Source organism: Pantherophis guttatus, chromosome 3, assembly GCF_059756535.1.
Source record: "Pantherophis guttatus breed Tessera chromosome 3, ASM5975653v1, whole genome shotgun sequence".
Taxonomy (NCBI): domain Eukaryota; kingdom Metazoa; phylum Chordata; class Lepidosauria; order Squamata; family Colubridae; genus Pantherophis; species Pantherophis guttatus.
The window spans coordinates 193,461,465-193,594,341 of record NC_142065.1 but is presented as its reverse complement, the minus strand read 5'-3'; the positions used below and the strand labels follow the sequence as shown (position 1 = coordinate 193,594,341).

General features: G+C 40.3%; 2 protein-coding genes across 3 annotated transcripts; one reads left to right on the top strand and one right to left on the bottom strand.

Moving 5' to 3' along the window:
• Positions 1-48,246: 48,246 nt before the first annotated feature.
• Positions 48,247-111,119, top strand: SYBU (syntabulin). 2 transcript variants are annotated; one of them, XM_034422191.2, is made up of 7 exons: positions 48,247-48,620; positions 54,634-54,844; positions 84,973-85,173; positions 97,873-97,978; positions 106,592-106,798; positions 107,895-108,044; positions 109,310-111,119. In XM_034422191.2, exons 1-7 carry the CDS (start codon positions 48,594-48,596, stop codon positions 110,409-110,411), a joined length of 2,004 nt encoding a protein of 667 aa, XP_034278082.2. In that variant the 5' UTR covers positions 48,247-48,593; the 3' UTR covers positions 110,412-111,119. The 2 variants fall into 2 exon arrangements, with proteins under 2 accessions (XP_034278082.2, XP_034278083.2); XM_034422192.2 differs by lacking the exons at positions 48,247-48,620; positions 54,634-54,844 and adding an exon at positions 72,911-73,139.
• Positions 111,120-117,579: 6,460 nt separating this feature from the next.
• On the bottom strand, positions 117,580-132,528 carry EBAG9 (estrogen receptor binding site associated antigen 9). The gene is made up of 7 exons (XM_034422190.3): positions 132,165-132,528; positions 127,645-127,742; positions 126,327-126,405; positions 126,035-126,193; positions 123,870-123,977; positions 123,286-123,377; positions 117,580-118,097 (listed from the first exon to the last, which is right to left on the bottom strand). Exons 2-7 carry the CDS (start codon positions 127,725-127,727, stop codon positions 117,977-117,979), a joined length of 642 nt encoding a protein of 213 aa, XP_034278081.1. The 5' UTR covers positions 127,728-127,742; positions 132,165-132,528; the 3' UTR covers positions 117,580-117,976.
• Between the last annotated feature and the right edge of the window lie 349 nt (positions 132,529-132,877).

The window sequence follows — 132,877 nt, the reverse complement described above, 5'->3', positions numbered from 1 at the left end:
TCTTTTTGAAAATGTTATTTTTAAACACAGTTATCCTGATCAGGGTTGAATGGCATGGGCTATCAACTGCAAGATTATAATGAATAATATGCAGATAATATGGCAACCCAGGCAGGGGAGGGCTGCTGGGGGTTCACATGGGTTCAGGAGAACCTCTAGCTAAGATTGTGTGCAGTTCAGAGAACCCCCAAATCCCACTCCTGTCTGCCCCCGCCCACCCCTCCCCGCCCCTCCCAGGAGTCCCCACACGGCCCATTTTGGATGCAGGTAAGTGCAGGGCGCACGCAGAGGCTCGGGGAGGGCAAAAAAATTGTCCTATCGGAAGTTCGGGAAAGCCAGAAATGGGCCCGTTTCCGGCCTCCAAAGGGCTTCCAGAGCCCGGGGAGGGCAACACCCCTCTCGCTGCCTCTATGGTGCAGGAGGCCAACTAGTCCATGCCCACCATGGCCACACCTACCCAACAACTGGGCATAGAACTCCTTGCTAAAAATTTTCAAGCCCACCCCTGAACCCAGGGCCAAATGGTTGTACAAGGAAAAGATCAGCCCTTGGGAGAAGAGGTAATGCCTGATATTGTAGCCAGTTATAGTTGGGCTACAGCCAGATTGGAAAAAAGCAGTGGAAAGCATACCCGCTTAAGTCATATCCTGCACTTTTATGGACCACGTGATACATTTGCTTCAGTATCTATCCCTAGTTTTTCACTTTCTCGTTACAAACAGAATGGGATACACAGCAAGTTTCTGTTCTTTTATTTCCTTCAGAAGATGATTTTTGCAGAAGTAGATTATCAGGTGAACCACCGAAATCACTGAGATGGAGCATTGTATCTATTAAACAAATAAATATGATTGTAGGGGGCTAATATACTAATATGTCTAGAATATGCATATCTGTATAGTCAGGAAACATACCCTGCAATCAGGAGTGGGTTCTACTTATCTTTACTACCAGTTCGCATCACGCCCACACACACTCTTCTGTGCATGTGCAGAAGTTTCTGCACATGCGCAGATCACCTATGATGACATCCAGGTCAGTAGGCGGAGCCTCTCGCCGGTTTTACTACTGGTTCTTGCGAACCGGTTCGAACCGGGGGCAACCCACCACTGCCTGCAATCGTTGGAAAAAAATCTTCAGTCAGCTCAAAACCACAACAGATAAGTCTTTTTGAAAATGTTATTTTTAAACACAGCTACCCTGATATTTCTTATCACAGCAGCATGTCTTTAAAAGATCCCATTAAACAGGCTAATTAGAAATACATGTTTTTTCCTTTGAGTACACAAATCTATCTCAAAAAAAAAAAAATCTGTTTAAACAGCCCTCTGGTTTTCAGGGAAAACTTTCAAGATAAATCTATTTTCTTTAAATGGCAAGATCTCTGATATCATGATGACATGTTTTCTAATACCATCCAAACACCTGTCTGTTGGGTTAAGCATCTCTCAGAATATGAGCCTCAGATAAAGATAAACTGTGCAGCCACACAAAGGAAATGTGTGAGTAGTGAACAAGCCACCGCAAAATACAAGAAGGGTTTCAAAGGAAAGATAGCTGGAGGAGCATCGGCCAGATTTTGTTTGCTTATTTTTTGTCCAAATATTTTTTTTTATTATTTCAAAACCAGCCTTCCAAAAGGCTATTATGGAAGCTTATTTTACCCTCCAGAAATGGAATAGAATTAAACAAACCAAAAGAACAACCAGGCAGCTCATTTAATATGCCATCCTCCAATCTTTGAGATAGCAACAAAGTATATCAGGCAGTGCAGAGGGTCCCCGACTTACGACCACAACTGACCCTCAAAATTTCTGTTGCTAAGTGAGACAGTTGTTGAGTGAAATTTTGCCCTATTTTATGACTTTGCTTGCCACAGTTGTTAAGTGAATCCCTGCAGTTGTTAAGTGAGTAACACGGTTGTTAAGTGAAACTGGCTTCTCCATTGACTTTGCTTGTCAGAAGGTCAAAAGGAGAACGCATGCAGTGGTGGAATGCTGCTGATTTAACAAACGGTTTTGTTTGCGCTGAAAAGAGAGCATTTAGAAGCTCAACTGCTTACCTTCCAAGTCAGCCATGGTAAGTAGATCAGTAAGCGGGGTGGGGGATCAGTTCTGCCGCGCGATTGAGATGAGCTAGAAAGCAGGAAATAAAGGACAGGATAGGGCAGGGGCGGGTGGGCAGGGCCAGCTGATTGTCAGAGCTACAGGTTCATCCAAACCAGTCCAAACTGGCTGAATTCCACCTCTGATCACATGACCCCGGGACACTGCAAATGTCATAAGTAAGAGCCAGTTGCCAAGCATTTGAATTTTAATAATGTGACCACAGGGATGGCTGCAATGGCTGTGTGAAAGACAGTCATAAGTCACTTTTTTTCAGTGCCGTTGTAACTTCAAATGGTCACTAAAGGAACTGTTGTAAGTTGAGGACTACCTGTATAAACTTGCTCTGCCTCACCTACCATTCCTAAGCCTGACTTGTTGATAAAGCTGGTGAATAACACTGCCTTGACAATTTACTGTGGAGGAAGTGAAGATATGGTGCAAGGCAAGTTCCTTTTCCTGTCTTAGGATATGGCTGTGAGAGGAGGTGAATTTCAAAACATGGCTACAGAGGGGGATTTAGTCATTGGAACCCGATCTGTGGAAAGAGGTTGGAAGGAATATAGAATAACAGAGTTGGAAGACACCTTGGTGGTCTTGTAGTCCACCCACTGCTCAAGCAGGAGACTCTATACCATTTCAGACAAATGGCTGTCCAATCTCCACTGTAAAAACTACAGTAATGGAGCACTCATAACTTCTGAAGGCCAGATGTTCCTCTGATTAATTGTTCTCACTGTCAGGAAATTTCTCCTTAGTTCTAGGTTGGATCTCTTCTTGATAAGTTTCCATCTGTTACTGTTGTGGCCCCGCCCTCTGAGCCTATCTAATCGGAGGAAGAAGGCTCCGAACATGAGGGAGAGGAGTCAGCCAGGCCTCCCTCTCCAGGCCCCTCCCCTCTGGCACTGTCTCAGGTGCCAGCCGAGGGAGAGGAGATTAGCCAGGAGCCAGGTGTCTCGGATGAGAGCAAGGAAGGAGAACCGTCGTTCCTGGATGCATGCCAACGAAGGCGTGATAAACGGTTGCAGCAGTTAAGGAGGCGTGCTAGGGATTAGAACTGAGTCACTGGACCACACCCCAGAGACTATATAAGAGAGGGTGGTGCCTGGTAAAACTCCGTGACGAACAAAAACTAACTTTGGCTAGTCACTTGAACAACGTCTGAAGCTGCCGAAGGGATATTGTTTTGCTGGACTATTTGCAATGCGCATGTAATTTTATGTTATCTGTTGCAGTAAAGCTTTTGGCAGACGGTGCTTATATTGTTGCCAAGTTTGAGATAACGACCTGTGTGCATGCCAAGTACTTTCTTAACCCTCGGCTGGCTGTGTTTGTGTGTGTGTGTGTAGACGGGGACAGATCAGTTACTTCTTGTCCTGCCCTCATGTGCTTTGGAGAATAAATTGTTCCCCTCTTCTTTGTGACAGCCTCTCAAATATTGGACGACTGCTATCATGTCACTCCTAGTCCTTCTCTTTGTTAGACTGGGCATATCCAGTTCCTGCAACCATTCATCATATGTTTTAGCCTCCAAACCTCTTAATCATCTTAGTTGTTCTTCTCTGCACTCTTTCTAGAGTCTCAACGTTCTAGTAGAACGTTACAGTGAAAATTCAACTCCTACTTCCTGAACTAAGTTTCTCAAACTTGGCAATTTTAAGACGTATGGACACCTGATCCACAGGGGTAGATGACAGAAGATACTTTAACTGATGGCAAGAGTCCCAATAAAGCTAGACAGGCTGCAAATATTTGTAATGCTGTCAAGATTTCTGTCATTGTTTCATCCATTTACTTAAGATAAGAGTGCAGAGAAGAGTTTCATCTAAGATTCTGTCTCTATATGTGCAGAATCCAAAGGCATTTTTTTTGGGGGGGGGCTGGGAAATAAATGAAATGAAGGAGTTATGAAAATGCTTGCCCAGGTGGACACAGTTGGAAGCAATTTACAAAGCCACCATGTGAGTCTAGGAGAAGATATGGCTTTTTGATTTAGAAATAGATACTCATAAGAGAACCAGATTGGTCCAGGGAATATGATTCCACACTAGAAAACTAGAGACCATAAGTTCTAGTCCCATCTAAAAGCTACTGTGAAAAATTGGGCCAATTACTCTCAGCTAAATTCATCTTACAGAGTTGTTGTGAGGGAAATAGGAGAAGGAAGATGTGTTGAATATATTAGTCACCTTCAGTTATTATGTAAAAATAATGAAGGTGGGATATAAATTAATATAAATCCAGCCAGCCAGCCAGCCAGCCATAAATCAATTTTAAAAATTCTTCAGAACAGTGTTTGGAAGATTGCACAGCCCTCTGAGAAGGCACCCCACATTCTCTTCCAAAAAGTTAAATCTACCTCCTTGCAAACAAAGAGATGCAACTTTTGCTTTCAAGATATACAAAATTCTCCAAAGTAACATATCCTTGTAAGAAAAGATAGAAAAAATACCATTGCTTTAACACTTTGGGCAATTTAATATTTCTGCATTTCAAATGTTGAGACACTGAGTCTCTGTAGGGTTCTTTTGACAGAATATCAGCGCATTTCCTGTTTATTCTCTGCAGAAGCAAATCTTATTACTGTCATTAGTGGGATGCCAGATTTTCATAACCTATCAACTTATCAAATTTGCAGATAACACCAAGCTAGGGGGAATAGCCAACACTTCAGAAGGTCGGCTCAAGATCTAGAAAGATCTTGACAGATTTGAACAATGGGCCCTATTCAACAAAATGCAATTCAGTGGTGAGAAAAATAAGATTTTACACTTAGACAAGAAAAATCAAAAGCACAGGTCTAGAATAGGAACTATCTGGCTCAATAGAAGTAACTGCAAAAGGGATCTTGTAGTCACTTAAATATGAACCAGCAATGTCAAAACAGCCAAAACAATCCTAGGCTGCATTAATAGAAGGATAGACTCAAGATCACATGATGTGTTAATACCACTTTAATGTCTTGGTAAAACCACACTTGGAATATTGCATCCAGTTTTGATTGTCTCTCCCTCTTACTTTTTGGCCAGGTCTGTCTAGACAACAAAGCTTAAAGAAGGAGCTGTCTTGCTTTTGTTCTTCTGCAAAATGGCCTGACACAAATGCCAGGCAAGTTAGTGCTATTTTTTTTTTTCAATTAATTATAAGTAACATGCTCTGAAATAATAATCTGCTCCATAGCTGTCAAACTCGTGGCGTCACGTTGCTGTCATGTGATATTTTTTTCCCTTTGCAGAGCTGGGGTGGGCGTGGCCTGTACATGACGCATCCATCCTGCAGGCCACCAGTTTGACAGCCCTGGTCTAGATAATGAAAGATCGGTGGGAGTGGTGCATTAGAAACAAATTTTTTTCAGGCAACTTTCTAGGTCTGAAGCAATATGTACGACAGATGGCAACATCTGGCTGATAGTCTGGGTGCAGAAGTTAAATCAGTTCAGCCTTGGTTAGACGTGCAGAGCAAACTTGCGTAGAATTTGGAATTCTACTATCCAAGTATTTTTTTAGATTTTTTTTAAAAATCCCGCCTTTTTATAACTCAAGATGATGAACATACCTAATACTCCTTCTTCTTTCTGTTTTCCCCACAACAACAATCCTATGAATTAGTTGGGTGGAGAGTGACTTGGCCAAAGTCACCAGCTGGTTTTCATGCCCATGGATGGACTAGAACTCACAGACTCTTGGTATATAATAAAATAACAGAGTTGGAAGGGACCTTGGAGGTCTTCTAGTCCAACCCCTGCTTAGACAGCAAACCCTATACCGCTTCAGACAAATGGTTATCCAATCTCTTCTTAAAAACTTCCAGTGTTGGAGCATTCACAGCTTCTGGAGGCAAGATGTTTCACTAATTAATTTTTCTAACTGTCAGGAAATTTCTCCTTAGTTCTAAGTTGCTTCTCTCCTTGATTAGTTTCCATCCATTGCTTCTTGTCCTACCCTCAGGTGCTTTGGAGAATAGTTTGACTCCCTCTTCTTTGTGGCAGCCCCTGAGATATTGGAACATTGCTTGGTTTCTAGCCCTAACCATTAGACCATTCTTAAAGAAAGTAATGACAAACCATTTCTATATACCTGATGAGAACACACTGATGTGTACATGGTCACTAGGACTAAAACTTCACTTAAGGAGTCTGTATCCTTTTTTTAAAACTGATTTTGGATTGCATTATATAGTAGGCTATCTGTCTTTCTCAAAAAACAAAACCCTAATGGAAAGAAATTGCGCATAATTTATGAGAATCCATAAAATGTCTTTATCCTCTTATTTTCTAATGGCAATGTTAGTGTTGTGCATCAGTGTGAAATGTACTTCTGAGAGGCTTGATTATCAGAGCAGCTTGTACCCCAAGCAAACCACTGAGAATAAATGCAATCCAAAATCAATTACTAGCTGAAGAAAGCAACATTTTAAAGTTTGTTGTTTTCCTTTGTGTAATTCACTGGTGCCAGTGTTACGTCTCTCTTTCTCTGTCTAGCCTGATAACAGACAAGAATTCTTGCGGTTGCTTAGATTCTCCCAATGTGCATTTTGGCTGCTTCAAAAACAAGTTTAAACAAATGACCCAAAATTCTTTAATGACCTCTTCGATGAAAACAGGGGATATGTGCTTTAGCCTATTGCTATTTATTCCGTATCTATTCTTTATTTTCTGCATAGTTTATATACATTTTAACAAGTTGCATTTTTATTGTGGCTTCATTTCAAATTTAATCTCTAAAATACTATATTTTTCTAAAACTTCAGAGCTGTTTTGCATGTCCACCATTTATGATAGAATGTTCCTTACGGCATTCCCAGAATTTTTTATGATACAATTTGTCCGTTTTGGCAATTGATGGAATTGTGTAACATATGTAAAACATTTTGTATCCGTCCTCCTTTTAACAGATTTTTAACAGATTAACAGAGTTGGAAGGGACCTTATAGGTCATCTAGTCCAACCCCCCACTCAAGCAGGAGACTCTACACCATTTCTGACAAATGGCAGTCCAGTCTTTTCTTGAAAGTCTCAAGTGATGAAGCTCCCACAATTTCCGAAGGCAAGTTGTTCCACTGGTTGATTGTTCTCACTGTCAGAAAGTTCCTCCTCATTTCTAGGTTGAATCTCTTCTTGGTCAGTTTCCATCCATTATTCCTTGTCTGGTCTTCAGGTGCTTTGGAGAATAACTTGACCCCCCTCTTCTCTGTGGCAGCCCCTCAAATATTGGAAAACTGCTATTCTCTCAAATGAAAGCTTGGGGTAACTTTTATAGATTTGTTCCACAGTTCTTCCCGTTATTATATTGAAACTGTTTCTCTGAAGTTGTGCATCCAATTTATTATACATATTTTAATTTGTTCTCTCCCTCTTTTGTATTTAAATAAAAGTTTATATGGGCTAATAGGTGGCTTTGATTCTACACCATCACATACATTCTATGCAGAATATAGATATTTCCAATTCTGTCTTTTTTCTTAATGCCCCATACTTATTTCTGAGATCAGATTTTACTCTTCTAGCCATTTTTATGTCAGTTATGGTAAATTCCAGACTTTACTGAGTAATTTTTGCTCCAGAAATTCATGGTGTCTGGGGAAATCATGTTTGCATATGTAATTACACTTTTCTTATAATACTGCAATTATCTCCAACATGAAAAGCATCTGGGGACCAACTAATGGTGAAATTGTTTGACTTGTTATTTCATCAAGCTTTGTCTTATAATGTGCCCTTTTAGATTTCTTTTGTGTCTGTGGAACACATTTGTTACTCCTTCCATCTTTGTTTAATTTTCTTTGAATCAATTACTGAGTGATCCTTTACCATACCAATTTGAGTTGGTCTGAGTTGAGAGATCTTTTGAAAATCTTTTTTTCATTTTCCATGTTTATTGCCATTTTCAGTGACTTTAAGATGTTGCAATATTGCTTAATCTCCCCAAATCCTGGTTCTATTCTGAGGTCAAGCTGCATAATTGGCTTTGTAATTCTTATTGTCAGGAGTAAGGAGGCATTCCTATACTTAGCTATACCAGTCCCACCCCTCCATTTAGCAGATCAATGCTCATGTCTAAAGTACTATTGAACAGATGCTTCATACAGCCACAAATACTTCTTATAAAAGCCAAAAGAAAATTGGCAAACAAACTATTCTGAATGTTTATAGGCATAATTTTTGGAATTTTGAGAGCATGGTATATGATGGGCACAATAAATTAAAAATACACATTTATTAGTCTGACCTCAAAACAAAACACAAAAGTTCTGCTCTATCATTTTTTTTTACCTAAGAATAATTCTCTCTTACATTTTATTGGAAATAATAATTATGCTTAAGGCAGATATTTTTGTCTGCAGTGTGCTGACCTTGGATGCGTTTGAAAAAGCTAAGCAGATTTAAATTTGATTTACATACCTATAGCAATCTCCAGCCTGAAGACTAGATTGGAAAGTTTTATTTTACAAAAATCATGGAAGATCATGTCAAACTACTTTTACATTATAGAAAAATGTAATCACATGGGTATAGAAGTAATCAACAAGGAGTTGAGCTCAATTTGAGGGATTCCTAACTTTATTTTTTTTTTTTAGTTTACCTTTTAATTCCTTATACTGAAAAGACTCTTTTAAAAAATGTTTCATAAAGTCTGTGTACACTGGTGCTTGTGGGAGTCTCGGGAAATAATTTTTACTTATCATCATTTGTTTATTTTATCTGAAGATCCTATGAGAGGAAAGTGTGTTCTGTGAAAATATTTTTGTCCTCTCTACATTTCTCTTAGTCAACTTTTTTTTAAGCAGGGATGAAAACATGTTATTATTCTTAAGAAACTGTCTGAAACCATCTGAAGCAATGGCAAAAACAGTTTCATTTAAATCCATTAGTATATCCATTTTGGAGGATTGTATTTATGTAAAGTCCATTTTTAAGATAGTGAAACATATTCCTAAGAGTTGATACTAAATTATCCAATTCAGTTTAGCAAGATAAGTATTTAGGAAGCAGATTTTACAGAAAGTTGACTTATAAATGCTTTGGATTCTGCCCTCTTTTTTTGTGTGTAATATCCTATTGTAATTTAGTTAGCATAGCACTGAAATGAAGCTACCGAAAGCTTCCCCAACTCGAGTTTAATACCAACTCTACATATTTAGATCCTCTGAAATCTTCTAAGTAGTTTCTGTCAATCTTATCAAAGCATGACATGTAATGGATGGAATGTTATAGTTCAGTTTAATTAAACATATTTCTCTCAGTCAAGAATTATATGCAACAGTAATAAGAATTAAGGTATGCGTTTTACATTATTATGTGCCTATCCATATGGTTAGCATTTCTTTGCCATCTGTAATTCCTTAGAAATGCTGCTCAAAATCTACCCGTAGTGGCAGTCCCTTCCTTTATCTAACTTTACTTTGTACCCATTATTTCTTCTGGATGGTTCATTCTCGCATTACTTCAGTAAACATGGAATGCAGGAATTCTTGATTTTTCTCCAAGCACACTTTTTTACAATTATGCATCTTGAGCTGTACCCCTTTAATCATTTAGAAATTCCAACAGAAGATAATATCTATAGCTACTGGATGGATGATGAAGTCCTTGATACTCCCTGAGCTTGTTGTTTGCTTGTGGATGTTTTGTAACTTGCACATAAACCGGGAGAGATCCCCCACACTCACTTCCACTGATGATATCACTGGGCTGGGTAATGAAATGTCTGCAAGGAAAACAACCAAGCTCAGAGCGGACTCCACATTTATGAGTTGTTTAGGAGTCGGATGGCCTATAAAATGAATACAAACTTGTTACATGGGTCATAGAAGAGGTGCTTCTCTGCATAAATTGAGGGTTGAGATACAATTGCATGTCTAAACATCCCCCTGATCCTCCCAAATAGTCCTCAGTGTGATCATATAAAATGTCTTCAGGTATGAGCATCAGCCCATATCTTCAGGCTCTTCCACTTGCCTGTGAGAAGTGGACATTTGTAAAGCACAGAGGGGGGAAAAGTGGTTCAAAGGGTACCACAAATTTGGATACCATTTGCTTTTGCCGATTTAGAGGTATTGATGCTGAATATAGAAATAATTGCTGTGATTTAAATAAACTCACCACAGTGGGGGAAATTTTGGCTGGTGATCAGTATGCCTATCAGTTTGCTTTCTGGAAGCAAGGTTGAGAATTCTGCTCTTTTCTTTCTTTATTTAAAGATAGGTTTGTCCAAGTCTTTAAGATGGATTTGAACAGAACCTACTTTTGCTTCCAATGTAGCATTACTCTTTTTAAAAATAGGACCCAGGGCCACCCAACAATACAAAATGGTGCCTTGAAAGAGTGAATTAATAATTGAAATGATACAAGTGTTGTTGAGATGTGATTGTGATACCGTGTTTCCCCTGTCTTATTTTTTTTGAACCCCGAAATAAGCACTTTTCTGGGATAATAATAAGCACTATTTTCTGGGAGGTCTTATTATTTTGGGACAGGTGGAGCAAAATGGCGCTCCTCTTGCTGTCTTACCTGATTTCCAGCTCTGCATTTAAATATTTTTGGGGAGGGCTTATTTTCAGGGGGAGGCTTATTTTAGCGCATGCACTCAAAAGCCCGATTGGGCTTATTATCAGAGGATGTCTTATTTTCGGGAAAACAGGGCAGTTATAAAGTTGGAGATAATGGAGAAACACTTGCTAGTGCAGCGTGAACACTGTTCCACCACCTGATGGTCTACAGTTATTTTAGTCCACAAAACCCATCATTCCCAGGCAGCATTGCCTTTGACTGACTGTGTTGTGGCCCGTCAGCGGCCTGTGTAGTTAGTAGCTGATTTCAACAGTGAGGAGGCTGTGTGAGGAGTGTGGTGCTGCGCCAGCAGCCTGTGCAGCTGGCGCTCAAGTCAGACAATGAGGAGGCTGGAGAAGATGTGGTGCCAGAAGTGGGGATTCAGCCAGGGCCTTCAGAACCTCCAGAAGCTCCCATAAGTGAAGAGGAAGAGGAGGAGGAGTCTCTTCTCGATGCACGAGTGCACAGAGCTGCTAAAAGGTAGGACTGGTTTCTCAGGAGGAGGTCTCCTTGAGAGTAAGGCTTGGGGCCACTCCCCTAGCCTATTTAAGGAAGGACGACGACTAATGCAATTTGCAGGAAACAACTTCGTTCATATTCCTTCACGTCTTGATTCCAGAAACATTTGATTTGGCTTTTGTTTCTCTCTTGTCAGTTTTCCTGCAAATTGCTTCTGGGCATTCTGCCAACCACAGTAAGATTACGGTTATCTGAAATACTGCACCTCAGAATTGAGTTATTATTTTTGGATTCTTGTTGGCTGTTAATGAAATTAAATTAACAGCCCTTGTTCAGAAAAGACTGATTTAAACTGTACTTGTGTTCGAACAACTACTAAGAAAGTTCATTAGTAGTCCTTAATTAGTAAACTAAGGTTTGTACGGACTTTGTGTGTGCTGCATTCTTTGGGGTCAGTAGCTGGGGCAGAACAGACTGAGGATTATGGAAATAAAGTTCAGCCCATGTTGAGTAAGGCTATGTTAACTTTAGAAGAATTCTGTAGCTAACTTCCAACTAGGTACTTTGGACCAATAAGGATTTGTGTCTTACAAGTATTTCTAACTTCCTTCTTTTGCTTTCAATCCTCTAGGATGAAAAACGGTATTTCTGACATTGCTCACTGTCATAATAAGTACTGATTACCCAGAACAAAATTCTATTTAATTATAAAACATGAGTGAGATATGGAATCTTTTGATCTGTGAAGCGGGAAGAGAAATGAGAACATCTGCTGCTATTTTCCTGCTTCTTCTATGTTTAGTGTTTGTCATTTTTGTACCTTGTGGCAAGAACACTGGGATTTACTAAGGTGTAGCTTTTATGTAATTGCAGGAGGTGATTGCCTTTATCCATAATATCCTTTATTATTAGATTTTCAATCAGGATATGAATCATTTACTATACTCTGGATCATTAAACTTTAAATTTTGGATTTCCTTTTCCTCATGCACAGTTCCTCCAGAATATTTGTTAGACAGGGAAGTGTTAAATCTTACTTTCTAATGAAAGACATATTAAGTTCATAGTAAACAATAAATCTTATTAATACATATTAAGCTCATGCAGGATTTCTAAATCCTACCTTAAGCTTCTTTGTGAACGTATATTTCTTCAAACTATTCCTACAGTCTCTCTTCAGAGGTTCTGCTTATGTGAATTCCCTATAAAATTCATATTATCCTTGGTTTGTTAAATGCTGAATAACACCATGTGGCTGGGTTCATCGAGCACATTAAGATGCAATTATTTAATCCACCACAGATAGGTTCACAGATTGCACTAAGTCAAAGATGACAACTCAAGGATCATACTAGGCTTTGAACAAGAGGTTTAAGAGTTAACTCCAAAAGCAGATAGGGAGAAGACTCAAAGAAGGGCATTTTGATGAATGACTGGATGTTTTGAAACCGTTATGAGCAGTGGTAAGATTCAATTTTTTTTACTACCGGTTCTATGGGCATGGCTTGGTGGGTGTGGCATGCCTTGGTGGGTGGGACTTGGTGGGCGTGGCGGGGAAAGATACTGTAAAATCTCCATTCCTTTCCCACTCCAGGGGAAGGTTACTGCAAAATCCCCATTTCCTCCCGATCAGCTGGGACTCGGGAGACAGGGAATAGATGGGGGTGGGGCCAGTCAGAAGTGGTATTTACCAGTTCTCCAAACTACTCAAAATTTCCGCTACCGATTCTCCAGAACTGGTCAGAACCTGGTGAATACCACCTGTGGTTATGAGCCTCTTGCTAAGCCTTTACAAGTTTTAAGGTTTCTGTTTTGCTCCTTAGAACCCATTGCTACCTATAACAAGCTGATTTTTTTTTCAAACCTTCCCTCTTGGCAGGAGTATGAAGAATGCAAAAGTAATGCAAACTTTAAAGAAAAGAAACATCTGTAATGGTATGTGTGGATGGCCTTGGGACAGAGGCGGCTTTCAGCAGGTTGTGACCAGTTCTGGAGAACCGGTACCTGAAATTTTGAGTAGTTCAGAGAATCGGTAGTAAAAATTCTGACTGGCCCTGCCCCATCTATTCTCTGCCTCCCAAGTCCCAGCTGATCGGGAGGAAATGGGGATTTTGCAGTATCCTTCCACTGCCATGCCCACCAAGGCACGCCCACCAAGCCACGCCATGCCCACCAAGCCACGCACACAGAACTGGTAGTACAAAAATTTGAAACCCACCACTGCCTTGGGAGATGAAGAAAAGAGATGCTGCCTAGGAAAGAATCAGGCAAGAGAAGAGGGACCCCTAATGGCTTAAAGGTCAGAGAAAGAAACTTAGAACTGACCCACTGCAATTGATCAGATGTTAAAGGTGGCAACAGAAAGTGTATATATTCAGACTTGTAAAGTTCTGTTAATGTACAGTAGCTTTACATTAAATTAGGTTTCAGAGGTGGGATTCACTTACCTTCCCTACCAGTTCGCAAATGTGAGTGCGCGTGCCTTCTGCACATGTGCAGTAATCGCGCATTACATCCGGCCGGGTGGGAGGAGCCTCCTGCAGTCGCCAGTACTGGTTCGCGTGATCCAGACAGAACTGGCTAAAGCCCACCACTGGTTTAATTCATCTAGTCATGTTTCCTGTCTGACTTACCTGGGAATGCTGAGTACACGAAGAAAGTCTCCTTTTTGCTATACCTTGTTAAGGATCTCGAATCTGCTAACAGCTGTAAGAACTGACAGCCAGAACAGATAGTATCAGGTATACTAATTAATCTAATTAGATGTGATAATTACAAGACAGTTTCATGTGACCCAGAAAAGTCAATGGGTCAGATTCCAGAAGTATCCTTCTTTAAATATCTCCCACAGGCAGAGGGATCCAGAATCCTGTTGGAGAATGTAGATCTGCTGGCAATTTTTTTTTGTTCTATTTCTTCCATCACTTGAGCTTTTCATATTACTTTGCAAGCTATTCTAGAGAATTCCCAGTGTCCAAAGAAGAGTTTTAGAATTGTAATGAGTTGCAGGGAAGAAAAGGAATTGGAAAACTCAATTCAGGTCCAAGCCTGATGTCAAATTAATGAAAGATTAGTAATTAGGATTTACATCGGATAATGAGTTGCATCCTATTCAACAAGTTGTCTTATTGAATGTTCTAAGCAGCGTTGAACAAAACAGTAATGTGGCTTAAATCTCACATCCTTACCAACTTTTTTTTTTAAGGTTGATCTATAGCAGGGCTGTCAAACTCCCTGCCCAGAGGCCAGATGCGTCACGCGCAGGCCACGCCCAGTTTAGCAAGGAGGGGAAAGTCCCTATATATCATGTGACGCTGCTGTGATGATGTGAGTTTGACACCCCAGATCTACAGGGATTGCAATTACTAGCTCACTGTTGGGGAGATAATTTATGATTGAACCATACTCTCAATCTAACTATGGTTGAGAGCTGAGAATGTAGACTTCAGCCCTAGATTAACGGGGAAGATACACAAATCTGGCTGCAGACACAATGATCTAATCAGAACTCTGGACATCCCTATAACTGGAAAATTTGTACTAAATTATTATAATTTGGCCAAACAAAATTATAAACACATCAATTTAATTTGGTCAGGGCTGATGATGGAGGCTCTGGTTCCCATCCACGAATGATGATCCATGAATGATTCTCTCTGCTGCACAGAGAGAAGAACTAAAAATTCAGTTGAGAAATTGCTAATGTGTTATGAATTCTCCTGCATATTTCAAATAATGAAGGATTATTGTAGCAATGGAAAGGCACAGGGAACCATTAGCAGTTTTACAGAGTTAAAGAAGAATCTGGAGCTTGAAATATCATTAGAATTTGAGATGTTTTAGCAGCCATAAATTGAGGATCTGTATCTTGTCAGATACACAAAGGAGTTGTGTAGGAGGAGACACAAAGTTCAAAAGAGAATTAAAAATGAAAAGTCCCAAAGATGTTTTTTTTCAAGAAGCAACTGAATAGAGAGGTGGGAAATAGAAGGATTCATATAAATGACCAGCTGTCTACCAGAAATATAAATCCTTCCATTCCCCACCATCTAGTCAGACAGAGCTGAAGAAGTTCCTTGGATGAGAAACAAAACATCTTTCAAAGAAAAATGAGAAAGTCCAGTTGCCTCTTGGAAAAAAAAAAGCGCCTTTGGGACACCGTATAAATACCACACACAGAACAGTCCAAAGCACACACTCTGCTAGAGAGAAGTTTCCTGAAGATGGGCTCCAGTATGCATCTGAAAGCTCGGAAAACAAAACCTCTAGTCCCGGTGACTGACCCAAATTCTACTAAATTGCAATTGTACTAAGCTATTTCTATTGCATTCTGCTGTTCCTGCCCATAGTATTCTCCTATGCCACCTTCAGAGTTTCTTCTTGTAGGACTTCCTTCTTTTATCTCCCCTTTCCATAACTCTTTTACCGGTCCACCCTTTTAAATGGCTCGTCCAATAGTACTTGCTGTTCTTTAGCCTGATTGCTGTCAGAACCTTTACAATTAGTTCCATAACATCCTCTGAAAATATAGTAGTTTACAGATTCCATTTCAATATTAGGTGGAATAAAGAGCTCAGCTTCATAACAAAGCACAACAGATTTAAAAGTGGGCGTTTAAATAAATGATGTCCTTGGAACACGCTCCTCTCACACTCTAACTTATTTCTCCTTCTGCTTCCTACTTCTTTCCCTCCCCCAACCCCCATTCTGAATATGCACACTATTGTGATACTAATCTTCATTTTTTTCCCCATTTTATTTTGGAAATCAGACTGTCTTCAGCTTAGCTTAAGCATACTCCCATCTCTCACAAAAACCTCTATTTTCCATTATATTCTAATGCAGAAAAAGTTACGGGTAGTAATTCTGCAAAATCAACTCCTACAAAAAAAAAAGTCATCTGTTTTATTCTTCAACTTACATCTACTTTTCACAGATGGCAGTATCCATATGAGCTCTTCCCTTGCCTGGCAGGATTGCTGAATAGGATTCTTATAGTACCCCTTGATTTGGATGAGCTACTGATGCCTCAAATATGGCACTAAATACAATAAATTATTGTAATCTAAGAAAACAGAGGGATACAAAGGATAATTAATTTTCTTACACATGGGGAAGTTCAGGGGTGGGCTTCAAAAATTTTAGCAAGAAGTTCTCTGCCCGGTTGCTGGGTAGGCGTGGCCATGGTAGGCGTGGCCTTGTCAGCCTCCTGCACCACGGCAGGGGGGTCGTTTTTGCCCTCCCCAGGCTCCGGAGGCTTTCCACAAGCCTCTGGGAGAGCGAAAATGGCCTTCCCAGGTTCTGGAGGCCATCTGGAGGCCAGAAACGGCCCTGTTTCCACCCTTCCTGAACTTCCGGTAGCTCCATTTTTTTGCCCTCCCCAAGCCTCTGCATACACCCTGCACTTATCTGCATCCAAAACGGGCCACGTGGGGACTCCTGGGAGGGGAGGAGAGGGGTGGAGTGGGAGGGGAGGGGTGGAGTGGGGTGGAGTGGGAGGGGAGTGGTGGAGTGGGGTGGGCTCTCCAAACTGCACAGAATCTTAGCTAGAGGTTCTCCCAAACCCTTGCAAACCCCCACCAGCCCACCTCTGGGGAAGTTTAAAAAGCTACATAATTAAATTTCAAGTTGATAAAAAAACTTGGATAAGATAATGTTTGGTGTTACATCCTAAAATGAAATCACATGGGATCTTCAGGAATGAGATAGCTGAAAATTATAGGATTAGCCATTTAAATGTTTAATATTTGATGCTATTAGGTATAAACATGCTCTCAGCTAAAAGGATTTACCAACCCCTGGAGTATGCTCTTACAACTATGATTGGTTTTTTTTGGTGAAAAATCACTCTGAAATCCATAATATGCTATTTATTAATATTTTTTCCCCCTGCAGAAAGCCATTTGTGGAAATGGGTGGCACTCCCTTTCAGCCCAAAGTTATTTCGATCGAATGTTCATGGTTCATCACGTAGAAAGAAATCAAGCAGCTGTTTTTAGCTTGTTAATGAGCTTTTATATTTCATAAGCTTCTTTAGGGGAGGGGATTATATGAGTAAAAAGTCTTCAATAAATAATAGTATGCTTCGTTCAGACATCTAAATTGCATAATATTAAAAAGCTAAAAGCAATCTAATGCATCTCTGTCAACCAGTAACTTCTGTTGAAGTTCTACTCTCAGTTAAAAGTGTTCAAATATGGCATGAGGACTGTATCATTTCTTTAAAAAAAAAAATTAAGTTTTTTTATTAAGTACACATTAAAAACACTAATGTGGCTAATGTTAATTTCCTGTTTCTCTCCCACAGATCTTGCCATTTGTCCAGTTCAATATTATAACCAAAATTTTGGGCCCACACTACCTTAGTTTCCTTCACTTGTTCTTCTGCAATTTTGAATTCCAATAGATATTGATAAATTTTCTTTATTGCCTTTTCATCCGTTCCTAATAAAATTTTATCTAGCACCGTTAATTCTTTCTTGATACCCCATTCTTTTCTATCCTTCACATAGTGTGATTTGATCTGTAGATATGCCCACCATTCCAATTCTACCCCTTCATCTTGTAATTCTTTTCTAGATTTTAGTTCCCCTCTTTCATTTAAAATATCCTTGTATGTAACTACTTTCCCCAGGTTCAAAAAGTTTGGGTGCATTAACACTTCTAAAGTAGACAGCCAGGCTGGGATTGCCATATAGTTCTGTTGCTTAACTTTTGTCCAAACTTCGAAAATGGCTCATCTGACATGATGCCTTTGGAAGTACTGGTGAGCTTTATGTCTGCCATCCCACGTAGGGTTGCCAGGTGTCCACTATTTGAGTGGATAGTCCACTTTTTTCACATTATGTTCATTATTTTTTTTCACAAAATAATGGACATTTTTTTATTCAAAAGCTTTATGATGAAATGGTATATAATCTAAAGATGTACAGTCTAAGAGAATAAGAATAGGACAATCACGTTTTGTCTTTTTTTTTCATAAGTTAGAATGAGACAAAGATCGAATATCCATTGAACTCGATTCTCCGAAAAAATTAATGATGAGATTAAAATAAAAATATATTATAAAATTATGTACAGTTCACATTTTTAAAATGTATTGTAGCTTGTGTCGACTGACCTAAAATGGTGTGTTAAAATGTTTGTAAGAAAATATATAATTTAATTGTAATTTTTTTTAAATTTTTTTACTACTTAACCCCCCTCCCCCCCCGGCTTGTCCACTATTTTTTGGAAGCAGACCTGGCAACCCTACCCACAAGAAGGCATGCCATCCTATTTGCATATCATATCCTTCCAATGTTAATAACCTCTGTATTATTAGGACTGTATCATTTCTATTATTCTGTATCCACATGCTATGTAAAGTGTGCATTAAGAGTGGTCAGTTATTGTTTTTTCCTTAAGAAAAAAAATTGCATTAGCTAGTCCCCTCAAGATTCGGTACAATGGTCCTTTGTGAAGGTGTCTCAAACACTACAGAATATTTCATATCTCCCAAGGAGATATAGAACCATTGTGATATGGGGAGAAGGAGAACGGATTCCATTTCTTGTGGACTTCAACTCCCAGAATTCTATGCTAACTTGGGAATTCTGGGAGTTGAAATCCGCAAGTATTAAAGTTGCCATGGTTAGGCACATCTAAATTAAACCATCATGGCAACTTCTGTGCTATAATTTCCAATAGTAAAATTCTGACTTTGGGAGATGTGAAATGGAGGCACAACAGATGGACTTGATTAGTATGATAAGAGAGGTACCAGATCTGCAGAATGTTCAGTCTTCCTGGTTTAGAAATATCACTCTGCCAACCAGAGACTTTTCTGGAGTAGATTAGTTCATTTCCTCTTAATTTCATTAGATGGGAGGGCAGAATGGATATATCAGCACGACCTTAGATCCATCTCTAGCTTTGACTTTGGAGATAGGATTACCTCCTTTCATTATTCCATTAGCAGTAGTAAACATAGTCACATGCATTAGCTTTCGTGTACAGAAATATTTTCACTCTGTTCTAAGCAAATTCCACATACTTTTTTCTGGTGTCCATTTTCCTCCCTAGTCCTGACTCTAGAATGCTAAGACATTAATAATGTAGCTGGAGAGGCACCATAAAAGCTCAAAATTTAGTGGTAAGTAAAATTCAGAAATTAAAACTCTCATCTAGCTTTAAAAAAAACCAATCAGGGCAAATAGCAAAATTATGGCCTCACAATTTTTTCTCCAACATATGAAGACAGGTACAATGCAGCTCCAATTCAAATATTACTGTGTGGATAAAGGAGGAAGGCCAGAATTAATATACTTTTTCTAATCATATAAACAATTTCCTCTCTACTGTGCAAGACTAATTATCAAGGGTAATAGGTCTTTAACTACTTCACATTTCTGTCCCGGTGTTGTTGCTGGTGTCTGCTTTCCCTGAATAGAATCTTTCTTACATTAAATGCAGACAAGGAGCAAGAAGATGGAGTAATAGAATGTCCTAAACAATATTATCAACAATACGTCTTCATGATTAATTAACAAGAAAGAAAAGCGACATTTGCATAAGACGCAAATGCTATAAAGCAGAAATCAGTTTATCTTTGTTCAGATAGAAGCGACACTAGAAACAGTGTTTATGTTTTTAATCAAAAGACATTCCCATTCCTATTTTGCCTTTTATAGCATAACTAATTAGGAGCTGAAATTTGGCTGTAGAAGCTGCCTGCTAATTTCAAACAGTATCTACAGTTGGGTAGAAAAGCAGCCCCAAATTCCACTCTTCCTTTTAATCTTATTGTGCATCTCCCTATTTTTAAATTATTCTTCCAGTCCTAGCTGTATCAAAGAAGAGAATCATACTTATAGCGACCCTTCTTTCTTCCGTTATTTCTATTTCTAGCTCATGGTAGAAGGCTGCTCACATAATAATCATATTTTGCAGAGTTTGCCCAGTAGTCAACAGAAAAGAGTCAGATACTATAACCATTCTTGATGTGATGGATTGTGCACCCGTGGTGGGTTTCCCCGGGTTCAGACCGGTTTGCAAGAACCAGTAGTAAAACTGGCAGGAGGCCCCACCCACCACCCCAGATGTCATCATCGGCGATCTGCGCATGCTCAGAAGCAAGGTGCACACGCGATCCGATTGCAAACCGGTAGTAATGGTAAGTAGAACCCACCCCTGTTGTGCACCTGCAAGAGCAGTAAGGAAGTTTTGCAATATAGAGCTTTTCCAGGGAGAGTCCTGGATTAAACAACTCTGCAGTCCTGCGCTAGAAGGAGGAAAGTGGAGAGGTTCAGGGTAATGACCACACCCTAGAATCTCTCAGGATATATCGAGTAAGTTAGTTTAACAAGACTCTTCAATCTCCAATAAAAGATCGAATTTCACTGGACTTTGCAATGTCATCTCTGGATTGGACTTGGCACTTTATACAGTAGTGGCCAAAATTGTGGAACCCTTTTGGGAAAAGTGTATTTTTGAGGTTTGATGGCTAATAAAACCACTGTTTTCGGGAAGTGTCAAGATAATCATATTCCACTGCTGGAATGGCCTGGGAATAGCCCAGACCTTAACCCAATTGAAAATCTATGGAGCCAATTAAAGAAACTTGTTAGTCAGAAACGACCCAGAAATAAAACCCAGTTAATAGAAGCAATCATTCAGTCTTGCTTTCACATTAAAACAGCTGCAGAACTAAAAGACTTGGTTCACTCCATGGGAAGACATTGTAAGGCAACAGTTCATGCTAAAAGTTACCCAACTAAGTATTAACTGACGTGATAATTTTTGTATATCTCATTTTTTCTATGGTGATAATTTTTGTATATTTTGTTTTTTCTACGTGTTTCACTTTTCTTCTTTATACTGTAACTGCTATTCTAATAGCAAAGCCTTCACAAAGGTTATTGCATTACATTCTTGATTAAATTATCTTTCCATTGTTATATAATTTTATGGTACCACTCAAAAAAAAAGTGGTGTTATTAGCTAGTTTTAGAAAATACCCTTTTCCCAAAAGGTTTCTACAATTTTGGCCACTACTGTAGTTCTCAAGAAAAAGAATAATTTAGAAGGTCAGATCAGGGGTGGGTTCTACTTACCTTTACTACCGGTTTGCAACAGGGCCGCGCGTGCGCTCTTCTGTGCATGCGCAGAAGCGTTTTCATGATGTCAGGGTCAGTGGGTGGGACCTACCACCGGTTTTACTACCTTCTTTCTATAGAACTGGTGCGAACCGGGGGCAACCCACCACTGGTACAGATTGTTTGGGATGGATGATATGAGCTACAACTTCAAAGACCTCTTCAACTGGAGGTCTTCCATTGCCAGCTTCTTTCCATACCAGTTAAAAGTCATATGTTATATTGTTAATTTAAATAGGATCTTTATTGTCTGTCTATCTGTCTGCTTCTGTCCCACCTCCCATTCTCTAAAAGGCATGCATTGTTATACTCCATATGACGTTATGTGATAAATGTCCCACCTACTTTTGGGACGCCCCCCTCTGAGGTTGCAGATCTGCACGACCTCCTCCCCTCCCCCCAATAACTTGGTTGCTACTCTAATAATCTACAACTTCCTTCCATGCAAAAAATGAAACATACCATATCAGTGAGCTGTCTGTAGTTGGTGTTAAATGTCTGTGTTTAACACTAATGGTTAAAACGCATGCAACTGACTTTGACCAAAATTACACAGCTGACCAAAATATAGATAGGATAGTCTAATTAAAATGTGCTCCTTAGATAGGGGAGCCACAAGTTCAAACCTGTTCAGCAAAGAAGACGAGAGAAGTGTTTTTACAGTGGATACAACAATTCTTCCTTACATCTACTTATCACAATGCAAAAGGACTTGTACAAAGCACTGGTAGCTGTTATTCTTATTATGAAACTTGATCCATTTAAACTGAGTTCTGAACAACATTAATTTTTCTTAAAGTATAACTTGCATGTGTTCTTCTTGTTATATTTGAGATGTTAGTTTATCCATTACTGCAATCTCCCTAAAATGTATTTATTCATTGATCCTTTGCCATGTTCATTAGGTGACTGCCATTGTCTGCAATATGAATTTAAGAAATATAATGATGTCTTTCATTCCATTTCTATCTTATGAGCCGTGGTGGCACAGTAGTTAGAGGGCAGTACTGCAGAGTACCTCTGCTGCCTGCCGGCTGCCTGCAATTTGGCAGTTCAAATCTCACCAGGTTCAAGGTTGACTCAGCCTTCCATCCTTCCGAGGTGGGTAAAATGAGGACCCAGATTAATGCAATTGTGTTTGTTACAGAAAGGGGTAGCCCGGTCATGAATGGCTAAGAACACAAATAATTTATGAAAGCTAAATAACTAAATATTTTATTTCTTTTTTTTTAATAATATTTTTTATTAAACTTTTTTTAAAAACAAAAAGAAAGCTTTTACACTTTTTCTATTTCAACAGTTTCACATCAGTCAAAAATTTAATACTTGCACATTTTTTCCTCCCTTATTTTTAGTATATCTTTTATACATATACTTCTAATATTTATACATTTATTTACATATACAATACTTGTGTACCCACTTCTATTTCTATAGTTTTTGTTTCCTCATATTAGCAATTATACTTCAATTCCTATTTCGACCATTATTTAATTTTTCCCTTCCTTTTATCTCTCTATTTCATTTCTATATTCCTTCTAGAGCAAGGAAGGAAACAATTTCTTCCCTAATTCACTGTCCTTCAGGAGTGTTATGCTCCACATTTGCAACTAATAAGGAGAAACTTAGTATCCCTTAGCATAGTGTTGTGTCCTGAAAGAAATGGTATTAGGATTATATTACAAGGTTAATTAGAAATGCTGATGCTATGTTTGGGTCCAAGAAAAGGATAAAATACCTAAAGAAAAAGAGTTAATTATGTCTACTGCAGATTGGTTAATGAAGAAGGACAGCGAAGATAATGAAGCAATGGGCTTTAATTAGAACAAAATTCCAAATGGAGAGTGGAAAGCAAATGTCACTAAAAAAAGATGATTACGGGTGATCATAACCGATACGAGAAACACAATTATGAAATTTAGCATAGGTCTAGTTCACACATTCACCATTGCTATTCAACGTAACTGGCAATTAATTTGTGAATAACCTATTCATTACCTATAGCTCCTCACCTCTGGCCAACTGGAATATAAAAATAGGGGTCTATGACAATTTGCCGCAGCCAACTCACCAAAGCCAATTCACCACGGCTAACTTGCTGAGAGACAAGAGTTACACTAATATCAAAGAAATTGTGGAACAGAATGATTAAAGAAAGAATACAAAAGGAGGGACAAAATGAAATGTGAATGACAAAAATTAAAATATTTTAAAATTTATTTTAAACCATTAAATTGAATTGTAAAATTGCCACACGGCAAGTTGGCCATAGCAAGTTGTCCCATTCCGTAAGAATGGTTAAAGAAAGGATTTGCACAACTGAGAAAAGAGTTGCTGACCCAAACCATACTTGGGAACCAATGGTGACTCAGCCAATTATTTACATTTTTTTTTTTCAAACACAGATGGGCCTTTTTAAAGGCACACATTAATGCTTACCCTCTACAATCTTGCATATAACTTTAAAGGCACTGCTTAAATGTAGAAAGGGAGTTATAGAATTAGTGGCTCACATTCTTCTAAGATACCCTTGTCTGAGTGAGCTGAACAACCCCCCAAAAACTAATAATTCTGTTTATGATGTTTTAAACACAGTGGCTCAGTGGCTAAGACACTGAGCTTGTCGATTGAAAGGTCGGCAGTTCAGTGGTTGGAATCCCTAGTACTGTGTAACAGGGTGAGCTCCCGTTATTTGTCCCAGCTTCTGCCAACCTAGCAGTTCGAAAGCACATAAAAAATGCAAGTAGAAAAATAGGGACCACCTTTGGTGGGAAGGTAACAGTGTTCCGTGAGCCTTTGACATTCAGTCATGCCGGCCACATGACCACAGAGATGTCTTCGTACAGCGCTGGCTCTTTGGCTTTGAAACGGAGATGAGCACCGTCCCCCAGATTCGGAAACAACTAGCACATATGTCCGAGGGGAACCTTGACCTTGATCTATTGCTGAACGATAAATCCCCTAATATTTTGGCACAAGTTGCAAGATTTTACTCTGAAGCTATTAAAAAGCATAAGAGTCTAATGGATGAAAAAAAAAATATCAACAAGCTTAGCAAGGCAAAATTCTATTTTTTATCCACTTGCATAATAGAGATGATGCTACTGTTTTGTTTTTTCTTACTTACTGTGATGTGCACCCTAACAAAAGTAAATAAACTTTATCAAAAATAGGATTTATAGGTTTACTTAACTAAATCAGCTCAACAGGTTTTAAAGGCTAATTTTTAAATATTACTTTGTCTAATATATACAATGCATAGCCATTTTGCTTTTTTTTTTTTTGCTTTTTTGCACTAGTCACCGATCGAATAAAGTTTGTTCCCTTTTTGTTCTGTTAGACCTGTCCCAATGATGCATTTTCCAAAAGGCAACTGGACTTTTTGGGGGGGTTTTCTTTCAAAACATTTTGTTTCTCATCCAAGAAGCTTCCTCAGTTCTTGGACGAGAAGCAAAACGTTTTCAAAGAAACCCCCCCCCCCAGAAAGTCTAGTTGCTTTTTGGGAAAAGCACCTTTGGAATAACCATGAGCTGGATGGCTGAGAATCTTCATAGACATTTTGTTCAACTGGCAATCACTCTGTTTCAGTGTTAGAACAAAACAAACTGACATCCTCTTCAGGTTTGAAATTAAATAGCTGTTTTCCTCCAGAAATTATTTGTGATTGGCAGATTCTGGGCTTGTATTTGAGAGGCTTCTTACAGACAAATGTCTTCATCAGGTCCTTACAACCCTTCCCTTAACCTCACTCAGGACTTTCTCAGTTTTGCCAGAGATTCCTTGTTCCCTTTCATGAAAATATTCTTACACTTGATGTCTTTTAGTAAAAGCTGAAGCTCCCTCCTCAGAAGCCCAGTCAGGCATTCAGATCACCCATGATTTCAGTGGTGGGATTCAGCTGGTTTAGGCCGGTTTGGGGCGAACAGGTAATTAAATTGCTGGCTGGCCCCACCCTGCCCCGCCCTTCCAGGAGTCCCCACGTGCCCCATTTTGGGTCCCAGGTAAGTGCAGGGAGGCCTCCTAGACCCAGATGAGGCATGGGGAGGTTCAATGCTCCCCCTGTGGCCCATTTTCACTCCCAGGAGGCTTCAGGGAGGCATCCTAGGCCCAAAATGGGGCATGGGGGGCAGAACGCCCCCCTGTGGCCCGTTTTTGCTCCCGGGGGGTACAGGAAACCGAGTGCTGCCTGTCACACACTCTGGCCATGGCAACCATGGCCACGCCCGCCCAGCACGTCATTAGGGGAAAGAACCAGTTGTTAATTATTTTAATCCCACCACTGATTATAATCCTGGGAAAGAGAAAGGGACATGATACAAGATTGAGGGAGATAGTCTACTGTGGTTCTAAATCACTATGGAGACCTTTATACATTGAAAAAGCAAAGGCAACTAAAGTCAAGTTCAGTCAAGCTGGTTACTACACTTACACATCCATGTAGCTTTCTTGACAACATGACTACCTTCCTTATGCTACTTTTCTGACTTCTCAGTCACATTACAGCCTAGGATTTCCAGATTTTTTCTCATTCAAGTACTAAGTATTTTCAACCCTGCTTTGCTATTGTTTCTCCTCCTTTTCTTCTTTCTCCTCCTTCTCCTGTCCCCCAAGGTTGGCTAGATACTGTTACCTGATGTTCTAAGGCACGGGTGTCAAACTCGATCATGTTACGTGACATCATGTGACGTATTGAGACTTTTTTGCCTTTGCGGAGCTAGGCTGGGCATGGCCTACGCGTGATGCATCCAGCCTACGGGCCTCCAGTTTGACACCCCTGTTCTAAGGGATGCCTAGAAGGAAGGGGGGTGGATTAACAGATGTAAATAAGGTGAACACAACCATGTAACTGAAGTCCCACCCATTTATGTATGCTACATGGCTGTGGGTGTCATCTTCACTTTTTTGATCAACTTCCTGCACATATCAACGGCAGATCTTTCACCAGCCAGTTCATAATTGGCAACAGAAGAATAACATTAAAGATTAAGTACACACCTAATATTTAAAATAAATCTAAATATTTATTTTAAAAAATATCTTTGAAATAAATATAAGGGCTGCAAATTTTGATCTACCTGCCATTCCCAATTCAAGATAAAATAAAGGTTTACTTTCATTATTTCTTAGAGGGGAAAAAAATTACTCTGCAAATACAGTACATAGAAGTGCTATTTTTCTTCCCTATTGAAAACTTAGTGAGCAAATGACAGATGGAGGGGTAGGGCCTTTGCACTATTCCATCTAGTATACCACATAAGGCCTTCCTTGGAACAGAAGGTCCTTTCTAACTTGGTTACCTTTCCTGTGAATTCAAGCACAAATTGCATTCTCTATGGAGCTGCTATTGAAGACAACCCCAAGGCTACAGCTGTTTCAGAAGACAGTGACTTGAATGGTGACAGGTATTTTACAGTACCTCTGCTACTTCAAGGGCTGTGCAGCTTATTACTTTGTTTCTGGATGCAGCTAAGGTGTGAGTAGTGTGAGCTTTAAACCCCTTTATGAGTTGGGACATTGGTATTTATGGGCCACCACCTCCCAATTGTTTCTGCCTGCCTATGTTTCTTAGATCCATTCTATTCATTCAGGGAATTCCATCATCAGGGGTCACAGAGTTTCTTTTGAATCATTGATCTGATTAGCCCAAACCTTTCTGGGACTTAAAAAAGCAATTAAAAGCTTGTCTATTTTCCCAGGCTTGCTGGCTGCTATGTTCTAAACTGTTTTCTTCTCATTTGAGGTGTGATTGAAATTGAATTTTTATTGCTCTTTGACATTAAACCGATGTGTCTACAATGTTGTATAGTTACTGATCCCTGTATAAAGGTAAAGGTTCCCCTCACACATATGTGCTAGTCGTTCCCGACTCTAGGGAGCGGTGCTCATCTCTGTTTCAAAGCCAAAAAGCCAGCGCTGTCCGAAGACGTCTCTGTGGTCATGGGGCCGGCATGACTAAACGCCAAAGGCACATGGAACGCTGTTACCTTCCCACCAAAGGTGGTCCCTATTTTTCTACTTGCATTTTTTACGTGCTTTCGAACTGCTAGGTTGGCAGAAGCTGGGACAAGTAACGGGACCTCAACCCGTTATGCGGCACTAGGGATTCAAACCGCTGAACTGCCAACCTTTCGATCAACAAGCTCAGCGTCTTAGCCACTGAGCCACCGTGTCCTCTTTGATCCCTGTATATTTTAATCTTATTTATTGAAAAGGGTAAATAAGCTATTCAGAGTCAGTATTGATTGGTGCAGTATATATAAGCCCAGTGAATAAATAAACAAATATAAAATGACCTATTTCCTGGGCTCCATCCTCATAAGCAATGAAAATCTGTAGCTACTCTAAATTAACCCAAGTAAACTAAGTTGGGTCTACTACAGTGGTAGGTTGCCCCTGGTTCGCACCGGATCTATAGAACCGATAGTAAAACCGGTGGGAGGCTCCGCCCACCGACCCCAATGTCATCAAAATGACGCGCTTGCGCATGGCCCTATTGCAAACTGGTAGTAAAGGTAAGTAGAATCCACCCCTGGTCTACTAGTATTCTGGTGGCAAACAGCAATCAATGCCATGTGTTTCATTTTTTTGCTCCGAGTATATTAATCACGCATATTACATGTTGACCCTAGTACTTTGACATCTAATAAGCAATTAAAAGCAGCAACTCTAAGTCACGCAGCTGGACCAGATGATTGGAAAATTGACTTGCAAATCATTCTGAAATTTTCTTTTTCATGCTCAAGCCTCTTGGTACAACATTAGCCTTAATACTACTCAAATCCCAGGGGCGGGCTGAGCTCTAGGAGGACATTTCAATGATTTATGTTGACTGAAGATGTCTCAGATGAAAAGCCACCATCTGGCAACATCCACTCCTACTACTCAACTTGCAATTTAATTTTCCCACGTGTTTTATAGTTACCTGGAATTTCTTTGCCAGAAACTACCAAGATTGGCTGTAGGGGAAAAAGCTAGATTATAGGAAAGATAATTTCAATAACCAGCTACAGGACTGAAAGCTTCTTTAAAATATATCCAGCAGCAGATAATAACCATCTTTAACAGCATCAGAATTATAGCAGTTGTAGATTTGGAAAACCAAAATAGCAATTGCATTACAGCCAGGAAGATCTTTCTGAAACAGACATTTGGCAGAGGAATCTGAACAGGAAATTGCTAGCAAGTCTTTTTCTAGTAAAAAAAAATCCCTACATGTTGGTGCTACAGCAAAAAGCCTGGATTCTGGGCACTTAAAGATGCCTTCGTTGGAAGATGAAATTACCATCTAATTGTCTGCAGGAATATAGTGGAATAACTGACCTATATAAGAGAAACAAGAGTAGTAGAGAAAATAAATATTTCTCTGTTTATTTTAGAAATATATCCTGCCTTTCTTACAGGAGCTTAAGGCACAGTAATTTGTTTATTGTGAATAGCAATTCTGTGAGGCTGAAATTGAGTAGCCTGCTCAGTCACCAGAAAAGTTACATGTCTGTTAGCAGATTTGAGCCTCTCCAGACATAGTTCAAACCTCAAACCACCGCTCTATAAGCCCATTCAAAGTTCATTTGCTCATAGTGATGTTGGAGGGGTTGAGTGTGTGCAGGTATAGTATTGCAGCATTGTGATGCAAACCAGGAGTGGGCTCTACTTACCTTTACTACCGGTTCGCAGATCACCCATGATGACGGCGTGGCAGGTGGGCGGAGGCTCCCACCGGTTTTACTACCGGTTCTATAGAACCGGACAGAACCGGGAGCAACCCACCACTGATGCAGACCCCATCCCTTTACTATGTGCACAGCAGTGTTGCATGGATTTCCAAAGGGATGGAGCTTGCCCAGCATAACAGCTTTCTTCTTTCCTACAAATGTAATAAGAAGCTACAGATACTGGTGCTTGCCTATTATCTTCTAAAGCATAGACAGCACACACATTGTCTAAAGGACTACAGAAAAGAGTGGTATAGTTACTGAAATAATTAATCCAGTTAATGTACTTGGTGGAAGGTTGTAAATTACTCCACTGAAGTGGGGTTTACATATTCTTTGTAAATTCATGTCCTAAGAGCTGAGAGATTGGAGATGTTGGGTGAATGAGGATGTAGCAAACCAGGCAGTGAGTGACAACAGCTCTTTATTGTAGGGTGAGAGCCCAGCAACTGACCAGGGGAAACAGCTCCCTTGCAGCTGTGGTGGTCAGCCAATCAGCTGACGGTCAGTTAATTCAAACTGCCCGCCCAAAATCTACATACATAACAGGAGATAAAAAGAAAGGGGTCTATTCAGTGGTGGGCTGCAACCAGTTTAACAACTGGTTCGGTGAGCGCGTGCTTTGCCTAACCCGCTTGCGTGCAGCGTTCAAAATACAGAAATTTGACGTTCAGCTGCTTACCTTCTAAGGCAGCCCCACTAAGTAGAACAGCGAAGGCATGGAAATCAGCTGTGCCCCGCTAATCAGCTGATCCAGAAAGAAGGAACTATAGGACAAGATAGGGCGTGGGTGGGGCCAGTTGATTGTCAGAACTACCGATTTGGCCAAACCAGTCCAAACTGGCAGCAGTCCACTACTGGGTCTATTTTAGTAGAGGGAAGGGGACATGCTAATGTGATTCTTTTCTCCCTTGTAGGATAAAGAGGAAAATGCCTGAAGAGAGATTTGGATATTTACCTTTAGGCATATATAAAATGTGCCCTGTTTGGTTTTTTAAAAAAAATACTATATTAGCAATAGCACTTAGACTTATATACCACTTCATAGTGCTTCACAGGTGTCTCTGAGCAGTTTACAGAGTCAGCGTATTGCCCCCAACAATCTGGATCCTCATTTTACTGTCTTTGGAAGGATGGAAAGTTGAGCCTGTCCGGATTGAACTCCAGACAGTGGACAAAGTTAACCTGCAATACTGCATTCTAACCACTGTTAGAATGGCTCCTGTTATTCCACCAAATAACCATCAGAAGAGCTAACATTACAAATGGAGATTTACTTGATGTTAATAGCAAGATAAAATCAAGTAAACTAATTAAAAAACAAGCAGTTCATTAATTTGGTAAATGGGTATAAAAATCTTCTTATCAAGCTGAGTAAAAGGCCATCGTTGTCAGCCATTCAGTCATGTCCGACTTTCAGCTCCTCGTGGATCAGAACTCTCCATGCCCCTCTTTCAGAGATGCCATGGTCATCCCAGTGTCATCCTTTATAGCAGGGGTGTCAAACTCGATTTAATTGAGGGCCACATCAGGATTGTGTTTGACCTTGGGGGTCCAGGATGGGCATGGCCAGCTTGACATCACTCATGTCAGGGGCACCTATGGTGGCCCCAGCACTCTGCCAGCAATTTTTTTTTTTTTTTTTTGCTTTAATTTATATGCCGCCCTTCTCCGGAGACTCAGGGCAGTTTACAATGCGTTAAGCAATAGCCTTCATACTTTTGTATATTTATACAAAGTCAGCTTATTGCCCCCACAATCTGGGTCCTCATTTCACCTACCTTTGAAAGGATGGAAAGCTGAGTCAACCTTGAACCTGGTGAGATTTGAACTTGCAGTAATTGCAAGCAGCAGATGTTAATAACAGTGCTTTAGTCCACTGTACTACAGGCTCTCTCAGTGGGCTCCCAAGCTCTGTTTTTGGCTACGACGGCTTCCTGCAGCTCTCTGCCAGTGAAAATGGAGCTCGCGATGGCCACCCGCTCTGTTTTTGCTGGCAGAGGCACTGCAGGGAGGCCCTTTGCTGTTTCCAGGGTGGCCTCACGGGCCAGATCTAAGCACCCCATGGGATGGATCTGGCCCCCAGGCCTTGAGTTTGACAGTCCTGCTTTTATAGTGTCCAGACAACAGGTACTAAGGCAGCCCCTTCTCCTTTTTCTGATCACTCCCAGCATGATTGACTTTTCAAGTGAGTCAGCTCTCATGAAAAAAGGCTGAATACATTTCACGTCATTTGTGAGAGCTGCACTAGTTGCCGATTTGCTTCCAGGTGCAATTCAAGGTGCTGGTTATTATCTTCAAAGCCCTATCTTTGGGACTAGATTATTTGAAGAACCGTCTTTTCCCAAACACATGTATGAATGTATTTTTCCCAATACATCTACCCAACTCACCAGGAAAGCAGGATATATTATCTAAGTAAGACCAAGAAGGGCCTTTCCTGTGGTGGCTCCCTCATTATGGAACTTCATCCCCATAGAGTGCTCCAACCTTAATACTCTTCTGAAAGGACCTGAAGACATGGATTTGCCAGTGGGTATGGTGATCCCAGGTTGATTTGGATCCCATCATCCCATGTTTGAATGTTGTCACCTGCTGACATATTGGGTTTTGTATTTGAGGTGTAAACCTTGTAAGGTTTCCAGAGTCACCATGGATGAGTTGGGCAGCCATATAACTTTCTTTAATAAATAAATAAACTTCTATAAATCAAAATTTCAACTACCCTGCTCTGCTCAGGCACATATAACACATCTCTAATCATCAAGATCATCTGTTACTAATAGGAAAGGTGGAATGGTTCTTCCTGAATGTGTACTTAAACCCCAATCAAGAAATCAAGTCTGATTTCATTAAAATTTCATTGTAAGTTTTGCTGATATGTTTATTATTCAGGAACAAGCAGGTGGGCAATGCAATCCCAGGGTTTTAATGTTATTCACACTCCATCTTATGGCCAATTTAGGAATATTCCTACTAAAAGATTAATATAATGAGATGATGCCATCACTGCAACAGTGGGTTTCGCATTGTGTTACTACTGGTTTGCCACCCGCATGCACGCCTGGTTCACACACATACCTGCCTTCTGCACATGCTCTTTGCTCACATGTGCACCTTTCGTGCATGCGGCCTGCCTCAAAAATGTGCCTAAATAGGAGGGAATAGAGCCGGGTCGGGTGGGCAGACCCACCCACAATTTCTGCTACCAGTTCAGGCGAACTGGTCCGAACCGGCTGAATACCACCTCTGCATCACTGGCATGTAAACAAAAGACCTTCAACTTTTTAATTTATTTTTGCAACCTTAAAAGTGTTGTGTTCAATGTGTATCCCATTACAGGAATTGTGAATTCTATATTTAAGCGGTATATTACATACAATCCATTTCATTAGGAATTACATAGAACATTTCAGATTCTGTACAGGTAGTCCTCAACTTACAACAGTTCGCGTAGTGACCGTTTGAAGTTACAACGGCACTGAAAAAAGTGACTTCTGATTATTTTCCCACACTTATGACCGTTGCAGTGTCTTCACGATCACGTGATTTACATTCGGATGCTTGACAACTGGTTCATATTTATGACGGTTAAAATTTCCCAAGGTCAGGTGATCCCCTTTTGCAACCTTCTGACAAGCAAAGTCAATAAGGAAGCCAGATTCACTTAACAACCGTGTCACTCACTTAAGAACTGCAAGTGGTTCACTTAATCCATGTGGCAAGAAAAATTGTAAAATGGGGCCAAACTTACTTAACACATTTCTCACTGACCAACATAAATTTTGGGCTCAATAGTCATCACACATTGAGGACTATCTGCACAGGCTTCCTCTGCATTATTTAAACCTGTAGACTTAGTATTAAATTAAAAAATGAGTGGGGTTTCAATTATGCTGCTTTGATAGCCATTTGGACATGTTGGACCCTCCCTTCATCCCAGGGGTGGGTTCTAAATTTTTTTACTACCAGTTCTCTGGGTGTGGCTTATTTTGTGGGTGCGGCTTGATGGTCATGTGACAATTATTTAGGATGTAGCAGAGGTACTGGTCTACCAGGCTTTTAACTGCTTGCAGAGCTGTACCAGTCTACTCATTTGTTTTTGGAGGCACCGGTCTACTCATTTATTTTTGGAGGCACTGGTCTACTCATTTGTTTTGGAGGCACTGGTCTATCCATTTATTTTTGCAGACACTGGTCTACTCATTTATTTTTGCAGGCACTGGTCTACTCATTTGTTTTTGGAGGCACTGGTCTACCTGTTTATTTTTGCAGGCACCGGTCTACTCATTTGTTTTTGGAGGCACTGGTCTATCCATTTATTTTTGCAGGCACTGGTCTACTCATTTGTTTTTGGAGGCACCGGTCTACCATCACACTGCCTTTTACCACTGATTAGCTGTAGGGCGGCCCTTTGAAGCCCCGCGGCAAGAGTTTAAACAGTTTTTTTCCTTGTAGCCGATCAGCTGGGACTCAGGTGGCAGCAATAGATTGAGGGTGGGGCCAAATAAAAGGTAAGAATAACGCGAGGGAGGGGGCAGAACCAGTTTGGTGACATCATATTATCACCGCTACAGGCTCGGTGGAACTGGGCCGAACTGGGAGGAACCCACCACTGTCCCCAACCTCATGTCTACATCTGCTTGAACCCTTTCTGTTAAAAGGAATGATACCTTTGACAACAATTTAAATGATGTCCAAATTTTAGATCGTTTCTATTTGTCTATCCCTTTTTTTTTTTTTTTTGATAATTGTATATAAGGATCTGTAAAGCCAACACTACAGTTCAGAGGGTCAGTTGTAAACCCTTCTTTTAATTAAAAGCATAAGATTTGGAGTAACAATGTGAACATCCCATAATATTCGGGACAAGAATAGAAAAAGCTCACAAGAATTTTCAACTCCCAAAACCTTATGCAATTACCCTGCAGTAAGATGGGCAGCCTATAAATGTAATACATAAATAAAAAGTTTGTCACTTTCACAAAATTTCACCATTTTTCCCCAGAAATATGATTGAGTGTAGCAATCGATCAGACCACAGCATGTAATTACATAATTCTAATTTTTATTTATTTATTTATTCTTCTCTGTGATATTCTAATAAACACTTATCTAAGAAAAGTAAAAAATTCAATCACAATACAAAAAGTTAGAAACCCAGTTTAAATTCAACAATAAAACCAATACTAAATTGTTGTCATTCACAACCTGGTGGAAGATGCAACTTTATAGATCACCAAAATGCTGAGAATCAGGGCAAAGGACAACTTTCAAGTAAGATGATGATGATGATGATGATGATGATGATGATGATGATGATGATGATGATGATGATTGTTAAGGAATTTGCAGAGTAACCCTTGAGTTGAGATGGGGTCATGGGGTTCAGATGGGCTTGCTGCTTACGTACCTGGCTCCCTGCCGCGTGGCAACGGCCCTGCCCGAGCTACTCGACGTGATAGCCACGGTGGCAGTTGATACACCCAGGCTTATGGTCATGGGTGATTTCAATCTGCCGTCCGTTGGTGAAACGTCAGAGATGGCTCGGGAGTTCATGGCTTCCATGACGGCCATGGACCTGACCCAGTTAGTTCATGGCCCCACTCACAGGGGGGGACACACACTGGACCTGATTTTTGTGTCTGGCCAGTGGTTGAGTGGTCTTATTATAGGGGATATAGACATGAAACCCTTGTCATGGTCAGATCACTCACTCCTTCGTCTGGACCTTCGAACCGCTACACCCCGCCGCAGGGAGGCGGACCCAATTAGATGGATCCGCCCCAGGCGCCTGATGGATCCTGATAGGTTCCAGACGGAGCTTGGGCCAATTCCTGAAGATCTGGCACACGACTTGGCCGAGGACTTGGTAGCTGCCTGGGATCGGGCAGGTGGTGGGGCCTTGGATCGAGTCGTGCCTTTGCGGCCTCTGACCCGGTGTCGATCCCTCGCGGCTCCTTGGTTCACCGAGGAGCTGAGGGAGATGAAACGCCGGAAAAGACGCCTAGAGAGCGGTTGGAGGGCCAGTCTCGCTGAATCTGACCGAACACTGGTAAGGTCGCATATTAAGACCTACCTAGTGGCGATAAAGACGGCAAAGTTTAACTACTTTTCCGCCTCTATTGCGTCATCAGGGAATCGTCCGGCCGCCCTGTTCAGGGTAACCCGCTCCCTGCTCCATCCGGGAGCACGGGAGGATCCCTTGGAAGGCAGGGCGGAGGATTTCGGACAATACCTATATGACAAAATCGCTCAGATCCGGGGGGATTTGGACTCTGACTGGGTAGATCAGGGCAGGGTGACGAGGAATAGTCTTGAGAATGTTACCTGGGAGGAGTTTGATGCTGTGACTCCGGATGATGTGGACAGGATTTTGGGGAGACTTAGTGCGGCCACATGTTTACTGGACCCGTGTCCCTCCTGGTTGGTACTGGCCTCCCGGGAGGTTACACGAGGCTGGCTCCAGGGTGTTATCAACGCTTCGTTGAGTGAGGGTCACTTCCCCGCCGCCTTGAAAGAAGCGGTGGTGAGGCCTCTCCTCAAGAAGCCGTCCCTGGATCCGGCAATATTGGCCAACTATCGTCCTGTCTCCAACCTTCGCTTCCTGGCGAAGGTTGTTGAGAGTGTGGTCGCGCGACAGTTTCCACAATTCTTGGAGGAAACATCCTATCTAGATCCGTTCCAGTCGGGTTTCAGGCCTGGACACAGCACGGAAACGGCATTGGTCGCGTTGGTTGATGATCTCTGGAGGGCTCGGGACAGGGATTGTTCCTCTGTTCTGGTCCTGTTAGACCTCTCAGCAGCTTTTGATACCATCGACCATGGTATCATGCTGCACCGGTTGGAAGAGTTGGGGATGGGGGGCACCGTATTACGATGGTTCTCCTCCTTTCTCTCCGACCGGTCGCAGTTCGTGTTGGCAGGGGGGCAGAGGTCGACCTCAAGGCCTCTTATATGTGGAGTGCCTCAGGGGTCGGTCCTCTCGCCCCTCCTGTTCAACATTTATGTGAAGCCGCTGGGCGAGATCATCCGTGGCTTTGGGGTGAGATACCACCAGTACGCTGATGACACCCAGCTGTACATCTCCACCCCAGGCCACCCCAACGATGCCCTTGAAGTGATGTCCCAGTGCCTGGAGGCTGTGCGGATCTGGATGGGGAGGAACAGGCTCAGGCTCAACCCTTCCAAGACTGAGTGGCTGTGGCTCCCGGCATCCCGATATAGTCAGTTGACTCCATCACTGACTATTGGGGGCGAGTCGTTGGCCCCCACAGAGAGGGCTCGCAATCTGGGAGTCCTCCTGGATAGGCAGCTGTCCTTGGAGGAACATCTGACGGCTGTAACCAGGGGGACCTTTTGTCAGGTTCGCCTGATCCGCCAGTTGCGGCCCTTTCTTGATCGGGATTCCCTGTGCACAGTCACTCATGCCCTCGTCACCTCTCGCCTTGACTACTGCAACGCTCTCTACATGGGGCTCCCCTTGAGGAGCACCCGGAGGCGCCAACTGGTCCAGAATGCAGCAGCGCGGGTAGTGACAGGAGCAGCCTGGCGCTCCCATGTAACACCGCTCCTGCGTGAGCTGCACTGGCTCCCAGTGGTCTTCCGGGTGCGCTTCAAGGTGTTGGTTATCACCTTTAAAGCGCTCCTTGGCATAGGGCCTAGCTATCTTCGAGACCGCCTGCTGCCACCGACGATCTCCCATCGACCCGTGCGCTCCCACAGAGAGGGCCTCCTCGAGGTGCCATCAGCCAAACAGTGCAGGCTGGTGACCCCCAGGGGGAGGGCCTTCTCTGTGGGGGCACCTACCCTCTGGAATCAATTGCCTCCAGAGATAAGGAGAATCCAAGACCTCGGTGCCTTCCGCCGTGCCCTTAAAACCTTCCTTTTCCAGCAAGCCGGGCTGGCCTAATTTTTTTTTTAAGTGTTTTTAAGTGTTTTGTTTATTGTTTTTAATTAATGGGGCCAAATTTATATATGTATATTTTAACTGTATTTTAATATTTGTATTTGATGTTTTTACTTGGCTGTTCACCGCCCTGAGTCCTCAAGGAGAAGGGCGGTATACAAATTCAAAAATAAAATAAAATAAAATAAAATAAGGGTGTGCACATGAAAGTGATTGAGAGTAGTTAGGAAATAACACAGCCAACACAGAGATACACTGAGTTGTGTTTACATTCAGGAAATAGTAATAAGGCACAGTCCATTAAACAGTCTAGGTCATACACGTATAAAGCAGTAGATATCAAACAATAGTCCAGGGATCATCCAATAACAAAGTCTTCTTACCAGTCGTTGTAGTCACACACAATAACAGTTCTTCTATATTTGCAAACAGTAGCAAACACAGCAAAGAGCAGTAAGAGCAGCAAAGAGAAACAAGCCAGGTTTCTAGCTCCCTCTTAAAGACATTGGCTACAGAGCTAACCAATCAGGACACAGTATGATGCAATACAGGAGTACAGCAGTCTTAAAGCAATATTCATGGTTTATATATTGCAACAAGTTAGTAAAATCATTTCCTAACAATGATGAACATTTTAACCTAATCCATCCTAAATGTCATTATCAGGTCTAGTTTGCAGGTTCTCACTAAATGTCCATCTTTTGATGCATGCAACTCAGTGGGGGGAGGCTCCGCCCACCTGCCTGGACGTCATCACGGATGCTCTGCACATGTTCTGCGCATGTGCAGAAGTGCCACGCCTGAGCGAAGCAAGCAGTAGTGAAGGTAAGTGGAACCCACTACTGATGCAAATATGTATGTGTGTGTGTGTGTGTACGTGTGGAGTAAATATAATATATATCTCAGGAATGCCGTGCGAGACGCAATCAAAACACAGCTACAGCCTTATTCAGCTCTTTTGGCATGCTGGTTTATTCGCATCCGCATCCGGCTACACACTGTGATTCGTAAACACGATTGAAATCGGCGCTACATTACACCAAGAATGGGGTGTTTATATAGCCCATCTTTCCATTAACTCATTAGGACCGCGCCCTTGTTTGTTACTACGCCCCTCGTTTAGGGGCGTAGATCGCGCCCTTGTTTATTACCACGCCCCTCTTCTAGGGGCGTAATTGGTCTTCAGCGTGTTCTGGAAGGTGCTGCCGCTGTGTCCTCCGGAATGGCCCTAATCCCGTCGCACCCAATACCACCACCCCACACCCCACATACGGCCGCCTTCACCCAGTGCCACCACCACCAAGTATGTATATGTCCCTCGATACTTTCAGCATGCGTTAGCGATGTCGAGCAGGTTGCTAGGCTCGACAATCTATCTATATATATACATACATACAGTGTATACACACACATGTATGTATGTATGTACGTATGTATGTATGTTAGATCATAGGCATGGTAAACCAAGCATATTTTATTTGCTGAGCCATAATTAAAGCTAATCAGAATCATTCAATCTCAACCTGCATATATATGAGACCGATTCTTTAGGATAAAAAATTCTTCAAAGTTTTTTTTTTTTTTCAGTTGGGCTCCATTATGTCCCCACAGCCACAGCAAATGTACTAAAATATTGACAGAATAGGGTCAGCGTGCAATCATCTTGCTACTCTGGATTTTATTTCATTTCTAGGCATGCATTTTAAGCATTGTCTGCTTCCGTTCATCACCAATTCAGGGCAGGCTGTTTTACGTCACCCAGAGCACTGCTGTTGCCAGGAGCAATGCAATGGCAGCTGTACCGAATGTGATTTTTATGCGTTCTAGAGAGAATTTCATAGGAGCCTAGAGGTAGCCAATAGGGTAGCAGGGTGATGCAGCTATATGAATGAAAAATGGCTATGCTTTGTGCTTTTTAAATGAACCAGGTAGTTTCTTATGAAGGGGATATTGTTTCTGGAGCCCAACCCATCTTTATTAGGATGGGATGAGAACATGTTGTAAACAGGGGTGAAATTCAAAACTTTTCCCTACCAAGCCCTGGACGTGGCTTGGTGGGCATGGCAGGGGAAGGATATTACAAAATCTCCATTCCCAACCCACTCTGGGGCCAGCCAGAGGTCGTATTTGCCGGTTCTCCAAAGTACTCAAAATTTCCACTACCAGTTCCCCAGAACTGCTGGATTTTACCCTGGTTGTAAGTACTGGGCAATAAATAAAAAGGAAAGGTTCCCTTAACTTAAGCTCAAACATCACTTTAGTTTCCTTTGGCAGTAATACAGAATTGGTTTGCCATTGTCTTTTTCCGAGGTTCATTTTTTTATTTCCTAAATCAGCTATAAGTAGTGCTCAATTTACAACTAGTCATTTAGCGAATGTTCAGTTCTGAGGGACCTCCCCATGGCTACTTAGGACTTGGATTCAAAGTTTCAACACATACAGCCCGGTCATTTGATTGCATTTTGGGCATTTACAACTTTTTTGCATTGTCCCGCAGTTACAGGATCACGATTTATGATGTTCCTCTATCACAAACCAGTGTTTACTTCCAGTTTCCAGCAAAAAACCCCATCCATTTGGACAATTGACTCACTTAATGACTGCTGTAAAATTGGGTGCAATCAGGTGTTGACCAGTTTAATGACTAGCATGACTTATGACCATAATTCTGCCCTCAATTACAGTTGTAAATCAAGGATTATGTGTACTAATCTGGGATTGCCGAGTGGTTTCCCATCCAGTTAATAACCTAATTTGAGCCTGTTCAGCTTTTCAGATAAGCGAAGGTGTGGCTTTCAAGATTCAATATTTCACCTGCCTAACAACTTAGGTCTTTGCAGAAATCCCAGTGGTTCCAGTTTCTTGCATTACCTGCCTCCAAAGCTTATTGTGAGTGGGTGTGTTATGAATACTGCATATAAAGAAACAGAAATGTAAATTTACAGATCTGCAGTGAGTCTTCTGCCTGAACCAGGAGTGACCAACCTGGTACTCCATGCACAACACCTTTCAGAAATGTAAAAATCCAACAAGGGTATTCCCTAGCCATAATGGGATACCAGCATTTGAAATGTGGATTTACAGACGGCTGTTACGTATAAGCTGGGTTGACAAAATCAGAAATGAGGAGGTGATAAGCCTGGGAAAGCAAAGGTAAATCATCAAAACCATTAAAAAGCGAAAGTTAGAATATTTTGGACATGTGATGCGACACCCAGAAAAATACGGCATACTTCACTTAATCCTCCAAGGAAAGATTGAAGGCAAATGAGGTCCAGGCAGAAGAAGAACATTATGGCTTCGAAATCTAAGGGACTGGACAAAACTCAGCAGGACTTTTTCGTGTGGCTGCTGATAAAAATAGGATTGCCAACATACTCACTGACATCCAATGATGGATATGGCACAAGAAGAATGGGATACCCCTTCAACCATCCTCAAGTTCAACCCTGAAAAGAGACTTGGATTAAAAAAAAAAGTGATCTTCTCACTGCTCAGTCTTTTAGGCTGATCTTACAGCCATTTTCATATGAGCTCAAACGGTTTCGCAAAAAAAAAAAAAGCTTGGTAGCAGCAAATGCTGTTCACCATGGCAACAGAGCAAAAAGGATGCAAGAACAAAATAATCTTCCTCTTTGGCTTCCTCCATTTCAGATTTACGAAGTCTTAGTCTGTGTCTGAGATATTCCTTTATTCCATGTCTCAGCCAGATCATTTACATGGTAGTCAGTCAGGAAAATGAATAGATAAGCAGATAAGCCACAATTGTGGCTGCCAGTGCTATAAACTAAGTGACTCTTTATTAGAGAAAAACAGATACTGACATAACAAAGGAAAAGGAACATTTTATATGCATATGGCCTCAACTTTAACCCAAATATCTTGGAAAGCAGATGATCGCAAAAATTTCCACTGTAAAATTAGGGACTTGCTATAGGTCAGGGTGAAGAATATTAGTCTTTAATGAGCCAACCATGAGAGTCAAAATAAAATACCTTTGAATGGTTATATACATTCAAAAAGTAATCCTTGCTATCTTCATTTCCCATCTCACAGAGATTGCTATTTACCATTCTCAATTTCCTTATTTGTTTTTTTTCTTTTTTTGTCACTGAGAATTGCTGATGATCTGAAAATCTATCCACATGGATGCACAGCCTGCTTAGCTGGTGAAGTGGATGATACAAATTTAATATCAGTCTTGTACAGCATAGTTAAGAATCTGTAACTCTCCATATACTGCTGAGCTTCAAATTCCAGCAGCCCAGCATGACAAATTACAATGTGCTGGGAGTTGTAGATCAGTTTTATTTAGAGAGACCCAGGATGCTCACTATTCTTGTTGAATTTAGTGTTAGACATTCAGTCTATGCTGCCTTTTATATTTACTGTTTCAGCATGTTTTCTTCTATTATTTTTTTTTCCAACTCTACTAGCTAAGTAATCTGCTTTAAGGACAGAGGCAGGTGACTGGCAAAAAGATTACTGCACCACCGAGGCAATTAATTCCCATTCAGAACTTGGATTAAATCAACCCACCCTCTTTGTAATATTTGTAATATTTGTAATATTTTTTTTATCGTGTGTTGCAAGTATTCCTTTCAGGTTTGAAGTGCTATTGTTTGTTCTATTTGAATCTGGGCTAATTGCTGTTTTTAATGTACTGCTTAATTATATACTGGTTTTGTGGAACATAAATCACCTTAAATGCATAGCTGAATGTTGACAAGCATTCCGATTAGACAGTTTCAACATAACCGGAAGCTGTTGGAACAGCATCGCAGCTGACTGATTTATGTTGCTTGGAGAGCTATCTACCCTGTCCTTGGTACTGAAATGCCAAAAGGTGAGTAAATCCCACAAATTCAGGTCAGCATGTGTTGATTTAATGAGTCAGGGTGAAACAGACTAAATCTGGATCCAAATATGTCTGCTGTTTGTGTAGCACCAATTTGTCTTTTTTAAAAAAGAAAATGCAAACATTATGGACATCCCCCCCCCCCGTGTAGATCAAATGTAGCCCATTGGGGACTCTTAAGACCTCAAAATATCTAGAGGGCATCAGTTTGCAGAACACTGTTTAAACCCAACAAGAACCATCACACTTAGTTTGTACTAATAATGCCTTTAACAAACCTCTGCATTTTCCAGAAGAAATCTGAAAAGGCGTCGTTTCTCGATGTTTTTAATTAATCAAGGGCATTTGGCTTGAAGTTGTCAGATAAAATTAGCACTTACAGAAGCAGCAGAAAGAAGAAAAGTGTGAACAGATAGCAGGCTGCCAAAGAAAAGGGAACAGTTCTGTTCCCCCCAAAAAAGAACAAAGGTGGGAAAAAGGAAAATATGCCTATTTCAGAAAACTTTGGAAACCAGACATGTCAAATATGGTTTCTAGGGATAACCTTCATTTAGTGACCACAATCGGGACTGACAGGTTGGCCATTAAACAAGAGCAGTCACTAAGTGAAATTGTGACTGTTCTTACTATCTTATTTCAGCTTTCTTTTGCTTTACAGACTGAAGGATGTAAACACACGAACTGGTCACCAAATTACTTTTTCATCACTGTCCTAACTACAAATAGTCAGTGTCTGAGGCAGCTGCTAAATGAGGACTACTTGTATTGATTATCAACAACTTTTTTTTCTTCCTTAAATGGATTCCAGTGAGCTAATCAAGGTCAGAATCATCACTGGATTCCGTAGACAAATAGGGTCTGTGTGTTTTTTTTAAATTCAGGTTTCCTGGATTTAAACTATTTCATTATTTCGTTTTAAGGTAGATTATATTGAATTCAAATATTGCCGTCTACATGTTTGTTGAACTTTGGGAAAGACACTATCTTCCAAAAGGTAGCTCCTGGACTGAGTTACTGATTAGTTACTGATCCTATGCCATTCCTCAGTGGTGGGTTTCAAATTTTTTACTACTGGTTCTGTGGGTGTGGCTTGGTGGGCATGGCATGGCTTGGTGGGTGTGGCAGGGGAAAGATACTCTGAAATCTCCATTCCCACCCCAATCCAGGGGAAGGATACTGCAAGATCCCCATTTCTTCCCGATCAGCTGGGATTCGGGAGGCAGAGAATAGATGGGGGCAGAGCCAGTCAGAGGTGGTATTTATCGGTTCTCCAAACTACTCAAAATTTCCACTACCGGTTTTCCATAACTGGTCAGAACCTGCTGAAACCCACCTCTGCCATTCTTCTTCACTTTTTTTAAAAACAATGACATTTATTAATTGGGAATATTTGGCAAATTGTTCACTGTGAACATAATAAATAATAAAAGGCCATTTGTAAATGCATATCAAGACACTTATCCCTATTTCACTAATATTAATATTTAATATTAGTAAAGAGGAAGGGGGTCCAACATTAGAATAGAATAGAATGGAATGGAATGGAATGGAATGGAATGGAATGGGAATGGGAATGGGAATAGGAATAGGAATAGGAATAGGAATAGGAATAGGAATAGGAATAGGAATAGGAATAGGAATAGGAATAGAAGCTGGAAGGGACCTTGAAGTCTTCTAGTCCAGACCACTCTCAAGCAGGAGATTCTATACCATTTCAGATAAGTGACTGTCTAGTCTCTTCTTAAAAACCTCCAGTGATGGAGCACCCATGATTTCTGAAGGCAAAGCTGTTCCACTGGTTAATTGTCTTCACTGTTAGGAAGTTTCTCCTTAATTCCAGGTTGCTTCTCTCTTTGATTAGTTTCCAACCATTGTTTCTTGTCCTGCGCTCTGGTGCTATGGAGAATATTTTGACCCCCTTTTCTTTGTGGCAGCCCCTCAAATACTGGAAAACTGCTCACATCAGCTAGGCTTACATGCTTGTCACTGCCCCATCCCAATCCTCTTTATGGTGATTTGGACCTCTACCTTGCAGGGTAGATGTCAGATCCAAGATCCTGTTCTATCTGTCTCGCTGCCCCAATGAATCTGGGAAAGAAAACAGTGATTGCTCAATCCCACTGCTTTGCCTGGTTATGGATGTTATGGGGAAGGTCAAGAAGAGCCAGTTTGGTCTAGTAGTTAAGGCACCAAGCTGGAAAGCAGGAGACCATGAGTTCAAGTCCTGCCTTAGCCATGGAAACCAGCTAGGTGACTTTGGGCCAGTTATTCTCTCTCAGTGCAAACCAACTCACAGGAGAGGAAGTTGCACTGGATATGTTCACTGCCTTGAGTTATTTGTAAAAAAATAATAAAAGTGGGATACAATAAATAAATAAATAGGTAAGTAGGTCGGTCAGCTGGTCAGTATGGCTTCTTGAATAGCTGGTACCAAATGGGCATTTAGCCATTTCTCATCCTAAACTTCATACATAAACCATATATAAACCTAAGTTCTCTGAGAACTTCTGAGAGCTACAGAAGAACTGCTGATTCTCTAAATAAATAAATGATACCGAGGAAGAGATGGAATGGCAATATGACACACTCATTGATGCAAGCTTACTTCATTTGTCAGCACAACCTAAATGAGAAAAGATTTTAAAAATTTGATATGCATCTAAATTATTCAAGCTAGGGAAATGGGTTTATTTTTGCTCAGGTTTCTCTTATCTCCCACTACAGTTACAAGGCAAAGAGAAGGTTGAAGGTTTCCCTGTGGGATTAAAGATTTTGTTTTAACTGGGTTTCTTCCCATATGAGCCTGTACCAAATACCTCTCTCAAATCTTACGCTCAGTTATAAACAAGATAAAAAGGCATTGTGGTACATTAAAGAGAAGCCAATAAAGCCTACATGGCTAGAGACTAGATTAGACTAGACTAGACTAGACTAGACTAGACTAGACTAGACTAGACTAGACTAGACTAGAATAGACTAGAATAGAATAGAATAGAATAGAATAGAATAGAATAGAATAGAATAGAATAGAATAGAATAGAATTCTTTATTGGCCAATTGTGATTGGACACACAAGGAATTTGTCTTTGGTGCATATGCTCTCAGTGTACATAAAAGGAAAAAAAGAAAAAAGAAAAAAATACAGTCATCAAGAATCATAAGATATAACACTTAGTGATAGTCATAGGTTACTAATAAACAATCAAATCATACTAGGAAACAAACCGAACAATATAAATGGTAAAAATACAAATGGTTATAGTCATAAGTGGGAGGAGATAAGTAATAGGAAGGATGAGAAGAATAGTAGTAATGCAGTCTTAGTAACTATTTTGACAGTATTGAGGGAATTATTTATTTAGCAGAGTGATGGCGTCGTTTTGAGGATAGGAGTTGAAACAGTTTATGTCCAGGATGCGAGGGGTCTGTAAATATTTCACAGCCCTCTTTTTGACTCGTGCAGTATACAGGTCCTCAATGGAAGGCAGGTTGATAGTAATTGCTTTTTTCTGCAATTCTAACTGTCCATTGAAGTCTGTGTCTGCCTTGTTTGGTTGCAGAGCCAAACCAGACAGTTATAGAGGTGCAGATGACAGACTCAATAATTCCTCTGTAGAATTAATGTTTATAATTTTTAGAATTGCAAGCCACCCAGAGTCAATTGGCTGAGTTAGGAAGCTACAGAAACTGGATAAAATAAATGAAAAATAAATAAATTGGGGCACCATAACTCAACTGTTGTAAAAGCCTATATTATTCCTGAAGAAAGGAAAGCTGCATTTCTGGAACAGCCATTAGAGGGTACTAGAGGCAAGCAGTCAGCAGAAGTAATGGCCTGTTATACACACTGCACACACTGCTAAATACTAACAATCAAGCCAATGTTAAATACCCAATCAGATATTCATCCCAATTAAGGATGGGCAGTGTTCAAACATGATTGGCAAGAAGTGTTTCCAACCACACTTAGCAATTCTTTGCTATTCATTACAACAGTCCAACTCTTTTTAGCTTTTCCATGAGATTGAAAAAAAAATATGATCAAGAATCTCATCCATTTAGTTGAATGGGTTTCTTAAAAGCAGCATTTTTTTTTTCAGACTTATGGAAAGTTTGGAAAAAGAGGGTCTGTTTTAATGGAGGAAAGCTTTTGCTCATGCAAGATCCAAGCAATTGTTCATACCACTGTATTTGCAACTTTCCTGATGAACAATCCTGTGTAACTGCAGCCACAATCCAATAGCACCCACAAATCAGGGGTGAAATCCAACAGGTTCTGACAGGTTCTGGAGAACCGGTAGCGGAAATTTTGAGTAGTTCAGAGAACCAGCAAATATCACCTCTGGCTGGCCCCAGAGTGGTGTGGGAATGGAGATTTTGCAATATCCTTCTCCCAGGAGTGGGAAGGGAATGGAGATTTTGCAGTATCCTTCCCCTGCCACGCCCACCAAGCCACACCACACCCACCAAGCCACACCCACAGAACCAGTAATAAAAAAAAATGGATTTCACCACTGCCACAAATGAAATATATAAGTAAGCACCCTTTAATATTAAGATTACCATGAACACAGCTGTGCCGTTATCCTGCCAGGCTTAGCCCTTACCTCCTTCTAGGTATCATCTATACTTCCCCTATATTTTCTATATTTTCCTTGCAGCCTGGGCTCTCCTCTCTAAGGGTTAATCAAGCCTTACCCTACTTAGATTCCCAGCTCAGACATGCAGGAGTATATTGTGGGGGGGAGGAAGTATAGTGGGGGAAGGGGTTATTAAAGAATTCTTGAGAGCAGTCACAATCCACCCCACCTCTTTTTAATGTGTGTCATATACAGGTAGTCCTCACATTGTGACCATCACTGAGCTCAAAACTTCTGTTGCTAGGCAAGACCTTTGTTAAATAAATTTCGCTCCATTTTACGGCATTTTTTTTTTTGGCCAGAGCTGTTATGTGAATCACTGCAGTTGTTAAATTAGTAACACAGTCATTAAGTGAATCTGGTTTCCCCATTGACTTTGCTTGTCAGAAGATCACAAACGGCGATCACATGAACCCAGGATACAGCAACCGTCATAAATAGTTGCCAAGTATCTGCCTGTTGATCCTGGGACCACAGGGATGGTGCAACGGTGATAAGCATGAAACACGGTCAGAAGTCGCTTTTTTTGTAATTTCCAACGGTCACTACATGAACTGTTGTAAGTCGAGGACTACCTGCCTTAAGCGATCCCCACCCCCACCCTACGGACGCCCCTGCCAGGCCCCGTTGGTTCTCACCTGCCAAGAAGCCAAGGGAAGCCAGCTACAAGTGGGGAGGGTCAACCAAGAATATAAATTGGGGTGGGAGGCGTCGAGAAGCAAAGAAAAATTAGAGGCAGCCACTCTGCAACCTGGCACCCGTTTCTTCAGGGCTAATGCAAGCGGAGCACATTGCAACCGCCTTCCCAGACTGAGGAACTCCCCCCCCCAACATTCCCCATTTACTGTGCACCCCCTCCTTTTATCTCAGAAAGCGCTGAGACAGACACAGACTTCAGAGGATAATTAGAACTGCAGAAAAAACAATAACTACCAACCTGCCTTCCATTGAGGGTCTGTATACTGCACGAGTCAAAAAGAGGGCTGTGAAAATATTTACAGACCCCTCCCATCCTGGACATAAACTGTTTCAACTCCTACCCTCAAAACGACTTTATAGAGCACTTCACAGCAGAACAACTAGACACAAGAACAGTTTTTTCCGAACGCCATCACTCTGCTAAACAAATAATTCCCTCAACACTGTCAAACTATTTACTAAGTCTGCACTACTATTAATCTTCTCATCGTTCCCACCACCCATCTCCTCCCACTTATGACTGTATGACTGTAACCTTGTTGCTGGCATTCTTTGTTTCCTAATATGATTTGATTGCTTATTTGTTCCCTATGACTATCATTAAGTGTTGTACCTTATGATTTTTGAGGAATGTATCTTTTCTTTTATGTACACTGAGAGCATCTGCACCAAAGACAAATTCCTTGTGTGTCCAATCACACTTGGCCAATAAAGGATTCTATTCTATTCTATTCTATTCTATTCTATTCTATTTTATTTATTTATTTATTTATTTATTTATTTATTTATTTATTTATTTATTTATTTATTTATTATTTATTTATTTATTTATTTATTTATTTATTTATTTATTTATTTATTTATTTATTTATTTATTTATTCATTCATTCATTCATTCATTCATTTTCATTCATTCATTCATTCAATTTATATCCCGCCCTTCTCCTAGTGGACTCTCTATTCTGTTCCGTTCCGTTCCGTTCCGTTCCGTTCCGTTCCGTTCCCTTCCCTTCCCTTCCCTTCCCTTCCCTTCTATTCTATTCTATTCTATTCTATTCTATTCTATTCTATTCTATTCTATTCTATTCTATTCTATTCTATTCTATTCTATTCTATTCTATTCTATTCTGTGTCAATAGGCGGCCGTCACGATTCCCGTCTCTGTCTCTCTGTCTCCCGCACTCACCTACCCACCCCCCTTACACACACACCGGCAGCCGCGATCTACCCAGCCCCGTCGGAGCCAGCATCAAGCCTACCGCCTGACGCGAGCCGACAGTCAGCAGTAGCGGCGGCAGAGGCGGCGGCGGCGACTGAGTCGGACTCTCCACGTGTCAGGGCGGGGCTAGTGGACGGCGAAGGCGGGGGCTGGGGCTGGGGCTGGCCGGAGCTCTGGCTGCGGAGCGCCAAGCACGGGTTCGGGCGCCTGGGAGCGGCTGCGGCATTGGCAGCGACCCGCTTTCTCGCCTCGCCTTCCTTCGCGCCGCCAGCAGCCCGGCTGGCTGTCACCGCCGAGGCCAAGGCGAGATGGGGCCCCTCAAGGAAAGCTGCAAGGTGAGACGGCGACGGGGCGGACGGGAGGGGAAGGGGGGACAGGGACGGAAAGGAGAGGAGTAACCGCGGAGGGCGGGGGGGGGGGTTACAGGGTGGGAGAAACCCCAGGTGTAGCCAGATCTCGTTTCCAACCCGCCCGTCTGCCTGCGTATAAGCTACCTAAAGACTCGTGCCCAGAGGCACACGCGTGCATATACGTTCTTTGGAATGGGCAAACGCGTGAATAGATAGATAGATAGATAGATAGATAGATAGATAGATAGATAGATAGATAGATAGATAGATAGATAGATAGATAGATAGATAGATGATATAGATATAGATATAGATATAGATATAGATATAGATATAGATGATATAGATATAGATATAGATATAGATATAGATATAGATATATATAGATATATAGTTCAATGCCGGGGAGGGGGGGCTACTCTCATCCGTCACCCTCGACCGTGTTGGTCAGCCCCTCGTCCCTCGATGGGAGACTGCATGGGATGGATGGATGGATGGATGGGGAGATTGAATATTTGGTTGGGGGGTGGGGTGGTGGGTGGTGGGGCTGCAGGGCACCCTTATGGGGGGGTAGAAGCTGAATCTGATCCTTCCCCAGCTGAAGGTGTGCATCCTTCACACAACCACACTCACGCACACACACATACACAGGGAGGCTGACATCATTTTCTGTGGCTCTGCCTCTGCTGCGGATCTTTCCCTAGAATGGTTGGGTGGGATCAAGCTCAAAAATAAATAACGTCAGCCCAAAGCTCAGAAAGGTACGCGGGGTTGGGGTGATGGTGGGGTGGGGTGGGGTGGGGTGGAGGGGAAAGGAGAGTAGAGAATGGAGCTCAACATATTACATCAGCTCAAAGCCGGATTGTCTCCCACCCCTTTCCCCGGTGTGGCCCGAGTCTTTTGGGATTCCAGAGTGGTGGTGAAGAGACAGAGAAGGACTCTCTCTCTCTCTGATAATTGTGTTTTGAGTCCCTCTTCCAGCTGATGCCTAGCATAATATATTCATTACTGTTCCTCCCTGGTGATCTCCAAGTCTCTCATTCGGGGAACAGTTTCTTTTGAAAGGTTAATGTATCTTCCTTCTTTGCATCTGACATTGGGGGTTCATGTCTAAATAGATCCCCTTCCAAAGAAAACAAAGCCAAGATCAATTAATATAATGTGATTTATTTTTATTTTTATTTTATTTTTTTGGTTTTCCGAGGTGGGTTGAAATATATGTGGATTTACTGCAGAAGAGCTAAAGGAAAGGAGGTTGATCAGATCCCTGTATCAACCCTAAGAGGTTTTTGGATGTTGCAACAATTCTTTGCTCAAAGATTAACCGTCAATGAAAGGCCGTATCTTCAACTGGAGCCCCGTCATGAGTGGTTCCCTATCAAATGTTCATAATTCAGTAGACTCAAGGACCACTCTTGGCTTTGATCATGTGCCAAAAGGCCCACTGCCAAAATTAGACAGAAATGACACTTGATTTAATGAAATGAAATGAATGATTGATAATCATATTATAGTAATGATACAATGATAATGATTGATTGATAAATCAAATGATAATTCGATAAAGGAATTAATGAAATAAAGACTAAGATTACAGAACTATTACCACCCTGTTAGTTGCATTAACATTTGGAGATAACTGCTAGATAAGCTCTTAACTATGGCAGCCCTTGAGTTTCAGCTTGTTTATTTGTTTATTTATTAAGTAATATGATAAACATGTTCATGGACCCCTTTTTATGCACATTTGTCATATTTATCAATTCTGAGTTGACTCATTAAAGCATCCAGTGCAGTGATGAAATTCAATTTTTTTTACTACCAGTTCTGTGGGCGTGGCTTGGTGGGCATGGCTTGGTGGGCATGGCAGGGGAAGGATACTGCAAAATCTCTATTCCCACCCCACTACAGGGGAAGGACACTACAAAATCCCCATTCCCTCCCCACTCTTAGGCCAGCTAGAGGTGGTATTTGTCAGTTCTCCGAACTACTCAAAATTTCCACTACCGGTTCTCCAGAACCTGTCAGAACCTGCTGGATTTCATCCTTGATCCAGTGGCCCAATGCCAAAGTTACTAATGGAATGAATGCTTAAGATCCACCTAAAATCAGTTCTAGTTGACCGGGGGAAACACCAGGCCAACCCTTGCCCAATCTTGAAAATTTTAAACTAGATCAAGTGGGAAAGAAAAAATTCTAGATCCAGAACCTAAATTGGAGGGTTGGGAAAGCATCGTGAAAGCCATGGTGGACCACTTCTGTATTGCTATGGAGAAAACAGCTTGGATGTGTCAATAGGAGTCAAATTTAGCTCAAAGATTTACCTATGAGATTACTATGATAGATTATGAAACCATTTTGTTTCTAGCCTTACTCTGTCATGGGAACATCTAATACACCTGACAATATGATGCTGTTCAGGTGTGTATGTTAGAGTTGGACCTCTTGTCTCGATTGTATTGGATAGGACAGTGTTTCTCAACCTTGGCACCTTGAAGATGTATGGATCAACTCCAGCAAACACATGCTGGTTGGGGAATTCTAGGAGTTGAAGTCCACACATTTTAAGATTATCACCCTTGAGAATCACTGAGCTAAGGAATCCACTGTGGAATACCACATTGGGGAAAGCTGATTTAGCTGCATCTGTGTTATTTCAAAGATGTATGAAAATGTTTAAGGATGGAAAGTGGCTCCTATAGATGGAAAACCCTCATCCTGTTGCTGAGCCACAAACTTTTCTTTTTTTTCTCTTTCAAGAAAACAAAGTTACTGCTTTCATAAAATCATTAATTTAATTTTTAATTTAAATTTAATTAATTATGATTACAATAATTAATTCACAAAAGAAGATAGAGAACGCAAAGACATACACATTGTTACAAGCAGCGGAAAGAAAGAAAAAAGGAAATGAGAAATACATATAGGAAATCATTCAGCCTAATGCTTAAACACAGCTCTGTTTATTGATTGTACATTGATTGATCAGTCAGTTACGTTGATAGTAAGGAAATTGGTAAACTTAAAGCAAATGCATATTGGCAATTCAAAACAGTAAATTTGGAATGACATTGGCTTCCCAACACATAAAACTGAACTTATTTGTCCCCTCACTCCCATTCTTGATAAATCCATAATTCTTCATACTTTTTTTTAAGTGCACTTTTTAAACCAAAATGAGATCTATCATGGGTCAAACCCGATCAATTAATGTGTATTCATGCTTAATTTACACTTCCAATTAAATGATGTTGTTTGCCAAGTTTCTTAAACATTTTCTGGGATTTCCAATAAATCAGAAGAAAAATGATAAATGAGAATAATTAAATAAAGCTTTAAGACTATTATCAATGAATCCTTTATATTGCAATTGGATATTGTAATTGTTTATTCCAGAATTCCTGGAAATAACTAATACTCACCTTTGCAATCCTCTTTGTGTATGAAAAATATAGGTATGGCATCATCGAAACATGGAAAATATTTATAGTGATATGGAATTTTGTCCAGTACATTTTGAAAGAGTTGTAAAAACAATATCCTTTAACTGAAGATGAGAAGCCAATTCTAATTTTAGACAATTCAAAAGCCATTTACAATAAGTCAGATAATGGCAAAAAGCTGATTTGAAGTAGTAATACCTCTAGCTGACCACAAGTTCCATACCTATAATTTTCCAACTGAGATCATTCAGGAATACAAGTTAGTCTTGGGAATAAGGATCAAAAATATATTTCTGTCCCAAATTCATTTATTTATATTTGGGTGCTGCCCAACTTCAAATCAACTCTGGGCTGCTCACAATATAACATTGTAAATAGATTAAAACACAATGCAAAATAAGTAAATAAGATGAGATTTATTCCCTCTATACATAATCATAGACAAAAACATGTTCAACAAGGGACTCCATCCAACCTGGAAAACTGCCAAGTCTTTAAGGCTTTCTGGGAAACCATCAAAGTGATGATGAATTTTATGAATTAATGAATCATGAATTTTAGAGGACACCAAATGTGCTTTCCAGCCTCTAATGTAAAAATGATTAATGAATAGAGAGGTGGAAATAGAGATAAACTGCCCCATAATGTTGAACAGGTCACACAATAACTTTCTAATTATGATCATAGTGTGTGTTTCTTTTAATTTAATCACTTACGTTCCATAGCAAGGTTAAAATACTGAATATGCCCCTTGACCATAGCTGAAAATCAGAGGTGATTCAGTTACTATATCGTAGCTGCAAAGTAGATTTTAAAAATCTAGAAGGTTGCTCTTTCTGTATATAAAAAAATGGCAAAATTTAATATCTTCTCAATCCATTTTTAAAAATTAGGAATATTTTTACATAGAAGTAATAATCATTTTTACATTATATTTTTACCTTAGGATTTATAGCTATTTGTGTATGATCAAAAATATGTTTATATCCACTAATAAAGAAACTTTCCTCGGAATAAATATTTACAGAATTCAAGCAGTGATTGAAAACCAATTATTACAAATTGTTATAGAAATATTAGACTCTGTAAGAAGGATATGGAACTTCAGTTAATTAAGTAATCTGATAAATTATCAAACTGTAAATATTGATGTAGAAAAATAGGTAGTCATAAATAAGATGTAATAAGATATAATACAGTATAACATTTATGAATAATTTGTATTCAATTCAAATAGTGTCATACTGAAAATCTCCTGTGTTTGATAACAGACCAATTGTTTCAGTTTTACAAATCAGAGATAAAGGAGGTATTTTACAAGTTATAAAGTATCCTGCTAAATGAACAACTAATACCATTTGTAATAACCCTAGCAAAGGAAATATAATACAATGTATTAATTCAATTAAAGCAACAAGAAAATCCACATGGGATTTATTTCAAAAATTGCCATGGTACCATATCAAAGGCCTTCTCTGCATTCAGTGATGCAGAACATCATCACTGGTTTCAATAGTTTTGAATGTATGCTCAGAATGTAGTCTAAATATACATATATGTCTGTAGAGAGTCTCAATCATTCAGGTCATGGTTGTCCCAAAGGTGCTTTTTCAGGAGGCAACTGGACTTTCTTGTTTTTTCTTTTGAAGATGTTTCACTTCTCATCCAAGAAGCTTCTTCACCTCTGACAGGATAGTGGGGAATGGAAGGATTTATATTCCTTGCAGACAGCTGGTCATCTGAATGCTCTTAGCAGGTTGTTGAAGCACTTGGACATTTATCTGTGTCCTCAGGGTCATCTGAGTAGTGCTCCTGGTTCCTGTAGTCTGCAATTTTTTCCTCTGGAAATCCATTCCTACTCCTACTCTATTCAAAGGGTGTTCGTCCCAAATTGTAGAGCTAAAAGTCTTTTAGATCCTTCCATTTCCCACTATCCTGTCAGAGCTGAAGAAGCTTCTTGGGTGAGAAGTGAAACATCTTCAAAAGAAAAAACAAGAAAGTCCAGTTGTGTCACTGCGTTTTTGTATTTACCAGATGAGCTCTTATTTTTGAACTTTCAGACTTACCGTAGCTTGCCAAGTTCTTATCTCTAAGCTAACTGCACATGTCTACATTCTTTCACTTTCTTCTAACTTTCTTTGTTTTCCGGCCAAGAAGTCCAGCAGGAACACTGCCAAGATGTAACTAATTAGATTAGTAAGATGTTTTATTTTCTTTATAGCAAATAAATGAGTTTTTCTTAGAAAATATATCTTCAGGTTTATTTTCTTAAAGTTTACTTCAAGAAAAGGTCACGATCCATTCTCTAATCAAGGTGCAATTACCCAAAAGCAGAATGGGATTAATTGCCACCCTGACAAGTTGCCTCCTGAAAAAACACCTTTGGGACAGTAGTGATTGATCCAACTTTCAATAGAAGAAAATATCTATAGTTCTGATATGAACTGTGGAATTCTCGGTGCTCTTTGAATGTGGTAGTTTGATTGCAGAAGTTACCCATTACCCAGCTAGGTAGCATCATCCGTACGAGTGACACTACTTTCTTTTCCCTTTAGAAGGATCACAAGATGCAGGACAAGGAATTTTGCCGCAGCCGGATTCCTCGCCTGGTACTTCGGCCTCATCTCCCCCAGCAACATTTCCAATACCAGAAGGTGTCTCCAGCATCCGAATCCCCCTTTTCTGAAGAGGAAAGCAAAGAATTCAACCCTTTAAGCTCATCTGGAAGGTCTGCCAGGACAATCAGCAGCAACAGTTTTTGCTCAGGTATTAAAGAAAGAATGTACATCAATTAGGATAACTGGCTGTTTTTATACTATCATCATTGAATGGTCTTAGTGGTCTTCTAATCCCCACCCATGCAACTTTCATTTACCGTGTTTCCCTGAAAATATGATCTACCCTGAAAGTAAGCCCTAGCTTGATTTTTAGATGTGCACCCAATATAAGTCCTATCCCCAAAATAAGCTCTAGTTAAGGCCCCCCTGCCCATTCTGAGGTGTACAGGGTAGAGTGAGACGCACGGGTAAAAAGCTAGGGGGGGATGTGAGATGGAGCTGCCCTACTTACCAGGCTTCACACACCCCAACACCTGCCTCGCCTTGCAGGCCCACTTCTCCTGTGGCTGCTTGCTTGCACGTGTTGTCCCTGCCTCCAATCCAGAGCTCTGTTATTGGCTGCTGAGGGCTTTCTGGAAGGCCTCTGATGGCAAAATGGAGCCCAGTGAGCAGCGGCAAGCAGCTGCAGAAGAGGTGGGCTGGCAGTGGGCTCAGTGCCGCCGCCACGAGGTGAGTCAATAATTAGACATTCCCAAAAATAAGACCTGGTGCCTTTTTTGGTGGCAAAAAAAATAAGACTTATTTTGGGGGCTTGGTCATTTAGAAAGAAAGAGCTTTCAACTTTCTTAAATTCACCATGAAAGGTTTACTTTTACTAAAGCCAAGTGGTTACAAGATAGGGAAAAAGCCAGATCTGAGGTTTGCGTACAAAATCTACCTCCTTACTTTCTCTGGTCCTCCCTCCCCCTTTATTTCCCTAGTGGGGAAATTCAAACAGGTTGTTTTGGTAATGGTCTTGGCAGGCTCAGCGATGGTCCACATTCCATTCCCAGACTTGTGATGGCTGACCAATGTTTCTGGCAGGCACTTGCAGTGGTTTCAGTTTCTGGTTTTACCTCCCTCATTCCCTCCTCCTGGATTCATGGCAGTCTGGCATCAGCAAAACAGAAATGAGGTGAAGCAGGATGACCGCACTGACAGTTGCCCTCTCTCTACCACTGGGGATATGCACTTATGAATTTATCAAACCTCCATCTAAAGATGTCTAAGTATGGGTAGTTTTCAACTTACGACGCTACTAACAACTGTTCAACGTTACGTTTGAATCCCAAAAATCTACTTACAACCTAGTTTTGAGGTTCCTGCAGTCACATGACTATATTTTGGACACTCAGCAACCAGCCTGCAGTTATGGCTGTTTGCAGTGCCTTATGGTTACATAATCATAATTTACAATGAATTTGTCAGAAACCAGCATTTACTTCCAATTTCCAAAACTCCTCGTAGTGATAAATGGGTTTGCTCAACAACCATCACATTCACTTTATAAGCAGCATATTCATTTAATGACCACTGCAATACAGGTTGTAAAATCAATTCTAGTCACATGGGGACCTGTTTTACAACCGTCATGAGTTATGATGGTTTGCCGAGCTCCATTATGGTCATAAGTTGAGGATGACCTGTATGGAATTCATTACCAGAACGATAAACTGATGATCATTATTGAAAACTGGTCTTTATAACTGTGGGAGAAAATCATCTCCTTTCCACGCTATACAATTCCATAGCCATTCTGGCACATTTGGAAGTGTAAGCAAGTGCTATTAATGTTGCTGTGATGGGCGTGGCCTGTATAAAACACCTATTTCATAGAAGGGAAAACTGGTCAAACTATTGGTCAAATCAAGTAATTTGTCTAGGAATCGGGATGCATGCCAAAAGTTAAGTGCAGAGCCCCAGATGCAGACCAACAACTTTGAATCCAGCCATTTGCCCATCTATTGCCCAAGAAAGAAAGATTTGTAAAGAAGTTGCCCAATAGACATGAGGTTTGAGCCTCGAAACAGTAGACCAGAGGTCTTTAAACTTGGCAGCTTTAAGACTTGTGGACTTCAAAGTTGAAGTTCCCCAATAGACATGAGGTTTGAGCCTCGAAACAGTAGACCAGAGGTCTTCAAACTTGGCAGCTTTAAGACTTGTGGATTTCAACTCCCAGAATTCTCCAGCCAGCATAGCTTAAAGCTGCCAAGTTTGAAGACCTCTGCAGTAGACCATCTCTTTGAATGCAGAAGTCTTTCTCTCATTTTTGTATCCTTCCCTGGACACATACTACTGATACCAGAAATGGTATTTAGCTGGTTCAAACCGGTTCGGGGGGAACCGATAGTGGCCCCGGTGTAATGCTGTCCTATTTAGCCACGTTTTCAAGGCCGAGTGCATGCACAGAAGGCACGCACATGAACAAAGCGCAAGCGCGGAAGGCCAGGTGTATGCGTGGAAGGTGCACGCGCGAAGCAAACGTGCAGGTGCATGACGAGCCAGGGGTAAGAATATGTGAAACCCATCTCTGACTGATACCTCTCTGATACCCATACTCAAACATGCATGTGTAGAACCTTTTCCTTTCTTCTAACCCAGGTCTCTCAGCTACTTCCTGCCCATTCCATTGGGTCAACTTCTTCCTTCTCTTCACATTTTTATAGGATCATCTCCTGCTTTCTCTGAGTTTCCTCCTAACCAAATGGTGGCAATGGAGGCTATTTTTCTCTTTTCTCAGAGGATAAGAAATACTCTAAATGTTAGTTTGCACACATAGTTTTTTTTTTTCTTAGTGACATGAGAAAGGTCCACAGCTTCATACTCACCATGTTGCCTTCTCCCCAAGATAGAAAACTGCAAAGGATTTGGTGATCGTGAATAGACCAGCCTTAACCAACCAATTCTAGATGCGTGGAAGGGGGTATCAACTGAGAATCCTAGGAGTTGAAGGTCACAAGATCAGTCATAAAGATCGAGGTCACACATTAGTTTCAGTTCAGAAGATTTGTTGCTCAATCTTGTACACAAGAATCTAGTCAACTAATGAGCAATACTTAATTGGTGCCAGATAAGGGTCAATGATGGGTTGGATTTGGGTCATTTGTGGTAACATAATGACTCTAGGTTGATGACTCACTTAACTCCTCCCTAGCTCTGCCCGCTTTTCTCCTACACATACTAACTGTGGTAGAGTCTTTTTAAAACTCTAGAAGGACTGGGAAGAGGTGTCCACATATGGGTACATATCAGGGGTGGGTTCTGAATTTTTTTACTACCGGTTCTGTGGGCGTGACTTATTTTGTGGGTGTGGTTTGATGGTCATGTGACAATTCTTTAGGATTTAGCAGAGGTACTGGTCTACCAGGCTTTTAACTGCTTGCAGAGCTGTACCGGTCTACTCATTTGTTTTTGGAGGCACCGGTCTACCCATTTGTTTTTCGAGCGCCCTGGTCTACCACCACACTGCCTCTTAACACTGATCAGCTGTAGAGCGGCCCTTTGAAGCCCGGGGGCAAGAGTTTAAACAGTTTTTTCCCTTCTAGCTGATCACCTGGGACTCAGGAGGCAGCGAATAGATTGGGGGCGGGGCCAAATAAAAAGTAAGAATAACGGGGGGGGGGGTGCAGGAGGCCCCAGCTCCCGAACAAAGAGAACCAGTTTGGTGACGTCATATCGTCACCACTACCGGCTCGGCCGAATCAGGCCGAACCAGGAGGAACCCATCACTAGTACATATGCAAAGGAGCAGGGCTTTGATTATGCAGTTGCAGCCACCATCTTGGTCTTTAATCCCCCACCATCCACAGACTGTCTATGGGCAAAACATCCTCCAAGTTCCTTTTTTTCATTGCATTTTTGCCATTCAGTATCTTTTTCTACAGGGTTTTTCATCCACTGATGCCTACTTAATGAGACTGTGACTGGAAAACACAGAAATAATTATTAAAACGTTCCTTTAACTGGTTAATGTTGCCACTTTGGATAAAAAGGACTGCTTTAGCCAACCATTTCAAATACTGAACTATCAATACCATCAAAAAATTAACTATTTATAGAGTCACTTGGGGGCAGTTGTTCCATTCCTTGCCAATTAAACCTATGGAGAATCAGTTGGTTTGGTGAGTGATAACCATCATTTAATTTGTCAAAAACATGCTTCCCAAGAGGCACAGCTTGTTTATTGCTTGCTTCTTCCAAGTGTTGTTATGCTTCAGTACCTGCGGTAGAGCTAAAATAATTGTTGATGAGATGTTCCATTGGCTAAAACCACGAACTACTGTTTGAATTAGTAGACAATTATTTTAAAATCTGCCTGAAAAGATGGCATAGCTCTTTCACAAACGTTGCTGGGGTTTACACATTGTCGACAGATGTTTGATGTTCTTTGGTCACCCAGTATAAAATATGTGGCTTATCCAGCCTTCACCAGCTTAATAGATTCCAGATTGCCCTTCCTGGCTGAGGGATAAACGTTGCTGCCCAAGGGCATCAGGATGGAAGGAATTACAAATTTCTGATTTTATAATCCGTTAATGCTGTTTAATTTATTTAACTCATTAATATTGATGATCCACCAGAAACAAACTCTAACCCAGAGGTCTTCAAACTTGACAGCTTTAAGACTTGTGGACTTCAACTCCCAGAATTATCTAGCCAGCATAGCATAGCTGGCTGGAGAATTCTGGGAGTTGAAGTCCACAAGTCTTAAAGATGCCAAGTTTGAAGACCTCTGTGTCTAACCCATTGTAAGTCAATGATCAAATCTGTCAGCAGAGATGATTCTGGTAGCTGTAGTGTGCAAATGAGGGAATATCCTTCTCTTCTTTGTAGATGATTTTGAAGGGTGCTGTGGATTCAGTTTCTGAAAGGTGCTTTAGAACATGATCGTAATACCTGTCAGTAGCATATTTAAAAATTTATAACTGTGGAAGGTACCCTTGTGATCCTGCAAAAAGGACAACTGTGTTCCAAATCAGGGATCTCCAACCTTGGCAACTTTAAGCCTGGAGGACTTCAACTCCCAGAATTCCCCAGCCAGACTTCTGGGAATTGAAGTCTGCCAGGCTTAAAGTTGCCAAGGTTGGAGACCTCTGTTCCAAATAGATGCTTGTTTGCATTCCCGGGTCTTCAAAGCTCATTTTGGAGATTAGAATCAAATTTCTACATAGCCTTAAGGCTTAAACTAGGATGGGGCATAAATGAAGCCTAACCCTGGCTAGTATTGCATGTCCAATGTTATCGAGCAAACCTAATCAACATGTTAGAAATAGGAAAGATGAGTTTATATTTCACTGACATCAAGACCCCTACAGGTTGCCCAGTGCTGGATTAGTGGATTAGAACTGAAGAATGCCAAATTCAATCCAACTTCACCATGAAGTTTACTGGGAGAACCTCAGCCTCACCTGCCTTATATGGTTGCTGTGGGGATTAATTTGGAGGCATTATGTGATATCTGGAGATACTTGAGGATGAACAGAAAGATATAACATACACATGGCATAAGTGGAGCAGTGGTGGGTTTCAAAAATGTTTAATACCGGTTCTGTGGGTGTGGCTTGGTAGGCATTGCGTGGTTTGGTGTGGCAGGGGAAGGATACTGTAAAATCTCCATTTCCTCCCGATCAGCTGGGACTTGGAAAGCAGAGAATAGATGGGGCAGGGTCAGTCAGAATATTTACTACCGGTTCTCTGAACTACTCAAAATTTCCGCTACCGGTTCTCCAGAACTGGTCAGAACCTGCTGAAACCCACCTCTGAAGTGGAGGCATTCTTTTATAACAATATAGCAAGGAGTACTGGTTCCATACAAGAAAGATTTGGGAAGTCTTGCTAAAGGAGAAATATGACAACGCAAAAGTGACTCTTTAATTATATATGTTGCAAGTATACATAGTTTTCTGTCCCTTTAATTACAATGGCTTCTACCAAAGAATGTAAGAGTGAATAAAGGTGATGGAAATTCCAATAGGAATTCTTCAGAAAGAGCAATGGCTACTAAATAATTCCTGGTAGTGGAAATTATTCCTTCTCAATGAATTCATCCGAAGCCTGGATGATTGTTTAGCCTTCTGAATTGATGCAAACCAGTTCAGATCAAAAGACTCAAAGAGTCTAAATCAATTCAAACCGATCTGGATGTTTTTTACACTAATATTTTAAAAGATCATAATTAATATGAATCAAAACTGATCCAATCAGAGATTTGTTATGAACTGATTTGGACATCCAAATTTTCCAAATCAATACGAACATTCTAACTTAATCAAATGCCATTAATTTGATTCTATAATAGCCACCTATTTTTCAGTACTCCAGTATAGAAAATATATTGCAAGTAATGCTTTTTTTTTTAGTATTCTATGAAATTCAAACTAGAATAGTACTATTTCCAGAACACGTACCATTTGACTTTGAATAATATAGACTATTGTGTATCACAATAAAACTGTAATAGAAAAGCATACTTGATGAATATGAATATGCATAAGTATAACATGGTAAATCTTGCAAAATGATTACTATGGCTTCAAATGAGAGGTACACAGAAACTAAAATTAAGATTACTTAAAACATACCAAATTATATAGACAGATGTGCTGTAAGAATATGAGAAAATCATGCCATTCACTCCCAGTCTAGATAATTGCTTCAGATGGTAATGTGTTCCAGAATGGAAATTGGTTGCTTATACTTTGAAACTTGCTAGTTAATTATCACATTTATGATGCTTTCAGCCAGTGAACTGAATAGTTACCTCTGGATGGCAATCAATCTAGATTAACTCATCACAGTTCTAGAATAAAAGAAATATTTTCAGTTGCTGAGCAATGGTATATAACCTGCCTTTGTATCTTCCAGAATATAGGGTTGCATTGCCCTAGGTATTTGTGTAATAGATGGAAGTAGTTCTAAATTTTAATAGAGGAACAGGCTGAGCTGGAGGGCAGAGTTAAATACGTCATCAGTATGGAACATTTTACGCTCCCACAAGAGATCTAAGTCTAACTCCCTCCCTCATGAATTCTATTGACCCTTATCTCTAGTGCCAATGTAGCTTTGACTGTTAGTTACCAGATTCCTATGTATAGGTAGCAATAATAACCTTTTCTGTGCTTTGAACTAAGTGAATTCTCCTGGTTATTTGTGCCTGACAATTTTAGCAACACAAGTTGTTGTCTCATCTGCATCTCATGCTATTTCAGCTCTAGTCCTGAGGATATGGCATCAGGCAATGCTTTTTAGAAGAAGTAACATTGCCGAATCTGTAATCGAATGTTTGCTTGACTTGCATTTCGTATCTATTCTTTGGCAGGTGGCCTCATAAGTAACTGTGGCCTACACATGAAAAAAGAAATGATAAAAATAAGATTGGCTTGCAAAATGTTCATGAAGATGTTTAGAGGTAGTATTTAGCATTTTGAATAAAGTCCTCCACCTGTCCCCAACTTGTTAACCACTAAATGCACTGGAATGAGAATCTCCAGAATGCCCAACCATCACTATGTTGACTGGGAACTCTGATGCTTATAGAGGGGTCAGCAACCTTAAACACTCAAAGAGCCGCAACCGGAAGGCCCCCGTTTAATTCTGGAGCCAACCGGATGTCCAGTTCTCCCACCATAGAGTCTCCTCCTAGCGCGGTATCCTTTTTCCGCTGCCGACCAGAAGTCTAGTTCCCCTACCATAGAGTCTCCTCCTAGCATGGCGTTCTTTTTCCTCTACCTGTCCTAGCTGAAAGCCCTGTTGGTGACAGGGAGCCACAGCAGAGGGATGAAAGAGCCACATGCAGCTCCAGAGCCGCAGGTTGCCGCCCCCTGTTATAGACCAAACCATTTGAGCGGTATCAAGAGGAATCTGTAACTGATGTGTGAGAGATTGCAGAGAGGTTGGAAAAAGAAGGCAACCACATAGTAATAAACAATCAAGAGATAGCAGCAGGTGAATTAACTCAGGGGTCCCCAACCTCTAGGCTGCAGCCCTCTAGGAAATGATGGGCGAGCTTGTGTGTGTGTGCATACTTGTGTGAATAGCAGGCAAGCACATGCACACGTGCTCCATTTGCATGAGCAGTAGGCACTCATGCCACTTGTACAAATAGAACTGCGAGCACAATTGAGTCCAAAATTTCTGTTTCTAAGGAGACTGTTGTTAATTGAGTTTTGACCCGTTTTATGACCTTTCTTGCCACAGTTGCAAAGAAAATCACTGCAGTTGTTCACACAGTTCAACACAGTTGTTAATCGAATCTGGCTTCCCATTGACTTGTCAGAAGGTCGCAAACTCTGATCACATGACCCTGTCATGTGACACCACCGCTGTCATAAATATGAGTCACTTGCCAAGGGTCTGAATTTTGATCATGTAACCATGGACATGCTAAAATGGTTTTAAGGAGCCTTGGTAGTACAGTGGTCTAAAGTACCCTGTTATTAAGACCAGCTGCCTGCAATTACTGTAGGTTCGAATCTCGCCAGGCTCAAGATTGACTCAGCCTTCCATCCTTTCTAAAGTAGGTAAATTGAGGACCCAGTTGTGGGGCAATAAGCTGACTTTGTATAAATATACAAAAGGATGAAGGCTATTGCTTAGCACATTGTAAGACGCCTTGAGTCTCCAGAGAAGGGCGGCATATAAATCAAATTAAAAAAATAAATAAAAAAAGTGTGCAAAACAGTCATAAGTCATGTTTTTTCAGTGCCGTTGTAACTTGGTCACTAAACAAACTGTTGTAAGGTGAGGACTACAAGTAATGCATAAACGGCAACTTGATCCAGGTGGATAAAAATCTTGGAAGCATTTGAAAACACTCAAAGAGATTCTGTCTTAATTAACTCATCATAACTGAAGCTGATACATTTTTCTTATAGTGTCCAAGTTTCTGTGTTTCTACTAGATGAGCATTAAGGGTTATGGCCATAGTTCTTATGTCCTTCATCTTCATAACTGAAGCTGATACATTTTTCTTATAGTATCCAGGTTTCTGTGTTTCTACTAGATGAGCATTAAGGGTTATGGACATAGTTCTTATATCCTTCATCTTTATAACTGAAGCTGATACATTTTTCTTATAGTATTCAAGTTTCTGTGTTTCTACTAGATGAGCATTAAGGGTTATGGACATAGTTCTTATGTTCTTGATCTTGCCAAATCGGGTGAGATTTAACATGATGAGGTGTACAAGGTTGCAATTACAATTTGGACTTTTCTGCCTAGATGAATGGCAGAAAAGGCTTCAACTTAAAGGATGCTTAAAGGATACATCCAGAATTGATGTGTGTTGCAGAAGAGGTGACGTTCTGGTTTAATCTGTTTTTAGATGGCTTCTATTCTTCAATAATGCTCTGACCACACAATGTGTCCACAGTTGAAATTTGATGCCAACCTTTCTTGGCAGCATCTTCCAGGCTCAGCTGTGCTGCAAAAGAGGTGTTTCTAGAAGGAACTATACTAGGACATACTTGTTCGGGCAGTTGGAGAGGAGAACATTTTCATTTTGCCAATTCTCATTGCATCTGAATCCCATTAACTAGATTTCACTAAAAACAAATGAACAGACCTTTTCCAACTGGGTATGAACATTCTGAAAAACTGAATAAATAGGAATTGGATACTCTTCTCTACCTCCTCCGCCCCTTTTCCACCCTTAGGTTTGGATTTCAGCTGCAGGATTCATATGTCAAGCTGAGAAAAAACATTCACCAGAAACATTCAGCTGGCTCGTTCACTTCAGATTATTTTCCAGTATTAGTTCTGTTTTCATTATAAGTTGCACAGCCACTTTGGAACCATTTTTCATGTAGATTGAGGCATATTGGCTACCTGAGCTTTAAGGTAGCTGTTCCGAATAGATGAAATAAAAAGTAAGTTCTGCTCATTTTGGAAAAATTAAGCCATTTACCTTAAGGGATCCAGAATGAAAAAGCAAGATACTAAAGGAAATGTATTTAAATGTTCCAGCAGTATAATATTGTGTATCAGATCCCTAAGCCTATTATTAACCTATCACAGTAGATATTTCTAATAAGATATGCCATATATTCTTTGTTATGCTGTGTTCGCTGCCTTGCAGATTAGTAATTTAATTTTAGCGAAGAAGTCGCACCTCAAAAATGGCACACAATCTGATGCCTAGTGAATACATAAGATCCACTTAATTAAATGTTATACAGTATATTGCAAAGAATGGGTTAATACACACACATGCATTTGCTAGACAGAGGTAGTCCTTGTTAAAGCAACTGCCTCATACCTTAATCATTCATAGTTACAACGGTGATGAAAAAGTAACTTTGCCACCAGTCCTCACATTTACAACCTTCACAAGTCTGTAAAGCAGGGGTGTCAAACTCAAGGTCCGCGGGCCAGATTTGGCTCATGGGGTACTTACATCTGGCCCTCAAGGCCGCCCTGGAAACAGCAAAGGATCGGCCCACAATGCTTCTGCCAGCAAAAACGGAGGTCGTGAGGGCAGCCCTCCCGGGATCTGTTTTCACTGGCACAGTGCTGCAGGAGGCCGGTGCAGATGAAAATGAACCCCGGGAGGGGCGCCCCCCCAACAAGCTGTGTTTTTGTTGGCAGAGTGTTAGCAAAACAAACTACTAGCAAAAGACACATTTGATCACACGAGTGATGTCAAACTGGCCACACCCACCATGGCCACACTCACCATGGCCACACCCACCTTGCCCCCCTGAGGTCAAACAAAACCCTGATATGGCCCTCAGTGAAATCAAGTTTGACACCCCTGCTGTAAAGCAAAGGGAAGCAGAAGTAAGATCACAAGCACAGTCGCAATTTCACTTAGCAACCACTTTGCTTAACTATTGGGTTGCCTGTTCCAGTTGAGGTTGCTAAACAAGGACTACCTTTTTATCCAGGTAGATATATATGCATTTATAATTATTTTTAAATCAACTATATTAAATAAATAGAAGAATGTATGTGCAAAGCTACTGTGTGTTCTGGATCAAGGTACAAATTTTGCCAGAATTTAGTAGTAGTACTTTATTGTCATTGCACCAGAGGTGGTATTCAGCAGATTCGGACCAGTTCTGGAGAACCAGTAGCAGAAATTTTGAATAGTTTGGAGAACTGGTAAATACCACCTCTGGCTGGCCCCACTCCCATCTATTCTCTGCCTCCTGAGTCCCAGCTGATCGGGAGGAAATGCGGATTTTGCAGCAACCTTCCCCTGGAGTAGGGAGAGAATGGAGATTTTACAGTATCCTTCCCCTGCCATGCCCACCAAGCCACGCCCACCAAGCCATGCCCACAGAACCGGTAGTAAAGATTTTTTAATCCCACCACTGAATTACACCTCATACAACGAAATTAAACGCCATCTTCAGTGTATATTATACATAAGAAAAACTATAAAAGATAAAACAAAAACACACATCCTTCACATTCTATGCAATTGAAGTGAAAACCCCTGATATTGCATTAATATTGCACTAATCAGTGGAATTCAATATGGTTATTGCCCTGGGATAGAAGCTGTTTTTCAGCCTATTTGTCTTTGTTTTTATTGTCCTGTACCGTCTGCCAGATGGTAATAGTTCAAAAAAAAAAAAAGGGGTGCCCAGGATAAGATGGATCTTTAAGAATGTTTTGAACTTTCTTAAGGCAGCAGGGGCTATAAAGCTCTTCCAAAGAGGGGAGAGGGCAACCAACGATCCTCTGGGCAATGACAACTTTCTGGAGCTCATGTATGATGAGTGCTGAAATAAACCTGTGGAGGGATTGATTTATCCCCAAGCAATTAAAAAAAAAAGATGTTAACACCTGGTTGCAGTTTTTTGGGCCAGATTGTTGTGGCCCGTCAGCGGCCTGTGCGGATTGTAGCTGATTCTGACAGCGAGGAGGCTGGTGTGGTGTTGCGCCAGCAGCCTGTGCAGCTGGCACTCGAGTCAGACAATGAGGAGGCTGGAGAAGATGTGGTGCCAGAGGCAGGGATTCAGCCAGGGCCTTCAGAACCTCCAGAAGCTCCTTTAAGTGAAGAGGATGAAGAGGAGGAGCCTCTTCTCGATGCCCGGGCGCACAGAGCAGCCAAAAGGCAGGAGTGGCTCCTCAGGAGGAGGTCTCCTCAAGAGTAAGGCTTGGGGCTAATTGGCCACTCCCTTAGCCTATTTAAGGAGGAACACCCACTGAAGCAATTTGTAGGGAACAACTTTAGTTCACTCTACTTTGCGTCTGGATTCTCTGCAAATTGCTTCTGGGCTTTATGCCAACCTTAGTAAGATTGTGATTACTTTATCTTTGGTTTCTTGTAGGCTGTTAAGAAAGTTTATTAACAGCCTTTGTTTTGAAAAAGACTGAGTTATTTTAGTAAATTAAGTGTTGTACAAACTTTGTGTGTGCTGTGTTCTTTGGGATCCGTAGCTGGGGCAGAACACAGATAGACCACAAATGGTTCCAGAAGACAACATGCAGCTGCATTATGGGATATAGCAAACAGGCTACCTCCCACCTTAGCCATGAAACCCATCTGGGAGCCAGTCAGTCTCTGTCAATCCAACCGTAAGAAAAGGAGTAGTAGAAACGGGGGTGGAGTTAAAAGAGGGATCAGCCTAGAATCCCTAGTCTCAAGCAGTACTACTTGAATCCAACTCCCCTTGAATCCCATTGGCCTTTATCTAACTCCAAGTGGGTGGTAACTGTTAATTGACAAGATTCCTGTGGATAGGCAATTTACCAATAAATCAGTTTAATTGGACGTGTAGATCTTTTGTATCTGACACCAACCCACCTCATAGCATTGTTGCTGTGAGGAAAATAGGAGGAGGAAGGTATACAGGTAGCCACAATTTTATGTTATAGCCACAAATTTATGTTGCTAAGTGAAAAAATTGTTAAGTGAGTTTTGCCCCATTTTGTGACTTTTCTTGCTACATTTCTTAAGTGAATCACTGCAGTTGTTAAATTAGCAACACGGTTGTTAAGTGAATCTGGCTTCTCCATTGATTTTGCTTGTCAGAAGGTGACAAAAGACAATCACGTGATCCTGGGACATTGTAATCATCATAAATATGAATCGGTTGTCAAGCACCTCAATGTAAATCACGTGATCATGGGGTGGTTGCAACGGTCGTAAGTGTGAAAAATAGCCATAAGTCACTTTTTTCAGTTCCATTTTAACTTCGAACGGTCACTGAATGAAGTGTTGTACAGTAGTGGCCAAAATTGTGGAACCATTTTGGGAAAAGTGTATTTTTGAGGTTTGATGGCTAATAACACCACTTTTTGGGGGGGAGTTTCAAGATAAATCATATTCCACTGCTGGAATGGCCTGGGAATAGCCCAGACCTTAACCCAATTGAAAATCTATGGAGCCGACTAAAGAAACTTGCTAGTCAGACGCGACCCAGCAATAAAACCCAGTTAATAGTAGCAATCATCAATCTTGGTTTCACATTATAACAGCTGCAGAACGAAAAGACTTTGTTCCCTCCAAGGGAAGACGTTTTAAGGCCTCAATTCATGCTAAAGTATTAACTGACGTGATAATTTTTGGATATCTCATTTTTTCTACATGTTTCACTTTTCTTCTTTATATTGTAACTGCTATTCTAATAGCAAATCCTTCTTAAAAGTTATTGCATTGCATTCTTGATTAAATTATCTTTCCACTGATACATAAGTTTATAGTACTACTCCAAAAAAAGTGGTGTTATTAGCTAGTTTTAGAAAATACACCTTTCCCAAAAGGTTTCCACAATTTTGGCCACTACTGTAAGTCAAGGACTACCTGTATTGGATATGTTTTCTGCCTGGAGTTATATGTAAAAATAATACAGGTGGCATACAACTAAATAGCAATATCATTACCATCTCAATAGAGCTTATTTCTGAGAAGAAATGAGGAACAGGATTGGCCTACAAAATTTTTTCTCAAGGATTCATGGAATCAAAGCAGCAGCCTGCTGTCCTGTTCCTCACAGTGGCCAGATAGATGCCTCTGGGATAATATACAAAGAAGGCTGACAGGCTGTACTGGATGCCGAAATTTAATTTAGCTGTCAGAGCTGATGGCGGCTGTTGGATGTGTCATCCTGGACAACTTTTTTTGCCTATCCTTTCAGGCAAAAAAAAAGTTGTGTAGATGTGTCTTTGTCTTTCATTGATCCATTAAAAGATGGCATCTTTTATAATAGAAATATGTTGGCAGTGGATAATGAGAAATATAGTCCACTACACGCTCATATGTACTGTATATGTCTTTTTATATATATTTTATATCACTTTAATTGATATTGGGTATTTTTATACCGCCACTGAAGAACTCTGGGCACAGGGGCTCTGCAAATCAAATCAGTCAATCAGTTGTGACTTTTCTTGCCCCATTTCTTAAGTGAATCACTCAGTTGTTAAATTAGCAACACAGTTGTTAAGTGAATCTGGCTTTCCATTGACTTTGCTTGTCAAAAAGTCACAAAAGACAATAATGTGATCCCGGGACACTGCAAGCATCATAAATATGAACCAGTTATCAAGCACCTGAATGTAAATCACAAATAGATTTGATCAGAATGTGATCGAAATCATATTCTGGAGAAAGCCATTTCAGGAATTCTTCTCATCGTGTCATCTAAATATCGACTTTTTAAAAAGCAAGGTTTTTGAGGGGTGAATTTATTTCCTGTATATCTCATTGTTTTAAACATGCGGCACAAACATATGTTTCTAGTAAAAAAGTCATTGATAAGAATGTGCCACTGGGCTACGATTTTGTGAATGCTAGAAGCTAAACCTTGTTAATTTAGCAAGTTTCCCACTGAATATTCTAGAGGTAGACTGTACATAAATTCAGCCTTTAAGCCTTTGCCTGTCACCTGCATGACTGATTTTTTTTTTTGTAGCATGAGCTCTTCTGATAAGTGATTATCCCCCATGCCGGTGTCCTGTGTGCCTACTTGGGAAGCCAAGTCAGTGACCTTGACTTCTGTCTTCATCTGTTTCGCTCATCAATCATCCTATCAGTTATGTATCCTTCCTGCCCCCGTCACCTGTTTTCTTTTCTACACATAGGAATCAAGGCAGAGCGTTGAAAACAGGATCCAGCCCAAATGCTAAAGCAGCGTGAAGTCAATTCCTTTAAGCTGGATCACTGTTGTGTAATGAGAATTTTTTTTATTAAGGCACACTTTCAGTGTACTTAGGGACAAACCTAAGGGACTGTGGCTTATTTCATTCCATTCTTAAAAACTTCTTCAAGGGAATTGTTTTATCTTGTCACCAAGAAATAGGAAAAAGCAGTAATAATTTATCTTTACAATTGAATGGTGAAGAGCACTTCACTAGATGTAGCTGCTGGCCGCCTGACATAAAACAAAGCTAAGGAAGGGAGACTGACTATACCTGCTAATGTTTTTATCAAGCACAGTGAAAATATTTATTGATGCATAAAAAAAAACTTAGACCACTGTCTATCAAAAAACAATCTCTTACAGCTGAACCCACCTCAAAGGGTTGTTGTGGGGAAAATAGGAGAAAAATTTACTGCTTTGAGTTTTGAGTTAAAAATAATAAAGATGGATCTTAAAAATTAAAATCTAAAATCCTCGTTCCGATGAGTTTCTTTTCTTCTTGGCAAACCCTGAACTTTATTTAAAATAGGTGTGGCCGACTTGCCATGATAGAGTTTATCAAAAAGCAGGATTAAAAAAAAAACCCAAATGGGATAAATAGTATGTTAAAACTCATAACAATAATTGTAATGCTGATAGAGAGGCACTAGGAACAAAAGCTTTTGTGAAGCTACGGCCTCAAATCTTGGGGGATGGATCATCAAAAAGCAAAAAAAAATAAATAATTAGAGAAGATCCATGCTCATCAGAGGGAGTCCATCCAAAAGCTGAGGTGCCGCAACATAGAAATCACTCTTTGGCATCCTCCTTTTGGAGTGCGGGGGGGGGGGACCCATTTGTACCATTTTTTTTTCTATTTCCTTTAACAATCACGTGAGGAGAACAATGAAACCAAATATTGCATCCTGCTCAATCAGATTCATGAACACCAACTTGCAGTCAGAAAACATGACAAAAATTCTTTAATTTCACAACATATAGACAGATTTAACCATAGTTTCAATTGGGAAAATGTGACAATCCTATGGTAAATCAGGCCAAGTCCAAAAATGCCAAGGAATTTTCTAGAAGCCTGGCACTCTGACAAATCAGCCATCAATAGATACATAGACAATAACATCAATAGATTATGTAAAAGAGACAAGCAACCAGCCCAAAAGAGAAAAAGACTCCAGCACCTCTCCAGTTATCAGCACTCAGATCAGCATGGATTAAATCCAAGGTTAACTTCAGACCAAAAATCAAGTAAACAATTCCCCAGTCAAGAAACTGCCAAAGAGCCCAACCAAAGAATTTCAAAGACTGCCTCCACCCACCCAGGCAGGGCAGGCAAGTCACCAGAATATAAACTGACAGCAAGCAGCACTCCTTACTACCGTAACACTGATGATATTACCTAGTTAGGGTAATGAAATGTCTGCAACAGAGGTAGGTTTCAGCAGTTCTGACCAGTTCTGGAGAACCGGTAGTGGAAATTCTGAGTAGTTTGGAGAACCGGTAGTAAAAATTCTGACTGACCCCGTCCCCATCTATTCTCTGCCTCCCAAGTCCCAGCTGATCGGGAGGAAATGGGGATTTTGCAGTATCCTTCCCCTGGAGTGGGGTGGGAATAGAGATTTTACAGTATCCTTCCCCTGCCACGCCCACCAAGCCATGCCACGCCCACCAAGCCACACCCACAGACCGGTAGTAAAAAAATTTGAAACCCACCACTGGTCTGCAAGGAAACAAGCAAGCTCAGAAAGTACCAAGGACCTCCTCATGTCAACCCAGAGCCACAAATATTCTCCTTTATTAGATCTCTTGCAATTCTGAGATACGCCAAGCTTCTGCCCCTGTGTACATGAGGCTGGTTTATTTTAAAAAAAATTTCAACAGAGTGATTTTCCTTTAACTCATCCTGCCTCAGCCTGGGATTTTGCGACCTCTTTTGCCACTCTTGTTAAGTAAATCACTGCAATTGTTAAATGAATCACACAGCTCTTAAGTGAATCCAGTTTCCCCCCCCCCCATTGACTTTGTTTGTCAGAAGTTGGCTGGGGAGATTGGAGATGGCGATCACATGACCCTCGGATGTTGCGGCTGTGTCAAATACCATTGCCATCTGCCCAAATTTTGATTCTGTGACCATGTGGATGCTAGTGAAAGGATTATAAGTGCGAGGACCTGTCATAAGCAGAGGTGGCATTCAGCAGGTTCTGACGAGTTCTGGAGAACCGGTAGCGAAAATTTTGAGTAGTTCGGAGAACCGGTAAATACCACCTCTGACTGACCCCGCCCCCTTCTATTCTCTGCCTCCCAAGTCTCCCGAATGTCAGCTGATCACACCCACCAAGCCATGCCTACCAAGCCATGCCACGCCCACAGAACCTGTAGTAAAAAAATTTGAATCCCACCACTGGTCATAAGTCACTTTTTTTCAGTGCTGTTGTAACTTGGAATAGTTGCTAAACATGACTGTAAGTCAAGAAATACCTGTATGCATTTTACCACAACTATGTTTGAGGGTTAAGGATGTAGGAACTGATTTTCTGTAAACCCATCAGCGGACAGGACCTGGATTGTTTCTGTTTATTATCTTGAAATCTTGACATCAGAGGAATGGGAGTGGAGAAGATAATAGCATGTCTTTAATTCCATGAGAATTGAGGATGTGGAAGGGCTTGTTTTACTAAGACGTTAATTTAAATGCTTTATTATGCCACAGCCACCAACCATGTTAGAGCAGATACTAGTTAGGAACGGTTTGTAACTGACGGCCTGGTGGGGGAAAAAAAGGAGGAGGGAAAACATTCCGTGCTGTCCAAAATTATGTGCTGCCAAGTTGCACGAGCTGCGAGTTGGCAGATTTCTTCCTTCCTTTCTTGTAAAAAAAAAAAAGTAAAGTATGCTATGATCAAGCAAATAAAACCGGGAAGCGGGAAGTGATCCTGTTAAGTTCATGACATGCTGTCATCCCCCAGTTCTGCTTCCCTTTCTCGTCTGATTTTTCTGCAAAACTTATGGTGGTACGATTAGCCGGCGTTACTCTGAAGGACAAAGTTATCTCTGGTTACATTTCCTTTCGTTCCCACTTGTGACTTCATAATTTCGTCATTGTCATTTCGAAGCTTCTAGAGATAAGTCATTCTCCGTTTTGAGATAGTGCGTGTTAGCAAGTCAGGGGCAAGTGGTAAGATCTGGCCGCTTAACTTAGAGGTGTGGGAGAGAAAGTTTTCAAGAATCACTCGAGAGTCAACCCGTGGGGGCAGCCAACTGCTCATCATGATTTATTGGGCAGTCACTTAGGAAGGTGAAAGTGTGAAGGCGCTGTGGCAAGAGGGATGTAAGCTGGTCACAAGAGCTTTTGAATGGAGATCTTGGCAAATAATGGTAAGCTTTGCATTGGGGTAAAGAACATTTTCGTTTGTGCCAAATGTCTTCGTGAAGGTAAGAGATGCTGCTCAGTGAGCTGTAAGTTGTGAGAGCTGATTTTAGATTTTATCTTGATCATAAACTCAGTAGCTTTAAGGAAAATACATTTTTGCTGATGTTATTATTCCCCCCCCCTTTTTTTTAATGATCTGCAGTTTCCATTAATGATTGTCTTTATTATGGGGCTGTTGAAAATTATATTTCCAACTGCATGTGTATTCAAAAGGGGTTGTCTAATTGCTAAGTAAAATCATGTACAATTATTAATCGGTTGTTATTGCGTTTTACTGCATGTCTTTTAGCAAACTTTCTTTGAATGCCTAAGCAGTCTCTATATCTACCTGTCCAGTCCATCCATCTACATATGAATGGATTTCAGTTCAGTCAATTTTCTTTCTTTTTGGTTTAATGGTCAGTATAAACATAGTCTTCATTTGACAAGAGGATTGAAACTGAAGCTGAAGCCATATTTATTTCAGAATTTGGATTTCAAATGTCCAGTCCTTTACCAATACAAGACATCTGCTAGTCCCTCGTCCTGCCAGGTGTTCGTTTACCCTGCACTTAAAAAACTCACAACTTTTGAAGAGTCTGCTGTTTGAGCAGGCTGTGATTGATCAAAACCACATTATATTGATTTAGCTTCTAAACAGTAGTGGAACAAAGATGGTCTTCTACTTCTTGGAACATAAACAAATTTGCTCTTACAATTCAACAGACTTTTTACATAGGAATTTTTTGTGTTATGAATTGGGTCAGTGGTGGGATTCAAGTAATTTAACAACCAGTTCTCTGCCCTAATGATTTCTTCCAACGACCAATTTGCCAAACTGCTCAGAAAGTTAACAATCGGTTCTCCCGAAGTGATGCGAACTGGCTAAATCCCACCACTGGATTGGGTGACTTCATTCTCACCTCCGACCCTGGCCCACCAAAAAATATTTTTAATGGATAACTAAAGGTAGTCTTCAAATTACAACCACAGGGCAATTCTGGGACTAGAATTTTCATTGCCAAGCAAGGCAGTTGTTGAGCGAGCTGCATCCAATTCTCAACTCTTTTTGCCACGGTTGTTAAGTAAATCACTGCAGTTGTTAAGTGAATCGCACAGTTGTTAAGTGAATCCAGTTCGTCCTATTGACTTGGCTTGTCGGGAAGGTTGCAAATGGCGATCACATGTCCCTAGGGACACTGCAATCATCAGGAATAGATGCCGGTTGCCAAGCACCCAAATTTTGATCATGCGACTACGGGGAATCCTGCGATGATTGTAAGTGTGAGGACCAGTTTGTAAGTCACTTTTTTCATTGCCCTCGTAACTTTGAATGATCGCTAAACAAATTAGTTGTAAGTTAAGGACTACCTATATAGGCCTGAATCCAATGCTATAAAAAAAATTGATCAGGATTCATATTTTTGCTGAAGTGTTTTTATAGAGGCTGGTAGCATTTTAAATTCTTAAATAGTGTAGAAAGTTAGCACCCGCACCCACCACTGTCCTAGAAGAATGAAATATTTTAGGAAATATTAAAAAGGCAGAATAGTATATTTCCCTAAAGGGAGAAACATGCTCTTGGAAAGCATCCCCCACCCTCTTTAATAGCCCACAGCAGATGTCAGCACTTAAGATATAAACAGATAGCTAGCTTTATTCATAAGCAAATACCCTCACCCAAGATCCAACAAAGGTAGGATTAGCCTTCAGCCACAATAGGAATTGCCCAATGCCCCTTCATTGCATCAGCAGTCCAAACGTCAACCAAACTTAGCTCAGACAACCTAGAAAGCCAGCTATGACCCCTACATAACCCCCAATAGAATACATGTTCTTGCACAGGAACAGGAAGTTCAAGTGCAAAGCCCAAGAGAAGGTATAAATACCCACCACTCTGAACTCCGGGTGGTCAGCTGTTCAGAACCACCCATGTGGCTCTGCATCATCAATAAATGGACCCTCTTTCCAATCAGCCTCCAGCCTCCATTTTGTCTCCAGTGCCCGGCTTGGAACTAGACCAGGATATTTCTTCCAACAATAGCTTATCACAATTTTGCATCATAAAATTTGGTTATGCAGAATAAGAACAAAGTCTAGCTTTCAGCAAACTAGCATCACTGTGTTTAGGGGCAGGGGTTCCATCTATATGCACATGATTTTAATATGTTAATTAATTTGTACAAATAATAAATTTTAAAAAATAATAAAATTACAGATATCCTGTATCAATGTGGTACAATCAAAGTGGTGCCATAAATAGAAATGTCAAATCAGCAATATGTAAACTGAGTTCAAAACTCTACCCAGCTATCAAGCTCGTTTAATAATTTTAATCCAGTTAATATTATTCGGGCTAACCTCCTTGAGAAAGTTGTGCTGGAAGTTAAAGGATCAAAATATCAAAAATATATTTGGAAGGTAGAGAAGTAAGAAGGTTTACGTAAAATAAGTATGTGTTTACTTCTGTGTATGGAAATAATAATTATTGAAATGCAGAAGGTCTTCGTTTTAAGGGAAAGGTTAAGTAAGGAGACCCGTGTATCATCTCTGCCTACTTGGTAGTAGCAGTACCGGTGATTTAAAATAATCTACAATATCACCAATATTGCCAACAGAAAAACAGAATAATTAGTATTTCCTAATACAGTGTAATAATATAAAACATTTCTTAATATTAGCACAAGCATAATCTAAAAGTATATAAAATAAGGTGAAGGTTCTTTCGGTTTTATCAAGAGAAAAGAATTAAATTAATGATCTTCCTAAATATTAAAGATGTGACTCCAGATATTTCAAGGGGGTATCAAATTTCAGAGAAAGTGAACTAGAGGCAATATCTCTGTACATTTTAAAAGGTGCTATTCTCTCTGAACCACAGTGGTGCAGTAGTTAGAGTGCAGTACTGCAGGCTACTTCCGTTGACTGCTGTCTGCCTGCAATTTAGCAGTTCAAATCTCACCAGGCTCAAGGTTGACTCAACCTTCCATCCTTCCGAGATCAGTAAAATGAGGACCCAGCTTGTTGGGGGCAATATACTGACTCTATAAACTGCTTAGAGAGAGCTACAAAGCACTGTGAAGCTGTATATAAGCCTAAGTGCTATTGCTAAGGTGTATCTATTTTAAAATAATTCTGAAGCTGACAGATCTTCATGCAGAAGGTATCTCCAATCGTAATATTCTGATAGTTGTTCAGTTAGACAAACTATGATGGTTTTGTTGGAACTTTTATTTCCTCCTAGAATCTGGAGGATGATTAACTGGAAATGATGGAATTTCAGAATTGTTTTTGATGATATCCAGTTTTCTTTCATTTCAGTAATATAATTAAGAGAAATTGGTAATCTGTTGATACTATTTCAATCTTTTGAAATCATCCAGAGATTCACAGGGAAATTCAGACTTACTTTCTGTCCAGAAAGATAAATCAGTCCTTTTATACCCAAAGATGACCTACCTACCTGTCAGTGTAATGCAGATTTAAAGCTGACCAGCCGCTGTAAGGCTGTGGACCAGGATGATGAACTGAGGATTAGTCAACAGGGTTATTGCCGCTTTAAGACAGAGGATGAGACAGCAGGGTTATATATATGGGAGGCCATTAGAGGCACCTCTCTCTCTCCTTGTGTATCTCTCTCCTCCTCGTGTTCTATCTGCATTGTAACTCTCCATGTAGAGTTGAAGGTTGATTGCTTGCCTGGTATGTGCCTACCACGTGTATGTCTGTATATAGAAGTCTTGTATATAAACCACTGTTTGTAATGACAAAACCTCTGTGTCAAGGGTGAAATCCACCAGGTTCTAACAGGTTCTGGAAAACCGGTAGCAGAAATTTTGAATAGTTTGGAGAACTGGCAAATACCACCTCTGGCTGGCCCCAGAGTGGAGTGAGAATGGAGATTTTGCAATATCCTTCCCCTGGAGCGGGGTGGGAATGGAGATTTTGCAGTATCCTTCCCCTGCCATGCCCACAGAACCGGGAAGAATTTTGAATTTCATCCCTGCTCTGTGTCTTGTATTTTGCTCCTGGGTTGTCTCAAAATAGTAGTCACGCTGTAAACACTCTGACAGGTTATGGGCCCAGTCCAAAGAGAAGGCCAGAGTGACTAGAGAGAGGAGAAACCCAGTGGGAGCTTATACCAGAGCCAGAGAGGTTGTGCAACATGGTTTGATAGTGGTTAGTGGCTAGTGAAAGAAAGCAGGCAGCATGGCTCCGTTGGCATAATAGGAGGAAGTGTCTTAGTGTCTCGGCTGAATGAGACAAACTATCTCTCCTGGAATGTGAAGATGGAGATGTACCTGCGAAGGGACGAGTTGTGGACAATAGTTACTAATCCACCAGCAGTCCTGGATGATGGGGACCAGAGAAGAAATGAAAAGGCATTAGCCTTCCTGCAATTGGCATTTTGATGTACAGCAGTGTAACCTCTGTCTAAGTCACAGAATGACTTTGACCTGAGTGATCGACAGTGCTGGGAGTTGTGCAGCTGCTGTTTTGGTAATGGTGAAAATTTTGATCCTGCAGGAGACATAGTGATCAAATGCTCATCTGATACTAATGTACAGGGAGGAAAAAATGTCCTCTGGCAGAGTGAAAGAGGGAACATGACTATACTGATGTATGTTTTCTCTGTGAATATTTGGAGGGGAGAGAGAGAGAAAGAGTGTTATACTCCAGCCTGGTATCCATTATATAGTTTGATAAAAATAACAATATGGTGATTGGTAAAGAGGGATTGTATGCAACAGACCCTTGGATTGTCCGTAGCTTGAATTCAAAAGCCTGCTGAGTTATTGGTATGTATAAAGGTCACTAATAACATGAGCCAAGTGAAGAATGATTTTCCATGCCAAGATCGCTTTGTTCCTATGATAAGCAGCTTGATGTCCATGAAAGCTGCAGAACTGAAGCAGTTTTAGTTATAATAGAAATCAGGGCTGGATCCAGGATTGAGAAGACCTATTAAAGGTTGCTTGGAATACCCCTTTTATTCAGATGAAAGCTTTCCTATATCGTTGCTGTCAGGTCTCCTTGTCACCATTATCTATGTTTTCCACAATGGCCTAGATGTGAGCTATTAAAATGGGAAGAAGGAAGGAAGGAAGGAAGGAAGGAAGGAAGGAAGGAAGGAAGGAGGGAGGGAGGGAGGGAGGGAGGGAGGGAGATTGGCTGTGTTTGGTCTTATGGAGGTGTTAAGAGATAGACTTGACAAGGATGAAAACAAAGGGCCTGAGACAGTGGTGGGATTCAAAAAAATTTACTACCAGTTCTGTGGGCGTGGCTTGGTGGGCGTGGCAGGGGAAGGATACTGTAAAATCTCCATTCCCTCCCCACTCCAGGGGAAGGTTCCTGCAAAATCCCATTTCTTTCTGATCAGCTGGCACTCGGGAGGCAGAGAATAGATGGGGGCGGGGCCAGTCAAAGGTGGTATTTACTGGTTCTTCCGATCTGGTTCTCAAAATTTCCGCTACCGGTTCTCCAGAACTGGTCAGAACCTGCTGAATGAACACCTCTGGCCTGAGAGCAAACTGACCCATTAAGATAATAATGCATAGGTCTGTCCATTCCTTCTGCTGCAAAATGAGAAGCTCTCAATTTGTTATAACTGAGCTGAGAAAGCGATCGAAGGGTAAACAGGATCTGCTACATATTGATGGAGTCATATTGTTGATTTTCTCCCATTCTAGACATTTTTAGGCTTTTAGAATTCATAGTAAGAGCTGCCTTACACCTACCATCCTTCAGGTTTCAAGTATTCATCTGGGAAAAGCCAATTGGAAAGGTATCCCAAAATTCTAGCCACTTAGCCCAGTCAGGGTAACTTTTTAAAAGCGTCTAAGCATTTCACTCCTTGTAAATTGAATTCCAGTATAGATTCAACAAATGTGTAAATTGTCTATTGATTAAAACCAGGATTTCAAACTAGCCAACTTTTAAGACGTAGAAAAATCAGAATTCTGGGAGTTGAAGTCCGCAAGTTTCAAAGTTGCCAAGTTTGAAGAGCCCTGATTTAAACTGTGGAGAACATAATCTGCTGTGTAATTCGAAGAGTCCTGCCTATAACCATTTTAAGATGTTTCTTTTTGAATTAATAGGACTCCAAATTGGAAAAGTGAAAGAGGCTTTACATTCCTTGTGTAAGGAACTTCATCCTTGTGGGGTTTTTTTTCCTTTTCAACCTGACTTCTTGATACTGCAACTTACCTAATAAAGCATAGTCCCTGATCGTGTGGAAATGTTTTTTCATATTCATCTCAATGCATGTACTGGGTGCCACAAGTATTTTAAAGAATTAGGCAATGATAAGGATATGGAAGATTAGTGACTGTGGCGATGATAGTGGTACAGATAACTGAATCTTAAAGAATTGAGGAAAATCAGCAAAGCGGTAAGTAATGTAAGTAACTCTTGTAAGCAGTATTTCAGAGTGAGAAGGTGAATCTATGAGGGTTTAATTTAGGGGTGAAATCCAGGTTCTGACAGGTTCTGGAGAACCGGTAGCGGAAATTTTGAGCAGTTTGGAGAACCGGTAGCGGAAATTTTGAGTAGTTTGGAGAACCGGCAGATACCACCTCTGGCTGGCCCCAGAGTGGGGTGGGAATGGAGATTTTCCAGTATCCTTTCCCTGCCACACCCACCAAGCCTTGCCCACCAAGCCACACTATGCCCACCAAGCCACACCCACAGAACCGGTAGTAAAATTTCACCACTGGTTTAACTGTATTTTTTAAAAAAGAAAAGCATGGAGATTTGTTGTAGCCACCAGCTTTAAAATGCAAAGATATGGAATTGCTTTGATTGGTGCAATGTTTCTCAACCTTGGCGACTTTAAAGTGCATGGACTTCTACTCCCAGAATTCCCTGATTAGAGTACACTGGCTAGGGAATACTGGGAGTTGAAGTTCACGGATCCTAAAGCTGCCAAAGTTGAGAAACCCGACTTAGAGGCAAAAAGGATGCTTTGTGCATTCTCCTTTCCTTTCAGCATAGACCAGGGTCCATAATCCCTGGTCCGTGGACCAGCCAGTAACCAGGCCATGCAAACAAGCGAAGCCCCATCCGTGGGATACAGGCAGTATGTGAAACCATGCCCCCTCCAGTCCATGGAAAAACCTCTCCACAGAACCAGTCCCTGGTACCAAAAAAGTTGGGGGCTGTTGGCATAGAGGACCTGGGATCCAGCGGTGGGTTTCTGTTCTGCCCCAGTTACGGATCCCAAAGAACACAGCACACACAAAGTTTGTACAAAACTTAATTTACTAAAATAACTCAGTCTTTTTCAAAACAAAGGCTGTTAATAAACTTTCTTAACAGCCTACAAGAAACCAAAGATAAAGTAATCACAATCTTACTAAGGCTGGCAGAAAGCCCAGAAGCAATTTGCAGAGAATCCAGACGCGAAGTAGAGTGAACTAAAATTGTTCCCTACAAATTGCTTCAGTCGGCATTCCTCCTTAAATAGGCTAAGGGAGTGGCCAATTAGCCCCAAGCCTTACTCTCGAGGAGACCTCCTCCTGAGGAGCCACTCCTGCCTTTTGGCCACTCTGCGCACCCGTGCATCGAGAAGAGGCTCTTCCTCTTCGTCCTCTTCACTTAAAGGAGCTTCTGGAGGTTCTGAAGGCCCTGGCTGAATCCCTGCCTCTGGCACCACATCTTCTCCAGCCTCCTCATTGTCTGACTCAAGTGCCAGCTGCACAGGCTGCTGGCGCAACACCACACCAGCCTTCTCACTGTCAGAATCAGCTACAATCCGCACAGGCCGCTGATGGGCCACAACAGTTTCACATTTTGTTGCTATCAGTTCGCCCCATGCGCCTGCCTTTCGCACATGCGCCCGGCCTCAAAAACATGCCTAAATAGGACGGCATAGAGCTGGGGCGGGGCGGGGCGGGGCGGGGCAGGACCACCCGCGATTTGCGCTACCAGTTCGCCTGAACCGGTCTGAACTGGCTGAATACCACTTCTGCTGGGATCGCATGTGTGGAATGTCACGACGATGTGATGGGAGGGCCCAGAGGGCCTTCTCTGTGGGAGCGCCAGCCCTGTGGAATGAACTGCCCCCAGAAATACGTAAGATCTCCGACCTCCGGGTATTTCGCTGCGCACTGAAGACCCTGTTGTTCCGCTAGGCCGGGCTTTCAACATAATAATTTTAAATTGGGGTATTTTAAATTTTTGGGGTTTTAAACCGGGCCAAATCTATTTAATCATTTTAATTTTTAATCATTGTTTTGTCTTGTGTTTCTAAATTGGCTGTACACCGCCCTGAGTCCTTCGGGAGAAGGGCGGTATAGAAATAAAATTATTATTATTATTATTATTATTATTATTATTATTATTATTATTATTATTATTATTATTATTATTATTATTTATTGGTTAATCTTTAGTGAGATTCACAGCCTTTGAGGCTGGTTAATAGCTCAGCAGCTCGAGTCCTAACCAAGGACCTAGGAACTGTTAAGGTATCGTCGGAGGATGTAAGCTGTTCCAAGTAAGGTGGTTTTTTGTAGAGTCAAAATGTTCAAGTCCGGCAAATTTAGAATTTCTAAATAGCGGGGTAGCCCTTTGGGTATTGCTCCGAGGGCTCCAATTACAATCGGGACAACACACGATTTCTTTTTCCACAGTCGCTCAGCTTCAATTTGTAAGTCCCGGTACTTTGTGATTTTTTCTTGCTGCTTATCTTCAATTCGTGCATCACCAGGTATTGCAATGTCAATGAACCATACTTTTTTCTTTTCAACTATTGTTATGTCAGGTGTGTTGTGGACCAAGTGCCTGTCAGTCTGTATCCTAAAGTCCCACAAGATCTTGAGTTTCTCATTCTCTAAAACTTTCTCAACCTGATGTTCCCAGTGGTTTTTGCTGTACTCAAATCCAAACTTCTGGCACAATTTCCAGTGAATGATTTTAGCAACACGGTCATGGCGTTGTAGGTAGTCAGTTTGTGAAATTTTGCTGCACCCACTGATCAGGTGGTCAACTGTCTCTTCTTTTTCATTGCAGAGGCGGCATTTGCTGTTGGTGGTAACATGTTGAATTTTTGCCTTCATACAGTTTGTGGCTAGGGCTTGTTCTTGAGCTGCCAAAATAAAGCTTTCTGTTTCTTTTTTCAGTACTCCTAATCTTAACCAGTTCCAAGTTAGTTTCTGGTCAGCTTTGCCTTCAATACTTTTCAAGTATTGGCCATGCAGAGCTTTGTGTTTCCAATTTTCAGCTCGCTGCTCAATTACTTCTTTCTTATATTCTGCTTTCTTCTTATTATTATTATTAGCACTTTCTGAGAGGCCAAGGTTAGCCACTCTTGTACATGAGAAACAAGCTGTACATGCTTAGCATTGATAGAAGACATTCATGTTTGCTCAATTTACCTCTCCTGTTTCTTTGGTTTCGGATCATTTGTTGTTGTTTTAAAATTGATGTTTGACCAATCCCTTCTCTGTTTACTTTGACTAGAATTTTGCCAGGCAAGTTTGTGTATGCAATCAAAAATAGCTTCCGTCTTGGTTGCTTTAGATCTTTTGAAAACCACCTGCTCTCCCCTCGTGGGATAAAGGCAGACTTTTCTTCTCTGAAAGAGAAACATGGAAAATATGCTTGTAGCAGGCGTGGGTTCTACTTACCTTTACTACCGGTTCGCAACAGGGCCACCCACACATGCGTAGAAGCATTTTGATGATGTCGGGATCAGTGGGCGGAGCCTCCCGCCAGTTTTACTACCAGTTCTATAGAACCGGGGGCAACCCATCACTGGTTTGTAGGCTTCAGATATTCTTCCTTTGCTAATGTACAAGGAGTCCTCGATTTATGACCACAGTTGAGGTCAAAATTTCTGTTGCTAAGCAAGACAGTGTTAAGTGGACTTTGCCCCATTTTATGACCTTCCTTTCCACAACTGTTAAGTGAGTCACTGCAGTTGTTAAGTTTGTAATATGGTTGTTAAGGGAATCTGGTTTCTCCACTGATAAGCATCAAAATTCAGATGCTAGTCAGAAAGTTGCAGAAGATGATCACGTGACTCTTGGACACGGCAAGTTGCCAAGTCAGTTGAATTTTGATCAGGTGACCATGGGGATGCTGCAACATTTGTTAAGTGTGAAAAATGGTGATAAATAACTTTTTTAGTGCTGTTGTAACTTTGAGCGGTCACTAAACAAATGGTTATAAGTCGAGGACTATCTGTAGTACTTTGTGTGTAACACCTGCTCCATTACGATGACTATGATCGTGATTTAACACTTATTGCTTGTATGTCTACTGAGAGCTTATGCACTGGACTGGAGACAAATTCCTTGTGTGTCCAATCACACTTGGCCAATAAAGAGTTCTAATTTATTACTCAGTTTGGCCATACTGTCAGCAACCGTATCCGTGGTCATTAGATCTTGCAAGGCTTTTTAAACTTTCAGCTTGTTTTTGTGGCATTCCCTGTGTGTTTTCCCACATCGTTGGTTGTACACAGTGCATGAAGCCAGGAACTGGTTCTTTCTTTCTTTCTTTCTTTCTTTCTTTCTTTCTTTCTTTCTTTCTTTCTTTATTTATTTATTTATTTATTTATTTATTTATTTATTTATTTATTTATAAATTTATAAATTTATAAATTTGTATACCGCCCTTCTCCCTGAGGACTCAGGGCGGTGAACAGCCAAGTAAAAACATAAATTACAAACATTAAAATACAATTAAAAAGATACATATAAATTTGGCCCCATGATTAAAAACAATAACAAACAATTAAAAACATTTAAAAAAAGTGTTAGGCCAGCCCGGCTTGCTGGAAAAAGAAGGTTTTAAGGGCACGGCGGAAGGCACCAAGGTCTTGGATTCTCCTTATCTCTGGGGGCAGCTGATTCCAGAGGGTAGGTGCCCCCACAGAGAAGGCCCTCCCCCTGGGGGTCACCAGCCTACATTGTTTGGCTGATGGCACCTCGAGGAGGCCCTCTCTGTGGGAGCGCACAGGTCGATGGGAGGCTGTCGGTAGCAGCAGGCAGTCTCGAAGATGCCATCCAAGGACTTTGAGAAGTCCTTGGATGGCATGAACCTAGACACCTATTTCCCTTTCCTATCTCCATCCCCGTGTCAACTCACAAAGCATCCCTGGCCTACTCTCGAGTTGCCATAAGCAAGGGGGATAGGAAACCAATGTAACGGGATGGCAGCCAAAGACAGATGCACATTCTACACTTATCTCTCTCAAGGCTGTATCCCAGGGTTACTCACAGCTGTCGGAGGGGAGTGATTTCTACAACCCACGAAATTTCTCCATTGGGGAATGTAACTAATGACACACTTTGGGCGGGGGGAGAGAGAAACAGGGTCATGATTGGGATTGTAAATTATATAGAGTCAGAGCTGGCTTCAATGGGGGACATGCCGACATGAAGCTCCTAACAAAAAAACTGGATTTCTTTTGAAGTTTGGCTCGAGGCTCATGATTTAATTAGCGCATCCATCGGAACCCTGACACCCTGTTTTGAATGAGTGAGATGGGAAATGAACCCCTTTTGCCTGACATTCACTGCTGACAGGAACTTCATTTTTTTTGTCCCTCTGTGTTGGAAAGCATAGTTCAAACATGGGTGAACTAGAAGCTACTGCTCTGGGGATTAAAAAGATGCTTATCAGATGGTGACACAGCAATGTTCCACTGAAAAGAAAAAGGCATTCAACTTCAGCCAGAGCTGCATGCTTCATTGCTTTACAGAATGCCTTTACAGAGTGAAGCTGGGAGAGTGGAGGAGAAGGAAGAGAGAGATACCCAGCAAGTAACTTTTGCCCCTCTCTTGTTTTCAGATGACACAGGTTGCCCCAGTAGCCAATCAGTATCTCCAGTTAAGACTCCACCAGATACGGGAAACAGTCCAATCACTTTCTGTACAGGCAGTGATGGGGGAGACTATGCCAGAAAGAAATTTAATTCAGGAACAGTGGCAGATGGAACTCATCAGCCGGCACGATATAAAAAGGAAGCAAAGACAAACCTCATAAAGCCAGGTAAGAAATACTTAATTTTTATTTTTTGAAAAAAACGTATTTTTTTTTCTCCTTGCAAGATAAACTTTATTGAACTATAGCCATAAAATTCATTTACAGCAAATCAAATAGAGAGTCTGCATGTATACGTAATTTGTAATCTTGTGGATCTTTATCATTTAGAAAGAGCCTTTGGCTTTCATGGTGTACTTTGGTGTTCTTCGTACTTTGTTTAAAGTATTCTTTTTAAACAAAGATCTACTTGGAAATGACATACAGAATGAAGCATGCATGCACGTTCATGAAGCATGAACGATGATGTTTTTTAAAAGCAGAAACTGGGTAGCAAAAAGGCAATGCTTGAAATCTATTCTTAATACAAGGTAAGGTTTAAATGCTGTTGATTACCGATCATTGATTGTTCATTGATAAAAAAACAAACTGGCCTTGGTAAGATTTAGTTTGAGCTTCTTTCATCTCATCTAGATTCTAACAACTCTCCTACACCACTTCAGGCTTTTTATGGCATTTATGGGGGTGGTAATATATAAAGAGAGGAGGTGGTTCAGCAACTAAGATGCTGAGCTTGTCAATCGAAAGGTCAGCAATTCAGTGGTTCGAATCCATAGTGCTGCGTAACAGGGTGAGCTCCTGTTACTTGTCCCAGCTTTTGCCAACCTAGCCGTTCGAAAGTACGTAAAAAATGCAAGTAGAGAAATAGGGACCACCTTTGGTGGGAAGGTAACAGCATTCTGTGCACCTTTGGCGTTTAGTTATGCCGGCCACATGACCATGGAGACATCTTTGGACAGTGCTGGCTCTTCGGCTTTGAAACAGAGATGAGCACTGCCCCCTAGAGTCAGGAACGACTAGCACATGTGTGAGGGGAACCGTTACCTTAATATATAATACCTCTTGGTATCACAACAGCAAAAGAAAGTGATGGTCAAGGGATCTTTGCTCAACTTTAGCTGCTAGGCCACCCTACCTGAACCCAGATTACAGCCTTGGTGTCTGTAATTCATAACTCAGTCTCCAGGTATTTAGACTCATGTGCTCCATGTCAATATCCTTTGAAGATTATTTGACAACTACAAATGGTCCAGAATAGTGGCCAGATAAACTGATGAAATCCAACCAATATCGGATAAAACCAACTTTGAGGTTATCACAAGCTTCTGGGTGAAATTTGGAATGCTGATCATTAAGATCCATAATGGAATGCTACCAGGTTACATCAGGCACTGCCTTACAGAGGTTAATTCTGGCTATCCAGTCCAAACATCTTGAGAGGTCCTACAGACAGTCCATATCCTGTATTCCTCAAAAAAGGACATGGGACATGGATGAAGTATCATTCTGACTGTTCTATAAGATATCCTCCCACCTGCAATACATGTAGCACTCTTGTTGCTTTTTTGCAAGCAGTAAACACACTTTTTGTTTCATTGGGTGAGTGTCTGAACTCAACTGATTAATATGGATAGTTTCTGATGAGGTGAACCCTATGAATTGTCAGACAGAATTCAGACAAATGTCTTCACTATAAATTAACATCAGAAGATCTCTGATGACAAAACTAGTGGGAAAAACACAATACTGTGCAATGCATATGTATTAAGTAATTATCCGACCACTTTATCATTTGCAGCACAATTCTGTGTATATCTTCAGAATAGAATAGAATAGAATAGAATAGAATAGAATAGAATAGAATAGAATAGAATAGAATAGAACAGAACAGAACAGAACAGAACAGAACAGAACAGAACAGAACAGAACAGAACAGAATTGAATTCTTTATTGGCCAAATGTGATTGGACAAGGAATTTGTCTTGGTGCATACGCTCTCAGTGTACATAAAAGAAAAGATACATTCGTTAAGAATCATAAGGTAAACACTTAATGATAGTCATAGGGAAACAGTCAATATAAATCTTAAGGATACCAGCAACAAGGTTACAGTCATACAGTCATTAGTGGGAGGAGATGGGTGATAGGAACGATGAGAAGATTAATAGTAGTGCAGACTTAGTGAATAGTTTGACAGAGTTGAGGGAATTATTTGTTTAGCAGAGTGATGGCGTTCAGGGAAAAACTGTTCTTGCGTCTAGTGGTTCTGGTGTGAAGTGCTCTATAGCATTGTTTTGAGGGTAGGAGTTGAAACAGTTTATGTCCAGGATGTGAGGGGTCTGTAAGATACTGGATTACCCGAAGTAAATATTTTCCCAGCCCTCTTTTTGGCTATGCAATATACAGGTCCTCAATGGAAAGCAGGTTGGTAGTAATCGTTTTTTCTGCAGTAATTCCCAATGAGTTTAATTTCATAACATCATAGTCTTTTGACCTGATTAAAGCCATATTTAGTCATTCCTGGGGTAGATCTGTTGAAATTGATGAGATGTGGGTTTTGGATTGGTTGGTGAATCCAACCAATCCAAAATGTTTTGTTAAGATACTAGCAAATACAGCTGCAGACTGGAAGTTTCATATGAACTGAAACCGAATGTGCCTCTGAATGTGAAAGACTATTAACCACTTTTAGACCGATTAAACAATCATGGCACCTTTTAAAGTTAGAATTGTGATCATTTATTTGCAGAAAGAGTTTACAGTCTATAGGATGCTATGATAGACTTGATACTTATTCAAGAGCATCCCATTCTATTCTTGGGAAAATATTCTGCAAAAAAAATTGCAGAAATTGACATTTTAAAAATTGTGCTTGAATTGCTGCTTTTTGTTCTCAGCTGCAGAGATCAGCAAGCTGGTACGAATAATATTTGTTGCTTAAATACAGAATGTGCTCAGTTGAATAGAGGGCTTGTCATGGGGAATAATTGACTGTTTGGGGATAATAGCTTTGCAGCACACCTACTAAAATCCTGCATTGTTCATTCTTAATTGAAGATTTCAAAGATAGCTTTCATTTCCTGGTTAAGCTGTTATCGAGAAATGTTCACCCATTTTCATGTCTACTTATTTTTCAGTTAACTGTTTTGAATAATCACATATAGAATAAAATAAAATCCAGATCTCTTATCCATATTTTTCTATCACTGATTCCAGCTTTGTGGAGTGTATAAGCCCATGTCAGGAAGGAAACAGAAGGCAATGTTTAAGGCACTGCTCAAGTTATTGATGTTAAAGTTACTTCCACGGAAGTATATAAATAAAGCAGCTAAATTTCATTCAATTCACTAGGTTTCGAATACAGGTGGCTCTCATTTAGTGACCACAATTGAGACCAGCTACCGTATTTTTCGGATTATAAGACATACTATTTCCCCCACTAAAAGAGGGTGAAAATTTGGGTGCGTCTTATATACTGAATATAGCCCGCCCACTCACTTGCCCCCCGGAAAATGGGATGCAAGGAGGCGGCAATAGGCTATGGCAATCCCTGCAGCCTGAAACAGCTGATCTTCGGGAGGCCGGTCCAACCAACAATCACCTGCTTGTGCTAATCAGGCTGTACTGAAGCTGAAACGGGCTGTTTGCTGCAGGAGGCAAATTGGTGGGAGGCAGAGGCAGATTTTTTTTTTCTTGTGCTAATCAGACTGTGCTGAAAATGAACATGAAACTTGCTGTTTGCTGCAAGGAGACAAATTGCTGGGAGGCAGAGGCAGTTTTTTTTTCTTGTTTTTCTCCCCAAAAAAGGTAGGTGCGTCTTATAGTCTGGAGCTTCTTATACTCCAAAAAATATGGTACTTGGTCATTAAGCAAAGCAATCCTTAAGTAAAACTGTGAATGTATAAGCACGGTGGTGGCTAAGTGGGTAGAATGCAGTATTGCAGGCTAACTCTGCTCACAGCCAAGAGTTCGATTTTGACTGGCTCAGGGTTGACTCATCCTTCCAGGGTCGGTAAAATGAGGACCCAGATTGTTAGGGGCAATATGCTGACTCTGTATACTATTTAGAGAGGGCTGTACAGCACTATACTGTAAAGCACTATACAAGTCTAAGTGCTATTGCTATATTTATGGTCTGTCTTCAACAAAGGATATAAAGGCAAGGACTGACTGCAAAGTTATTTTTTCATCACCATTCATAACTGCAAATGGTTTCTAAACAAGCCATCACTAAGCGAAGACTAGCTGTAATGTGTTTGAGATACAGGGAGGCAAATTCTCATGAAACGTTGGAAAAAAACTTTGTGACAGTAAAAATAATTTGATCATGGAATCTATCTATCTATCTATCATCTATCTATTTATCAACAAGTACAAGGAAACAAGTAACAGTATAGACATAGACATGGACACATGAAAAAAATTGGCACAAATAAAAGGATATAAATAGGCAAAACATAGCCATAAACACATAGAATGATTACATATAAATGGGAACAGTAGGACAGGGACGGTAGGCACGCTGGTGCGCTTATGCACGCCCCCTTATGGACCTCTTAAGAAACATGAAAGGTCCACGGTAGACAGTTTAAGGTAAAAGATATGGGGATTAGAGAGACTAACAACAGGATCAAGTACAAAAGGATGAAGGCTATTGCTTAACGCACTGTAAGCTGCCCTGAGTCTCCGGAGAAGGACGGCATATAAATCAAATTAAAAAAAAAAAAAAAGTAAATTGTTCCAGACATTTACTCCTCTATTGCAAAAGTCATATTTCCTACAATCAAGATTAGAGCAAATTACATTGAGTTTGAATCTGTTGATAGCCCTTGGGTAATTACGGTTGAAATTAAAGTACTCATTTACAGGTAGGACTTTTTGGTAAATAAGCTTATGAACTAAGCATAGGTTGGAACATAGACGGTGAAGTTCGAGACTATCCAGACCTAAAATATCAAGCCTGGTGGTATAGAGAATTTTATTTCAAGCAGAAGATTTGAGTACTCTTCTAGTAAAATGCCTCTGGACCCTCTCTAATGTATTGATGTCTGAAATACAGTGAGGATTCCAGGCAGGTGAACAGTATTCAAGTATAGGTCTGGCAAAGGTTGTATATGCCCTAGTTTGAAGTATAGCGTTACCAGACAGAAAACTTCGTAAAATGAGATTGACAACTCTTAATGCCTTTTTTGCAATGGTGTTACAGTGAGCTCTAGGACTTAGATCTTTTGAAGTGAGTACTCCTAGGTCCTTGACAGAGTTTGGGTCAACTTTTAGATCGTTTCCAGCCAACAAATATTTATACATTATTTATACATTTATACATTATACAGAGAGGTGGTCAGCTCTCTTTCACTGTTCGCTGTATATTCAGTGAAGGTTAGAGAGGCTCTTGCCACTATTTCTTTTTCAGGTAGTCCTCAATTTATGACCATTCATTCAGAAACCCTTAGAAATTATGATGGTGCTGAATGAAAGGATTTACGACCAATGCTCAAAATTATTGTAGTGCTCACACAGGCCTGTGATTGGAATCTGGGCTTTTGGAAACCCTCTTGTACTTGCAATGAGTTGCCAGGCCCTGTGAAATCATGTGTCTGCCATTTGCAATCTTTCCTCAGAATATCAACAGAGAAGCTGGCAGAGAGGGTCATAAGCAGGGGTGAAATCCAGCAGGTTCTGACAGGTTCTGGAGAACCGGTAGCGGAAATTTTGAGCAATTCGGAGAACCGGTAGCAGAAATTTTGAGTAGTTCAGAGAACCGGCAAATACCACCTCCGGCTGTCCCCAGAGTGGGATGGGAATGGAGATTTTGCAATACCCTCCCCCCAGGAGTGGGGAAGGAATGGAGATTTGCAGTATCCTTCCCCTGCCATGCCCACAAAGCCACGCCTACCAAGCTACACCACGCCCACCAAGCCACACCACACCCACCAAGCCATGCCCACAAAACCAGTAGTAAAAATATTTGGATTTCACCACTGGTCATAAACCACTTCCTTTGTCTAGCACAGACTGCACAGCCTGCCAGTTCTTCTCTCCTCCCTGGAGACTTTCTAGCTCAGGCAGGGAGTGGAGCTGACATACTATAGCAGTGTTTCTCAACATTAGCAACTTTAAGATATGTGGACTTCAACCCTCCAGAATTCCCCACATGTGGATTTCAACCCCCCAGAATACAGCATGGCTGGCTGGGAAATTTTGAGGATTGACATCCACATATCTTAAAGTTTTCAAGGTTGAGAAACACTGTACTTATAAGCCCTGTGCCAAAAAAAAAAAAAAAAAAAAAGGAAGGGTTGGCCATTGCTTCTTTTGAGATTTTTCTCACATGTTCACTACTTCTGGTTTCCTGCCAGTTTCCCCAGTGATTTTGCTTGTGGAAAGTCTCAAATTTTGATCATGTGATCGTGGGTTGCTGAGATGACTGTGGTGGCTGGTCGTAACTATCACTCTTTCAGTGTAGTTGCAAGTTTGAATACTCACTGAACAAGTAGTCCTTAAACAAGGACCACCTGTATTTGTTTATGATATCTCATTAAATTAATGTCCTTTCTTCTTTTTTTTCCTTTTTGTGGGTTGCTATTCTTGCCCCCTCCTTTTGCCTTTTGTTCAAAAGCTTATAGCAAGGAAATAATTCGGTCATTATTTTGTACACATATTCCTTGAGGCGTGGCCTACAGAAACCTCAGGACCTGCAGTGCCCTAAAGCTGTGGGGTTTCCTCAAGAGACTTCCAAACAGTGCTGCCAGATAAGAATTTTTAAAATGCTAAAAGAGAAAATATATTTAATACTTGACTAAGGAATAGTAATCTTAATTGTATTTTAACTTTCATCTAAGCAAATAAACTTTACTGCATTTAAAGGCCAAATGCAGCTTTTAAGCCAAAACAGTTGAACATTCAGCTCTAAAATATCTGTCTTTAGGCTTATGATATTGGGTTGTTGTTTTTTTGTTTGTTTGTTTTTTGTGCTTCTCATTACATTGTCTCCTTTTCTAAGTAGGTGATTGACAAGCAGAGGGAGGACAGAACTGATTGTTGTTGTTAGTTTCGAAGTCGTGTCCGACCCATCGCGATCCCATGGACAATGTTTCTCCAGGTCTTCCTGTCCTCTACCATCCTCTGGAGTCCGTTTAAGCTCACGCTTACTGCTTCAGTGACTCCATCCAGCCACCTCGTTCTCTGTCGTCCCGTTCTTCTTTGCCCTCCATCTTTCCCAACATTAGGCTCTTCTCCAGTGAGTCCTTCCTTCTCATTAGGTGGCCAAAGTGTTTTGAGTTTCATCTTCAGGAACTAGCCTTCTAAAGAGCAGTCAGGGATGATGTCTAGGACTGACTGGTTTGATCGCCTTGTAGTCCAAGGGACTCGCAGGAGTCTTCTCCAGCACCATAGTTCAAAGGCTTCAATTCTTCAGCGCTCAGCCTTTCTAATGGTCCTACTTTCACAGCCATACATTGCAACTGGGAAAACCATGGCTTTGACTATACACACTTTTGTTGGCAGGTTGATGTCTCTGCTTTTTAGTATGCTGTCTAGATTTGCCATAGCTTTCCACCCCAGGAGCAAGCATTTTTTAATTTCTTGGCTGCAGTCCCCATCTGCGGTGATCTTGGAGCCCAGGAAAATAAAATCTGTCACTACCTCCATTTCTTCCCCATCTATTTGCCAGGAATTGAGAGGGACAGATGCCATGATCTTAGTTTTCTTAATGTTGAGTTTCAAGCCAACTTTTGCACTCTCCTTCTTCACCTGCATCAAGAGGCTCTTTAGTTCCTCTTCACTTTCTGCCATCATCTGCATATCTGAGGTTGTTGATATTTCTCCCGGCAATCTTAATGCCAACTTTTGATTCATCTAGCCCTGTTTTTCTCATGATGTGCTCTGCATATAAGTTAAATAGGCAGGGCAGAATTGATAACAGTCTCTATATTGGAATTACAAGTATTTTTTACCCTTTCAGTAGACATGCCCTTAAATCTAGGGAATTCAAGACCTTCAGAGGGCCAAATAAACATCACAGCTTGATATACATTATAGATGGTTTTTTAAAAACCCTTATTTTACTTGTATTTCTTCCAGCACATTGCTGCAGCCACTAATCACCAGTTGCACAGAGAACAAATAAAATAGATTAATTTGCTCCTAACAGGCAGCCTTTTCCTATTGGTCTGGGTTCTTTTGACTTGTTCTATCCCTTGTCTTCTCTAGCACCTTCGTCAAAGGGAATGTGGACTTTTTGATGAAGCTAGCCTGCAGAGCATAATAATGGGATGCAACTGCTACTCATGAGAATACTCCATTGCTGATAGGCTACTTTTTAGTAGAGTCGGTTGCTATGGTACTGGGTAGGTTTGCTTACCAGTTACTCTGATGTGAGGGGTTACTAAGTGATCTGTCTCCATGGAGACACCAGGATAAAACTATGTTCCACGGAATACATAAATTACACATCCCTTTACGAGAGAATCTCACAGGCTTTTCTTTTTGTGAAGAGTTTGCCCCCCCCCCCAGCTATTCTGGAAACCTTGAGTAAATACACAATCCCAAATGTAAGCAAAAGAGGCCAACGTTGTTTAAATTATCTTCTGTGTAAGGTCTCGTCTTTGTATTTTTTGAAGAAGCTACCTCTGGAAATCGGGCGCAGAAATGATGAGAGATTTTGATGGTGAAAGTTCCCTGGTCTTTTTGGCCTCAGTGTGATTATTACAAAGACAAAAATCAATCCCCATATTCTGTTCTGGTGGCATCATAAAACTACTAGGAAGTTAAAGTAAGAGGGGTGTTAAAACTGAGAAGAGGGCATGCAGAGGAAAGGGTGCAGCTATGCACGTAGAAAATAAATTGATATAAGAGTGTTTCTGAAACCTTGAGACAACAGGAAAAGGTGAGATAGATAAAGCTGCCACAGAGCTGCTTGCTATGCTTTACAGGTAGTCCTTGACTTGCAACAATTCATTTAGTGACCGTTCAAAGTTACATCACCAAAAAAAAAGTGACTTATGACCTTTTTCACATTTATGTCCATTGCAGCATCCCCATGGTCACATGATCACAATTCAGATACTTAGCAACTGACTCATACTTATGACGGTTGCAGTTGTCCCGGGATCATGTGATCACCTTTTGCGACCTTCTGACAAGCAGAGTCAATGGGGAAACTAGTTTCACTTAACAACCGTGTTTCTAACTTAACCAGCTGCAGTGATTCACTGAACAACTGTGGAAAAAAATAGTCATATAGTGGGGCAAAACTCACTTAACAAATGTTTCACTTAGCAACAGAAATGTTAGGCTCCATTGTGGTCATAACAGTGAGAATTATCTGTATTTATTATTAAGAAAAAATTATTCTGCCCAACCCCTCTGTTACATTTTTTTTTCCTAGTTCAAATTGAAAGCTTTGTGATTCATGGGGAAAAACATAGTATTTTAGGACGTCTTTTCCTCTTTAACAATCTAGGAAAACTTTGAGCCAACATAAATATGAAACTGGACCTATAAACACTTTACATAATCTGTTGTTTATTCTAAAATATCCAAAAGGTTGACCCAGAGCATAACTTCAAGCCTGCTTGTTTACTTTTCTTGTTCTTCTTCTGCATTACTGAACATTTTTCCCATGTCATCACACACTATAATATTTTTCCAAGTCATTACAGTATAAATCCTGTACATATAGAAGTCTCTCTGTCTGTATTTGTACCCTTTGCTGGGATATTTTAACTCTGATTTATTCTTTTCAGTAGTTAACCCCTACCAGTTAGTTAATTCAGTAAATCAAAATTAATATTTTATCACATGGCATTCTCACAGCAGATAAGTTTCTTCATCCAAAGAGCAATAATATGATAGTTAAGTTGAATAATAATATTATGTTAGAAGAAATGAGGTATGTCTAGTCTAACAAAGAGAAGGAGTAGGGGCAGGGGTGAGTTCTAAATTCTTTTACTATCGGTTCTGTTGGCGTGGCTTATTTTGTGGGCGTGGCTTGATGGTCATGTGACAATTATTTAGGATTTAGCAGAGGTACTGGTCTACCAGGCTTTTAACTCCTTGCAGAGCTGTCAGATCTACCCATTTATTTTTGCAGGCACTGGTCTACCCATTTATTTTTGCAGGCATTGGTCTACTCATGTATTTTTGCAGGCACTGGTCTATCCATTTATTTTTGCAGACACCGGTCTACTCATTTGTTTTCTTTTAACACTGATCAGCTGTAGGGCGGCCCTTTGAAGCCCCGCGGCAAGAGTTTAAACAGTTTTTTTCCCTCTAGCTCTTAGCTGGGACTCAGGAGGCAGCAATAGATTTGGGGTGGGGCCAAATAAAAGGTAAGAATAACAGGAGGAGGTGGGGGGAGAACCAGTTCGGTGACATCATATCGTCACCGCTACCGGCTCGGCGGAACCGGGAGGAACTGGGAGGAACCCACCACTGAGTAGGGGTGACATAATAGCAGTCTTCCAGTACTTGACAGGCTATCTAGAGAAGAGGGGGTCAACTTATTCTCCAAAGCACTAGCGGATAGAACAAGAAGTAATGGATGGAAACTTACCAAGGAGAGATCCAACCTAGAACTAAAGATAAATTTCCTGACAGTTAGAACAATTCATCAATGGAATGGTTTGCCTCCAGAAGTGGGTGCTCCATCACTGGAGGCTTTTAAAAAGAGATTGAAGAGCCATTAGGATCTCCTGCCATGGGCAAGGGGTTGGAATAGAAGACCTCCAAGCTCCCTTCTAACGCTATTATTCTATGTTCTATGAGTCAATTCTCCCTGATCCTTTGTCTACACTCTACAGGAAGCTCATTAGAGGGGAGATCTAACCCTATTATTCTATGTTCTATTACTATCAGGAATCTTCTTATTCATGGTAGTCCACTGAAGAGATTGAGATATTAGCTGCAGCCGGAATAACATGCCACTGGCTCCATTCCAGGGGTGTCAAACTTGATTTCATTGAGGGCCGCATCAGGGTTGTGTTTGACCTGGGGGGAGAGACAGGGGGCGTGGCCAGCTCGACATCACTCGTACCGGGGGCACCTGTGGTGGCCCGAGTGCTCTGCCAGCAAAAACAGGCTCCTCAGCTCCGTTTCTGGCTGTGATGGCCTTCTTCAACCCTTTGCTAGTGAAAACAAGCCCAGGAGGGCCACATATGGCCCATCCGAGCTCCGTTTTCACTGGCAGAGGCAATGCAGGCCGGTCCTTTGCTGTTTCCATGGCGGCTCCGAATCCGGCCCGTGGGGTGCTTAGATCTGGCCCGTGGGGCCGCCATGGAAACAGCAAGGGACCGGCCTGCGTTGCCTCTGCCAGTGAAAACGGAGCTCGGATGGGCCGTTTGGCAAATCTGGCCTGTGGGCCTTGAATTTGACACACCTGCTCCATTCCATTTAATTTAATACAGAAGAGCAGTCTTCCAAATAAACACTTTTAAGACTATACTATGAAGTCAAGGTTATGTGGTATAGGTTCATCTGAAAAAAGAATCAGAGATGCACTGACATTAATAGAGGAAGAACATGTGCCTGTTTGGGTTTTTTAAAAAAAGTTAATGGTAAACACAATGGAGATTTGGTGTGCCTATATACTATCCTTTCTTTTAAAAAATCTAAAAAAAATATGTACCACTTTAAAGTTAATGTTTTACCTCTGAATTTGGGGAGTGTGATTTTAGATAGCTGGAAGTGGATGGTATGCCACTGGCTGCCCTTCCTAAATCAAGTAGATATTTAATTATTTATTATGGGAATTTATATGGCTCCAACCCAGTGGTGAAATCCAATTTTTTTTTTACTACCAGTTCTGTGGGTGAGGCTTGGTGGGTGTGGCTTGGTGGGCATGGCAGGGAAGGATACTGCAAAAATATCCATTCCCATCCCACTCCAGGGGAAGTATACTGCAAAATCTCCATCCCCACCCCAATCCAGGGGAAGGATACTGCAAAATCTCCATTCCCACCCCACTCTGGGGCCAGCCAGAGGTGGTATTTGCCGTTGCTCCGAACTGCTCAGAATTTCCACTACCGGTTCTCCAGAACCTGTCAGAACCTGCTGGATTTCACCCCTGCTCCAAGCCATCTTAATCAGATTGAATAGGCGGCTAAAGTCCGTAAAACCTGAAATATATAAAAGCGATAGAAAAAAACAATACAAGACACTGGGCAAAGGAAAACTTAATCAACCATAGCAGAAAACACAATATAAATTTAAGTTTGATTGCAGCTTTGGGCTTAGATCCAGAGTTCCTTGGGAAAATGTTCATTCCAGAAATGAAACTGTATAGCCAATAGAGTTGGGGGCCATACAGAAAAGAAAGATCTATTGCCAAGCATGATTTTTCTCCCAGCTGGCAACTTTTCAATATCTAAAAAGAAGTCTTTTTTCAGGTTAGGAACACTTTGGATTTTTTTATGGAAACAGCTATTATAAAGCACAAGGTGCATTAACATGTCAAGTGATTCCATTATTCCTGCTAAACAAAAGGAACCCAAGCAAACAAATAGCTTTCAAGTTCAAGAAATGAATTAAAATGTTCTTTTTATTATTATTATTACAATAAATTTCTCTTCAAACAAAAATATTCTCAGGACGGCTCATAACAATGAAAAAGAAACCACTTATTTTATTTGTTTGCTTAATCATTTAATTTGTAGAAGAGCTATTTTTATCTCGGTTCTTTATTCCTGGGGAAATGTTAAAATATCTGAAAATGGGATCTGCCCTTCCAGTTTTGCAAAATTGCAGGATGGGAAAGTCTCAAGGCAGGCAGGATGATGGTGGTGATTCATAGTGAGGCTTGTATGTCGTACATTAATCTTTTGAGTTAGAATTTCCATCAAAATTTATTCCTCCCTTTTCCTTTTTCAGGAAGCGAAGCTGATTTTAGTTCATCGAGTAGTACAGGAAGCATTTCAGCTCCTGAAGTTCACATGTCTGCTGGTTCCGGAAACAAAAGATCATCATTTTCCCGCAAGTATGTCAAAACATTTTACCCCGTTTCATTTGGGTTATTTATAGTGAAGTGAGGACATTAGAAGTATTCCTTGACTTATGACCACACTTGAGCCCAAAGCTTCCATTGCTAAGCAAGACCGTTGTTAAGTGAATTTTGCCCCATTTTACAACTTTTCTTGCCACAGTTGTTAAGTGAATCACTGCAGTTATTAAGTAAGTGACATGGTTGTTAAGTGAATCTAGCTTCCCCATTAACTTTGCTTGTCAGAGGGTGGCAAAAGATGATCTTATAACTCTGGGATACTGCAACATTCATAAATACATGCCAGTTGGCAAGCATCCAAATCTTGATCATATGACCATGGGGATGCTGCAACGGTCATTAAGTATGAAAATTTTGAAAAAAGTATGAAAAAAATACTTTTTTTCAGTGCTGGTTTAACTTTGAACAGTCATTAAATGAATGGTTGTAAGTCAAGGACTTATCTGTATTAGAGCATAGAAGAGAAGGAAAATAATTTCAATGGCCCCTTTTATCCATGCATGTCTTCCACAGTTGCATCTGTGATCTGTAGTAGAAAGCGGAGTCTCACATTTACATGAAAATTATTATCTTAAGATACTGTTAGGCACAGGATTCCCTGAAATCCATTTTTGTATTTCTGAGAGACCCTTTAAAGATTGTTTCCATTTTTGGTTCATTTTCCTGCCTGTTTTGAAGCAGAGGACACCTGAAAGCTGAAGTTTAAAAAATAAAGTATGTTCAATGTTGTTCTTAAAATTAAGAAAACAGTCCCATCCCTCCCCAAAGTAGTGTAGTATTTAAAATATGTCTCCTCTGATGTGAGAGGGTCTCAGCCAGTGGTGGGTTTCAAAAAAATTTACTACCGGTTCTGTGGGCGTGGCTTGGTGGGCGTGGCATGGCTTGGTGGGCGTGGCAGGAGAAGGATACTGTAAAATCTCCATTCCTCCCCACTCCAGGGGAAGGATACTGTAAAATCTCCATTCCTCCCCACTCCAGGGGAAGGATACTGTAAAATCTCCATTCCTCCCCACTCCAGGGGAAGGATACTATAAAATCTCCATTCCTCCCCACTCCAGGGGAAGGATACTGTAAAATTCCCATTCCCTTCCCACTCCAGGGGAAAGATATTGTAAAATCTCCATTCCCTCTCTATTCCAGGGGAAGGATACTGCAAAATCCCCATTTCCTCCCGATCAGCTGGGACTTGGGAGGCAGAGAATAGATGGGGGCGGGGCCAGTCAGAGGTGGTATTTACCGGTTCTCCGAACTACTCAAAATTTCCGCTACCGGTTCTCCAGAACTGGTCAGAACCTGCTGAATACCACCTCTGGTCTCAGCCACTTTTCTCAGTGTCCCATCAACTGCAGCTTTAGGACCTATCAAAAGATATCCAGGCCACTAAAAGATTACCCACAACTCACTTAAAGTTATAAAACTGAAGCAGAACACTGATGTCATGGGTTCTGCACATTGATTTTACAACCCAACAAAGTGAGTAATAAATAATTAGAATGTAGAGAACAAGGAAACAGTTGGCCTTGTTCTCTTCACTGTATTCTTTTAATGCTATTAACCCTCTGCCAGCACAACTTTCATCCCATCTGGTTTTGTCAGTCTGAGTAGGTGTCTTGTTGCATGCTGAAAAGTTGTGCAAAGTTGTGACTCCTTTGGGGCAACAAAGCATTGGGAGCTACAGAAAGTATCAGGTTTATTTTATTTTATTATTTATTAAATTTGTGAAAAATCTCACTGCAAGGTTGGGAAATGCAAGTTTGAAACTTCTGGAAGTCCTCAGAAGTTTAACAACAATCCTGGAACTCTAGATAGTCCCCATCCAAATTCTAGCAAGAGCCTATTTTGATTGGCTTTCAGGCTCATTTTCCACTTCCACTGGGATCTTTTTACTTAATGGGTGACAAATACATCACGGCAAATGCTTTCGTGGATAAATGGTCTGTGTCATCAGCTAAGTGTTTTGAAAAGGACCAAAAAAATGTGACTAAGAAATGAAAGAATTCTTACTTTGTATTGCAAAGCAGGGTGTGGGAGATGCAGGCCTATAGAGTGTTCATCCAGCAAAGTTGTATCATCTAGCTGGGCGTGTCTGGCCTCAAAAAATCAAGCAGGTAGAACCTGGTAGTAGCATTCAGTGGAGTTGTAGGAGATGACTAGGTTGAGCCCGAGGAAGGGATCAAATGCGTCATCAGTTATGAGTCCTTACAAGCCTACAAAAGATCTATGTACAATCCACCATGAATTCCTTATCGATCGCCAAATTGCTTTGGCTGTTAGTAGTTCAGATTCTTGTAGAGAGCTTAAGTTTACAATAAATCTTGATACCCATTTGAATTGCCTGGATCTCCTGATTTCCTTGGCGCTTGACAGGAGTTTTTTTTACTATAACTATATGGAAGATATTTTGCTTTGCTTTCTTTTAGGATGTTTTTCAACTTCCCAGTGTAGCTTGCACCCTTGGAATATCCTGGTGGTGTCCTATCCAAGGGCTAAACAAGAAGTTGAAAACATCCTAAAGGAAATCAAAGGAAAGCAATGTCCATATTGTTGTCAAGAAGACTTTATATATCTTTCCAAGCTCAGTTCAAGGGAACTTTCACTTTTCAAGCCGCTAATATTGCATTCATTTGAGGGATTTTTCAGTTTTATGGCCAAGAGTTACTTTTTTCAGCTGCTGCTGCTGATCTGTTTTACATTTAAACACACATGCTGATACATTCATACTATTTTCACTATGTTCTGGCCAAGTACAAATTGTGGTGGTGATTTCCCCTCTTTCTAACAAAAATTCTTTTACAGTGAGAATTGGTTTGAATTACATGAAAAACGTGGCAGCTTCCATTCCAATCCTTCTTTGTCTCAGAAAGAATTCTGGATGTTTGAGCTGGAGCCGTTTATCATGATGACAAATCCCAACAAATTAGTTGAGCCAAGGAAGCAAAAGAGGTCCTTGGTGCTCTCCGAGCTTGCTTGTTTTCTTGCAGACGTTTCATTACCCAAAGCAGGAAAATCATCAGTGCTAGTAAGGAGTGTGCAGTTTGCTGTCAGTTTATATCCTAGTGCAGGGGTCAGCAACCCGTGGCTCTGGAGCCGCATGTGGCTCTTTCATCCCTCTGCTGCGGCTCCTTGTCACTGTTCGGCTCCACAATTGATAGGGCTTTTGGTTAGGACAGGTAGAGGAAAAAGGATGCCATGCTAGGAGGAGACTCTATGGTGGGGGAACCGGACTTCCAGTCGGCAGAGGAAAAAGGACACCGTGCTAGGAAGAGACTCTATAGTGGGGGAACCGGACTTCCGGTCAGCTCCAGAATTGAATGGGGGGCTTCTAGTTAGGACCTTTGTGGCTCTTTGAGTGTTTAAGGTTGCCAACCCCTGTCCTAGTGGCTTATCTATCAGTGTCCGAACACATCCACGAACACCCAACTAGCAGTCATAAGACATGATGAAAATTCTTCACAGCATATATAGACAGTTTTAACCATAGTTTCAATAGGGAAAATGTGTCCATTCTAGACCAAGCCAAGTCCAACAATGCCAGGGAATTTCTAGAATCTTGACACTCTGACAAATCAGCCATCAATAAAATAAATAAATAAATAAATAAATAAATAAATAAATAAATAAATAAATAAATAAATAAATAAATAAATAAATAATTTTATTTCTATACCGCCCTTCTCCCGAAGGACTCAGGGCGGTGTACAGCCAATTTAAAAACACAAGACACAACAATGATTAAAAATTAAGATAATTAAATAAATTTGGCCGGATTAAAACCCCAAAAATTTAAAACACCCCAATTAAAATTATTATGTTGATAGCCCGGCTAGTCACATAGACATTAATAACATCTATAGGCCATGCAAAAGAGACTATTATTCAACACAAGGACCCAAGCATCTCTCTACCAGCAATCAGCACCCAAATCAGCATAGATTAACTCCAAGGTTAACATCACACCAACAATCAAGTAAAGAATACCCCAAAACAAGAAACTGCCAAAGAAACATCTTCCACCGGAGAGGTTGGCAAAGATGTTTAAAGACAAATCAGCTAAATGTTGGAAGTGCCACCAGATAACTGGATCTTATTACCATATATGGTGGACATGTGGAGAAGCAAAGAAGTATTGGACAAAAATAAAGATATGGTTGGAAAAGATATAAAACAACATATTGAGTTTAAACCAAAAATATTTTTGTTGGGTATCTTGTCTGAAACTTATAATGAAGAAAATATATATTTAATTATTCATGTATTAATAGCAGCTAGAATTGTATTTGCACAATATTGGAAAAGTGAAGAAATTCCTAGTGAAAGGAAGGTTAGGAAGATTAGGAAAATATTAGAATGTGCAGAAATGAATAGACTAACACTAGCAATTAAAGAGAAAGAACAAACTGATTATTATATGATATGGGAAGTATTTTACCAATGGTTAGAGGGGGGAAAAAAGAAATTGGAAATAAAGGAAGAAGACAATAAGAATAGAAAATATATTAAAACAGAGATAAGAATAAAATGGCAATTGATAATATGAGTATGATGAGAATAACTATGCTAAATGTTATTATTGTATTTGTACTAGAAGATATGTTATGAAGGAAATGAAGAGTTACACAAGGTATAATTGTTTAATGTATATAATTTGTGGAAGGATGTTGCACAGAAATATTTGTACTCAGATGACGCACTGTTTAAGGAGAGATGGATTGTTTATATATGTTTTTTAATGAAAAATAAATAAATAAAATAAATGAAAATAAATAAATAAATAAATAACTTATTAAAAAAAAAAGAAACTGCCAAAGAAGCCAACAGCAAACAGCCCACTTCCACCAACACTGGCAGGCAAGCCACTAAAATATAAACTGACAGCAAACAACACTCCTTTACTAGCACTGACGATGTTACCTAGTTTGGGTAATCTGCAAGAAAACAAGCAAGCTCAGAGAGCACCTCATGTCAATCCTGAGCTACAAATATTCTCCTTTTATTAGTACCAAGGAAGCAAAGCAAGGAAAACAGAGGTTAGGCTTTTACTTTTCCACCAAAGTCCTAGTTTGCGTCCTTTCTAATGGAGCCTTTGAATCAATGAGCTAAACTCTGCCTGCCAAAAATATCTTGGCCATGCCATGTGCGCGGAATAGAGGGCCTATTTTCTTCCTAGTTTAAAATTGTCGGTGCAGCTTTTCTTTTCCCGCATGAGGGCCAGAGATTCATTCAGTGCGATGGTAATGCTATGCCGTCTTCTTCCCTTCCTCCGCTCTTCTTTTCTTGAAATGAATGGGATCGAAGCCACTAACCTCTGTCTGGTGATGCGTCTGTGCTAAACACCCATGCCACCATCTGGATGATATAAAGTGTTCCTTGCCATGGGTGGAGGAAACCAGTTCAAAGAGATCCTTAATTAAGACTTTCTGCTTCTTGGCTGCTGACTTCTCATCCAGGCGTTCTGCCTATTATTTGTCAGTTTATTTTTGTACTTCAGAAGATACGGTTTTAATTATTAGACGTGGGTGCATGCACACACTCACACATACATACACAAACACACATACACAGAGAGAGGGAGAGGGAGAGAAAACTTTTAACAAGCATGTGTAATTTGTTCAGTGTTCACATTACAGGCCTAACATAATACGGTATAATAAATATTTATTTGATCTATAATTTTCCAGTGAATAGATTCTCCAACCAGTTGTCAAAGCAAAATGCACATGGTTGATTACATAGCAACATGCTATGATGTTGTTATGAAATATGCTTAGAAATAAAACATTTTTTTAAAAATGGACTTTTAAGAAATCAAGGTCTCATGCTTTCAAAATTAGATTTGCAGTCAATAGAGAAAAAAAAACAGTGAAAGTATGCTTACAGTCTGGCATGGTGCCTGAATAGACCATGGATATTTACAATTGTGGCTTTGTCTCTGGTGACCTCTGCACACTGTCATTTAGAGCAATTATTAAATAAAAACAGGCACGCAACTCTAAACCAATGTTTCTCAATCTCAGCAATGTTAAGACCTTTGACATCAACTTTCAGAATTTCCCAACTAGCAAGCCTACTTTTTTTTCAAGAAAACTTTGAAAAATGGCAAAATGTAATAATAATAATAATAATAATAATAATAATAATAATAATAATAATAATAATAATAATAATAATAATAATAATAATTTTATTTCAATACCGCCCTTCTCCCGAAGGACTCAGGGCGGTGTACAGCCTAATTAAAAACAGAAGAAACATCAATTTAAAATAATTTAAAAATACTAAATAAATTTGGCTTAATTTAAAACCCCAAAAATTTAAAACATCCAATTTAAAATTATATTGCTAACCCAGCCTGGCGGAACAATAGGGTCTTGAGTGCGCAGCGAAATACCCGGAGGTCAGAAATCTTACGAATTTCCGGGGGCAGTTCATTCCACAGGGCTGGGGCTCCCACAGAGAAGGCCCTCCCCCTGGGTGTCGCCAGCCGACATGACTTGGCCGATGGCACCCTGAGGAGACCCTCTCTGTGGGAGCGGACTGGCCTGTGGGAGGCTATTGGTGGCAGAAGACGGTCTCGAAGGTACCCGGGTCCTATGCCATGGAGTGCTTTAAAGGTGGTAACCAACACCTTGAATTGCACCCGGAAGACCACTGGGAGCCAGTGCAGCTCGCGCAGGAGGGGTGTCATGTGGGCGCAACGGGCGCAATGTACCGTACTTCTTTTTACCAAGTCTTTGATTATTGGAATGAACCTGATTTTAATCTTTAATTTTGATGTTAATTGCACTGAGTTTCCTGTTATTCTTTATATTTTGTATATTTTGTTATTTTTAATCAATCTTTACCAATTCACACAAACCGGAAGGTGAAATATAAATTAAATAATTAAATACATAAATACCATATATCTACCAACAGAAGAGAGTATATGTAACTCAGAGTTGAACTGTGGGATCCTTGGTGCTCTCTGAGCTTGGTGGTTTTCTTGCAGATGTTTCACTACCAAACTAGGTAACTTCATCCATGCCAGTAGATAAGTGATGGTGTTACTTAGTTTGGTAATGAAACATAGTAAGAAAACGACCAAATTTAGAGATCACTAGGGACCCCATAAATAAATCTATTTTTGTGTGTCTGTGACCCATTAAACCACTTCAAAGCATCCCGAAAACTTGTTAACATTTCACAAGATGTCAACAGGGTTATGTGAAATTTCTGCATAAAATGTTGAACGTCTTGCATTGATGCTCACACAATTTGGAAAGTCCCAATCAGTAAACTATTGTACTGGTTTTACCCTGATTGCCATATTAAAATCCTTAGGAAGTCTACACAGGTAAAGTATTCCTTACCACCCAAAGGTGCTTTTTCAAGAGGCAATTGGACTTTCTGGGTTTTTTTTGAAGAGGTTTCGCTTCTTATCCAAGAAGTTTGGGACCACCATGACCTGGATGCCTGAGAATCTCTAGACATTTAGTTATTCCTTACTACATTTTTAATTCAACAGGGTGGACAATTTCACAAGGCATGACATCAACTCTCATCATATACTCCCTTCACACATGATAAAGATTTCTACATTTCAGATGGTGATCTGTTTTCCAAAATATACTTTATGAATTCTTAGTTTGTGACTAAGATCAGATCAGATATAGATCAGAGTCTGTAAACTGTCCAGGTGTCATCTGCCACCAGTCAGAGTTTTAAACTCTGATGGCTTTGTTCCCAGTCCGGAAGTCTTTCTGTTATAGCATATTAACTCTATATCAGTTAATAATTTCTGTATTTGCAACCACCAGGTAGGAACTCTGTGAATCCACATTTACAAATTTTAAAAAGGAAAAGTTGACTTATTGTAAAAGTCTCATGGACTGGTTCAATAAACCACTTAATCTATGGGTGTATAGTTAATTGGCATACATTTGTGCGTGAATAAAACAATAATGCGGGGGACGCGGTAGCTCAGTGGCTAAGATGCTGAGCTTGTCGATCAAAAGGTTGGCAGTTCAGCAGTTCGAATGCCTAGTGACGCATAATGGGGTGAGCTCCCGTTACTTGTCCCAGTTTGTACCAACCTAGCAGTTCAAAAACACATAAAAAATGCAAGTAGAAAAATAGGGACCACCTTTGGTGGGAAAGTAACAGCGTTCAGTGCGCCTTTGGCGTTTAGTCATGCCGGCCACATGACCATGGAGACAACTTAAGACAGCGCTGGCTTTTCGGCTTTGAAACAGAGATGAGCACCGCCCCCTAGAGTCAGGAACGACTAGCACATATGTGCAAGGGGAACCTTTACCTTTACCTTTAAAACAATAACTCAGAAGAAACTGATAATTTAAAAGATCTGCAAGTGACATCTTGAAAGAGAAATTCTTCCTTAAGTAAGAAAGAATACAGTAAATGTCTCTGCTAACTACATTGATTCAAAATAAGCATTTTAAATATATATGCTGCCTGGTTCATGATAAAAGTGACCCAAAGAGATCTTGGTAATTATTGTCAAAGATAATCAGTAAAAACTGTCACAGCTTCATGTCTTTTTTTTTAATATGATGTACTGTAACCCATTGTTGACACTGTTGTCTCTTTTAGCCGGGGACCTCATGGCCGCAATCATGGTTCTTTGCCTTATAAATCTGGGTCCAGCCCTCCAACCACAGCCCGTGAGAAGGACTTCTTGTCGATGCTGTGCAAAAATCAATTGAGCCCTGTCAGTCCCCATCAGAATTATGGTGCCTCTTCAGCCAGCAGCAGCAATTCCGGTTCATACAAGGGAAATGATAACAGCCCAACTTTTAGGCAAGTGAACTCCTCCATAATATTTATCTCCTTGCTATCCTACCACTTCCCAAATCTTTAAACTCTTTCATCTCTAGCTGCCACTGGAGTTTCTCCAGGGCACATTATTTCAAGCCCATGAAATCTCTTGATCTTTGAGCTGCTTTGTTTTGAGCATTTGAACAAGCTCTTCTATTTTCTTTTTTCTCCTCCCCTGGGAGGAAGGAATCTTTCAAAAGGTCACATTCCTAACTTAATGTCTGTGTTAACTATTTTTCTTTCCTTTTGAACCCATCTCCCTTGTGTGATGGGATGTAATCTAACACCATTTTCCATTCCTTGGCCTGCATCTGCTTCAGAAAAAAAAAATTCCATTGTATGGAGCTGCTCTTAAATTCAACTATCTCTGCCCCTACTTGACCTATTCTTTTGGTTGCTTGTTCTGAAGTTTTTACCAGGAGCAAATGTGTAGCTTCTGGCTTCAAGTGTGATTAGTCCTTGGACTCTTTAACAATTACAAGAAATAGAGTAAGTGGGTTGTAGCTACCATGATTAACATACAGTGGTTTTTCTAAAAAAAAAAAAAAAAAAAGCAAGAGAAAACTTGTCTTTTCTGTTGAAGCCAATTCCTCATTGGAAAGTGTTTAAAATTGACCTGCTATCTCCCAAAAATTAATCCAGATATCCAGATTTCAAGAATTGTTTCAACCCAATCTGGCATTAAATCAATCTTTTTTTTCTTTTTTCCTTTCTTTCTTTTTCTTTTTCTTTCTTTTTCTCTTTCTTCCTTCCTTTCTTTCTCGTCCTCCCTCCCTTTCTTTCTTTCTTTCCCTCCCTCCCCCCTCTCTCTCGTGTGTGAGAGGGAGGGAGGGAGATAGGTCTTCAAAAAAAAAAAAAAGTAGCCAGTTCAGTAATGCTTACTTTGAGGTAAATGCATATTTTATGATTTGTGGACTTTAACTCCCAGAATTACTGGCTGCAGAATTTTGGGAACTGAAGTCCACACATCTTAAAATTGCTAAAATTGAGAAACACTGGCATATAGGAATGCAATTAAAGTCAACTATGCAGAATACCACACAATTCTGCAAGCATGACAAACTTTTCCCTACTGCAGGCGGCCAGTACGATACAATTCTTGCGGTGAGAACCATGGGATTAAGCCACCCAGTCCAGAACAGTACCTGACTCCTCTCCAACAAAAGGAAGTTACAGTGAGGCACCTGAAAACAAAACTGAAGGAATCAGAGAGCAGACTTCAAGAAAGGTAAAAGTTCTGGCTAGAAACAAAGGCTAGAAGGCAAAGCTTGTTTGGAGGTTTGTGATTAGGCTATTTTCCATTATCTTCTAGACAGATGTCAATTATAAACCTAAATTACAGATTTTCTAAACAATGTTTTGGAAGCTTAAGTAACTAGATTGAGAGACAGACCATTTCAGAAGGGAAAAAATCAACATTGGAGAGATAAATAGATACATGTATTTTACTCAAAAGGCTCTGAATTTGTAGCACCTCTAGATAAATGTTGGGAAAGACTAAAGACCTTTGGTTGATCTAGTGCTGTAAACTAGTAGTAAGCAATCTTGTACCCTCTTACTTTAAATTTCTAAAATAAAATATTGTGGGAATTGTTGTCCAGAATATCTGAAGGACTTCAGGTTGCCTTGTTAGAAGGAATGTCCTTCTGGGTTCAGTTCCAAGTGGGGAGAAAGACACTGGAAACATGGAGACTGTTTGGAAAGATGGTTTTAATGGTAGACAGGGCCACATGGTTTTGAGGTCCTGGGCAGAAAAGGCGATCACATGTTTCAAGATGTTGGGTGAAGGAAAAAAGGGGGAAGATGCTGAGAGTGCCTGAGTTTTATACCCTCTGTTAGGCCCCACCTTAGTGTTTCCTGTTCCTGTATAAGAAATGTATCCTGATTGATTGTCAGACTCCCAGGGGGAAAGGGTCTTAGCTAACTCTGAAGGTTGTCTCCCAGGCTGTTCCTGTTGACTGTGAAAAACACTTGCCATATGATCTATGTCCGTGATGGCGAACCTATGGCACGCGTGCCACAGGCGGCACACAGAGCCATATCTGTGGGCACGCAAGCGTTGTCCTAGATCAGCTCCAGTGCGCATGCGCCCACCAGCCAAATAATTTCCAGTCCCACCAGAAGTTGGGAAACAGTGTTTCCGGCCTCCAAGAAAGCCCCTGGAGCCTAGGGAGGGCAAAAAAACAGGCCCACTGTGCCATCGCATGCCAAAAGTGGGGGGAGTGCGAGGGGGTCATGCGCGCATGCATGGGGAGGCAGAGTGCATTGAATTATGGGTGTGGTCACGTACGCATGCAACCCCCCCACAATCCCCCGCTTTTGGCACGCGATGGCAAAAAGGTTAGCTGTCACTGATCTATGTTATTCTGTCCCCAAACAAAAGAAAAGAAAACCCCTCTCCACTGCCCTACAGCTTCCTCATTAATCACCATGTTTTTAATCCTCAGAGTTGGAATCTCAAAAGAGCATAACTTGGTTTTTTCCCCTCCTTAGAGAAAGCGAAATCAAGGAACTTAAATCTCAACTGGCACGCATGCGGGATGACTGGATTGAAGAAGAATGTCATCGCGTGGAGGCCCAGCTTGCCTTGAAAGAAGCACGGAAGGAGATTAAGCAACTCAAGCAGGTCATTGAAACGATGAAAAATAGCTTGGCTGAGAAAGACAAAGGGATTCAGAAGTATTTTGTGGACATCAATATCCAGAATAAGAAATTAGAGTCTTTGCTTCAGAGCATGGAATTGGCCCAGAACGGCTCTTCTCGTGAAGATCAAAGCCTAGAATATGAATGTGACTTGTCACCTGACAAGTCTTTCAGCATGAGTACAACTTATTCCAAGACGGAAGACAGCATGTTCACAGAGAACCATTCGGTGGAGGCAGATAGCGGCGTACTGCTCAGTGATGATGTTGCGAATGGGAATGACATTTTTGAAGAAACCATGTTTGCTACTACTCCTGAATTTGGTCACCCGGCTCTTTTTACATCTTCTACTTTCAACCATCTGGATCTGGTGCAAAGCCTAGGCAACTCCCAAGTAGAGGATGATAATCATAGTGAAGCCATGGAACAAGCTGTTCAGGCTGATGTGTTGCTATACAGGTCAGGCATGGAGCAGCTGATTGAGAACATATTCAAGGCACAAGATGTTTGTCCAATCAACCCATCTCCCGTTTTGGTGGAATCCAGTGTATCTCATCCTGAAAATATCTCAGACTTGCTGGTGGATTTGACACCCACAGATCCAAATTCTGCTATCCTCTTATCTCCATTGGAACCCATGCCCAGGCCCGTGGATTCTCGATATTACAAAAACCGAGTCATGAAGGAACTGGATTTCATAGATTATCACACCACAACCCTTGCGAATGTGACAAAGATGTCTGAAGGGAACATTGTCAAAAGGTATTGGAGCAGCAACTTCCTCATAGATCTGTTGGCCATTGGTGCCCCCATTGTGCCAACAATCATGTGGATGTTTAGTACTAGGAGGGGAGGAACAATTCCAATCTTCACTTTTGGAGCATTGTTTCGTGGCTGCTGCCTGCTGGCCTTGAATTCTCTTCGTCAAGAACCGGTTATTCTTCAACGTTAGATAGCACTGTCTTGAATGGTGTGCCAAGAGATTGTATTCTGGTGGATATATAGTGAGGCCATTTTAAAAAAAAATAAGTGGTGTGCATCATGGTGAATCTGCCTGTTTTGCTCCTAAATGTTTGATTTGCACTATATTTAATTGAGAACATGTTCGTTGTTTGAAATGGAAGGCAAACTATTGATGGCATGGAGACATGTTTCCATTAAGTGTATACACAAGTGCATTTATAGCGCATGATCAGCACTTTCCATCCTGTGGTCGGATGTATGGATTGTGATACCAAATGTGTTCTGATGTGAGGGTCAGGTTCATTCTTTCAAAGGCAGCATATATAGTCCCAGCATGTGTTGTCTACGCTTCTTAATGGCACAATTGTGATGCAGTCACGCTCGCATTCCATTCATCTTGTGTACCCAGGGATCATAACCAAATCTGCCCCCCTCCCCCCACAAACCAGTGTATTCATGTAGATGGGTGGGAATCTTGAATTGTGTTCTTTTGTTTATAAATATGGCTGTGAATATATTTTACTGAGATTTGTCTGAAGTCTTAAATGAAGTCTTACTGGAAGTGTAATGTTAATCTATGAAGGAATATTTTAAATGTGTGATGTATTAACTTATTTTTCCTCTTGTTTAATAATCTTTTCAGGAAAGCAAAGACCCTTTGAATCACATGTTGTAAATAAAGCATGCTGAAACTGAAGTGGTGTGTTTGTGGTAGTTACCTATGGCATAATTCAACAGATTTTATGCTGTTATCCACATAGAAGCTTTAGAGGTTTCCTCTGGTATTTGAAGTAGTGACTACCGTATTTTTTGGAGTATAAGACACACTTTTCTCCCTCCTAAAAGAGGCTGAAAATTTGGGTGTCTTATTTTATTTGCCAAAATGTGAACTTTCCTGCTTTTAAAAATGAAAAATACGAGCAAGGAGCATTTGGATGACTGGGTAGCCTTGCGTTCCCCAAAAGTTTTTTTAGTGGTTCTTGACTGAAGAATGTTTGCAAAAACACTGTACACTAGTCACTTTCACTCTCCAACTGTAATCACCCACAGAAATCTATACGTTCCTGCACAGGAATCCCTCTCCAAGGAGAAATGGATGGAGATGGTATAAGAAGACGGGATGATTATAACTAAGGAAAGTTCAGAACTAAATTGCCAATAAGTGGAATATGTGTATGTCAAATAAGTGAAGATAGTGCCCACAATTGTAATCAAAAGCCCACTGTTTAACATGCATATCCTTTACAGCCAATGCATGTAAAAAGGGCAGGGCCTTTTATCACACAGTTGGGATTCTGATTTTTGGTCCCATTTCTTGTCTTTAAAGAATACAGCAAGAAAAGGTTTGGTGAATCTTCAAATTCCACATCATTGATAGAAAACCTTTAGGAAACAAAATCTGCATTTTCTTGGACAGTGGTAAGTCATGGTTTACCCACTAACATTAGAGATTTAAAGACACTTTCTTTGTCCCAAATATCCTCAAAATTGTCTAATTTCTCTTGCTTAAGTACCTCTGCCCACTTGCTTCTCAGGTTTGTATGTAGGTCTTTGGTTATTCGGATTTTCTCCCGCGTAAAATTGGAAGTGTCTTGGCGATGTTTCGATGAAGTCTCATTTGTCATCTTCAGGCTGGTGTTTTCGGCTTCGTGTTTCTAGGAGCAATGTGTGATCGCAGCTGTTTCTTCCTTTTAACTGCCAGTGAGGGTGTGAACTGATTGGGTGGGAGCTTGGCTGTGTTCTGATTGGGTGGAGGTGTGTTCTGATTGGGTGGGGGTTTGGCTGTGCTCTGATTGGATGGGGGGGTGTTCTGTTTAGGTGGGGGCTTGGTTGTGCTCAGGTTAGTCACACATTGCTCCTAGAAGCACGAAGCCAAAAACACCAGCCTGAAGATGACGAATGAGACTTTGTCGAAACATCACCAAGACACTTCCAATTTTATGCGGGAGAAAACCCGAATAACCAAAGACCTACATATAGTTCTTTTTTCATAGGTTTATATGTGTATTATTGTTTTAGCCAGGGTTTTTCCTACGTAAATCAAGATGTTTATATAGCCATAGTTCAGTGAAATCCCAATTCACTGTTTTCTAGGCTTTATCAGACATTAACCAGCATTAATTAACCTTAAGTCTTACAACAGACAGCAAAATGCTGGTTAATGTCTGATAAAGCCTAGAAAACAGTGAATTGGGATTTCACTGAACTATGGCTATATAAACATTTTGATTTATGTAGGAAAAACCCTGGCTAAAACAATAATACATACATACATCATACATACATCATACATATACACATACATATATACATATATACATATACATATACACACACACCACACACACACCACACACACACCACACACACACACACACACACACACACACACACACACACACACACATATATATATATATATATATATATATAAAAAAATAAAAAGCCCAGAAACTAGTGAATTGTGATTTCACTGAACCAGGGCAGCATAATATCTTGGTTTACGTAGGTGGAACCTGGCTAGAGAGAAATACACATAAAACCTATATATTATAACATATATATTAGTAGTCTAGACTCAAACCTGGGTGTTCTGGACAGTAGCAGCTGTGGTGGGGAATAGGCAAAACAAAGTCATTTTGTCTGGGACAAAGTTGTAGACCTTGGCAGTGCCCATGGTGGCTGATAACAGGGTGAGGAGAGGGAAAGAAAGGCGCCAGGGAGCTCAAGGGCAAGCAGGCAGGCATTCAGGCTGGCCAGAAGAAGGGGGGGAGGGGTGACAGATGCCAAACTAACCTTAGTTGCCCCATAAAAGCAACCTAATTTCATTCTTGGGTTTTCTTTCAGCTGAAACTACAGCCAAAGCATGAGTTTGGTAGAAATTCCAGAATGAAATGGTTTGTTTCAAGTTCAAAACATCTTTTCTATTTTATTCTCTTCCCTCTCTCCCCCAAGACGTAACCTTTTTTTTTTTTTCTCCTCCTTCCTCCAGGAGGAGCAGGTGGCTATAACAACATTGCTGGAAAGCTGATTAATGGCATTACCAGTTGTTAATGAGTGATATTATTACAAGCCATTGAAATAGATATTTCACTCTCCTCTGTGTGTAGTCTTCATTTCAATTTGGATTAATCAGCAGGTCTCTTTATTGATATAAGTTCTTCAAAACTGCTTTTCAAGCAGTAGTCTGAATCTATTATGTTGCCAATATTCTGTGTTCTTACTCTGACTGTATTAACAATTTTCCCCTTGGAAGTTGTTTTTTATTGGATCCCATTGAAACTAAGAAAAAGAAACTTAAATCCCATTACTTTCAATGAAACTCAGTGATATCTAGGTTTATTCCCTGAACGGATATTCATTTTTTCAGCTTTATTCAAATAACTGCAGCAATTAACTAACATAATCCTACATTCTATTATTTAGATTCCCCCACTTTAGAGTCTATTAAAGATTCAGATCAATGTGCCTAATATCTCATATAACTGAATACTACAAAAGATAAGTACGTAGTAAGCGACAATTTGTGTATCCAACTCCTTTTGAGAAGTCCACACTAAGAGTATTTTAAAAAATCACATAAAAACTGGTACTCCTAATCCTTTGGCATTGCATGAACATCAACTGGAAAACTTTTTAATACAGAAAACTTTCTTCCATTATGAGAGATTTAGAGAACCCTTATTTTTGCTTTTATGACTGGGGGATGAGAAAGGACAAGAGACTTAATCATGGAAGATTCCTGAACAAGCTATGAAAATAGGATTCATACAAAACTTTCAAGCTTTGATTTTGACAAGTACTTAAGAACTGGGTCATCTTGCTATATTAAGATACTCGAATAATTCATTCCAGGCAACAATAAACAAATGCTCATTTTTCTCTTTAGAGAATCTTACCTCATATTGATTGATGGCAACTTATATTTATTTTCAGAATTAATGCTTGGCCTAGAAGCAATAACCCTTAAGTGACCAAGAAATAAGTTTATGCATACCTTGTGCTACTTCCTATTTACCTCCAATATTTTTATTTATTTAAAAAGTTTATACGGTCATCTGTCTTAAACAACTCTGGGCAGCTCACAACAGAACCATAAAAAGAAACATAGAACAGGAAAAAGATCAGACAAAAATAAAAACTTTAATTATCTCCTTAAGATGCTCCTTAGTAAGCTACAATGATCCTTGTTTCATGCCTCTTTCCTATCCTGAGTAAAAAGCCAGGTCTTGATGGCCTTCCCAAAAGCTAAAATGGGGAGGGGGTTGTTGAATTGTTGGGGGGCATTCCCAGGGTTAGGGATGGCCTTGGTAAAGGTACCCTTTGAGGCCCTATTAAGTGAAAGGATTTCAGGGAAAGGCTCTAGAGCAGGAATGTCAAACTCGCATTGTCACGTTGTTGTCACATGATGTATCACAACTTTTTTCTCCTTCACTAAACCAGGGGTGGGCGTGGTCAGCACGTGACACATCCAGCCTGCGGGCTGTTAAGTTTGACACCCCCATCTAGAGTGTGCCTATTATATCTTATCTAATGGACACACAGATATTCTTAGATAGAGGTGGTTCTGCAAATAACCAAGTCTCCCCCCATGTAGGGCTTTTAAGATAACTAGCCCATCAAATTGGATCAAGAGAGAAACTGGGAGCAAGTGCAGGTCATAGAGGTATAGGCAAACCTATTAACACCTAATAGGCCACTGAATTCTGGACCAGGTGCAACTTTCAAGTGGCCTTCAAGGGCAGCCCTATGTAAAGTGCATTCCACTAATCCAAATGGGAAGTGAGGACCCAGATTGTGGGGGCAATAAGCTGACTTTGTATAAATATACAAAAGTATGAAGGCTATTGCTTAACCTTAACGCATTGTAAGCCGCCCTGAGTCTCCGGAGAAGGACGGCATATAAATTAAAGCAAAAAAAAACAAAAACCTAAGGCAAGAGTGATCATGAGCAAGGACTCTCAGTCCAGGAAAGGATGCAATTGGGGCACAAGATGGATCTGCACAAAGCTCCCCCCCCCTCCCAGCCACTTCTGCCATTTGCTCATCAACCAGAAGCTGATTCCAGGAGGGCACGCAGGGGATTGCAACCTGGTTCAAGTGAAATATTAATATTGCATTATAAAGCCTTAGTTTTATAATGTTTTGGTTCCCACATTACAAAAAAGATGTTGAAACTTTGGAAAAAGTGCAAAGAAGAGCAACTATAATTAAACTGTTGCAGGAATTGGTTATGGCAAGTCTAGAGAAAAGAAGGGCTAGGTATGACATGATAGCAGTATTCCAGTATTTGAGGGGATGCCACAAAGAAGAGGGGGTCAGCTTATCTTCCAAAGCTCCAGAAGGCAAGACAAGAAACAATGGATGGAAACTAATCAAGAGAAACCACCTGGAATTAAGGAGAAACTTCCTAACAGTGAGGACAATTACCGTATTTTTCAGAGTATAAAACATACCGGAGTATAAGACACACCTTAGTTTTTGGGGAGGAAAATAAGAAAAAAGCTGATTGGCAGGTGAATCAGCCTCCCGGAATACCCCCAATCAGCTGTTCCCAGAGGTGAATTTTAGCAACAGGTTCCTTGGTTGTGAGCTCTGCGCGTTTGTTTTTTTTTTGTTTTTTTTGCTTTTTTTCCTGCCTCTGAAACTTCTGAAACTGTTTCAGAAAAAACTTTTTTTCTGCCTCTGAAACAGAACTTCAGAAAAAAAGTCTCTGAAGCTCTGTCTGGGGGCTTTTTTTCTGAAGCATCTGTTCCTGGTGCTTTTTTCATCCTCTGAAACCTCCATTTGAGAAGCTGGGTGGGGCTACATTTGGAGTATAAGACCCAGATTTTCACCCTCTTTTTGGGGGAAAAAAGGTGCGTCTTATACTCCGAAAAATACGGTAACCAGTGGAACAGCTTGCCTTCAGAAGTTGTAGGGGCGTCATCACTGGAGGTTTTTAAGAAAAGACTAAACAGCCACCTATCTGAAATGGTATAGGGTCTCCTGTTTGAGCAGAGGGTTGGACTAGAAGACCTCCAAGGTCCCTTCCAGCTTCTACCCTGATTGATTGAAGTCGCCATCATTTGAGGGGCCGAAAAACTAAAGCCACTCCATTTTGCGACGGTTGAGCCCATGCAGACTCTTACAGCCTCCAGGGACTTGGACAGCACCGTAATAGCATTACTTGCCTGGCCCAGGGAAGAAATTTATAACTGAGTATTCTCAGCATACTTATGACACCACTTCTCATGCTGTCAGATGACCTCATGCAGCAGTTTCATTTCGATGTTAAAGAGTAGAGGGAAAATACCCAAGCTCTGAGGCTCCCCACATGCTAGGGCATGACCTCTTCTTGTTCACCAACTGGAACCAGAAAGAGACAAAGGAGGGTTTTGCACTCCCCTCAAATAAAAATGTTGGAAACCATATCACATAAAATCTTATCGTATTTTTGGGAGTATAAGACGCTCCAGACTATAAGATGCACCTACCTTTTTTGGTGAGGAAAACAAGAAAAAGAAATCTGCCTCTGCCTCCCAGCAATTTTGCCTCGTTGCAGCAAACAGCAAATAGCCTGCTTTACTTTCATTTTCGTTTTCAGCATAGCTTGATTTGCACAAGAAAAAAAAATCTGCTCCCAGCAATTTACCTTCTTGCAGCAAGCAGCAGAGGCCCATGCAGCAATAAGCAATGGCAATCCCTGCAGCCTGAAACAGCTGAATCGGGAGGCCGATCCAAAGACAATCAACTTGTGCTAATTAGGCTGTGCTGAAGCTGAAATGGGTTGTTTCTTCTTGCTGCTTGCTGCAAGGAGATAAATTGCTGGGAGGCAGAAACCAAAGGATGGGGGTCAGTGGGTGGACGGGGCTACATTCAATTTATAAGACACATCCAAATTTTCACCCCCTTTTAGGGGGGAAAAAGGTGCGTCTTGTACTCCGAAAAATACAATATTTTTTCCCTATTTGAAAACAAGCATCTAATTCTGAAACAGATATGCCAGAGACACAAAGCAAAAAAGTCAACATCACCACAGGTGGCATTAAGAATTTACTCTCTCTTCTGTGCATAATGCTGTCAGTTCAGTCAGCTTCTTCACAATATGCACCGAGGCACTTGGTATTGTAGCAAAGGCAAGAATTGTGGGAGCAAAAAAAAAAAAAAAGCAAGACTTTGTTTAAAATCATTTAATTAGTCTTTTCAGTAATAAGCGTAATAGACAATAGAATAGATTGCCATCATTCAACTATTTACACCTCTTTTTTTTACTTTAGTTTCCAAAACAGGCAGCTGAAGAGGTTATGTAGCAGTATCTCTTTGCAAGGAATGCAATGGGATCCGGCTTCAGCAGAAAACCCAGTCCTGTCCTAGAGGAATTGTGTGCAATGAGGCTTCTGTCATTTCAACTGTACAGCTGAAGATACACTAAGGAATTATGAACTGTTTTTCCTGGATGACTTCAAAAAATGAAACGGCAAACTTCAGTTCTATTAAATACTGAGATCATTAGAAAAGGATGCAATTCTGTGGAAATCAAACTCTCTTCCTTTGCTGGCATAACAAGCGGCATTAAGACAACTTCACACCGATTTTATTCTGCTCTTTCTTCATTAACCGCTGTACTTCTTTCTCCATTTTCTTCCTTTGTTGCTCAGCTGTCCGTTTTTCTCTTTCTGCCATTTTCTGCTGCCTGAAATTTCACAGAAAATACAGAATTAAATGCTCCTCGAGGAACTCAAGATCATAGAGTATTGCAGGCACTTCCTGAGCCTCACTGGTACTGATTTTTTGCTTATATTCAGCATAGGATTGCCAAATACATGAACTGTAGAAATGATCCAAATAATCCATCAGAAGGTAGATTAAACGGAGTACCATTTAATTTGAAAAGTAGAATCATTACTGTTTATTAAGCTACCAAGCTAAGAAATGGTAAACTGAGCTCTATTGACATAGCTTCCTGGAAGTGGTATTTTCAAAAATTTTTACTACCGGTTCTGTGGGTGTGGAAAATCCCCATTTCCTCCCGATCAACTGGGACTTGGGAGGCAGAGAATAGATGGGGGCGGGGCCAGTCAGAATTTTTACTACCGGTTCTCCGAACTACTCAAAATTTCCGATACCGGTTCTCCAGAACTGGTCAGAACCTACTGAAACCCACCTCTGCTTCCTGGGTTCAGTGATCAGCATCCTGCAGGATTAGCTGGAACTCCTCCATCCGGCAGTCGAGTGGATCACAGTATGCGCAGTTTTCTACAGATGTCCTTAATAAGCTTATATTCTATCCAACATTGGGGGGAGGGGGGTTGCTGTAAAAGCCATTATTTGGCGAATCTGACCCTTTTTGCCATCATGTATGCCATGTTTGTTACTTTTTCACCTGCAACTTACCTTTACAAAATACATCCTCAAAACTCCCAATAATTACATTTGTAAGTGCATCACTGTTAATTTGAAATGTGTTCTACATTTTGAGCTTAGTTTTGTTAACATATTTATTTACTTATATACCGCCTTTATTATTTTACAAATAACTCAAGTCAGAGAACATGACCACCATACCTTCCTCCTCCTGTTTTCCCCACTGTGAGATGGGCTGGGCTAAGAGAGAGTGACTGGTTTAAAGTCACCCAGCTGGCTTTCATAGCTAAGGCGGGACTTGAATTTACAGTGCCATGCTTTTTAGCCTGGTGCCTTAACCTCTAGAAAAATACACTTTTTGTTAGTCACTTCCACCAGTGTTCCTTCTCATCACTAACTCTATGGGAGTGGAGTTGGATATTGTTCCAAGAAATACTTAGGCAGCACTAGAAGATACAGGTAGTCTTCAACTTACAGTCATTCATTCAACAACTATTTAAAGTAACAGTAGAGCTGAAAAAAGTGATTTACAACCAGTCTTTGCACTTATGACCATCAGTCACATGATCAAAATTTCAAGTTCTTGATAACTGGCATATGTTTACAACAATTGCAGTTTCCTGGGGTCAAGTGAGCGCCATTTACAATCTTCCCAGTGGACGTCTGACAAGCAGTTGATGGAGGAATTCAGATTCATTTAAAGACCATGTGATTAGCTTAACAACCAAAAGGTCTTAAAATCAGGTGGAACTAACTTAACCACCACATTGCTTAGCAATGTTCCCATTCCAATTGCGTTCGTAAGTCAAGATTACCTGTATAGAGGGCCACTCATTATTATGGCCCATATTCTCAAGTCGGCCTTTCCAAACACCTGTTGTTGTTGGACTATAATTCCCATTATCTCCACTCCACATGGCCAATTATCAGGTAGGATCAGAGTTGTAACCCCACAATTGTATAATCAAGAAAATACTTTTTTTGCACACTGCATACATTAGAACTCACAATCAGAATCTAGTGATAATGGCAGTTTGCATGGCCTTAAAGGGGGAACATGACAAATTCATACAGGAAGATGCTATTTAAGGACAATAATTACCATGGCTGTTTACTCCTTTCTGAATGACAGGCAACATGCCAACGGTTTTGAACTTCCCAAATGCAATCAATTAGTAACCACAACAGTTGGGTGGGCTAAACAGACATATGAGTAATATAGCAGGGCCGGTCTTATGTTTTCTCTGAAATTAGGAACAAATGCTCCCCAAAGCCAAGGATATTAACTTTGTTAATAAGAGGTAGGCTCAATGTGTATGTTGATAAAACACCTTCAAGAGCCTGCAGAGATGCAAGGGGAAACTAGAATGGATGAGAGTAAAAATGGTCATTTGTTCATTTATAAAATTTATAAGGCCGCTCAACTCATAACTCATTTATTATTGTGAGCAGAATACATCACTTACAATAAAAAGCAATTAAAATCAAACAAAAGTAATATAAAAGCCATTTATTAAACCACAATAATACGCATATTGGCTTTGTTATATAACAGCTGCCGCAACACTTTACTGAAAATTTAATTCCTTCTTATAGAAGAATAACAAATTAAGCAGTGGAAATCTGCATCTATTTGTTAACCTGATACTTGAAACACAAGTATTGTCTACCTGATATTTAAAACACAAGTAGGTTATAGAATTCAATTTAATTTGGAAACCATATAATACCATGTTATTTTTTTAAAAAAAAATACTGTGTTTGTATTAATGTTTGTTTTGACTTGCTTATTCCCTATCTTTTTTACCATGTTCTTAAATGCTCATTAAAATAAAAATAACCTCCTCCTGGGATTTTTGTTTGTGTTCAAAGCATACTGTCTTTGAGGAAACAATAAATTTCAGCTTTTTAGCTTGATTCTACCATGGCAAAGATCTCACACAATATCTAGCATTAGAAGAAAGACGGCAATCTCCAAGCAATGCCGTCTATCCAGGACTCTAAAAGGCAATGTTAGCTGTGCGCTGAGCCCTCTGCTGGCTTGCTAAAACATTTTGTGGGTTGTTTTTAATAGGGAACAATAGTTCACGGATACATAATTACATTCCCATCAGGCTATTTTCTCTTAAGGTGACCGACATTATCAGAGTGCAGAAGAGAAATAAACCAAGGAAATTAAAGGCATGAGAGAAGAAAGAGGAAAAGAAGTACAATTAAAACTAGTTTAAACCAATCCCATTCAAAATTTATCTCTGTATTTTTGTAACCTGTCAAACTATCCACTTTCTAACACTAGGGCATATTTCACACACTGCCTTTTGTTCTTCAAATGACTCCCTTTTCCCCCCCCAGGAGATCTCATAAACTATATCTAACCACTTCTTGGTCTTCCTCTTCCTTTCAACCTATTCATTATTCCTTGATATTTCTTTTACAATTTGATCCTCACTGATTCTCCTTATATGAACAAAGCCAGTGGTGGGTTTCAAAAATGTTTACTACCGGTTCTGTGGGTGTGGCTTGGTGGGTGTGGCATGGCTTGGTGGGCGTGACTTGGTGGGCATGGCAGGGGAAGGATACTATAAAATCTCCATTCCCACCCTACTCCAGGGGAAGGTTACTGCAAAATCCCCATTTCCTCCCGATCAGCTGGGACTTGGGAGGCAGAGAATAGATGGGGGCGGGGCCAGTCAGAATTTTTACTACCAGTTCTCCGAACTACTCAAAATTTCTGCTACCGGTTCTCCAGAACTGGTCAGAACCTGCTGAAACCCACCTCTGAACAAAGCACCTCAATCCACATTTGATTTGAATCTATTCATTCTTGACTCTGTCTCTTTTTGTTGTACCATATAAATTTCTTAATTACTATTTCTATTCAAGTTACTGTTTATATATCTCCTGTCATAACCAAGATTCACTTTCCTATAATGAACTGGGCAGAAGCAAGCTTCTGTGCTTCCTTCAATAAACATACATTCCTTGAAATACATATACCTACTCTCTTTCTGCCTGCCACACAGGAAAAACAGGTTGCCAGAGAGTACAACAGAAGTATTTTATCAAATGGCCATACAGATTTTGTAAATTGTTAAATTTGCTAGGAGGTGTATCTCCATAGCATCTACATAAAAACGTCATTTAAGCATTTCAGCAAAGTAGAACCCATCACGTTCACTTTCGAATAGCTTTTACTGGGGGAAAAAACGAGTCTTCAAAATAAAAAAAAATGTAAAAAAATATAGAATATTTTTTTTCTGTGTTCCACCTCTCACTTTTGCCATGCAACAGTCTCATGAGGAAATAGTAGCGGTCAAAATTTTGCATCCTTGATGCAAAATGTTAAATAATAACTGATCAAGGATTTCCGATTTTGAGTACTCTACATGTATCTCCTTATTTATTTTACTGTGTTTAAAGGCTGTTCCAATTATAAACAACTCCAAGACTGGGATACATCTCAACCTCCATAAATTGAGTTAAAACAATACAATAAAAAGATAAGACATGGAAAACTGAGGTCAATTCTCCATATAAGCAAGATATTCTCCTTGCTAGGCTTCATATGAAGCTCTCTGTTTTACCATCCTAAGCTCTTGGAAACAGAATTGGGACAATAATTAGAAGACTACCTAACATTTGAAAAATGTTAAATTATTATCCTAGCAACAGCAGCACTCTTTAAGAGCAAAGGGCTGATAAACAGAGGTGGTGTGAATTAGCAGCACCAACAGCTGACATGACTTGGCAGCAAAAGGTATGGCAAATGTCAAGGCTGGCAGAAATCCTTGCCAGTAATTTTCAGATTCAGATGAAGCGATTGACTGCAGTTTCTTCAATGGAAATGAGGAGTTTTAGAAGTTTTAGCGCAGGTTTGCATTGCAAATATAAATTTATATTTATAAATATATATTTATATTTATATAAACTTCTTCATATTTTTCAGAATAAAAATCTAATCCAGATATAGGCAATATAGTGTCTACAAGCATCAATGTCTCCTTAAGTAAGTCTTTGATGCCCATCAGTTTGCCTATGACATCTGTTTTTTTTAAACATCTTTCTAAAAAACATAAATAGATAACTTCCTACAAAGCAAAGCAGCATATCCTGGAACCCAACAAAGTCCAGATCTAATTGAGATGGCACAAAATACCCTGAGAAACTGATTTGCCTTATTGTAAATGGGTGCTTGGTGATACATCATGCTAACAATTTTATGTTTCCTTTACTCACAGGCTTCCAATTGTATCCTCAGGTCAAAAAGAATGATTTATTGATAGAAGCTTAAGTTCAAATCTTAAATTTAAATTTAAAGGAAATAAATAAAAAGGAAAGATAAGATCCTAATGTCCTTTTACCTCCATGCCAGGAGAGAAGGAACAAAATTCACATGATGACTTCATTGATCATATGATAAACTATGGTTTGTCATTATATCCAGATACAGTCACAGTGAATCCTGAATCATGGTGGATGGATAAATTATAATCAATTACAGGATTTGGTAAAGTTACCTCAGAACTTCTTCTGCTTGCCAGGAAGCATCTTCTTCTTCTTCCCAAGCATTTCTGTTTTCCTGCCATGTCTCTAAGTCTCCTAGTTCTGGCTGCAAATGGAAATTAATTAGTATCTCCAAAATACTGTTCCATGCTATCGAGTAATTATTCTAATAAAGTACTGCAATCCAAATTCCAGAAAATGTAACTACCTATTCCTGGAAAACATTGAAGGGAGACTTATAGACAGCAATTTTCTTTGAATGAATTCACTATAATACAGAAAAAACCTAGCGTGTATGTGTGTGTGTGTGTGTGTGTGTGTGTGTGTGTAATATATATATATATATATATATATATATATATATATATATATATATATATATACACACACACACACACACACACACACATACACATATATTATTCAATACCATCAAAAGCTTCTAAATTTTCACACAACTTAAGGCTTTATTAGATTATAGTTCTCAATCTGTCTTGCCTATGGCCAAAAAACCCAAAACCCAACAGCTAGCATTCCTTCTTTAAGACATTCTGGAAATTATACATAAAAAAATATTTGTGATAAAGAAGTTACTTACAGATTGGTGAATAAAAGGAACATCTGGTGTAGCTGCTAATCTACTTGAAAATCCGGCACTACCATCCTGGTTGCCAAAATTTAAAGGTTCACGTTTTTTAACAATGATCTGAAAAGTATGAATCGAAAATAGTAATTTGCAATATTACTTATTAACAAATAAAATTGGAAACTTATTAACCCAACTATAAAAATTTATGTCACACAACAATGCCATGTTCACTGTTTCACAGGTGTCAACTTACATTTCTGGCCAGTGCAAGAGGAGCAGTGGGCCTGAACCCTGCAAGTTTTCCACCACTTTTTCAATCAATCAAAGTATCCTTAGTTCTACCAGCTCAATCATTTGATTTCTGGTTAGTGACTTGGAAGCGGAACTGGCTGTTAAGAACAGCTCCTCTCTTTTTCCATGCTATTCTTTTGATATAGCGCCCTAGACTTGGACTAACAGGTTTAGACTATAAAATCAGACATTGTAGCAGAAATACAGAAATACTGTTGCCTTTGGACACCAGGATTTTGCATTCCAATCAGGATTGTTAAAAGCATGAGGCAAAAAATGAGGAGGAGGAGAACACAGGATGAGGGATCTTCTGTGCTTGCAGGCCCAAGGCTGCTTCCTCCCTTGCCTTCACTACAATTAAACCACTGCCCTCTGCTCTTTTCTTTTTTGGCCACAAGGTGTCAGCCATCATTCCTAAACTACATTTAACTCCTGGTTGTAAGTGAATATGGAAAGCACTGCTTTTCTTACATTTTTCATCAACTCTTAGGTATGGATGAAAAGGGAAAAAGTAGTCTGTTTAAAAGTAGGAGCAGAGGTGGGTTTCAGTAGGTTCTGACCAGTTCTAGAGAACCGGTAGTGGAAATTTTGAGTAGTTTGGAGAACCGGTAGTAAAAATTCTGACTGGCCCCGCCCCCATCTATTCTCTGCCTTCCAAGTCCCAGCTGATCAGAAGGAAATGGGGATTTTGCAGTAACCTTCCCCTGCAATGGGGATTGGGGAGGGAATGGAGATTTTACAGTATCCTTCCCCTGCCACGCCCAAGCCACACCACGCCCACCAAGCCATGCCCACAGAACCGGTAGTAAAAATTTTTGAAACCCACCACTGAGTAGGAGCAAATACTTCTGTTAAATCTACAGGCAAGAAAAGAACATTTGGAAGCCAAAGGCTTTTGCAGGCTTATTCGCTGTTCAAATGGTCCAAGGTTGTTTTCAAAAGCTTAGCTGATTATCTCTCTTGGTATAATAAACACTCAGACTGTTCAGAATTCTATACTCTGAAATGTTATCTTTGCACACACACTAATTACATGCAATACCCCTACTGCCTACTAACGGTAAGGGATAGGACTGAAGCAAACTGAAGCAAAGCACTTTGACTCTGCACATATAGACTTGTCCAGCTGTTTGATGGAATGAGGAGGGGCTTTACCACAGCATCAGTCAGAAGGAAGTTGGCATGCAATCCTGAAAAATCCTCAAACAAAAATGTATAACCTCGCTCAACCCACATAACTTAATTCATATGTAGTAACTAGTTTTGCTTTCAAACTTCCTTCTTTAACCTCACCCTTGATTAAAACTATAAGGCTCAACACATAAACTCATTAAAATGACTGGGAAATTATGTTAATATACAGGTTGTTCAATGTGATTACGTTTCAAAGGCAAAACAGAAAGGAGAAAATAATGTAAATTACTTCTTTGCTACATATATATCCTGCTATGCTCCCAAAGAATACAAACACAAAAGTCAGTACACTTTGGGTAGAAATGACATTTTTTAATGATGTAAAACTGAAGAGAGAAAATTATTGTCTGCTTTGGCAGTTTCAGTCATATTCAAGTCTATGATGATGAATTTAAATTGCTCAGAATGCTGTACACCTCTACTGGATATGATCATTTTTAAAGTATAGCATTGTGTTTTCCCGAAAATAAGACCCTGTCTTATATTTTTTTGAACCCTGAAATAACTGCCATGTGCTCAAAAGCCCGATTGGGCTTATTATCAGGGGATGTCTTATTTTGGGGAAAACAGGGTAGTTAACTGCATAAGCTATCTAACTGAGCCACAGATAGAAATCAATTTTCACTGCTAAATAACCACCACATTAGAAGGAAGTAGGGAAGATTTTTGTGAGAGTGCTGAAAACATACTTTCTGTGTTTTCCTTATTGTTGGTGCCATGTCCTTAAAGTAATCAGGCTCCATTTCTTCCAATCCATTTTGTTGATTGGCCACACTGCCATTACCACCTTCAATTTTCACACTTGTAGGGGCATCTTCATCCCATGAAGACCAATCTTCTACTTCTGGCTAAAAAGAAAAGGGAAAGAGTTTCGTTCTTTATTGGCCATCTAATGTTCATAATTTATAACCTATTTTTATTGAGTCATTTGGTAGAAGAACTGTGTTTAAAAATTGATATCCAGACCATTCAATATATTACTTGTTTAGGAACAGATGAAAAATCCACAGTAGTTGGCAAAGTTATTTGGTCTCCACTAAGCTTTCGTCCTCTTCCGGTCCTGAAAAACAAGAGTTTCTTCTTAACTCTGACATGTTTGATAAAACTGAAATTGCAAATAAGAAATCATTTAAAGGCTAAATTAAAAGTTAGAATATTTAAAAAGAGATTTACATGCTTGAGTGCTTCTCAGTACTAAAAGCATGCTCTAAATTTTATTTCTACCAAGACATAAAAAAGTGTGTAGCATTAAACTTCCAAATCCTGCATACAGATGGAAAAAAATAGTATGCATGCTGGACATGCATATTTGAAAGGGTAAAACATACATTATAAAAAAAATTGGAGTAGAAAATTATAGCATACGTTTATAAAATCAAAACCTTAAGAGCAAAGTAACTTTATAAAACCAGAGGAAATATTAAAAACAAAAACAGGTCTGTCAGAAATGAAAACTACAGTAAGGAAAAATATTCTTGTTCCAATCATCAGATTTTTTAAGAAAAATTGCCAGTCCTTTTCCTTTATAAACCAAATCAAATGTTAGATTTTTTTTGCCCCAAAGATTATAGTCACTACTGATGCAGCAAAAATGCTTACAAAATAAAAGATAAAGATTACTGCATGCCTCTGCATTTTTTTCGGTTGTGATAAAAACTTAAACAAAAATGAATATGTGGTTCCTTATTCCCTTAGAAAATATTTTTACAAACATTTTCTGAATATATACTTATTCCTATACCTGTTTAATCAGAAGTAGTATCTATAATTCAGGTAATAATTCACAGCAGTTCTCAATATTTGACTTTGTGGCTTTTTCCTGAGGGAATATAATATTTTCTCTTTCTCTTAATACTTGAGATATATATTAATTCAATCATTTATTCATTGTATGTATGCAAAGAAAGAGGCACACACCTACAAAACAGGTTCTTGTATAAATAAAAATTTGTATCAGACATATTTATTCTTAAGTGCTAAAGCTAATCACATGACACCGTAGTTTTCTGTTTTTCTAAGCATTATTATATCAGTTTCTTTAGCTATACAAAGATATTAGAAAGGATATAATTTTTTTTAAAAAAATTCAATGCAACATCAAATTACATCACTATTTATTATTCAATTATGGAAGAAATTTAACTTCATGTTTGTAACCATTTTAAACTGTCATAAAAAAGTATTAAGAAACACTACATTCCCCCTTTTCCAATTTGAAACATACACAAAGAAAGAAATCTCTCAAGAGGAATGAAGTAGAAAAATCAGAGCAAACTCACATGCAACATTTGATATTTACCTGCAAATCAATCTTTTGAAAAAAGATAGTACTGCTGCCAAGCATGTACAAATTTTAAATAGACGGAACTGTGTAATTGCCATGATGAAAGACTTCACCTGAAAAAGAGGAAAAAAATGTACTGATAAGCGTAATGCTACTTTGCAATGGTGGTTGGTTTTGCAGACTTCTAAGAGAAGTCTGTGCATACACTTCAATGTAGCTACAACCCATAAGTATGATTTCAAATGCATATTACTAACAAAAATCAGGATTGCTATATCCAAAAATGCCACTGATTTTTAAGAAATCAAGAAAACTAATGGAATATGTATTCATATTGTGCTAGACCTCAACAAAAACTTTCAGAATCTATAGACATTTAGAGCACTTCAAGAAATGGAAAATGTTTTTTCTCCTGACAAGGTGGGCCAGCAAGTTAGTTGATTAACTACCTCAATAACGTAATTGTGGATTGTTTGGGCATGATGCTCAAGCCATTATACTGCACTCTTTGTGCTTCTTTTCCAAACCATATTGTGATCTATTCCGTTTCCGTATTCCCATTAGCTTTCTTTGATATCCCAACTAGGTGCGTTATAGTTAATACTAATGAGAATGTGTCTCTGAATTAACAGGGAAAAACCAACATTTAAAAAACCCATAATTTGGATGAAAACTGTTTGCAAAAACATTTGTCCATCTGAGTAATATATCCCAGAGGAAAGAAAAGCTTCAGGAAAGTAGAAGTTGGATGAATAGGATCAAACTATTCATCAAATAATTTGATCCTATTCAAATAACAAATTTTCAAAGCTAAACTATATTTTGTCTACAATATCTGAACTTGCCCTGTTGCACAGTATAGCACTGAATGCTGGGCAGCAACAACAGGGACCAAAATCTATCTCCATGCCATGGAAATGGGAAAGGTCCATTGGATATCGGGCATCTCTCTTCTTGCCCACATCACAAATGACAACATTTGACATCATTTTGGTGTGGCATCAATTATAGAGAAGATGAGAGAAGGCCAGCTCCGCTGGTATGGACATGTCCAGCACCTTCCACTGTGGCCAAGACTGCCTACCAACTAGAAGTCAATTGTCAGCGACCTTGTGGGCATCCAAACAGAGATGGCAAGACGCCATCACAAAAATATGCAAGCCGCAGGCCTGCGCCCTGGAGATGCAGACTGTGCAAAGTGGTGTTCAATGATCAGAAAAGTGGACCCTGCACCTGGGGGAATATGCTAGGAAGGAGGAGGAGAAGGAGAAGGAGAAGAAGGAAAAGGAAAAGGAGAAGGAGAAGGAGGAGAACCTGAACTTTTGGCTACAATATCTGAACTGGTCCAATATAATGAAGACTGAATTCAAATGTTAGACTTCTTTCAATCTTCGTCCTAGTGTTATTCCTGTGCTATGGCAGGGTCTACTTAGGCTTCTTTTAATGTTAATTGAAAACATTACTTTAAAGCAGTTCAGCAATAGAGCGTCAAAAATCATATTATTTCTTAAACACCTTGGCAAAGTCTCAAAAAATTATTAGATTGCTTGGCCTCGTATGTATCTATATAACACTATTAGTCAAGAAAACAACTACTAATAAAAAGCTGCTTTTATGGAAGTCTATTTTAAAAATATGCTCCAAACCATCAAACAAGTTAGATGTCACACAAAAGATGCTGTTGCCTGATGTTTGTTTCCTTAGAGTCAACTACCTGGAGAAATCCCTGCATTGTTTGAAGTAATTTGTCATTCTAGGGCTGAGAACAAATGACTGGGCCAAGACCACCCAGCTATCTTTATGCCTAAGGCAGGACTAAAATTCAGTCTTCGGGTTTTTAGCTTGATGCTTTAGCCACTACACCAAACTCGCTCTTTTTCCGAATGCTACAAGAGCAGCAAATCTTAAAAACTTTGAGTAAATGGTAATACTAAATGATTTAATCTTTGTATCTTTTTATAAAAACAATATATGAATTGTATGCATTATATCTTATTTTTCAATATCTTACATACATTGATGGGCAAGTGCTAGACAGAATATATTAATAAAATTCCATCTAGATTCCTGCTTGCAAGACATCCAAACTACAGTATTTATAGGAGAGAAGTTCCTTCTGTTCACTTTTTCAAGTTTGAACAAAATCTCTGAAATGTATTTCACTTTTAACTACAGTACATTCTTTGTAGCTTTCTTTCACAAGTCTTTCATCATCATAGTTTTTTGCAGCAATCACCCTCTCATGTGCATTCTGTTTTTCTCCCATTATTTCACTCATTTCATTTATTTCTTTCCTTTTTTCTGATCTACTTTTTCCCATATCTGCTTTTGACTTCTCAAAAATCAACTTACTTTTCTTCCCCCTTCACTGGAGCAAAACATTCAGACCTAGATATAGGTTAGTTATTTTCTAAAAACCTTTATAACTGCAAATACTTCCCAATACACATTTTCAGCTTTTCATATATATAAGTAGTAATTAAATCTGCAGGTTCACTTTCTTGAGATTATTCAATTCCACACTGGGAAAGAACATAGTAAAATATGTTAATTCATGCTTTTTACCATTACCAATTTCTTACATTCCAGGTCTTAATCATTCATATGCCATGATCATCATCAGATGGATGATTCTATTCAACTCAGGCTTTCATATACTATAATTTTTAACAAAACAGAGTAGATTACTATAGTCATACACATGCCAGTGTATATGTATAAAGACAGCAACAGTCAGTTTTGATACATTTAGTCTAGTATGCCACATGAGCAACCAAGTTTTATTTCAAGTATACTCACATTTCTATATTCAAACAAGGGTCATATATCTAGAGACTACCTACAGATAGCAAGTTAATATATGTTGCTCACATCCCATCAACTAGCTGGTAAATGCAATACAGTGGAAAATATAACCAAGAGATTTTTAAAATCTCCTTCTAATCTAAAGCCTTATTCTCAGGATACCGCAATTCCAAATATGTGTCTCAGGATTTGCGAGAATGAAACCAAACTTGCTGAACACAGGCTTCCCCTTCATAAATCGTATAAATAATTTGGACACCAGAGAAATTAAAAGCTTCAGAGGAGCCAAGTACTCAATGTCAACCTCAAAGGCCACAAAAAATAAAATGTTTTGCTCCTTGGAGCAAAAAGTGCTTGGTGAAATAAAAAAAAAACCAAACAGCATGGCCACAAGCGTTGCCATACTAAAATCAGCTTGCTTGCCTGAGAGAAAGAAACCGAAAGAAACTTTTTGTTCTAATATTTACCCTTCTCTTTCCCACAGAGGAAAACAACCACAAGAAGTCTATGGAGATTCTCAGTGATTCAGGTCATGGTTTGTCCCAAAGGTGCTTTTTTCAAGAGGCAACTGGACTTTCTGGTCCAGTTGGAAGCTTCTTAGATGAGAAGTCTTCAAAGAAAAAACAGAAAGTCCAGTTGCCTCTTGAAAAAAAGCACCTTTGGGACAACCACAGGAAGCCTTGCCTGGTAAATTTACAGGTGCACCATGATTTTTTTCCCCCTTTAAATCTTCCCTAAATTTGTTTGGATAGAAGATAAGTGTCCAACATTGCATTCATTTATGATTTTAGAACAGAATCGAATAACAGAGTTGGAAGGGACCCTGGAGGTCTTCTAGTCCAACCCCGTTTAGGCAGACGACTTCAGACAAATGGTTATCCAACATCTTCTTAAAAACTTCCATTGTTGGAGCATGTACAACTTCTGGAGGCAAGTTGTTCTGCTGATTAATTGTTCTAATTGTCAGGAAATTTCTCCTTAGTTCTAAATTGCTTCTCTCCTTAATTAGTTTCCACCCATTGCTTCTTGTTCTACCCTCAGGTGCTTTGAAGAATAGTTTGACTCTGTCTTCTTTGTGGTAATCCCTTAAATATTGGAACATTGCTATCATGTCACCCCAGCCCTTCTTTTCATTAAAGTAGACATACCCAGTTCCTGCAACCATTCTTCATATGTTTTAGCCTCCAGTCCCCTAATCATCTTTGTTGCTCTTCTCTGCACTCTTTCTAGAGTCTCCACATCTTTTTTTTTACATCGTGGTGACCAAAACTGGATGCAGTATTCCAAGTGTGGCCTTACCAAGGCATTATAAAGTGGGATTAACACTTCACCTGATCTTGATTCTATCCCTCTGTTCATGCAGCCTAGAACTGTGTTGGCTTTTTTGGCAGCTGCTGAAAATGTAATTTTTGCAACGGTTTGCAAGAGGTTTTGTTACTGGAGTATAACACTCCCACCACCACCACCACCCCAAAAAATAAAAAATAAAAAGAGGTCCGGGGACAGAAAAGCCACGTTGGACCTCCCCACACCCGGAGGCTTCCTTGGAGGGCAAAGGCCTCCCACGTCCGGGATATGCTTGGATAACCAACCAGCGTCCGCCTCATCAGGAATCCGGCCTGAGGGAGGAGCGGGGTAGCAAGACCCGCCCGCCCGCCCGCTTTCTCCTTTCCCCGGGAGAGAAAGCGCCTCAAAGGAAGGCGACTCCTCTCTCTCGCTCCCCCGTTCACCTTGTCCAGAGCTGAGGCGAGCGGACGTGGAAGCGACGCGGCTCAAGCCGAGGGACAGCCGCTTCCCTCGGCGACTCGCGACTTCCCTTCATTCAAAAGAGGATGGCGGGGAGGCCTCAGTCTCAGTCGAGGCTCTTGGCTCCTCCATAGCTTCCCTTCACCGGCCACTACCGGCTCCACCTTCCTGTCACCCTAGAGACACCGCCCCCCCCCGCCTCGCCTCGCCTCGCCTCCCCACCACCACCCGCGCCTACAATCGCCTCTTCCGGTCCCGCCCCAACACTTTTTAAGCCAACCGGAGCTTCGGACTCAATGGGAGGGGTGGGGACAGAACCGGAAGGATGGACGTTCCCTGCGCAAGCGCACAAAGCTGAAGCCCTCTGGGTCGACGGGAGATAAAAGAGAAAGGGGGGGTGGAGCTTATGAGGACCCCCTTGGGCCACGTGACCTACGGTTCGCCTTTGACTGGTGGCTCGGTAGAAAAAACGCCTAGCCGAGCGGCTCGCGCTGAAAGTCATTTTCTGTGCACGGGGTCTCCAACCTTAGCAACTGTAAGACTTGTGGACTTCAACTCCCAGAGTTCCTCAGCCAGCTTTGCTGGCTGAGGAACTCTGGGAGTTGAAGTCCACAAGTCTTAAAGTTGCCAAAATCCCTGAGGTAGTCTGTGCATTCGCATACATGCATAGTTTTTATTTAGGAGAAGAGGAAAACTG

Excerpts from the sequence above, each read along its gene's own strand:
- SYBU (XM_034422191.2), top strand. The coding sequence starts at position 48,594 with ATGGGGCCCCTCAAGGAAAGCTGCAAG. Across the intron at positions 54,845-84,972 it reads CAGCAACAGTTTTTGCTCAG|ATGACACAGGTTGCCCCAGT; the intron begins GTATTAAAGAAA and ends TCTTGTTTTCAG. Across the intron at positions 85,174-97,872 it reads GACAAACCTCATAAAGCCAG|GAAGCGAAGCTGATTTTAGT; the intron begins GTAAGAAATACT and ends TTCCTTTTTCAG.
- EBAG9 (XM_034422190.3), bottom strand. The coding sequence starts at position 127,727 with ATGGCAATTACACAGTTCCGTCTATTTAAAATTTGTACATGCTTGGCA. Across the intron at positions 126,194-126,326 it reads TTTCATCTGTTCCTAAACAA|CCAGAAGTAGAAGATTGGTC; the intron begins GTAATATATTGA and ends TTTTCTTTTTAG. Across the intron at positions 123,378-123,869 it reads TTCCTTTTATTCACCAATCT|CCAGAACTAGGAGACTTAGA; the intron begins GTAAGTAACTTC and ends TTCCATTTGCAG.